The sequence below is a fragment of the Carcharodon carcharias genome, chromosome 17 (assembly GCF_017639515.1).
Source record: "Carcharodon carcharias isolate sCarCar2 chromosome 17, sCarCar2.pri, whole genome shotgun sequence".
Taxonomy (NCBI): Eukaryota; Metazoa; Chordata; class Chondrichthyes; order Lamniformes; family Lamnidae; genus Carcharodon; species Carcharodon carcharias.
The window spans coordinates 121,509,322-121,653,500 of record NC_054483.1 but is presented as its reverse complement, the minus strand read 5'-3'; the positions used below and the strand labels follow the sequence as shown (position 1 = coordinate 121,653,500).

At 42.1% G+C, this 144,179-nt stretch overlaps 1 protein-coding gene across 1 annotated transcript; it reads right to left on the bottom strand.

Moving 5' to 3' along the window:
- Positions 1-35,913: 35,913 nt before the first annotated feature.
- On the bottom strand, positions 35,914-139,764 carry cacul1 (CDK2 associated cullin domain 1). Its single transcript, XM_041209922.1, has 9 exons — positions 139,228-139,764; positions 115,719-115,845; positions 105,557-105,659; positions 82,514-82,609; positions 75,774-75,876; positions 71,049-71,138; positions 56,674-56,812; positions 44,810-44,853; positions 35,914-43,180 (listed from the first exon to the last, which is right to left on the bottom strand). The coding sequence occupies exons 1-9, from the start codon at positions 139,568-139,570 to the stop codon at positions 43,134-43,136; spliced, it is 1,092 nt and encodes a 363-aa protein (XP_041065856.1). The 5' UTR covers positions 139,571-139,764; the 3' UTR covers positions 35,914-43,133.
- Positions 139,765-144,179: the final 4,415 nt, after the last annotated feature.

Here is a 144,179-nt window from a genome sequence, read left to right as displayed (position 1 = left end):
GAGGGGGGTCAGGGGGCTGGTTAGTGACCATAGGAAAGTAAAAGGTAAAAAAGACTTGCACTGTATCGCACATTTCCTGACCACCGGGCATGTCAAAGTGCTTTACAGCCAATAAGTGCTTTTCAAGTATACTCAATGTACTGTAGGAAATGTGGCAGCCAATTTGTGCACAGCAAGCTCCCATAAACAGCAATGTGATGGTGACCAGATAATCTGTTTTTGTGATGTTAATTGAGGAATGAATATTGGCCAGGACACCAGGGATAATTCCCCTGATATTTTTTGAAATAGTGCCATGGGATATTTTATGTCCACCCGAGAGTGCTGGCAGGGCCTCTGTTTAACATCTCATCCTGATTTCTGTGCTTAAGTTCTGGAGTGGGACTTGAACCCACAATCTTCTGACTGAGAGGCAAGAGTGATAGCAACTGGGTGAAGTCTGAAACCTAATGAACCAATGATTGTTTTACAATATATGTAATTTGATTAAGGTATTTTTAAAAATTGCTAGATTTTGTGAGAGAATTTGAAGTTAAGGAAGCTTAACAGTGCATGCAGCAGTTAGGGTATTAATAGTATAGTTGGTGTTGTAAAAAAACTGTTTCTTGGTAATATTGTCCCAAACGTATTGGGTGATTGTGGTATGTTACTGTTGGCATTGGCCAAAATCTACAGCATTCATTGTCAGACCACTACAAATTGACCAGCACACATGTCGCTTAACAGGGACATGCTGAACATAGAACATAAGGAATAAGAACAGGAGTAGGTCAATGGGCCATTGAAGGCTAGTCTGCCATCCCATATGATCATGGCTGATCATCAGCCTTAACTCTACTTTCTTGCCCACTCTTCATATCGATTGATTCCGAGAGACCAAAAGTCTATCTGTCTCAGCCTTAAATACATTCAAAGATGTAGCATCCAAAAACCTCTGGGGTAGAGAATTCCAAAGAATCACAATGCTTTAAGTGAAGAAATTACTCCTCATCTCAGCCCTAGGTGATCGGCCCCTTATCCTGCGATGGTGCCTCTCTGTGTTCTAGATTCCCCAATCAGGGTAGAAACAACCTCTCAGTGTCTGACCTGTTGAACCCCTTCAGAATCTTGTAAGTTTCAATGAGATCACCTCTCATTCTTCTAAACTCCAGAGAGCATAGAGCCAATTTAACTCAGTCTCTCATCATAACCCTCTCATCCCAGAAACTAATGCAGTGAGACTTCACTGTAAATTTGATATGAAGTTGTTATATGTTCATATAATTATAGTGTTTGGCATAATTTCCAGGATTATACTGGGAGAAACTTCTCATTAGCTCAGCAACAAATCTACTCAAGCTTCTAAACAAATTGGCAAGGGAGAATGATTCCCAGAGTCTTTCCACATTTCATGTGACTGTCCTTGGGGTCTTTATATACAAGTCATTTCCGGGTAATGTCAAGCAAGGAGGTTTGATCCATACTTTTCCTGGAAACTACATGCTAACACCGGAGTTACAATTTTTAGAGTATACTGGCAGAGAAAACACATGCGTGGGTTGAAGTGTCACCATGGACTGTTAGCGATGCAGTTATTAACATGTTCTTACGGAATGTCTCACCCGCTATTCTAATGAAGGTGTAAATTTATTTATATAAAATGGTTCAATATTTGCTTAAAATCTGGACAGAGTAATTACATATGAACACATTAATATATGCATTACTGACATTATACAATGAGATTTCATTCCCTGCTATCAGATTTACCACCCAACACAATAAAGTACCCCCCAACAAAATGACATTTCTCAGTGGGAAATTATATACAGATGACATCAAAGTGGAAAATCCTAATCCAAGTTTTAATTTAACTCTTACATTGCCAATGTTTATTTGTCCAGTTCTGATATAAACAAATTTGATTATATGCACCTTCTATCCATTCTTAATAATTGCAGGTTACTAGGACTTTATTCGGGCATAAATAGAACAAAAATTCAAGTTGTGCTAAAATGCCATCTTGTGGTAACATTGAAGAAATAAGGCAACTGTGCCATGGGATATGAATCCAGATTCTAGGTTCTAGATTCTGGAAAGGTCCCAGCAGGTTGGAAAACAGCAAATGTAACTCTACTGTTCAAGAAAGGAGGGGCATAGAAAGCAGGGAATGATAGGCCAGTTATTCTAACATCTTACATTGGGAAAATGTTAGAATCCATTGTTAAGGAGATGGTAGCAGGACCTTTAGAAAATCATAATATAATCAGGCAGAGTCAACATGGTTTTGCGAAAGGGAAACGGTGTTTGAAAAATTTATTGTAGTTCTTTGAGGATGTAAAAAACAGGGTGGATAAAGGAGAACCAGTAGATGTAGTGTATTTGAATATCCAAAAGGCATTTAATAAGGTGTCACATAAAAGGTTACTGCAGAAGCTAAGAGCTCATGGTGTTGGGGGCGATATATTAGCACAGATAGAAGATTGGCTAACTAATAGGAAACAGCCAGGAAAAATGGGTCATTTTCAGGTTGGCCAACTGTAACTAGTGGAGTGTCACAGGGATCAACTATTTACAATTTATGCGAATGACTTGGATGAAAAGGCCTACAGTATAGTAGCCACATTTTCAGATGATACAAAGATAGGTAGGAAAGCATGTTGTGAGGGGGTTATAAAGAGTCTGTGAATGGATGCAGATAGGTTAAGTGAGTGGGTGAAAATTTGGTAGATGCAGTATAATGTGGGAAAATGTGAGGTCATCCACTTTGGAAGGAAGAATAGAAAAGCAAAATATTATTTAAATGGAGGGAAACTGCAAAATGCTACTTTAGGGAGGGATCTAGATGACCTTATATGAATCACAAAAAAGTTAGCACACAGATACTGCAAGTAATCAGGAAGACAAATGGAATTTTGACCTTTATTGCAAGGTAATGGAGTATAAAAGTAGGGAAGTCTTGCGTCAACTTTACAGGGCATTGATGATTAGATCACACCTGGAGTACTGCATACAGTTTTGATCTCCTTACTTAAGGAAGGATACACTTGCATTGGAAGCAGTTCAAAGAAGGTTCACCAGGCTGATTCCTAGGATGAAAGGGCTAACTTCTGAGGAAAGGTTGAGCAGATTAGGCCTATCCTCATTGGAGTTTAGAAGAATGAAAGGTGATCTTATTGAAACATAAATTTCTGAGGGGGCTTGGCAAAGTAGAAGTTGAGAGAATTTTTTATCTCGTGGGGAATCTGGAACTAGGGGGACACATTTAAAAGTAAGAGTTCCCCTATTTAAGACTGAGATGAGAAATTTCTTATTTCAGAGGATCATTAGTCTTTGGAATTCTCTTCCATGAAGGCTGGGTCATCGAATATATTCAAGGTTGATTTAGACGGATTTTGATTGACAAGGAACTTAAGGGTTATGGGGCAGGAAAGTGGAGTTAAGGCCAAAATCAGATCAGCCCTGATCTTATTGAATGGCAGGGCAGACTCGATGGGTCGAATGGCCTCCTGCTGCTCCTATTTCTTATGATCATCTTGAATTTTACAATTTTTCTGTCCAGAAACCTGCAATCTTCAGGCTCCTGCATTCCAACCTCCTGAACCTCCCTCCATAAACACTCTAGGTTGTTCCTTCTCTCCCTGTGAAATTTTCTTCAAATCTTGCCTTTTATGATCATGATTTTGGTTGTCTGCCCTAATTATTTCACAACTGTCAATTGTATGTTTCCTCTCTGTGAAGGACCTTGAAATGCTTGCTGCATTGAAAGTGTTTTATAGAGAGTGTGGCTGTGATAAATTCAAACCCTGAGAAAGTTCTATTCAAAAGATTAAAAGTCTAACTTTTTACGATACATTTTGTTCTGCAATTGGTACAGTTAAGAGACATCACTTTGTTACTCAGCACTTACTCTCTATTCTTTTCAGAACATCTTTCTTTCTCTCTGTGTCAACTATGGCTCAGTTGGTAGCTCTCTCCTCTGAGTCCCAAGATTTGAAGTTCACGTCCCTCCAGATTTTGAGCAAAAAAATCAAGGCTGACACTCCAGTGCAATACTGAGGGAGGGTGCCACTGTTGGAAGCGCCATTTTTTGGATGAGAGGTCAAACCATGTCCCCATCTGCTCTAAGGCAGATGTAAAAGATCCAATAACACTGTTTTGAAGAAGAGCAGGGGAGTTCTCTCTGGTGACCTGGCCAATATTTATCCCTCAATCAACATCATGAAAATGGATTATCTGGTCCTTAGCACCTTTCTGTTTGTTTGAGTTTGCTGTGTGCAAATTGGCTGCTGTGTTTCCTACATCACAACAGTGACTATACTTCAAAATACATCAGTTGTTGTAAAGAACGTAAGAAATAGGAGCAGGACTAGACCATTCAGCCCCTCAAGCCTGCCCCGCCATTCAGTAAGATCATGGCTGATCTGCCGTAGGCCTCGACTCCTCTTTTGTGCTTAAAGTGCTTTGAGACGTCCAGTGGTTGTGAAAGGTGCTACATAAATGCAATTGCAAGCCTTTTTCTTTTCCTTGAATAGGTTTTCTGACACTGAAGCCACAGGTATTATCAGAATAGATGCAGCACAGGCAACAATGCATCTAATTGCCAGCACAATTGGAGCATAAGCACCATTTTCTGTTTGGTTGAATTTCAGCATCACTTTCTCCAAAGTCTTTCATTCTTGCAGTTATAAAGCTACCTTGGTGCAAAATCTTGTTCCTCCTTCAAGGTGAAAATGACCATGCTCCTCATCTTGGGTATTTGGTAGGGTTCCGGTGGGTACATAGGTGACTGCTAAGGCCCATCTGCACCTGCAAGGTTCTACCGATGCAAACTAAAGTCTATCTGAAAAATACTCACAATATGATCATGAGCTTTTCCATCCCGCATCCTCTGAGCTGATTAACTTTTCTACCTGATGCTTAATAATTTTGTACTCACAGTCTTTAGGGCTTGTATTCACAATCCAGATTAAACAGCCTATTTACATTCCTGTTATGCATACCTCTCACAGCTTTACAGCCCTGGATCTGCCCACTCTTAATATCTTTCCTCTACTGAAAACTCTGTGAATCTCTTCTCATTTCTCAGAACCTTCAGATCCCTACATCGGAGATTATCATTTCTCTGAATTTTACACTGTTTCTCTTTTTGATGTTTGTTTATCTTCAGTGCAAACTGAAATCAGTGAGATGTAAACCACGCTGCCAATTTGCCATCTGCCATTTTACACTCTTGTAAATAGTCAATATCTAGCCACCATGTTTTTCACACAGTCTTTCTTCTTCATAATCCATCATTCAGACGGCATCTCTCGGCAGGACATCAACCCAGAGGTCCTGGACTGTGCCAATTCCATCAACATACATTCATTGCTAAGCCAAAGTTGTCTGTGCTGGCTCGGCCATGTTCATTGGATGAATCGTGGCCGTATACCATACGGTGAACTGGCCACTGGGTCACGACCTCCTGGGCATCCATACCTTCACTATGAGGACACCTGCAAGCAAGTTATGACGATGGTAGACATTGACACTGACCACTGGGAGACAGTCTGTGACCTCTGGAATCTAACTGTTTGCAAGGTCATTGGAAGAGACACGCAGAAACAGACAGCTCAGCTGAGAAGAGGACTCAGAGAAAACAGAGGCCAGCGAATTGTGCACCTCCTCGGCTGACTGTCTTCCTCTGCAGCAAATACAGCACAGACTGCCATGCCAGAGTGGGGCTCCTGAGCTACACCAGGTGATGCCTAACTCAGAGCAACCCATCATCTTACAAGGTGGAAAGAAGGCTGCCACTAACCAACATCCATGGGAACCGTTGTGAAAATGTAAAGAGGAAGCTTTAATACGATTTGTGGCAGAATGCATTGTTTACCTGTCTACTTACTATCGATAGTTCTACTTACTCATCAGATGGAAAAATTGAATATTTGGAACTGTGCAATTTCTGAGCAATATATTTTCAAGGGACTTATTTTTTTAAACGTTTCTCATTTTTGGGGAATTTGTGGGGGAATTAATGTTTCAACTATTAAAAAACATTAAGGTGGGGCTGCCCTCCTGTATATGATGGAATGGGAGCTCAACTGCCCTGGGGCTTATGTCTAAAAAATCCTGCCAGGGAAAAGCCATTAAAAAAATAGCAAACAGGCCTAGGGGAAGGAGGTGGATTTGCATCGCATCAAAATTTCCTTTTCATTTCAGTTTTTACTTGATCTAGTCAAATGGCAGACACATAGCTCTTCCCTTTGTAGTTCAGTCCTTTGATCTGGTTAAATTTCTTCTGACTGCTGTCCGCATAACTTGGCAGCTTGAAACTGATCAGCCTGAATCTGACAGAGATGTGACGTGAATAGTGGGCTCTCACCGGTGACAGCCTGTTGTGACCATCTATCCTGACTATGAACATCCCTCAGGGGAATCTAAAAGCATCACCATACAAGCACCAACTTCTGTCTGCTGCGGGCTTCAGCTGTCTAGACCCTAAGCCTCACCGTCTTGCCACCTTTTCTTCCTCTTTAAGATGTTCCTTAAAACCCAGCACCTTGAGCAAGCTTTTGGTCACCTGTTCCTCATCTGGGTGTCAATTATTGTCCAATAAATCTCCTCTTACAAACTTTGGGATGTTTTGCCACGTTAAAGGCATTGTGTAAATGCAAGGCAGCACCTCCCAAACCCATGACCACTACCATCCAGAAGGACAAGGGCAGCAGACACATGGGAACACCACTGCCTAGAAGATCCCCTCCAAGCCACTCACCATCCTGACTTGGAAATATATTGGCCATTGCTTCAGTGTCACTGGGTCAAAAACTTGGAATTCCCTCCCTAACAGCTCTGTGGGTGTACCTACACCACATGGACTGCAGCGGCTCAATAGGACAGCTCCCCACCACCTTCTCAAGGACAACTAGGGATGGACAATAAATGCTGGCCCAGCCAGCAACGTCCACATCCCATAAAACAAAATTTAAAAATGTATTGTTGGTTAAGGAAAGAGTGAATAGAACCTCAACCTTTACTCCCTCCAACAACCTGTAGGCTTTTAAAATTCAATCTAAGAGGCACAATTTTTCTGCTTCTTTTCACCCTTCAGTAATGTTTCCCTCCACGGTCCTTGACCTGAATCGCTCAGTACAAAAAAGGCGAACAAAGTTCATGTGGCCTTTTTCCATTGAGCTTGCCAAATTTAGAGCCAATTGCTGGCATTTTGTGCTGTAAACCAGGACATTTACAGATGAACCATGAAAATCTCCAGTCCCAGCACATTCTTGTTAAATGGGAGTGTGCGTTGAAGAATCAAATGCAGAGCTTTGCGTTACTAATAGCAACATGAAATGCTCTCAATTTTGATAAAAATCGGAAGTCTCATGAACTGAGTATATTGGCTTCCGTACCCTATTCTCTAATTCCCATATCAAGTGGTGATGCCTATAAAATGTAACCATTAAGGATAGCAGGGGGGGGAATTTTCATCCTTGAATTGAGACTGATCCAGTTACCAAAGTGAAAGGACAGCACGCTAACTTAATGTATGTTAGTCCCCTTTGTAAAAAACAGGCAGCCTCATAGAAAATATTCAGAGCAATAAGGTGAATCAATCTATCACCCATACAGAATATGAAGCATTATTTACAATTCAATTACTTTTATGATTGTTTTAACATACATTATATAACTGTACAATAAATAGACCATGTCACATCTTGCACAGTGGTTTTTACAATTAGTAAATTACTTACATAATTCATAAAACAATGTTGTTGGATTGTTCTTTGCCTTATCCCATCCAGTATTTTTTTGGGTATTTTTCTAATGCTTTCTAAAATTGCACTGTAGGAAAAGCTAGCTGTAAATAGGCTCTAAAGGGCAGAAGAATGTTCACTAACATTTGTGCAAAGTTTGGTTGATATTATTGGTGCCAAGTGTTGTGTGATATGGATCTGCAGAAATCTGCACATATGTGGGTGAAAGGAGGACTGAATGAAGATGCTGGAAAGCAGCAGGCGAAAGCTTCTGTAATTTGCTTTATTTTTGCAATTGCTTAGTTATTCAGCTCTGAACAGATGCAACAAGTATGAGTTATGGTGAAGCAATAAACTTGGGATATGAAGAGGTGCTCCTGTCCATTTCTTTGTTGTTATAAAGGCAGAGGCCTGTTTGAAACACAAACAACTCCTATAGCGATGCTGCCATTGTAACCTTCTAGGGAACTTGTGGTGCAGTGGGTAGCACGCCTGTCTCTGAGCCAGAAGCTCCAGGTTTGAGTCTTACCCTAGGACTTGATGGTCAAGGAAGGTGCATCAATTATGTGGCTGAACAACCTGTAAGTCCTTCCAACATATGCCAATGGCAGGTGGTAGGAGCAGGAAAGATTCCTGGTCAGCCATGTGATGGAAAAATAATTGGAGCCTCCACCATCACTACCCATAGCTCCAGGCTACAACATGTGTGTAAAGATGCATTTTGTCACAGCAACTCAGACTTCCTGAGTGATCTGTAATACATGCACACACACAGCTTCACCACATATCATGCCTCCTTTAGCAGACCGAGTAGTTTGTTTAAGATCTATAATAAAGCAGGCTGCACATATGGAGTGGATTTGGAATGTTAAAAAACCTTGACTTGTTCCGTAATTTCCAAGGTTCTTTGAAGTTAGAGAGTTAGACTGCAGCTTACATAATTATCTCACAAGAGACAATGATGTGTAACTTTTCACTGTTTTAGTGGATTTGACTGCAGCAGCAAGTGATTGGCCTTCTAACAATAACTTGCATTTCTCTGATCTCTCTAATGTAGTGAAATGTCCCAAGGTGCTTTACAGGTCAACTGTCAGACAGAATTTGACACAGAGTCACATTAAGGAGTATTAGAACAAATGACCTAAAAAGCTTAAGCAAAGAGGTAGGTTTGATGGAGCATCTTAAAATGGAAGAGAGCTACAGAGAATGGAGGTTTAGCTTGGCAGCTGAAGGTGTGGCTACCAATGGTGGAACAAGACACTCGAGAAGGTGTAATAGGCCAGAATTGGAGGAGGACAGAGATCTTGAAGGGTTGTAGGGCTGGATGAGATTACAGAGATAGAGAAGGGTGAGGCCATGGTGGAATGTGAACACAAGGCTGAGAATTTTAAAATTGAGGTATTGCCAGACCAAAAGCCAATGTCTGTCAGTGAGTGCAGGCAAGCGACTTTCCACCAGAGGAAATATTAACAACTAGAGCCAGACTTTCTTGATGATTCCCAATCTCCTCCTGCTGTTACAGAAATTTTTTCCACATAGAAGCCCCGATACAGATAAAGCCATGATGTTTGCAACTAAAAACAGTTGGTCTTTTTCCTTAGTGTAGAAAAGTTCACCTTGCTTGGCAGAGTTCATTTGTTTGCCATTGTCCATCACTGCCATGAGCTTTTCAGTATTTCAGGTTCTAACCTTGTGTTAAGTATCCAGACAATCAGTCTATTTTATAGCAATGCAATTCAAAGTATTTCAAATCAATGAATAATATACTGATCAGTTTCTTCTGATGAAACATTGCCAAATGCAGTGTAAATTTTCAAGAGTTTTTACACAATTTGGGAACAAAAGTATTGAGTATTGCTGAAAGACATGTTACTGAAGCTTTGCGTTAGCACTCATCAGGATAAATGCTACTGCCCCTTTTATTCCATGACCTATAACTTTCCTCACAAGTTGTGTGGCACTGTGTCGAATGCTGTTTGGAAGTCCATATACACCACATCAATGACCCAGCCCTCATCAACCATCTCTGTTACCTCTTCATAAAACTCATCAGGACAAATGCAAGGATACCAAATTTCAAACGATCAAAACAGCTTACAATACAGGAGAAAAAGGTGCTGATTGGTTGGCAAGTTGACTGTTATTGGTTGAAATGTCATCATGGAGAATGCAACAGGGAGCCATAGGCTCCACAGGCTCCAGGCTAATACCTCCCTGTTGCTCTCCCCATCATCTTTTAAAAATATCCCTCCCCATCACTGAGATGACTATTTTCTCCCTTTCCATCTCAGACATGACATCTATATCCATGGGGATTCTTCCATCATTTCTCTCCTACAAACAAGGAATTTTACAGGACAGCAGAAGACCTTTCAACCCATCACACCTGCACTAGATCTTTGAAAGCAATCGGCCAATCACAGTTGGCTTGCCAACCAATCAGCACCTTTTCTCCAGTGGTATAAATTGTTGTGATCGTTTGAAATTTGGCATTTGTCCCAATGTGTATAAGCTCTGTGCTATAAAAAGTATTGAGGTAGATTTTCAGTTTGCTGCCTGTGTGTAATACTGAGTGTGCCTCAGCTGCCTGTTAAAGAAAGTAACTGTTTTTTAATGGAAAGTCAGGTGGTTTCTAAATGGGTGGTGATTTGGCAATGCCACTTTCAAGTTGAAAACTACCATGTTTATTGTATGTCCTGACTGGGCACCTCTACCTCGCAGGTAAAGACAGATGCAAATTATTCATTTAACACCTCAGCCACACCTCTTGCCTCTATGTGTAAATCCCCTTTTTGGTCCCATTCGGCCCTACTCCTTTTACCATCCTTTTACTATTGATGTGCTTATTGAATACTTTGGGATTTCCTTTTTATGTTAGCTGCCAGTCTTTATTCATAATCCCTCTTCGCTTCTTGTATTTGCTTTCTCACATCCTTTCTGAAACTTCTGTTTTCTCAGTTGTATTTGCTCCGACACCTGCTGTAAGCACACTTTTTCTTCTTTAACTTAATTTCTATTTCCTATGTCATCCAGGGAGCTCTGGATTTGTTTGTACTACCTTTCCCTTTTGAGGGAACATACCTTGACTGCCCAAACCATCTCCTCTTTGAAGGTAGCCCTTTGTTCAGCTATTGTTTTTCCTGTGATCCTTTGGTCCCAGTCTATCCGGCCCAGCTCCGTTCTTGCCCCATTGAAGTCCACTCTCCGCCAGTTGATTATTCTTACTCTGGATTGACCAATATCCTTTTCCACTGTAATCCTAAATCTCATGATACAATGATCACTGTCCCCTAAATGTTCCTCCACTGTCACTTATATCTACTTGGCCCACCTCATTCCCAAGAACCAGGTCTAGCAGCGCCTCCTTTCTTGTTGAACTGGACACATTCTGCTGTAGGAAATTCTCCTGAACACAATCTAGGAACACTTGTCCCTCACTGCCCCTAACAGTACCACTATCCCAGTCTATATAAGGATAATTAAAGTCCCCCATTATAACTACTCCATGATGTTTACACCTCTCTGTACTTTCCTTGCAGATTTGTTCCTCTATATCCTTCCCACTAGCTGGTGGTCTATACATTACACCGAGCAATGTAATTGCACCCTTCTTATTCCTTAGCTGTAGCCAAATCTATTCCGTCCTTGATTCCTCTGACACATCCTCTTTCTCCTATACTGCACTGCTCCCCTTAACCAAAATGCCACCCCTCCTCCTTTTTTCCCTTTCCTATCTTTTCTGAACACTTTGTAACCTGGAATATTTAACCCCCCAGGTCTGCCCTTCCTTAAACCAGGTCTCCTTTATCGCCATAACATCATAATCGCACAAGGCAATCTGTGCTTGTAACTTTCCAATTTTATTAACTATTCTCCGTGCATTCACATACACACAGTGTAACCCTGAATTAGACTCATTACTTATTCCCTTACTCCAACTCCGTCTATTAACTCACTATTCTCTATTTTAGTGCTATCTGCCTCTCCCAGCATTCTGTGCACCCTGGTATTACTTTCTAATATTCTTTCCTGGTTCCCAAACCCCTGCTGGGTTAGTTTAAACCCTCCCCAACAGCAATAAAAACAAAAAACTGCGGATGCTGGAAATCCAAAACAAAAACAGAATTACCTGGAAAAACTCAGCAGGTCTGGCAGCATCGGCGGAGAAGAAAAGAGTTGACGTTTCGAGTCCTCATGACCCTTCGACAGAACTTGAGTTCGAGTCCAGGAAAGAGCTGAAATATAAGCTGGTTTAAGGTGTGTGTGTGGGGGGCGGAGAGATAGAGAGACAGAGAGGTGGAGGGGGTTGGTGTGGTTGTAGGGACAAACAGTGTGTGTTTAATTGACTGCCACTGCTCTTCAAGAAATGCCTACCTCCTTGAAGAAGTTCTGTTCCTCTCTGCGACAAGATTTCCGTATTTCCCCCCACACACACACCTTAAACCAGTTTATATTTCAACTCTTTCTTGGACTCGAACGCAAGTTCTGTCGAAGGGTCATGAGGACTCGAAACGTCAACTCTTTTCTTCTCCGCCGATGCTGCCAGACCTGCTGAGTTTTTCCAGGTAATTCTGTTTTTGTTTTGGATTTCCAGCATCCGCAGTTTTTTTGTTTTTATCTCTGTGTTTAATTGACTGCCACTGCTCTTCAAGAAATGCCTACCTCCTTGAAGAAGTTCTGTTCCTCTCTGCGACAAGATTTCCGTATTTCCCCCCACACACACACCTTAAACCAGTTTATATTTCAACTCTTTCTTGGACTCGAACGCAAGTTCTGTCGAAGGGTCATGAGGACTCGAAACGTCAACTCTTTTCTTCTCCGCCGATGCTGCCAGACCTGCTGAGTTTTTCCAGGTAATTCTGTTTTTGTTAAGCAGTGATAGAAGCAGATCATCAAAAGATGTCAACCACAATAGTACAATAGAACACATAGGTGTTAAAGTTAAAGTTGGTGATATTATCTAAACGAATGTGCTAATTAAGAATGGATGGTAGGGCACTCAAGGTATAGCTCTAGTGGGTTTTTTTTAAATTTTTTTTTTTATTTTTTTATTTTTTTTTATATAATGGAAATAGGTGGGAAAAGGAAAATCTTTATAATTTATTGGGAAAAAAAAAAGAAAAGGGAAACAGAAAGGGGGTGGGGATGGGGGAGGGAGCTCACGACCTAAAGTTGTTGAATTCAATATTCAGTCCGGAAGGCTGTAAAGTCCCTAGTCGGAAGATGAGGTGTTGTTCCTCCAGTTTGCGTTGGGCTTCACTGGAACAATGCAGCAAGCCAAGGACAGACATGTGGGCAAGAGAGCAGGGTGGAGTGTTAAAATGGCAAGCGACAGGGAGGTTTGGGTCATTCTTGCGGACAGACCGCAGGTGTTCTGCAAAGCGGTCGCCCAGTTTACGTTTGGTCTCTCCAATGTAGAGGAGACCACATTGGGAGCAACGAATGCAGTAGACTAAGTTGGGGGAAATGCAAGTGAAATGCTGCTTCACTTGAAAGGAGTGTTTGGGTCCTTGGACGATGAGGAGAGAGGAAGTGAAGGGGCAGGTGTTGCATCTTTTGCGTGGGCAAGGGGTTGTGCCATAGGAGGGGGTTGAGGAGTAGGGGGTGATGGAGGAGTGGACCAGGGTGTCCCGGAGGGAGCGATCCCTACGGAATGCCGATAAGGGGGGTGAAGGGAAGATGTGTTTGGTAGTGGCATCATGCTGAAGTTGGCGGAAATGGCGGAGGATGATCCTTTGAATGCGGAGGCTGGTGGGGTGATAAGTGAGGACAAGAGGGACCCTATCATGTTTCTGCGAGGTAGGAGAAGGAGTGAGGGCGGATGCGCGGGAGATGGGCCGGACACGGTTGAGGGCCCTGTCAACGACCGTGGGTGGAAAACCTCGGTTAAGGAAGAAGGAGGACATGTCAGAGGAACTGTTTTTGAATGTAGCATCATCGGAACAGATGCGACGGAGGCGAAGGAACTGAGAGAATGGGATGGAGTCCTTACAGGAAGTGGGGTGTGAGGAGCTGTAGTCGAGATAGCTGTGGGAGTCGGTGGGTTTGTAATGGATATTGGTGGACAGTCTATCACCAGAGATTGAGACAGAGAGGTCAAGGAAGGGAAGGGAAGTGTCAGAGATGGACCACGTGAAAATGATGGAGGGGTGGAGATTGGAAGCAAAATTAATAAATTTTTCCAAGTCCTGACGAGAGCATGAAGCAGCACCAAAGTAATCATCGATGTACCGGAGAAAGAGTTGTGGAAGGGGGCCGGAGTAGGACTGCAACAAGGAATGTTCCACATACCCCATAAAGAGACAGGCATAGCTGGGGCCCATGCGGGTACGCCATAGCCACACCTTTTATTTGGAGGAAGTGAGAGGAGTTGAAGGAGAAATTGTTCAGCGTGAGAACAAGTTCAGCCAGACGGAGGAGAGTAGTGGTGGATGGGGATTGTTCGGGCCTCTGTTCGAGGAAGAAGCTAAGGGCACTCAGACCATCCTGGTGGGGGATGGAAGTGTAGAGGGATTGTCTACACCTCCATCCCCCACCAGGATGGTCTGAGGGCCCTTAGCTTCTTCCTCGAACAGAGGCCCGAACAATCCCCATCCACCACTACTCTCCTCCGTCTGGCTGAACTTGTTCTCACGCTGAACAATTTCTCCTTCAACTCCTCTCACTTCCTCCAAATAAAAGGTGTGGCTATGGGTACCCGCATGGGCCCCAGCTATGCCTGTCTCTTTATGGGGTATGTGGAACATTCCTTGTTGCAGTCCTACTCCAGCCCCCTTCCACAACTCTTTCTCCGGTACATCGATGATTACTTTGGTGCTGCTTCATGCTCTCGTCAGGACTTGGAAAAATTTATTAATTTTGCTTCCAATCTCCACCCCTCCATCATTTTCACGTGGTCCATCTCTGACACTTCCCTTCCCTTCCTTGACCTCTCTGTCTCAATCTCTGGTGATAGACTGTCCACCAATATCCATTACAAACCCACCGACTCCCACAGCTATCTCGACTACAGCTCCTCACACCCCGCTTCCTGTAAGGACTCCATGCCATTCTCTCAGTTCCTTCGCCTCCGTCGCATCTGTTCCGATGATGCTACCTTCAAAAACAGTTCCTCTGACATGTCCTCCTTCTTCCTTAACCGAGGTTTTCCACCCACGGTCGTTGACAGGGCCCTCAACCGTGTCCGGCCCATCTCCCGCGCATCCGCCCTCACTCCTTCTCCTCCCTCCCAGAAACATGATAGGGTCCCCCTTGTCCTCACTTATCACCCCACCAGCCTCCGCATTCAAAGGATCATCCTCCGCCATTTCCGCCAACTTCAGCATGATGCCACTACCAAACACATCTTCCCTTCACCCCCCTTATCGGCATTCCGTAGGGATCGCTCCCTCCGGGACACCCTGGTCCACTCCTCCATCACCCCCTACTCCTCAACCCCCTCCTATGGCACAACCCCTTGCCCACGCAAAAGATGCAACACCTGCCCCTTCACTTCCTCTCTCCTCATCGTCCAAGGACCCAAACACTCCTTTCAAGTGAAGCAGCATTTCACTTGCATTTCCCCCAACTTAGTCTACTGCATTCGTTGCTCCCAATGTGGTCTCCTCTACATTGGAGAGACCAAACGTAAACTGGGCGACCGCTTTGCAGAACACCTGCGGTCTGTCCGCAAGAATGACCCAAACCTCCCTGTCGCTTGCCATTTTAACACTCCACCCTGCTCTCTTGCCCACATGTCTGTCCTTGGCTTGCTGCATTGTTCCAGTGAAGCCCAACGCAAACTGGAGGAACAACACCTCATCTTCCGACTAGGGACTTTACAGCCTTCCGGACTGAATATTGAATTCAACAACTTTAGGTCGTGAGCTCCCTCCCCCATCCCCACCCCCTTTCTGTTTCCCCCTTCTTTTTTTTTCCCAATAAATTATAAAGATTTTCCTTTTCCCACCTATTTCCATTATATAAAAAAAAACCCACTAGAGCTATACCTTGAGTGCCCTACCATCCATTCTTAATTAGCACATTCGTTTAGATAATATCACCAACTTTAACTTTAACACCTATGTGTTCTATTGTACTATTGTGGTTGACATCTTTTGATGATCTGCTTCTATCACTGCTTGTTTGTCCCTACAACCACACCAACTCCCTCCACCTCTCTGTCTCTCTATCTCTCCGCCCCCCACACACACACCTTAAACCAGCTTATATTTCAGCTCTTTCCTGGACTCGAACTCAAGTTCTGTCGAAGGGTCATGAGGACTCGAAACGTCAACTCTTTTCTTCTCCGCCGATGCTGCCAGACCTGCTGAGTTTTTCCAGGTAATTCTGTTTTTGTTTTCCTCCCCAACAGCACTAGCTTGGAGGGGAGCTTTCAGGTGGTGGTGTTCCCATCTATCTGCTGCCCTTGTCCTTCTAGATGGTAGCGGTCAATGGGTTTGGAAGGTGCTGTCTAAGGAGCCTTCGTGAATTCCTGCAGTGCATTTTGTAGATGGTACACACTGCTGCTACTGTGCGTTGGTGGTGGAGGGAGTGAATGTTTGTGGATGTGGTGCCAATCAAGCGGCTGCTTTGTCCTGGATGATGTCAAGCTTCGTGTGTTGTAGGAGCTGCACTCATCCAGGCAAGTGGGGAGTATTCCATCACACTCCTGACTTGTGCCTTGTAGATGGTGGACAGGCTTTGGGGAGTCAGGAGGTGAGTTACTCTCCGCAGGATTCCTAGCCTCTGACCTGCTCTTGTAGCCACAGTATTTACATGGCTAGTCCGGTTCAGTTTCTGGTCAATGGTAACCCCCAGGAAGTTGATAGTGGGAGATTCAGTGATGGTAATGACATTGAACATCAAGGGGTGATGGTTGGATTCTCTCTTGTTGGAGATGGTCATTGCCTGATACTTGTGTGGCGCGAATGTTAATTGTCAGCCCAAGACTGACAAAGTCACATGAGGGAACATGTTTTCATGATTTTAAGTATTTTTATTTTTATGGTTAAAAAATCTTCAGCTCCCTGAGGCAGCTCTGTGCCTCAGTGAGCTTTTACTGCAGGCACCCACGGGCATGCCCGAACTTCAACACTCGCCCTCCTCCCACCCCCATCCCAGCAGCGCTGCCACGCACATTTCACACTGGCTGGCCAGCCACATGAAACCACGGTCAGGGCCTGAATGCCCACGGCAGTCAGGTCTGCAGCCACTCCCGGGACCACCTGATGAAGGCAAAAGCTCCTTGAGTTATGTAATTAAATCTCTATAGTGGGACTTGAACCTAGAGCAATCTTACCTGTTGCACACTGATATTTAATTCTTAGGTAAGAGCTAAATAACATGAATCATTATCCTCCTTTTATTTGAACACCTGTGAAATAGCTACTTTTATTTTCATCATTTCTGCTCCTTGGAATTTTTTTGCAATCTAGGTTACCAATTAACATTACAATTTTTAACAAAAGCTGTTTGATGGCACACAGAATAAATTTCCTTGTCTTTGATGTAACACTTCCAATTTTTAGTGTCCACAACACACGTAACACAGTCTTTATTCTCTGGATTCTGATTTCCTTTAGGTTCGAAGACGATTTTCTGAATGATGATTACATTTTGATTAAAAAACTGCAGAGCATTTAGAGCAACACTGTGTTCAAATTAGAAGCTGGAGCACAGATTTAAATAGCACTTCTTTTAAGATCATTGTAATTGTGATTTTGCAAAGAACTATTCAATTTAATGTTTCAATGTGTCAGGAAGTGTATGATAATGGAAAATTGTAAGACTGAAACATCAGACTCCTGTTAATGTAAAATTTGAATTCTTTCTAGGCATGTATCAGTGCAATGGACTTGGAGGTATTAACTCCCACTCTGCCATTTAAGATTGATAATTTTACAAAAAATTAATCTGACTGAGCCAATTGAGTTTGACTAATAATTGGCTTCAGCTGTCTTTCACTCTGTTATTTATTCCTTTTTTAGGGGCAACAGATGTGGCGATCATGTGGTAATTTACTCCAGTGCTAACAATGTAATTGCTTGAACTTAAGACTTAGGAGCAGGAGGAGGCCATTTGGCCCCTTAAGCCTTCTCTGCAAATCAATAAAATCATGGCTGATCTGGTTTGGTCTCAACTCCATTATCCTGTCTGCCCCCCCATAACCCTTGGCTCCCTTGTCTATCAAAAATCTGTCTAACTAAATCTGCCTTGAATAAATTCAATGGCCCAGCCTCCACTGCTCTCTGGGGAAGAGAATTCCACAGGTTAACAACCCTCAGACAAAAAAAATCTCCTTATCTCAATTTTAAAAGGGAGACCTTTCATTCTTAAACTAAGCCCCCTAGTCCTAGTCTCCCCCACAAGTGGAAACATTATCCCGGCATCCACTCTGTCAAGTCCCCTCAGAATCTAATGTTTCAATAAGATCACCTCTCGTTCTTCTGAACTCCAATGGGTAGAGGCCCAACCTATTCAACCTTTCTTCAGAAATTAAGCCCTTCATCCCAGGAATAAGTCAAGTGAACATTCTTTGTATTGCTTCTAATGCATTTGTATCTTTTTTCAAATAGGGAGTCATAGAGGTCTACAGCGCAGAAAAAGGCCCTTCGGCCCATCAAGTCTGCGCTGGTCAAACAAGTACCTAACTATTCTAATCCCATTTTCCAGCACTAGACCCATAGTCTTGTATGCCATGGCATTGCAAGTGCATATCCAAATAATTCTTAAATGTTTTGAGGGTTTCTGCCTCTCCCACCCTTTCAGGCAGTGAGTTCCAGATTCCCATCACCCTCTGGGTGAAAAAATTCTTCCTCACATCCCCTCTAAACCTCCTGCCCCTTACCTTAAATCAACGCCCCCTGGTTATTGATCCCTCCACCAAGGGAAAAGTTCCTTCCTGTCTAACCTATCTATGCCCCTCATAATTTTTTAGACCTCAATCATGTCCCCCCTCAATCTCCTCTGCTCCAGGGAAAATATCCCCAGTCTATCCAATCTCTCCTCATAACTAAAACTCTCCAGCCCAGGCAACACCCTGGTAAATCTCCTCTGCACTCTCTCTAGTGCAATCACATCCTTCCTATAATGCGGATTCCAGAACTGCGCGCAATACTCTAGCTGTGGCCTAACCAGCGTTTTATACAGTTCCAGCATAACCTCCCTGCTATTCTATGCCACAGCTAATAAAGGCAAGTATCCCATGTGCCTTCTTAACCACCTTATCTACCTGTCCCGCTACCTTAAGGGACCAGTGGACATGCACACCAAGGTCCCTCTGATCCTCGGTTCATCCCAGGGTCCTACCATTCATCATGTATTCCCGTGCCTTGTTTGTCCTGCCCAAGTGCATCACCTCACACTTATCCAGATTAAATTCCATTTGCCACTGATTAGCCCATCTGACCAGCCCGTCTATATCCTCCTGTCATCTAAGGCAATCCTACTCACTATTTACCACCCCACCAATTTTTGTGTCATCTGCAAACTTACTGATCAACCTCATACATTTAAGTCTAAATCGTTTATATATACCACAGACAGCAAGGGACCCAACACTGATCCCTGTGGAACCCCACTGGACGCAGGCATCCAGTCACAAAAACACCTCTCGACCATTACCCTCTGCTCCCTGCCACTCAGGCAATTCTGGATCCAATTTGCCAAATTGCCTTGGATCCCATGGGCTCTTACCTTCAATATCAGTCTCCCATGCGGGACCTTATCAAAAGCCTTGCTGAAGTCCAAGTAGACTACGTCAATTGCATTGCCCTCATCTAAACACCTGGTCACCTCTTCGAAAAATTCAAACAAATTGGTCAGAAATGACCTCCCCTTAATAAAACCATGCTGATTATCCTTGATTAATCCCTGCCTCTCCAAGTGTAGATTAATTCTGTCCCTCAGAATTGCTTCCAATAGTTTCCCCACCACTGAGGTTAGACTGACTGGCCTGAGTTCCCTGATTTATCCCTTCCTCCCTTTTTGAATAATGGTACCACATTGGCTGTCCTCCAGTCCTCTGGCACCTCTCCTGTGGCCAGAGAGGTATTGAAAATTATTGCCAGCGCCCCTGCTATCTCCTCCCTTGCCTCACTCAACAGCCTGAGATACATTTCATCCAGGTCAATGGAGTATAAGGTGAGAAAATGTAAACTTGTCCACTTTGGAAGGGAGAATGGGAAACCAATACTGTACACAGTTCTCCAGATGTAGTCTCATCAATGCCCAGTACAGTTGCAGTAACCCTTCCCTACTTTTATATTCCATTCCCCTTGCAATAAATGCCAACATTCCATTTGCCTTCTGAATCATTTGTTGTACCTGCTTACTAACTTTTTGTGATTCATGTAGCAGGACACTCAGATCTCAGAGTTCTGCAATCCCTCTCTATTTAAATAATTTGCTACTTTTCGATTGTTCCTCCCAAAGTGGATAAGTTCACATCTTCCCACCTTATACTCCATCTGCCAAATTTTTGCTCACTTAGTTAATCCGTGTGTCCCTTTGAAAACTCTCTACCTCCTCTTGAGAACCGACTGTTCTTTCTATCTTACTGTCATCGGCAAATTTAGCCACCATACATTTGGTCCCTTCATCAAATCATTGATATAGATTATAAATAGTTGATGCCCCAGCACTGATCCCTGTGGCATTTCACTAGTTATTGTTTGCTAACCTGAAATAGATCCATTTATCTCTACTCTCTGCTTCCTGCAATATCCAGAAGACTGGTTGCTTGGATGTAAGAGATTACATGGTATTATTCTGAATAAGAGCATGGGAATTCTCCCCAGTACCCTGGCCAATATGCAATCCTTTATCCATGGTAATGTTACCCACTAAACCATGTGCGCTTATCTTGTGTAGTAACCTTTGATGTGGAACTTTATCAAATGCCTTTTGGAAATCCAAGTAGACCACCTTGTTACTTACTCAAAATACTTTAATAAATTAGTCAAGCATAATTTCCCTTTCACAAAGTCATGTTGACTCTGCTTGACCATGGATATGATTATTCATCTGAATGCATGGTAAGATGGTTAATTGACCTTGCTTCCCTCAAACATTTTTCCCTGTAAGGAATGCCACCCACTAGCTGACCAGAGGCAGGGGCGCTATTGAACAAGTACAATATGCCTCAGAGGCCTGTTTTTGGGAGCAGGTTGGTGATCTTGATCCATTGATCTCTACAAACTGTGCATTAGATAAGAGGAGGTTCAGCCTTGACTGTGATGCCCTCATAGTTGCAAAGCACAGTAACAAGCAATATCTACAAGACTGGTTGCTTAGATGTAAAAGATTACATGGTATTATTCTGAATAAGAGCATGGGAATTCTCCCCAGTACCCTGGCCAATATGCAATCCTCAACAACCAGCGCTAAATAAAATATCTTGCTCATTATCTCATTGCTTTCTGTGGGATCTTGCTGTGCGCAAACTAGGTCATGTTTCCATCCTACAAGAGTGGCTCACTTCAAAAGTATTTAATTGGCTCTAAAATGCTTTGGGATGTCCTAAGATTGTGAAGGATATTTAATGTAAGTCATTCTTATTCAAGAAAGTGTTATAGCTGTGTAACTGTAATTTTGGGCAGGATTTTCCCTTCATCGGGTGGGAGGGCCTGGGAGTGGCTGTGAAACAGACTGCGGCCTGCGATCGGCCCCTGTCCACAATTTCATGCTGGCTGGCCAATTAACAGCCAGTCAGCGTGAAACACACTCTGAGGAACTCAGCGCTGCCGGGGTGGGGGCTAGAGGAGGCCGAGCATTGAGGTCTGTGCCTGCGTGGGGGAGTGCACACTGACAGCTCCCTGAGGGCACAGAACTGCCTCAGGGAGCTGATGATTTGGAGAAAGGAAAATAAAGATTGAATAAATGATATAAACATGTCCCCACATGTGGCTTAGTCATGAAGAGGGACATGTTTATAATGAAGTGGAAACATTTTTTTTGCGTTTTTTTACTTACCATTGGAAATCTCATCCTACCCATGTATGAGGTTTCGTAAAAAAGGCAAAGCCTTAATAGGCCTCTCTTTCTCGCGCACGCGTGCATGCCAATCAGAAGATCAGAGAGTGCACAATGACGTTGGGACGCTCACCTGACATCATCATGCATTACTTTACTCCCATTCGGGGAACAGCGCTTCATTGACTGAACTACTAAAAAAGAACAAGAAATTGGGCACAGGGATGCCAGAGCACATTTGACAGTTTAAAAAACTGTTGACTACTACACCAGTTTTGGCAACACCTAATTATGTCAAGCAGTTTAAGTTGGCAATTGATGCAAATGATTTGGGTGTTGGTGCTGTGTTGTTACAAGAAGATGAAACAGGAATTAAAAAGCTGGTAGGATATTTTTCACAGAAGCTGAACGTACATCAGAAAAGATACTCAACCATCGAAAAGGAGACTCTGGGTCTGGTGTTTGTGTTGCAGCATTTCGAGGTTTATGTTACAAGCAAATCTTCAGAAACAGTTGTTTATACAAACCACAATCCTTTAAAATTTCTGGACAAACTTCAAGACCAAAGTGCAAGACTGTTCAAATGGAGTTTATTACTGCAACCGTTTACAGGTTATACATGTGGCTGGGTGAGAAAATTTAATTTCAGATTCATTGTCAAGAGTTTAAAGTTCAAAGGAAATTAAACATTTGAAACGTCTACACTGGACTGAAGTGACCTCTGTTGATACAAACGATTTATATGTATTATATTAACGCATGTATCTGATAGTTTAATAGTTTTGTGCATATAGATAAATATAGTAAGCAATGTTGAGAAAATGAAATTGTCTTTTAAAATTATGATGGTTCATTTTTCCATAAGGATGTAGAAGTCAAGAAACTATCATATTTTTCCTATTGTTATGGGATATTTTGAAACAGGCATCCATGTATCTGTTTGTATGGTTCTGTGTGTGTGGCTAATTTAATTAAACTAGAGATGGATAGACTGCAAGGTTTAAATTAGCAAAGAAGTGAGGTGTAAAACAAGTGTTTGAAATAGAGATGAGTAAAGCTAGGATGAAGTCTCAGCAGATGTGGTGTGAATGAAACTTTCCTTTTTAAGTAAGTGGAGAAGTGTTTGATTTTCAAAGGGACATGGAAGATTTCTTCAACTTGCAAGATGAATAAGGCAAAGTGATTATGTTGATTTTTCCCAAAGGTGCTGGCCATAATGATAACATGAAAAATTGTTATATTCTGGGAAAAGTAACTTCTAAAGACAAGTGGAAACAATGGGATTTACAAATCAGAAGGGGTAAAATGTATTAAAGAAGGAAGGAAGACTGTGCGAGGTGTGGCCATATGAGATCTTGAAAGGTGACTGTGTGAAAAAGACTTGGGGAAAAAGCATCTAGTCACCCTTCAGAAGTTTGCTGTTCCAATAACCACAGTTGTGTTGAAAGCCTTTGGAAGTCCATTGTCTTGTGGTAAAATTCCTGGATGGCTGTATAAATTGGGAATCTATTTGGACTGTTGCCTTAAAGGGTGTGTGTAGTTGAGATTATGGTTAAGTAGAAATTTTGAGAACTGTTATAACTGAGTAACTGTGATCTTGTGTTTTTAAGTTTGATCTTCTTTTGTTAATAAACATTTTAATTTAATATTTAAAATCTCTAAAAACGGTACTTCTGACTTCAGTGCACAAGCCTTCTCGTAATAAATACAAATTTCAAAATCATTGTGCTAGTGTGGCCAAGTTTCTCTTGTGGATTTGGTCAGCCTGGCAAATACCACCTGCCATATCGTAACAAAAGCAATAAAGAAAAAAAAAGTGAAAATGGGAAATAAATATAAACGTAGTAAGTTTATTTAAAACAAAGCAAAAATTAAAAACCAGTCAGCAACCAATCAATAATTTTGAACATCAAGGATCTAGAATTAATGTACACCAGCAATGAAGTCCTGTGGCTGTTTTATGAAAGGGTTTTAAAAATCTGGCACCAGTTTTGTTGAGGAAGATGAGAAGTCTCAGTGCTGTCACTAGTTTTACAGATAAATAGCAGTCATAAAGCTAGCTCTCCACTTGATACTGCTGCTTTCAATGTGCATAGATTTCTAACACTGCTGGGCTTGCACAATGGCTTCAGGACATGCTGACAAGAATTAATAATGACCTTTATCATCCGCTGTGTCCTGCACCATTAACATGAAAAACCTCAGTGTGATTTACTGTTAGGCTTCACAAAAATTAATTGCGACAGACCCTGCATTGGCAGCAGCTCTTAATGGAGTCCAGGTTTGAGATTGATGCACACACCACACTTTGCAGCAGTGACATACAATTGCACCTTATACCTTGTAATTGTTTTGTCCACAGGCTCGGGGATTTGAACTTATAAATATGTCTGAATCACAGATTTTAACAGAAATTTTCACAAGTAATTATTAGTCCATGAATTATATTAGGTTATTAGAAATTACTTATTTTGCTGCTTCAATTCCATGCATATGAAAAATTACAAATTGTAACTGTATATGTGATGACCATGGCATAATACTCAGTGATACAAGTATTTACAGAAAGCATTTTTATTAAACCATCAATTTGAATACCAATAAATAACAATTTAAAGGCAGAAAGTTTTTCTACATAAAGATTTCAACAAAACATTTTTGATCATAAAAGAACACATCATAAGTAATAGACTATTTATTGACGGTCCAGATCTGGTATCGCACACAGTCCACAAATAATGGGGATGCTATACGTGTTTGAACATTATTCCCATACCAACATTACATTGGGTGTATAGGGTTTTTTTTTCCTCCTTGCTTATATTTGTGAGTTACTCCTATGAATGGAAGGTTACTCTTATGGATACTAAGAGAAAAGACTTCATAGATGCCTAGGATCTAAGGCGGAAATGGTCAAAAAAACAATAGTATGCTACGACATAAAAAGACCATGAAACAGAGATGGGTTCACAGAAAATGAATGCATGTAGTAATTCTACAGAGAAGATGGTTCAAATGAGTTACAGAAAGACAAACTTATATAATGCTTTTACAAACTTAGTGCGTCCCAAAGCGCTTTACAACCAATTATAACCACTGCTGTAATGCAGGGAACACAACAACCAATTTGCCCACAGCAAAGCCTCACAATCAGCAATGTGATAATAACCACTTAATCTGTTTTTAGCGATAAATATTGGCCAGCGCACTGGGGAGAGGTCCCCTGCCGTCTTCGAATCAGTACCATGGGAACATTTCTGTTCATGTGCAAGGGTAGAACAAGCCTTGCTTTAAAGTCTAACCTGAAAAGTGGCACCTCCATCAGTGCAGCACTCCTTCAATATTGTGCTGGTGTGTCAGCTGATGTGCTGAAGTCTCTGGAGTGGGGCATAGCTGTGAAAAAATGATGTTTGGAGTAAAGGTAGAGGCAAAGACATTAGAGTTAACCAAAATACAAATCAGAAGCCACCATTGTAGACTTTAACACATTAGACTTCTGAGCTGTGAGGAAATTGGCAATTTCTTGTCCCTAGGGCAGGATTTTTGGGTCGTTGGGCGGGGACAGTGAGCAGGCCCGCGATTGGCCCCCAACTGTAATCTCACACTGGCTGGCCAATTAACGGGCAACCAGTGTGAAAGGCGCGCTGAGAGCTTCAGCGCTGCTGGAGTGGGGGGTGGGAGGAAGGCAAGTGTAAAGGTCTGCCCATGTGTTGGGGGAGCACATACTAAAACTCCCTGAAGGCAGGGAGCTGCCTCAGGGAGCTCAAGAATTTTAAAATCAAACATAAAGCTTTTGAAAATCAGAAAAAAACGTCCCCACATAGGGCTCACTCACATGGACATAAACATTAATTTAAAAAAATGTTTTGGGATAATAAAAATTATGTCGGAAGCTTCATCCCACCCACAGATGAGGTTTCCTAAAAAATCCAAAGGCTGCCTGGCCGATTAGCCCACCCGCCAACCATAAGGTTGGGCAGGCAGCTCAAAATGTCAGTTAATTGAAACTTTAATGGCCTTAATAGGCCTCTTGTCAGGAGGTGCCCGGCTGACACTAACGCACACCCGCCGATTGAAATATCACACGAGTGCGCAATGACGTCAGGACACTCGCCCATTGTGCGCTATTTTATGCCCGATCATGTTGGGCATATGCCACCCACAGGACATAAAATCCTGCCCCTGGTTACTTCATTATGTCAGCTTGGCACAGTCTTATCATCTTAAAGATCACAGGGGTGAGATTCATCTCCGGCAGGATCAGAAAATGGGTGATAGTGAGTTGACCAGTCATTTTATATTCTGCCCGGATTTCTTTTCCACTTGATGTTAATAGAAAAGATAACAGATGGAGACCAATTCTCTATCGCACATTTTACACTCCCCTGCAACAATAATTTCACACTCCTTGGATGCAAGCCCCACTGCATCATGCAAGGACATAATCCAGAATGAGATTTCTGTGCTGTTCTGTTAGAAGCCACATCTTTAGACATTAAATTGAGGCCCTTTCTGATGAATGCAAAAAAATCCCATGACATATTTAAATGACGGCAGAGGAGATCTGCTCGTGTTTTGGCCAAAAAGTGTCCTTCACTCAATATCATCAAAATAGATTGGTCATTTATCTCATCTCTGTTTATAAGGCTTTGCTATTGGCAAAATAATTGCATTTGCCTAAATAAGAACAATGGAGGTCACATGTTAAAAGGAATTAATTGGCTATGAAACACTCGGCACATTCTGAAAATTATGAATGGTACTATAGGAATGGAAGTTCTACGTGACTAACTTGAGGTGCTAATATAACACTATAAACCATAACTATAATATAACACTATAAACCATGAAAATGTATTAAATCCTATGAAACACTTCTATCTGCAATTGTTTTTTTACTTGTTTCTAAACATTCCTGTTTGAGATTGTTAGAATTGGATTTTCAATTACCATCATTAATCCTTTCTTCCCATCAATATCCATAATTATTCTGGGTGTCAGGATCTACTGAATCACTTTATCATGTAACAGGATGAGAATTGTTTCTAAACATTAATGATATAACTGCAGTTTTTGTTTTAAAAAATGAAAATAAATATAAAACACCTAATCTTCTCATGCAACTTTTTAAAAGAAAAATAGCTTCATTTTTATTAAGTTTCATATACCTGTACACATTACAATTCAGTAACCAAAATAATGTATAAACTTAAAATAACAAAAAATGTTACTTACATATAGTCACAACACGATACCCTAGCTCTGATTGATGGCTTGGGTATACAGTAATATGGTCAAACAACTTGAACTGTAGATAGAGCTAAAAGGAATGTTTACTTATAAATAATATTACCAGCATAACATAAGACCATTCAGTCTAACATGCTTGCTCCTTCCATACTTTCAATATCTGCCTATGACCTCCTGTTCTCCTCCCATATACATTTAGTCTTTTGATGGAAAATGTACTGTAAGTAATCTCTACCTCCAAGGTCATCCAACAAAATTTAAAGTACTGATCTATCCCACATCTTCACTATTCGAACCCCATCTATTGTTCTGAAAAAGGCAATATTCCATCAGTACTCCCAGCCTTTCCTCTCTCACCCAACCTTATCTGTACAGGACCATTCTATTTATTTCCTCCACTTCTTCATACGCTTTTGTCTACCAAACTCATGTCATTTCCAACATTGAACTTAAAACTAGTAGAAACTCAAATTAAAACACTTAATTTTAAAAAAATCCAATTTAAAACCTATCATTTGTTTGCTATTCTATATATGTATCTTTATAAATAAAGTGCAAGTACCTTGCTCTTATAACGTACAGAAACTGTACTCATTGGTGCATGTTATAATGAATTGAAACCTTAAACTCTATCTGGTTTATGAACACAGGAACAGCACTGTGGGTGGGCCTATGCCACAGGGACCGCAGTGGTTCAAGGCGGCAGCTCACCACCGCCTTCTCAAGGGCAATTAGGGACAGGCAACTAACGCTGGCCTAGTCAGTGACACCCAAATCCCATAAACGAAAGAAAAAAATTCAAGACTTTTGGCCTTTGCAAAGAATTCATTATTTTTATTTCCCCAATACATAAATATTTAAGATGAATGTTGGTTGCTTGAATGAAGAATATTAGATGTTTGTTTGCTATTTAAAAGACAACTGCAAGAAGCCATGCAAAATTATCTTCTATTTGATTAATGACATGCATCCAATGCCTCACTTAAAAATGTTAAATTAATGTGCATGGGTTCTGCTCTAGAATATGTTTTAGCAGTGAACATCCTTCCCTATCACTGTTACCATACCCGTTTGATTCTTCATCCCTCTAGCCTCATAGTCCATTGATAAAACTTAAAGGGAAAAGCAAAATACTGCAGATGCTGGAAATCTGAAACAATTTAAAGACTTGACGCTGGTGGCATTGGAGTCAGCTGCCATACCTAATCTATCCCCAGGCAACAAGGAGGCTAGAAGTAATAGTTTCATGTACCGCAATTCCAGTCCTCTCCACATCTGTGAATTATTACTGATAAAATGCATTTTCAACCAGCTTTGAAAGAGAAGGTAGCTGCAGAAGTAAGAATTTTTAACACACAAAAGTTACTTCTTCATACATTCTACCTGATGATCAGTATTTTTCTTTGGTTTGACTCAGTCTTCTTGTTAAAGTATATTTTTAAGTAATACAAGGTGAAATAGTTGTACTTTATTGATTGCATCCAGAGGTGGAGATGTATGCAGCACATCTATTAAGCACCATTAATTTCAATGTTTTTAAATATATATATGTTATAGACTAAGCCAGGTATCACCCACTTGTTTTAGTCACTGCCAAAACAAAGCTCCGAACACTAAGTAACAAAAAAAAATCAATATGCAATTATTTAAGCAAATTGAGTTTTTATTGTGTGTAGAGCCAGTGAGTTCATTCCTTTCTTCTGGATGGCTTTTTTTTTAAAAACTGTGGCAAACTGTATAATGAAGTACTATGTTACTTTTAAATCCCACATACATTGTTCATGAGGCAATGAGTAGTTATTGGATTTGTCACAGTAAAGAAGCCTTTGAATTGAGTCCACTTGTTTGTCAAATTAATTTGACAGTGGAGAAATTAGAATAGAATTAAAAAGGACTCATGGGAACTTGATACCACTGATGGTTGGTTCTGATGACTTGTGTGTAATTGAGTCAAGTGGTATTTAGCATCTGACTCATCAAAATGATAGGAAACAATTGTAGCAATTATAAATTAAAAATTCCTTCAATTAAAACAACTGATCGTGTGGGTTGGTTTGCATTTAAAATCCAGTGGTCATTGTGCCTGCCGCCTACTCGTTCCCCCTCTGAAATTATACACTGGACAGGGGAGCCAGATGGCCCATTCATGCTGGGGCCAATGGAGGCCCTTAAGAAGTCAAGGAGGAGGCGCATGCCATGTGGGAAGCCTGCAGTGCTAGCCGCATGGGCTGGTGTCAGGCATGGGCTGGGATGGGGTGAGGGGAGGGCATCAGGGGCCTCCGCATTGAGGTCATCCCCTCCCTTTACTCTGTGCCCTGGCCTCTCAAATCCGAACCCCCACCCCCACCTGGGGCTGGTCAGCTTGGTCCCACTGAGAGCCTGGACTTACCTTGAGCTTGGGCTCTACTTCTTCAAGCCAAGTTGTAGTCCCAGAAGCGGCCATCACGCTGGGTGGCGCTGCTGGCACTAGGGAGTTGCCAGACATCCGATTGGCCATCAGCTCTCTGAGGTGGGACTTCCTGCCCAATTAGTGACAGAAGTCCCACCTCCAGCCATTTAATGTTGCTTAGTGTTTAACGGCTAGCTGTCAGGAACTGGGGCGCATTTACTCCCAACTATTCAGGCAGGGAGAGTGGGGAAGGAAATCTGATCTTTAGGAAATCTTTAGGACAGAAGATCTGATGGTGGCTAATTAAACAATTAATGGAGGAGGCAGCCCCACAAATATCTCCATTCTCAATGATGGGGGAACCCAGAATGTCAGTGCAAAAGACAAGGCTGAAGCCTTTGGAACCATCTTCAGCCTGAAGTGCTAAGTTATCCATCTTAGTTTCCTCCTGAGGAAATTATGGATGCCAGTCTTCAGATAATTAAATTCACTCCAGATGTTATCAAGAAATGGCTAAACACACATGATATAGCAAATGGGCCCCACAACATCCTGGCTGTAGTGCTGAAGACTTGTGCTCCTGAATTAGTCGTGCCCTTGACTAATCTGTTCCAGTACAGCTAGAACACAGGCATCTACCTGGCAAATTGCCCAGTGAAAATTGGCCAGGTATGTTCTGTCCACAACACAAAAAGGACAAATCCCATTCATCCAATTAGAACCCCATCAGACCACTCTCAATCATCAGCAAAGTAATGGAAAGTATTTGCAAGTATTATCAAGTGGCACTTGATAGCACTTATCACCATTAACCTGCTCACCAATGTTCAGTTTGGATTCTGCCAGGACCACCCTAGATCGCATTCCAGCCTTGGCCCAAACATGGACCAAAGGAGCTGAATTTCAGAGATGCAGTGAGAGTGACTGCCCTTGACATCAAGGCAGCATTTGACCAAGTGTGACATCAAGGAGCCCTGGCAAGATTGAAGTTAATGTGAATTGGGTGAAGTATCTATACTGTTGGAGTCATACCTAGCACAAAGGAGGATTGTTGTGGTTGTTGGAGGCCAATCAACTTAGCCCCAGGATATTGCTGTAGGGGTTCCTCAGGGCAGTGCCCTAGGCCCAACCATCTTCAGCTGCTTCATCAATTGACCTTGTGACGGAAGGAAGGTCAACGTGGGAATATTTGCTGATGATTGCAGTGTTTGGTTCCATTTGTAACTCCTCAGGTAATGAAACAGTCTGTCCCTGCATGCAGCAAGATTCGACAATATTCAGGTTTCAGTTGATAAGTGGCAAGTAACATTCATATCATACAAATGCCAGGCAATGACCAACTCCAACCTGAGAGAGTCTAACAACTTCTTCTTGACATTCAATGGTATTACCATTGCTGAATACCCCACCATCAACACCCTATGGCTTACCATTGAGCAGAAGCTTAACTGGACGAGCCACATAAATGCTGTGACTACAGAAGCATGTCAGAAGTTGTGAATTTTATGGCAAGTATCTCATCTCCTGACTCCCCAAAGCCTGTCCATCATCTGCAAGGCACAAGTCTGGAGAAGGATTGAATAATCCCCACTCCAACAGCACTGGAGAAGCTTGACACAATTCAGGGTAAAACAACCTGCTTGATTGACACCACATTCACCACCTAAACATTCACTTCCTCCACCACAGTTGTACAGTGGCTGAAGGGTGTACAATCTGCAAGACGCAATGCAGAAACTCACCAAGATTCTTTTGACAGTACCTTCCAAACCCACGACATTTACCATCCAGAACTAGCCATGCCCAAACCCAGAAGAATAAGGGCAGCAGGCCGATGGGAACACCATCACCTGCAAGTTTCTGGGTCACACACCATCCTGACTTGGGAATGTATTGCCATGCCTTCAAGGTCATTGGGTCAAAATCCTGGAAATCTCTAATAGCACTGTGGACATACCTACACCATATTTTCATGAAAACCTGCTTTATGCCAAATAATGATTTATTAATCCACCGGCTGGAAATCCAAACTGAACTTTTCAAAACAGACTTATTTTAAAAATGGAGACTAAGTGTGACTTGAGCTCACAACCAAAGATGGCAACTCAATTTGCATTACTGTACCTTCCACTTTTCAATCCACTGACATGGAGACATTAAGGACAATGGCCTCAGCCAAATGAGTGAACTACATAACCTTTCCCTATTAGCAAGGTGCCAAGGCAATAATCTGGGATATTCAACAGGGGGTTCCCAGACATGAACATCAGACTACAATGGGAATACACTTTAAACCCAATCATTTGAACAATGGGACCCTGGCTAACAGGGGGGATTCCCAGACATGAATGGATTAGTTACAAGGGGATATATACCCTAGTAATGGCCATATTTGAAACATTGGGTGATGGTAATGTGATAGGCCTGCCCTTTGTGTGTTTAAGCTTCTGCTTCCTCTGCAGTAAGAGGACACGCAGTTGAGACGCTGACAAGGGAAGGCATGAGTTGGATCCCTCCTTGTTCCACCTTCTCTTCAACCCACCTCGCAAGTTTGTGAACTGTTTGCTGACTGTGACCAGCAAGGGACGCCCCTGCTGCTGACAGAGACTTCTTGATGGAAATCAACCCCACACGACTGTCTCCAAACCAGCCAGCTACATCCTTAAATCACACCCACGAGGGAACCAGCAGGGCCACCTAAATCACCCTGAAGCCAGCCAAGGCAGCAAGCTATGGACCTTTCCCTACCCATTTAATTTCTCTGGACTCCAATCTGATTAATCTATCCTTTCCCACTCTGCAATGTATTTGTGTATGTGTGTGGGTGTGTGAGGAAGGGAAAGTTGGTGCATATTTTATTATTTTTTCTTAGACTGGGTCTATAATAAAGATAACAACTTCTTTCTTTGCTAAAACTCCAGAAAACCTGCCTGATTGGTTATTTTACGATCACCGCATGTAAACAGTTAAACACTCACTGAATTAGCAAGTATATTATTTTCAATAAAACCTGTTGCAATCAAACAGGGAGTGGGAAAAGAGGGAGCGATCCAGCCCCTCCTCACTTGATCATAACAATGGCCTGAATTTTTCAGATGGCGAAGACTCACTTCCTGCTATCTGAAGGGTGCCCTACATCCATTTCATGCTCAAATGAGTGTAATGTAGCTGCAGGCGGGACTTCCATCCCAGTCACAGCGCTGCAGTGGACAGGAGAAGAAATGTAGGAGGACGCCGGAGCCCAGGTCTGGGCACTAGATGCCAAAGCAAGTTCAAGGGGTCCCAGTCCCAGGATGGGGAGGATAGGGAAGGCCTGGGGGCTGCGAAGGGGGCGATAGGGGTATTGGAGGGAGAGGCCGGGGGGAGGTCCAGAGGTCACCGGATCTTAAGGGGGGTGGGGGGTGGTATCTGACTTTGGGGGGGGCGGGGGGGGCTGCTTCTGATGGTGGTGCCACCCCTCGATCCAAGATGTAACTCTTGATTTTCGGCCTTCCCCCATGCCAGCCTAAAAATTGGGGCCGTTTCCCACCCGGCCCCAAAGTGGCCAATAATTGGGCCTCAATTGGGGTAAGGGTGGGTTTCCTGTCCAAGGCCTTGCCCTCCCACCATTGTAAAATCATTACGTGGTCAGGGCAGGTGGGAACACAGAAGGAATCCCATTCCATCAGTTTCACGCTCTCCCCCCCTCCCCCCGACTGTCTAAAAACCCACCGGTAGGGCATCATAAAATTCTGGCCACTGTTGACTACAGCAGTTCAAAGTGGCAGATCACTAAAATTTTCTGAAGGGAAAATAGGGGTGGGCAGTAAATTCTGGCCTTACCAGTGAAGCCCACATCCCACAAGTGAATAAAAAAGTTAAAGAGCAGGCTACGTTAGAGAAATGTAATAACAGTGCATTCTTGGTGGTAACACATTTAGAAAATGTTGTATTAGGGTAGTGGAAATGCCTGCCTTCATTCAAAGCTAGAATTCAATGGGATGTGTAGGTGTTACAGTGAATGTACCTACATTATTCATTGTATTACTGATAACAGGAAAGACATAAGTGCAATGCACTCTTGTAGCCCTTGAAGCTTTCATTTTATAAATGAGCTTTCTGCTTTATTTCTAGTTGATAAGATTGAGGCATATGAAAGAACATCATGGCTGTTAGGATCTCAATTTGACATTAACACTCCATCTCGACAATAAGTTCAATAGAAACTCAGCTTCAAAGTGGTGCATTTAGCACTTAGCTTAAAACATGACCATAATGTTCTCATGACTGTATGAACTACTTTGCTATTAAAAATTGGTCCACAAAGTGCATCTATGCAACATGAAACTTTAAAGACAAAGACTTGTGTGCGGATGGGGTGTGGGGTTGGGGTGCAGAAGGGAGGGTAATGGGTGAGGTAGATGCAAGTCAAAAAAGGTAGGTGCTTGTAGGTGAGGGAAGGAAGAACAGGAAATAGAAGATAGGTAAAGTGAAAGAGTGATGCAGGGAATAGAAAGGCAGATTTGAATGAAATTAGAAATCAAGGAAAATAGAGAGGGGAATAAACCATAAATTGGGAAGAGGCAAAAAGCAGTAGGAAATAGAAGGTGGATAAAGAAAGTGATTAACTGAAAGACAGATAGGAAATAGATGAATGTGGAATGATAATTAAACAATAAAGAGAATGAAAAGTTAAGTTAAATGGTGAATTCACTATATAGAGAATGCAAAGCAAATGCTCCTATAACTCACCATATCATACCCGAATCTGCAGATTGTGCTGGATGAGCAGAAATTATCTCCAATTAAAGATGAGTAAAACTGAAGCTATTGCCTTTGCTCCCCACCAAAAACTGTTTCCCAGCCACTGGCTCCATCCCCCCACCGGCAAAAATCTGAGGCTGAGCCAGACTATTTGCAACTTCGATGTCATATTTGATCCAACCCACGTGGCCATGCCATGGCTAAGATTGCCTATTTTCATCTCCATAGCATCATCCAACTCCATCTCTGCCTCAGTTTATCTGCTGTTGAATTCCTTAGACACTCCTTTGTTATCTCTGGGCTTGACTATTCCAAATCTGGCCTGGCTGAGCTGCCACGTTCTATCCTCCAGAAAACTGAGCTCATCCAAAACTCTGCTGCCCATGTCCTAACTGGCAGCAAGTTCCATTCGCCTGTCAGCCCTGTGCTATTTTCCTTGATTTCTAATTTCATTCCTATCTGCCTTTCTATTCCCTGCATCACTCTTTCACTTTACCTACCTTCTATTTCCTGTTCTTCCTTCCCTCACCTACCTGTTAGCTCTGTGCTCGCTGACCTATATTCATTCCTGTTAAAGCAAAGCCTCAATTTTAAAATTCTCAACTTTGATTTCAAGTCTCTAATGGCCTTGTCCCTCACCACCTCTGTAATAATCTCCAGCCCCATAATCTTCTGAGATATCCGCACTCCTCTAATTCTGTCTCTTGAGTATTTCGGATTTTGGTCAGTCTACCATTGGCGGTTGTGTCTAGAGTTACCTGGGCCCTAAGCACTGGAATTCACTCCCTAAACCTCTCCTTCCCTCTACCTTGCTTTCGCCCTTTAGGAGGCTCCTTAAGACTTACCTCTTTAGCCAGGCTTTTTGCCATCTGCCCGCATAGCTCATGTGGCCAATTTCATACTTTGTTTCATAACACTCCTGTGAAGCACCTTTAGATGTTATACTATATTAAAAATGCTATATAAATGCTATTGTTGTTGTGAACCAGCAACCAGGATTCGACTGGCCACGTTGTAGTTAGGCACTTCAGTCACTTATGAAGTGGGAATATATTGAATTCCTCCTATTACTTATTTATATAATGCTGAATTGTAGCAAGTATTTGTTTTAATTTAAATGTACAATACTCCATGTGAGAAGAATTCAGTCAGGTAAGTAATATTTAGTTAAATGCAATGATAAATATGTCATCATTGAAGTTAAGAGTGTGCAGTTCAGCAGATCAATTAACATGGAATAAATGAAGAATCAAGAAAGTCCAGTTGTTGGCTGTTACACAGAAAACAATAGCCTGATGATGGGGAGGTGGTGATATACTGGTAATGTCACTGGACTAGTAATCCAGAGGCCTGGGCTAATGCTCTGGGGACACAGGTTCAAATTCCATCATGGCAGCTGGTGGAATTTAAATTCAATTAATAAATCTGGAATGTAAAGTTAGTCTCACTAAAGGTGACCATGTAACTATCATCAATTGTCGTAAAAACCCATCTGGTTCACTAATGTCCTTCAGGGAAGGAAATCCTCCATTCTTACCTGGTCAGGCCCACAGCAATGTGGTTGACTCTTAACTGCCCTCTGAACTTAGGGATGAACAACAAATACTGGCCTTACCAGTGATGCCTACATCCCATGAAAGAAAAAAAAACAGCATATGATGGAACCTAAATTAGAATGCAAGAGTGTGAATTATCACAGAATTAGCAGATTGAGTCAGAAGAAGTTTCTACCAAACCAGGGCCCAGTTAGGTGTAGGAGTTTGAATACCAAAAAAGCTACTTAACATAACGGAAGAAATAAAAACCACAATCATACCACAAGCCATAGTTTTAGACAAACAAAAACAAAAATAAAACCTAAACCTTTATTGTCTCACAAAATAATTATCTGAGATATTCTGAAATAGAAATAAATGCCATAATTTATATACATCTTCATGGTTACAAAAACAATTCTGGCAAATTTGCAGCAAACTGGATAATTTTATTGAAAGAGCGGTACACATCCAAGGTACTGCAGATCACAATTCAGACATCCAATACCAAATTAATAACCATTTCTCCTTTAATAAAATAAGTGACTTTACCATATAGTATGACTTTGTTTTAGTGCAAACATGAATTTAATTAATTTAATCTTATGCAACATATCACCTTGCTTTCAATTGATTTTCCGTATTTAAAGTGAACCTTTGTTGGTTTCTATAGGCTGAATTTTGAAACCAATTAAAGCCAAACATTCTTATTTACTTGCATCAATTCTTTTCACCAAGCATATTTTAAAAACACATTAACATTACCACAGCAGCATCTTTATTTGAGGCACACTAAGCAATCCTACTACAGTACTCAAACTAGATTTTCACAAAAACTATTTGATGTTGTTCTATAGGCTTGAGTACTTTGGGGAAAAAATGTGCTGCAGAGGTCTAACTTTTTGTTTTGAACGACAGTCCAGTTACGCCATGACAAATAAATATCACCTCATTGCAATTTGCAGCATAAGAGATAATGATACTTCCTTATTTCCCATGCTGCATTCTCATAGGAGCTATAATGATCTCTTATAGTCTCATAACCTTGGAAATCTGTGGGAGGAGTGTGCTGGGCTCTTTAAACTGAAACACAAAGATGGTACCAATTTAAATGAATTGCCACATTAAAGGACCTATCCAGGTTAGAAACAGTTTGGATTCAATATTGAAATGCTATAATTTAATCATTTCATCTACACAACAGAACATATTTTCAAATGAACATAGGTAAGCAATTTCAGTGTAAAGTATTCTCTCCATAAATATCGATTAGAAAAGTAAATAGTCATTTGGTAGTACAGAACTTGAGCATTGCTGAATAAAGAGACATGTCAAAGCTTTTCATCTTGCAATCATCAGGATACTTTGCAGGAACACCAATATAAAGGGGAAAACAACAATTTATACTGTATGAGAAGAGAGTGCTGATTGTTTGGCACTCTTCTCATACTGTATAGATTGTTGCTATCTCCTTATATTGGTACTCTTGAGGTGTCCTGATGAATGCAAGATGAAAAGCTTCAACATGTCTCTTTTTTCAGCAATACAAAGATGTAAGCAAATGGAAATTCTGGCTGTGAAGAAATTTCAATTGGCCTCATCAAGTTTCCACACTGCAAGAGACTCACTAAAATGGCTTGTCTGATTTGATTCTCTCTACCCAGATGTTTTAGGAGGGTTAGTGTTTCTGTACCACAGTGTCCACCATTCCCCCTCCTACCCTCTTTCTGTCTCCAATCCTGAAGTTCATCCCTGACTCGGGTAAAGAGCTAGTGGCTGTCAGGTACTTATCAAGTAATCATTCTTCATGTGAGAGTATAGAGAGAGAGTGAGTATCAGCTGGATATTTGAATCTAAAGTGTATCAGATCAAGTCCTGCTCTGCCTTCATCCAATGCCACATTAAGACTAGTACACAATAATGAGTGGGAATCCTTACTAATTTTTTTTCCCCAAAGTCCTAGTATTTTAGTTCTCCAACTACTCCCAAATGTAGAACAGTTAATTAATTGAGCACAGACTAAAAATTGAGGCCAGTGCATGCAGATCCATACCAATTAATATATATTTCCATAGTGAGCCATTGGAGAAGCATCTTGTGGAGAACTAGGATTAACATCCTTGCAATGGTTGCAAAGCTCTGTAACAATTAGGAATAGGAAGAAGTCTAATCCTAGCTCTCCACAGCAGCAACTTGCTGGAGGGCATGCCATCCAAGTGGCTTTCTTCCCAATGAGAAACCAGTTGAGGTCTGGAGACTGCTTTCTGACCTGCACTATTTAAGCCACTTTTACAATTACAGGAGTGCAGCCTACTGTATATGTGCAGAACTCCAGAATAAAAAATGATCAGATGCTCCAGGAACCTACTGTGTCATACATCAATCAAATACCATTGGGTTAAAGCTAACCACTTAAGATAAGGTGAACATGGGCAAGCACTCGCACAGCTTGGCATTCTGGATCGCCCAACATAATACTATAGCCCAGCTGTCTACAGTCACGGTCTTCTGATAGGGAGTGTAGAAGCATGGATGTATCACACAGAAGTCTTCCCCAGAAATCTGAACTAAAGTCCAATCATTATAAAATCCAATTCATATAAAGCATTTTGGGGAACAGGTATGTCATGTTTTCTAACAGAGTTTATGGAAGTGTACATTACACTGAAAATACTTCCCTCTTTAGATTGAAGCATCTCTCTAAGTCCAGGAAACACTTATTTAAAAGGAGCTAAATGCCTGAAATGTGACCAAGCTGGGATAGAAGTAGATTAGATTTTAGGAGGTGTTTCTTTTCTAACAGGACCATAGATATTTAGAATACGTTGTTGGCTTGTGCAGTAAGTGCCGAAACACTGTAAACATTCATGCTGTACCTTGTAGACACTGTTATATTATGAAATTTGTTTTAATTGCCTTTGGGGGTTGGAATTCTTTCCCCCCCCCGGATTGGATTAGGGATTAAAAAGAAACATTTTGCCTCTCCTGGGAGAAAACTTGGCTGCTAATGGGTAGTGGGCATTGAGGCTCATGTTGTTTAGTTGTAACACAATTGATAGGCCAAACACGATGCACCAGCTTTTCATTTCCTGCCTGTCTTTATTTGTATTTAAATTGTTTTACAATTTTCATATTGTGAATCTTGAAATTTATATTGTTCAAAATAGAGCCAATAGACAGTTCCAAAAATGTCATGGCTTAAATCTCTGCCGGTTCCTTGCTCTATATGCTGTACCTGAAACAACCTTTGGCAGAACAACTCTCATCAACAATGAACAAACACACTTTTGAGAAAAAAAAGTAAACCTTAGAATATAAATTTGGAATTTTAAATATTAATTTAAAAGTGCACTGTTAATTCAAGCTTCAACTGATATGTAGATTTAAGGATATTTTACCTACCCATGCGTCTCATTTTCTGTCTGTTTGTAACCTCCCTCCTCTCTGCTGCACCCATGCCCCCACTGCCATTTTATCTTCAATGCAAGGGTTGAGCGTTGTATCTTTTTGCAGCTGAGGGACTGGGGTAGGTGACTTGGTCATAAGCAAGTGCCAGTGTCATTCAGTGGCAATCACTGGGAGACATACATGGAAGCCTAGTACCAATTCCCTGCCACCATCACCAAACTTTTGTCTAGAGCTTTCTATTGTGCCTGGCTGGAAGAACTGAATCTTTGTTCTCCTTTCCAGATGCTAGGTCACCATTGCTCCAATAAGCAATAATACCAATCAAATGGCTTTTGAACATGAAATCTCTTCATAGGCAAAGGTCTTCTTACTTTGACATCTTTAAGATGAAAGTTGTTATTATTATACTTTTAAGATAATAGTATTTAGAAATGCAATTGTGTTTTTTTTTAAATGTGACTTTTTTTGGCAAACTTTGCCACTGTGTTCTTTATCTCCTCAGAGGTTATAGCCTTTCCATGCCAGTTACTGGCAGATGTCAAATAAATGAAAAACACCTGCAGAGGTGAAATGATGGCAAAATTGTGCCAGTAATTAAATATAGAGGAGTCTTTAGCATATTCAATGCCTTTTGTTTGCAGCCTGGAGTCTTCCCTGAGGGGGTTATTGTGAAATATTTGCCGAGGCTGCACTGGTTACAACTAAAGAAACTAACACTTTTTATTTCAGACCTTGTGTTAAAGTATATGTATGCGGCCAACCTGAAAGCTATGCCCAGCTGCTGCAAATCACTTTGCTTCTTCGCTGCTGTTATCGTGCTTTAATGCATAGAAACTGTGTATTAAATAGTCAAATTCTCATCTCTTAATTATACATTCTTAAAAAATAACTTTGCTTTGCACAAACTATGACTTTTAACAGCTTTTCTATCATATCTGAAACAATTAGCAGAAAATTTCATAATTGTAATTAATTTAGTCTAATTGATTTCTGCTTAATGTAGCAGACTTATAAATGCATTCTTTACACACCAATTAATAATTTCAGTACAAATAATGTACTGTGCAAATCTTTCCCTTACTCCACCCAAATTTCATAAATATTAAAAACTGGCATTAGCATTACAAAATCAAGATTAATATCTACAATTGAACATCATCTCAGTAAGACAGAAAGCCACTTTGTGTTCTCGTTATTTTCCATTTTTACATGAAGCACTACGATTCACATCTGGAATGTATAGTTGCAGATCAAAATACTTTCCTTTAAAAAGTTTACCCAAAAATAGCATAGAGAAGACACTTTGGGGAAAAGTTTATTTTCAGTTTACATGGCGGTATTAGCATAAATGATCATAACCACTGGGGGCAAATTCAGGTAAATATTTTAAAATTGGTGGTGTGCAAGATGCGAAATGTTGCTAGATTGATATTTAAAATGCTTACACTGTTCAACACTTTGCTAGGGAAAAATATAAAACTATTAAACAAATGCCATTAAGCCTACCAAGTCTTTCGGCCTATGTTTTTCAATGTATAAATTAATTACCAGTTCTGTCACAGGACTGATAGCACAGGACCCTCTCTACAGCAGGTGTGGGAATCCAAAACTTATGGATATAAAAATAAGATAGTCCCTAATAAATCCAATAAAGAATTCAGGAGGTAACCCAGAGGTTAGAGTGTGGAATGTGCTACCACTTGGCGCAGTTGGGGCGAATAGAATAGATGCATTTAAGGGGAAGTTGGTTGGGTGCATGAGATATAAAGGTTTAGAAGGTGACATTAGATGAAGTAAGGCAGCAGGATGTTCATGTGAAGTATTAACACTGGCACTGACCATTTGTGCCAAAAGACTATTCCTTATGTCGTAAATTCTACGGACACACCAAAGTGGCCTTGAAGGACCAGTTCGGAGTCCAGTGCTGCTCTCCCTAAAATCACCACTTTGCTTAAAAAAAAACTTGAAAACTGAGAGTACAATTCAGGACCTCAGTTCAGTTAGCACACTGTGCATTACAGTGAAGGGAACTTCTTTAACCAATTTCCTTCATCGCAGTGTAGCATGGGAGCTGCGTACCAATAGTACAGGTGATGGTTGAGGGAGGGTGGGGGAGCATTCAAATTAAAATATTTCTATAAACAGCTCAGGGAAATAAGTAAAAACAGCAGAAAGCATCGTTGGTTACTTAAGGGGAATCTGGAACTGGAGTAACGTTCTTTCCCCGATGTTAGGGTCACAAGGACATTTCAACAAACTCAAAGAGTTATACCTTCATTTTTGTCACAGACTCCCTATTTTTATGATGTTCAATATGAGGGTTGAGTGCTGGGAAATAGAACACTGCTGATTCGTCGACAATGTTAAAGGTGCCTTCTAGATTATAAAAATGGCCTTGAGCAGAAGCCTGAAAGCATTATTAGACTGGTTGTTGAGCAGGCATATTTCAGCACTTTTCAACACGAGAAATTACAGCCTGCAACACTTGTATGTTAAATTAATTTAGCTAGGGTTCTACATTCTACCAGTACCACCCGTTATCATTGATTTTCATGGTTGCATAAGAAAATGCCTTACCATTAAAATTTCACTCATGGGTAACAGTCTATTTCACTCTTAAGTCTGAGGTTCAGTAGATAATAATCTGCAAACAGTTGCAGTTAAGGGCTGCAAAGGTAAGCTATTAGTACAATTTACACAAGTGAGCAAAAGAGGGTATCGTATCCAAAATCCAATTTTGGGTTTATTGCACATTTGAACTAACTGCTATAGCCGGATGGGTAAGAGTTGTTCAATTTTAACCCAACAATTACAATTATTTGTTCTCTCATACATTGTCCTAAGGTTTTTAGTCATACTGAACTAACTTAGAAAGTTACCCATGAAGTAAGAGTAATATCACGCAATTGTTGGATGTGAAATTATCAGGATAGCTTTCACCTTGTGCTTTTGTCCTCTGCTTCCATATCTTGAAAATTACTGCCCTTCACAGTGAAGCAGCAGGTGACATTGAAAGCAATTGCAGCAAATGCAGTAATGCATTAACTGCACAAGGTTTAATGTAGCAGATCAACTATATGAGGAAAAAATATTTTACATTCTGACTGCCGCTCACTTAACCAGATTCAAGGCGATAGGCAACGGGAATAATGTAATAAATGGCACAGTCTTCAAGCAGTCAAAATACCTACAATAGCAAAATATATCACAACATAAAAACTGATAAAACGCTCTAGAATTGGTATGATCAAGGCTAATTTTTTTAGCACAGTGTTATTTAAACATTGAGTTATACCGTATTCAATAGGAAATACTTTCAATGAAAATAATGCAGTTGGGGGTTTTATGTATATTGACTGGGTGTTAAGTCTAATTATGTTACTTTTTTGCACACCGTTTTGGTTAATCCTTTACCGATAGTGAATTCTCAATATTTTTTAAACAACTATCCCCAGGTCACCATACATCTACATTTGGATGTTCATGGATTTCTCACTATTGTGAAATTTCTTACTTAAATGAGTTGCAAATGGATTAGGTTTAGTTGAGATTCTGACAGAAGTGTGGTCAAACAGTTTAAAAACACATGAGGATGAGGACTAGTGTGGAAGCTACAGTAAATACCAAAGAGTTATAATCTCTGCTTGTCCAGAGCAAAGCCTTAGGAATTAATCAGAGACAAAAAAAGAAACATACCCCGACTAACGCAGTAAAGTAGGGAGCACTTTTATAGTGTGTTTGAATGATAAAAGTCATGAAAATGGCAAGCATGCTAGAAGATTGCTGGAAACTGTGCTTCTTGCAAAATAAAAGTTAAATTCCATTCAGAAACCATCGCCAGGATGCTGAAGCTCTCTCAATATGAACCTTTACACTATACAACCGGTCCAGGCACGATGCCATATTATGAGCCATTGGAAAGAGTACTTCCAAGTCTATTAGCAGCATGATCATCAGAATCAAAACTTAAAAGATGACAAGTCCTTCTTTTTAAGGGGGGAGGGCAAGAGTAAAACAGGCCTGAGCTTCAGCAGATGCCGCTCCATTGCATAACTCCCTATACGGTTTATGCACCTTTCAGTTCAGTCCCTCTTCCAAGGCAACAGAAAACAAGTCTTCACTTTTTCACTATCTGAATCCTCTTGTATTAGCACATGATGATGATGCTGACCCATCTAATGCACAAAAATGAGGGAGAATAAGAATAATTGGATTAAAATTATCATTAAAAAGGTCAAGGAATGGTAACCATTTGCAATATTTAAATAAACTACACAATTTTTTTCTAGAGGAAACTAAAGTAAGCCACCAATAAAGTTATAGTCAGGAGTTTCTGCTTTGGGTGCAATTAGCGATCCAGGTACAAACTGTCCCAAATTATTCTGGTTTCCAGAAGGGTTGTTTTTTTTAAATTCAAGTTTCCACGCATTTCCTTGTCAAATACAAAGGGCCAAATTTTTGCCTGCAAATGGCAGGTAGTCAATTAAAGGACCTATTAAGGCCACTCCGCACACGCCAACTGGAGTTTTCCAGTCATTATTCGGCCCCATCGCTGAGGCCGGGGGTTTAAGGAGGCCTTGCGGTAGCAGACCGGGATGAAGGCATTGCTCCATCCAGCTAGGAAACTCATCCCCAGCACTCCCACTTCAATAGCTCTGGCCCTTCCATGATGACCGCTGGCTACTGTGGCCTCTTTAATATTAAAAATTTGTAAAAGCTAACCAGGGGGCACCTCCATCTTCAGGATCCCCTCTTTTTTCTACCTACATCTACAGTTCCCACGCCTGATGGCAGGGCGACTGATCTATGAGTCCTGGGAGGCCCCTTAGTGGCCCTCAGCCTCGAGAGTCTGTCCGCTTTCCTTAATTGGATGGGGGCCCCTGGAGGTGGCCTTTAATTGGCCACTTTTTCAAAAATCCTCCTCTGGTTCCTGGCTCCATCATGTCGTTCTTTCATGATCCACATTTCCACCCGACAGCAGCATCGGGGCCTGCAAATGAAAATCCAGCCCAAGATCTTCCCTGAACCAGTGCAATCGGGCAGCGTGTTACCATTTATTTTAAGAAAAATTAGGCTTTAAGAAATATTATTTGATGTATTTCAGAGTGGTAGCTTGCTGCAGTTTTACTATTATTGTTGAAAATCGGTTTATCACTAAATATAAAACATTCTTAATCACCTGCGAGTAATCTGATATTAAAAAGTGAAAATAACTAACAAACTATATAGAACCATATATTAGTTTCCTTGCTGTACAGTAGTCAGATTCTTGGTAAATTAACAAATTTTAAAAGCTTTTAAAAACATGTCTATTAAGAGTTCTTGCACATAAGAAAAAGCTTAATTTTAAGAGTCCCTTGAAGGTCAGCAAAGAGGCGCAATTAACGGAAACTCCTGATGCCAATTAGGTCATGACTAATTTTGTGAGTGGAGTTATCTTCTAGCACGATGTCCAAGAGATTGTAGAAACTCCATTTGTGGTGAACATAACTTGCCCTTGAAACTCTTCAAGTTTTTTGCTTTAGTTTGGCTGGATTGCGAGAAACAAACGCAACCTAGTGGAAACTCCAGGACACTATAGCCAGAATTTTCCAGCCCCTCACCACGGCAGGATCTTCCAGTCCCTTCCCACCAATGTGAATGGAGATTTCAATGGCTCGCCAGACCCACTGCGGGGGTTGGGGGAGGGGGGGGAGGGGTTGGAAAATTCTGCTATGTGCGACGTCTTACATTCAATCAGCATACTTTGCAAAGTTACAAGAACAAACTTGGAAAAAATATATTACAAGGTTAAAGTCACTTACTAAACATTATCTCCTCTCCAGCTCTTTTCCGTGACTGATCCCCTCTAATCAAATGAAAAGGTGGAAAATAAAAGTCAAAATCTCTACACATTCGAGACCAGAACAGTTCAAGCTGTTCTGTCAGTAGAAATAAAAAAACGATACTAGAGTAACAAAAAAATTGCACCTTCATATGCTAATACAGTTGCAGCTAGTGGAAAAATAGCTTTTTTTTGTGGAAAAGACAATGACATTAGTTATGAACCAGGTTTTTTTCCCCCCAGGTCACTTGTTCACAAGTTGTCTGGCGTGTGGAGCATGTTTGTGGTATTTAGTTATTAACCTTACCCGTCATTTTAGAAACTGCTCAAGTGAGGAAGTGGTTTGAGACATCTCAAATGTTTTGTTTTAGTGGGTTGGAACCATACGTCACAACTACTAAAGTAGACCGTATACAATGCAATATATTTTGAGCAGGAAGAATTATGATAACAGGTGCTGGTTTATGATAGGTCAAATAATATTTGTGTTACATGGGATTCCAGTAGATTTAACTAGTCTTTGGGAATTTCATTCCACAATTCTATGCCTTTATAATTAAAGCCATTGGTTTATGCTAAATTTGATCAAATAAGTTAAATGCTGCTGTTGTTACGTGTGATTCTGGAATTTTTATATGCATTCCCAGGAACCTATTACACAATATTATTCATTTTTCTGAAAACTACAAATGTTAACATCTTGAGCTTTTTGAAGTTATTGAACTGAGTCATTTCAACCTCATTCAATTTTTTTGTCTGCCCTCCTCATTTCTGCCTCTCTCCGTCTCTCTCATTTAGCTCTCACTTTTATAACAGCATTTCGCTCACTGCCTCTTCATTTTCACTTTGTTTGCCTGTTCCCCTCTGTTATTCTTCCACTTTTTACTTCTCACTCCTATTTATCCCTGTAGACACAGGCACCAAAAGTTAGTAGTACTCAGACTCGAGCAGGCAAGTTAGAGACAGCAACCCTGGACTCCAGGTAGAGATTTGAAGAGGAGGTAGGTGAGTTACAAGCAGAGACTCTGTGGACACAGGAAGCAGTTTTGCCAGACACACTGCCTGTGACAAAAGTATAATAACCTTCATAGTATTTTTCTGGTTTATTGTAAAGTAGGTTTATGGATTTAATTATAGATGGTTCTGTCTGTGTGATTTAATTGCATTTGGAGTCAAGTAGACTGCAAGCTTGAGGTCATCAAAAGAAGCTAGGTGTAGAAGTGTACTTGAAATGCTAATGAATAAACATAGATGTGTATGTAAGATGTGAAGGGAATCTGCATTTTTTTTTTAGATAAATGAAGGGATTGTTTGGATTTCAAAGGCATGTTAGCCTGTTTACAACTAGCCAGATAAGCAAGGCTAAGGTCTGTGTTTATCTTTCCCAAAGGTTATTGACAATATTGGCAAAATGAAAGTTTTTACATTATGAGGAAGATACTGTTTCAAAGACATATGGAACAACAGAATTTACATATTAATGAGAGAGAAACATATATAAAGGAGAATGAAAGGCTATGTGAGGAGAGGGCAATGTAAGATCTAACAAGTGTATGTGAAACAGCCTTCAAGAAGCCTCCAGCCATTTGTAGACAAGTCTGCTATGTAAAGTAAATGGAAGCCATTTGGAATTCCACTGTCAAGTGGGTCCTGTGTTAATTTGGTTTTGTTTTAAATCTAAATCTATTTTGGACTGCTGCTTTAAAGGGGGTGTGTAACTGGAAGTCAGGTTAATTAGGAATTTTAGGAGTTGTTATAGTAGTAAGTTCAGTCTTATGTTTGTGCTTGAAATCTTTTACTTTGTTAATACATATTTTAATTTAATTTTTAAAATCTCTAAAGATCTTGGTGGACTCATTACTTCTGAATTCAGTGCACACAACTCGTAATAAATACAAATTGCAAAACCGTTGTGACAGCGTGACCAAGTTTCCCTTGTGGATTTGGTCAGCCTGGCACACATCATTTGCCACATTATAACACTGCCATATAGTTGGGGAAGACAGAGGCAGTTCTGGATAGGCAGGGTTCAGGTTCAGTTGATTGTGCAATTTCAATGTTCTTTATTTCCTTGACTTGAAAATGACACTTTTTAGAATCTCAAGTCTGTTTTTGTTTTTTTTTAAAAAGTGAACCGCTTGTTTGAATCTTTGATCTTTTATGTAGATGCATGCCTCCGTACTTGAGTTTTGTCTCACCATAAGACACACAATTAGCTGTTTAATGAACTAAAACATCCTAGGGCTGCTATCAAACAAAATCCTCAATTCCTCTTTAGTAGAGGCTAGCCTTTTCCAGAAAGGTGTCAAGGAGTTCTTGAACAAGCTGGTCGTGATTCTGATCACCAAAAGTCCTGCCGTGGGTAGTAACTTCATTACTCTTTTGACAAATGTTGGCCAGGTCAGGGCTGATATACAGTTGTTTGGTATTTGTGTCTCCCTTAATGAGCTGTGCTTCTCAGCGTATATTCATCATTTCACAAGGGTGAGGTACTCAATGAAATAACCTTGACTTAATGCGAATACGTTTACAGGCAGTGGCAGAGGCAGATTCCAAGTCCCGACTGGAGGGGGAGAAGAGCATTGTTGGAACAGGAGGGTCATGCCAGCCATCATTAAAATCTGCCTGATTTGTTGTCACATCAATTGTTTATATTGGCAATTTTCTTCAAACTGAAAGTAAGACAGCAGGTCAATTGGAATGGCCTGTGGTGGGACATCTCTACTCTTAAACAGGTTAATCCAAGTAATTGAAGCCACATGAGAATTTCAGGTTGCAGTATCAGAAGATCCCAGTATTCTTCCCTTTTTAAAAAATATATTAATTTACATCTGCAGCATAGAACAATACTCCAGAGCATTTCAATTGTATGTTGTATACAAGCAGATATTTGATCCCAAGAATTTATTAAACTAGGTTGGACACAACATTCTAATCCATTTACACTCTTTGTGGTGTCAGTCCCAAGGGGTGCAAGACTGCCTCCTTTAGGCCTCTTGCGCTGCTGGCTGAGCTAGCGCTTTTGGGACATAAATGGACCACTTGGTAGGGTTTATTTAAAATCTAATGGAGCTCATTACAGTAACTGATGTTTGCCAAAGCAAAGTTTACAATTTAAAGCTTAGTGCTGCAGCTACTGAAAGATATCCTCATTAAGCAGCAACATACTGTGAGAAAGAGACGTCACATTGTTTATTCATTCATTTATTTAATTGCTACTAAAGGCTCAAGGGAGTAACAATAGGCAACAGCCAAAGCGGAGAAAAAATGTGAGAGGCAAAGGAATGTAAAGCACTAGTGGTAGTGAAATGATCATCTTGAGATGGAGAGGTCTGAGGGATTTAACCCTCATCTGGTACCTGAGACTACACGTCTCCTCTTGTTCTAGTCATAACAGTCGTTGCATCTTCTTGGTCAGGTCAGTACTGCATCCCATGAACAAATTCTTAAATGTGTCAAAAACAGACACCTCTACAATAAATCTTGCATAAAAGCTGAAATATTTTTATTTTAAGATACAAATGTTTTATTTTTAAAATGGTGAAGGTCCATTTTTCAATTAAAGAACATAATCCTCCCTCATGTAAGACCGAAACCAGTAATTTTGAAATATCATATATTTGTTTTAAGCTAAAACACAAGGAAGTAATCTATTGTTAAGTAGGAGTCATAGGGCAGGATCATCCGGTCCTATTGGCGGTGGGCGTCATGGCAGGAGTGAGCAGACAATATGGCGAGAAGGTTAAAAATCAGTTTCATGCCATTGTGAAACTAGTTTGCTCTGCCCGTCAATGGTGGGCTGTGTTTCCCACCGTCCAACGTCACGAGCTTAATTTTAATGCATTTGCATCTCATTATTGTGCCCTCATGCCCAAATCATCGGCCCACGTCAAATTTACTGGCGTGACTTCAGAACGATGTGCCTTTAAAAAGGTGTGCACCTGGCGATCTGCACAACTGCGTGAACTCTCAGAGGTGAGCACACACAACCTTGCGCAGTGCTCACATCACCTGTATGACATCAAGGAATAAGTGCCGTGCATTCGGGAGGTGGGGCACAAGCATGTTATTTATTCCCAGGTGGCTTTCAGTGTGGTGCCAGGGCAAGGGCTCCAGTGCAGGTGAGGCTAGGGAGTGGGGGGGTTGGGTGGGGGGGAGGGGGGGGCACTGCAGAAAGTACACAAGCACGTGCCAGGGGTGGGGGGAGGTGGTGAGGGAAGCGGCCATCCACTTGGAAAAGCTCGTCAAAAGTGAGCATTCTTCTGCAGCTGAGACTATTCAGCAGAAGCTCCATTGACAGGCTTAGAGTTGGGCATCTGAAGCTTTTCTGCCCACTCAAGCAACGCAAAAGCATGTGTGTGCCACCAAATGCTCCAAAACGTTCTACTCCTCGGGTGCAGACTGCAAATTAAAGTGTGTTCTGGGGGCAGCAGAACAATCGGACGACAAAGCAAGTTGTAGAATCCCCTTGCAAATGGTTCAAACTAACAGTGCAGCCTTGCAGTTTGGATAGGAGAATGCCTATGCCTGAGCTGAGAGCACAGCCTAAAGTCCAGTGGGCAAAGCTGCTGCCAATTGGAGTTGGGCAGAGGTGGGTGAGGCTTTGGACAGCCATGAAGTGCACTATACACTGGCCATCCAAGTGGTGGCCAGCGCTCTCCAGCATGTGTGAAGGGGCCTTCAGACTTAACAAGAGAGGTTCTCAGGACACATGGGCTACCTCACATGTCTCTCTCTCTCTCTCTCTCTCTTTGATCCTGCAGGAGAAGATCAGGGTCATGAAGCCTGGTGCTTTAGCAGTATGCCTTATGGCTCACAGGGAACGAGATGGGACATGTTAATAAATTTCACTGAAACTTTAATAAACTTTTTTAAACCCTACATGAAACCTCATCCTGCTAGTGGGTGAGGTTTCATGTTTTTTCTGAAGCCCGCCGGGGCTCCTGGCCTTAAGGTTGGATGGGCAGGTCCTTTAATTGTTTTAATGATCCTGTCAATGGCCTCAATTGGTCATTTACAGGTCGGCGGACAGACAGCTGATCTCGCTGTGCCCCCGCCTTCCTGAAGATTTAAATGGGGTGGGATGATGTCGGGGGAAGGAATCGTGCACAGACCTGTAGGATTAATTTATGTTGGTCGCAGACCAGCTGATCTTTCAGTGAGCGGAAGACCTAGTTGATTGTTTGATGCCATGGAGATCTAAGCGCCACTAAGAAGAGGAGTGCGGTGGAGGTCCTTGCTCGGCAAAGGGAGGAGCGCCTCCCTCAAGATGAAGAGGCGGCAGGGCCTGCTGTGTCTGCAGCTGAAGATCCACAGAGAACCAATGCTTGCAGGCGCCTCACTAGACCTAGGGTCTTTAGACGGTGTCTGTCACTCCTGCAGATGACTGAGGGCCAGTGTAGCCAAAGACTGTGCATATCTAGGGAACTGGTCGGTTACATATCCCACCTGCTGCTAGATTTGGCACCATGGGAACATGGAGGGCATCCAATGCCAGTGGCCATGAAAGTGGCCGAGGTGCTGAATTTTTACGCCAGTAGTTTCTTCCAGAGCTCCACAGGTGACCTGTGTGGGATCTCACAAGCCTTCATGCACAAGTGAATCCAGGAGGTCACAGACGGCATCTTCAAGGAGGCACAGAACTTTGTGCATTTCAGATGGGATCAGGAAAGCCAAGAAGCAAAAGTGCTGGGATTTATGCAGATCTCTGGTTTTCCACAGATGCAGGGTGCCATTGACTGCAATCACGTGGCGCTTAGATCTCCATGGCATCAAACAATCAACTAGGTCAACTACAAAGATCAGCTGGTCTGCGACCAACATAAATGAATCCTACAGGTCTGCGCATGATTTCTTCCCCCACATCTTTAGGTCTCAGGCCCTGACATCTTACAGGGTCCACAAAGGCTGCAGGGTTGGCTCATTGGGGACAAGGGCTACCCACAGAGGAAGTGGCTGATGGGGCCGCCTCGAGGGTCAACTGCAGCAGAGCGACGGTATAACGGGTCTCATGCTGCCACCCGGATTTTGGTGGACCAAACAATAGGCATCTTGAAAATGAGGTTCTGGTGCCTCAACAGCAATACAGTCCCCAGAGGGTGCTGCGCATCACTGTAGCTGGCTGTGCGCTACACAGCCTGCCACTGCAACAGGGAAAGGCCCTGGCTGAGGAGGAGATGGAAGAGCTGCACATCTCCTTCGATGAGAAGGGCATTGATGGGGTGATGATGATGAGATCCTCGAAGGAGAGGATGCCAGCAATTGGGCCATTGCACTGACCAGGTAAGGCAGGCTCGGAAAGTCCTCATAGCCCCAAGATTCATGGAGGATGATGACAAGATGTAGTGAGGACAGTCCTGATATCCTCACACCTTGCATCTGTGAACGTTTGCCTCCTGTGTGGCTGATGGCAGTGCACATACCCTCATTCTAAGGCTCCTGTCATGAAAAGGCAGTGGAGGCCCTAATAGTTGCTAGATTCCAGGAGGATGGCGACGACATACAGTGAGGACACTCCGTGGGCTGACGCGGGATGACGTTGGGCAGAACCCCCATCATCATTCCACCCCATTTAAATCTTCAGGAAGGTGAGGGCACAGCGAGATCAGCTGTCCGCCCGCCGACCTGTCAATGGCCAATTGAGGCCATTGACAGGATAATTAAAACAATTAAAGGACCTGCCCGTCCAACCTTAAGGTTGTCGTGTCGGCCAGGAGCCCCAGTGGGGAATAGAAAAAACACGAATCCTCATCCACCGGCGGGATGAGGTTTCATGTAGGGTTTAAAAAAGTTTATTACAGTTTCAGTGAAGTTTATTAACATTGTCACGTGAGGGGGACATGTTAAGGATTTTTTTATTTTTTAAGTTTATAAAGCTGTCAGCGATCTCCCTGAGGCAGCACTTAGCCTCAGGGAGATGTGCGCTCTTTCGTGTGCATGCGTGAGAGAGCGCACTCTCGCATTTGGGGAATCCACCCCCCCACCACCCCGCACAGGGAGCACACAGCGCTTCCCGCAGGGCGTCACTCTGGGTGGGCCTTAATTGGTCCACCCACTTATAATGGCGGCGGGGCCCGCTTCTCTGGCAGGGATTGGCTCCCTGCCCGCCGGAGATTGGGTCGGGCCCAACAGGCAGAAAATTCTGCCCCATAGATCCTTACATAGCCTCTGTAAATGTCTGACTCCTGTCGGGTTGAGGGCAGCTCGCTTGTGCTGTGGTCAGGCTTATATAATGGGGATGCAGCCTGGTCCTTTGTCAGCCTTTAGCACCTGACCCCTTCAGGAGCACAGTGATGCTGAAGAGATGGAGGTCAAGCTCACCTCAAAAGGTGCTGAGAGTACACAGAGAATGATGGAACTCCATGACAGCTGCCCATCATATTCTAGCAGCAACAACAAGCACCACTGAGGTGCACACATCATTATTGTGCCCAGTGAGTGTGAAGCCGGACCATCACTTTACTCTGAAGATTATCTTGTGCAAGAACCAAGGTTTCACATCTGAGTGACACAAACACTGCTCATCAGAACAAGGAGCCATAAGCAAGGAGACATTCTTGAGACATACACAAAAATAGCTGGAAAAACTCAGCAAGTCTGACAGCATCTGCAGAGAGGAACGCAGTTAACGTTTCGAGTCTGAATGACTCTTCATCAGAACCATTCTTGGGAGTTTATTTACAAAAGTGTATATTATGTACGAGAGATTAAACCCACGGCCACACTGTGCTACTGCATCTTCTTAACATTCTTAGCCTTGCTGCTACGTCTTGGTGCTCCCCTGACATCCACAGCGGAGTTGGAGGCAGCCTGCTGACTGCTACACCCTGTCTGCGATGACTTCAGCATGCATCCTGTGGAGGGCCGAGGCCTGGAGGGGCCTGGCCTGCTTTGGGTGTCCTGCTGTGGGCCAGCTACACCCTCCTCGGCCTTTTTTAAAAAAAAATTCATTCATGGGACGTGGGCTTCAGTGGCTAGGCCAGCATTTATTATCCATCCCTAACTGCCCTCAAGAAGGTGGTGGTGAGCTGCCTTCTTGAACCACTGCAGTCCATGTGGTGTAGGCACAGCCACAGTGCTGTTAGGAAGGGAGTTCCAGGATTTTTACCCAGTGACAGTGAAGGAACAGTGATATATTTCCAAGTCAGGAAGATGAGTGACTTGGAGGGGAACTTCCAGGTGGTGGTGTTCCTATCTATCTACTGCCCTTGTCCTTCTAGATGGTAGTGGTCATGGGTTTGGAAGGTGCTGCCTAAGGAGCTTTGGTGAATTTCTGTGGAGCTGGAGATGGTAGGGTCAAAAGAAGAAGGGGTTTGGATCAGCTGAACATTCCCAGAGTTATCCAAGTGAATGGCCCAGGTATTGAGCTGCTGGTCCTCCTCCCTGTGAGTACCTGACAGCCTCTGGCTGACTCTTTGAGAAGGAGAAGCTGGAATGAGATCAAGCTGCCCCATATCCCTCTTGCATTGACACTGTTGGAGGCCAACTATTGCGTCAATTATGGAGTTCAGCCCATGCAACAGTGCAGAACAATGTCCTGGACCAGCCGCCATTCTGCCAGTGTTGACTCTGGTGCGTCGGCATGCCAGTGTTATCACCTCAGACTGAAGGTGGATGGACTTCCTCCATTGTCCCTTGCAATCGGAGGAGTGCACCAGACATCCCTTCCTGATGTTCCCACGATTGCAGCTCCACCAGATAATTGAGAACCAAGAACAGAGGTTCATCATCAGGCTCAGACTTCGCAGATTCTTTGCCTCCAGCAATTCTAAGTGTCACCGACCAATGAGGTCCCTGCCTCTGCTGGCTGTGTACAGGTTGTGTGCTGTGCTCACCAGATTGTGATCCAGAGGCAGCTCCACATCTAGGTCACACCGAGGTGCGTGCCACTGCGCTGGTGGAGGGTGTGGGTGTGCGCCGTGATGGGTCTTCAATGGTGCTGCTCTCAGGGTCCTCATCCAAGGTGCTTTTAGCATTGGGATCGGGGTCAAGGTTGCCAAGTTAAACAAAGAACAGTCGGTCAGAGTAGCATTGAGAGGTGTGGTGCAGGATCCTCATGTGGGTGCTTGCCGCTGACCTCACTGTTGCCGCAGGAATGGTGCATGTCCTCTCTGGCCATGGCTCGTGAATGAAGTGAGGACCTTGATGTCTGGCAGTCCACCCCTCGCCTGGGACCGCTCCTGTTGATTGTCATTATTCAAGGTAAGAATAGAGAGAGAGAGAGAGAGAGAGAGAGAGAATGAGAGAGAGAGAATGAGCAAGGCACATACCAGGCCAAATGAGAAGGATGCCAGGTGTGCATGAGTGCTGAGTGGAGCCATGGACAGGATGAGGAAGCTACCACTAGAGGAGATAAGGCCAGGTGGAGATGTGAGGGTGTGTGTGTGTGAGAGTGAGTGGTGATGTCCCTCGAGCTGGCAGTGAGTGAGATGCCACTGAGTGTGTGAAGACCTTGAGAGTGTGTAGTTTAGAGTGATGAGATGGTTGACTTACCCTAGTGGCAAAGATGAGATCATTCATCCATTTTCTGCACTGGATAGCCGGCCTCTTGTGTGCAGCGTTGGCAATGACCACTTCTGCCACTGGCTCCCAAGCCAGAGTGACGTGCGACTGATGGGCCTCATGCGGCCAGAGCGGGGGTAGGGAACATCGCGGTGGAGCTCCTTGGTGTCCAGAAGGTGTCCCAGGGATATGTCACTGAATTGGTGGGCTGCGCTCTTGTTGGCTTCAGTGACTATTGTCATTACCAGAGCAATTGGGCTATAAGCATTGAGAGCTGTATGCACGCCTACAGTTTAAATATGGCGTGAGGAAGCAGCAGCGTAATGGGAAAATCGGGGTCTGGCCATCAGCGATCAGGCGTGTTTCCCATGACTGCATAATTTATGAGGTGGGAATTTTTAGACGCCGTGAAAACCTGCCATTGCAGCCGCCGGGTAAAACAACTTTTTTTATGCCCACTACTGCACCTAGTGCAAATCTGGGACAATTCCACCCATAGAGTTTGCATCTCCTTTAAATCAGCAATTTCTAATTGTTCGCTTGTGTATTCAATTTTCCAGCAATTACAAGGAGCTCTGCATTTTAATGTATTAAATGTACAGGTTAGCATACTTTGAATAAATATTACCTGCTGCAGTCCACACCTCAAAACAAAATTGAAAATGAATGCAGAAACACATTAAGGTCCAAGTTAATCACTGAAGGGGCATTTTTAATAGCAGAGTAATTGAAATGAGAAAAAAAAACGGGAAATGCATCTTCATGATGGGTATCTGAATAATAGACTATGAAGTTATTTCGACATAAAAACATTGCTTATTTGTCCTAGTTAGTGCAATCACTACTTCTTGGAAATCAGTCCTTCCCTGTAAATGTATTTCCAAACAGCAGACAGCTCAGTCACTAATAGTCACATTTAAATACCTTAACTTTCCATTTCAAAATAAATACTATTGTATACATTTCAGCTGCAAAGTGAAGCAAAAAGCATGGCAATTATATTCGATTTATCCTATAATTATACTGCTACATGGGAATGACAGTAGTCACCTCACAGATTGTTGCAAATCTCAAGTGGAATTATTGTGTTCTCTATTTTTAAGAATAAAAGATTAACACAGAAAACAAGGTAAAAATCGGCCAGAAACTGCTGCAATGGCAGTTTTGGTGGTGAATGAGATTAGTTGGATACTTTAGCTTCTCATTGTCACCGCACTATATTTGCGCTGCAAATTGATGGAATGTTGATTTGTTATTGACACAGCAGTTTCAATGTTGCGTTTATGATTTTGTGCCCATGGCTTAGCCCTGATCGCCGTACAATGGTACTTGCCTTGGTACTTCAGGTCCATATCTTTGTGTGAAGAAAGCTCCCTACTCAATCATACGGCATTATAAAAATCTAAAATCAGTTGTTACAATTCAGATTGAGAGAGTGGAACCCCTCACTTAAAGTGCTTTCTTCACACAAAGATAGGGACCTACAATACCAAGGCTTCCACGGCATGGTAATCATGGCCCACAGGGAGGGGAAAACCATATTGGTGTGGCTAGGTTTTAGCAAGGCTTCAAAAAAGTACATCACGAAGGAGCACACAGAATTACTCAAGCTGGAGAGTTATGGTAAAGCCTGATGTATAAAAATGAACTGCTGGAAAGAATGCAGCCATACTTATCAGAAGAGTTAGGATAGCGTAGAATACTGAGTTTAGATCATGGGAGAGTGTGGAGTGGAGCAGAGAACACTGTTCTTTCTAATATAATTGGCTAAAGTAGGAAAACAGCTCAATCTAGGGAGCAGCTCAAGACCTACCAAATAAATATGTAAGTAGGGTAAGCATAAAGTAGAACACGTAGTAAGAAAAAAAGACAACATACTGCAAAAATGATGTTGAAATAGCTAAGAGGAGACTCAACAATCAACATGCCCAATCATTGCAGAATGGCAATCAACAAAGCAAACAGGAGACTGAATAGTATAGTGCTCTAAGACCAAACTGCATTCATTTCTGGTAATTAAGACTAAAAGAAAACAAACACTCAAACCGTGGAAGCAGTTTACAGTAATCTCTAGCACTAAACTGCGAGGGTAGAACAAAGACACGGGTTAAACACAAAATTAGGACCGATTCCGGGTAGCTTTATTACATACAAAGTGTTCAAACCTACAATTATAAGTAGCGTGCAGGTGAAAGTCATTTCAATGGAGTTGGGAAATGAGGCTGGAGGAAGGGGCAACTTTAGGGTCTTTCAGAAAAAAAAAAGTTAAACTTAACTGCGCCCCTAGTAAATAAGCAACCATATTTACAATGGTAGGTTTGAAACATGGAGTCTAAATTTTACCTGGCAAAGCCATTCTGCATCAATTCTCGCTGGAGTTTTTGGTCTTGAGCAGCATATTCTGAAAGCTTGGATTCCAAAGCAGGGGGAAGGATATTTGGGATAAATTTAGAAAAGAGGCTTGGTGCCAGCTGTGCCCAATCTGGGAAAATAATAACAAGAAAGTTATTATCATGGTCAGCATCTGTATTTGTATGCAGGTCTAGCAGATGTAATTTCTTGTAACAACTGTATAAAAATGATAATTTTTCTTTTTTTGTTCCATGATTGCATGATTTCCCTATGATAAAGTTGGTGTCTTGTATGAAAAATACACCAGATTTCACCCTTCCTGCTCTTCTTCTTCCAAACTGGAGGCACCAAATGATCAAATTTCCAAGGATAACTTAAACATCTCCATGATTGCAAGCACCTCACAAAACAACGAGTGAAAATATAGAAAATGAGTACTGAAAATCATAAGTTTGATTATTGAAATGCATTTAATTTCACACCAAAGTCTTGCGTAATGTCAGAGAAAGCTTCAATCTAAATTGTAGCAAATGGACCTTTTCTAAATTAAAGTCAATGCAGGGAAAGCACTGGTTAACTATCAAATTCACAATGTTGAGAAATGGAAAAAAAATTGATAACTAATCCAAGTTTCATCATCATGATGAAACTTCTTTTATTTGTTCATGGGATGTGGGTGTCACTGGCCAGCATTTATTGCCCATCCCTAATTGCCCTCATTCAGAGGGCATTTAAGAGTCAACCACATTGGTGTGGGTCTGGACTCACATAGGCCAGGCCAGGAAGGTCTGGCAGGTTTCAGAGAACTGAATGGGTTTTTATGGCAATCTTCATGGTCATAATTAGACTTTTAATTCCAGATTTTTATTGAATTCAAATTTCACCATCTGGTGGGATGTGAACCCAGGTCCCCAGAGCATTACCCTGGGTCACTGGATCACCAGTCCAGTGACAATACCACCACATCCTGCCTCCCCACTTTAAACTTGCTTTAAACTTATTGTTTATCTAAAGTTAATGACTTGTTCCACTATCTTTATTCAGTGAGAGTGAACAGGTATGATTGGCTGAATGGCCTCCATCAGTGCTGTATCATTCTAAGAGAAAAATCCTTCTCTGGGCCTTCATTCTACATGAAATGAATTTGATTACATGAATATCCATCAAGTATTAAACTTTGAATCCCGTGCACGCAAAAACACTTGCACTTCGTTACAAGTTACTCAGCTGTTTTGGCAGCTGGAAAGTGAACATTTTCAACTGTATTTTTATTCCTAAGGATGCTACAATATCTAATAAGAATTCTAATTATTGATTACATATTTGAAATATCCAGAGCAAACAAATATTACATGAACCAGTAATTTCTTTGTAGCTGAATATCTGTGCACGCCACTTAAACAAATAAGGGACTTTGCACAATGTAACTTATGTTGGAATTATGTTTTATTTCTTATTTCGTACCCTTCCTTCTCCCTTTCTGAAGTTTACAATTTAGTTTACAATTTCTGTATATACAGAAATGAATTTCCACATTAACCCACAATGTTCTTAAAAGTAAAATTCACACATAATATGAGGGGGGAAAAGTAGAATAAATGGCAAGCCCTACACAGAAGTTTTTCTCAGAAAATGATGGAAAGTTTGATTTTATTTGAGTGGTTACTGCTGAAGTTCATGCAGTTCTAGCTACAACCAGCTGATCAAGCACAAAGGCAAGATTAAACCTGGGGCTTTCCTGAAGGACTGTGGAGCTCGGTGCATTTATTGACTGGGAGATTTAACACTTTAAATTATTTGCTGAACTGTATGACACAATTGAAATATTTTAAAAGCAGTGCAAACCCCAAGGTAGATTTTGATAATAACCTCTCCTTACAAATTGACATTATCCTGAGAATTTCTTGTTTGAACTTAAATTGGCGCAAGTGGACAGAAAACAAATTAAACATTACTTTGTATCTTGGAACACACAAGTTAGTTTTCATACTAAAATTTGTGGAAAATGAACCAAATTTCTTGTACTGCACTGTCAATACTAAATATTGACCTGAATGTTATCAATATGTTACAGTAGAACTTCCTCTCCACTTAGACAGTAAAAATTAGATTTGCTCCAGTACCAAGGTATTCTTTCTTTTGGTAACTGCTCTATTCTCCTCCTGCTTCCATTTTTAAAAAATGGGCTACAAACTAAATTTTATTTAGTGACAATATTCTGAGAATTTTTATTTGCTCTTCTATTATCTACTACTTCATCATATGAAGTATTTACTAAGTTTTGTACTTTTTCCAAGATCTCTGGTTTGTGATTATAATACAATGAACATGACGTTTGGTCTAATGTCGTTTTAGCAATGTAGCTTCAAAAAAGGATCAGTAAAACATCACATGAAGTAGCTAAGTGGACTGTTACAAGCTTATTGTAGATTTGTTTCAGAATATAAGGGAATGCACAACAATGATTAGCCTTGTTCAACATAATGTTGTTCAATGCTTCATTGAAAATTTTGAGCTCAATACACAAATTATACAATATTAATATCTCATCAATTTATTTGCCAGTTAAATGCCTGACCGCACTTCAAATTATTTACTCAAGTGCCCACAGAAGAGAGTTGTTTGATATTCTACAGAATAACAAATTCATTTTGCTTCCCAATTCCAAATTGCATATTTAGATTATCACTGTCAAAGCACCCCACAAGAATTAATTATAGAGATTGCACATTCAATTTCCTTTATTAACAAGTCCCTAATGGCATTAGGGATATACAAAGATGCATAGGACTTCAGTTACACAAATTTTTAAAATTGGGAAAAAAAGAGACAAGTTGATAAAGCTATGTAGAAGGGTTCATAGATTTCCTAAATAGGATAAACAGTTCAACAAGCAAAAAGGTAAGCTAAAGCCAGACAAATTTTTATTTTGAGCATAGAATATTGTATCTAGTTTTGCATATCTACTTTACTCCAGTGGAGATTTAAAAGAGATTCACTAATGAGCAGCTTTAGTGATAAGAGATTCATAAAACCTGAACTCAGGATATATTAGATCTGATAGAGGTATTCAAATTAGAAAAGATTTTAAAAACAAATAGGAAGAGACCATTTCAACTGGTTGATGAAACACAAATTCAAGATCATCACCAAAAGAATAAAGGGAAAGTTTAGGAGAATTTGTTCTAAACACAGATTTACAGCAGGTTTGCTTAAGTTCTGTTTTTTTTATATCTAAAATGTCAATTCTGTCAACTACTGCCAGTACAGCGCAGTGAACGTTTGCTCTTGCCCATTCACTCCCACTACTTCAGTCTGCTGAAGCGGCTCGCCTAAATCGCCTGCATATTTGCCAAATCCTCTCAAGTTGAAGCAGCATTTCTGGAGCGAGCTTTCTTTAATCCATTCTCTGGATATCTCACTTGTCACTAGCAAGGCCCTCAAGAAAATGGTAGTGGGTCTTCTTGAAATGCTGCAATCCATAAAGTGAAGGTAATTCTAACGGTAATATTAGAAAAGGAGTTCCATAATTTTAACGCAGTAATGATGACAGAACAGCGATACATGTCCAAACTGGGATAGCGTGTGACTTATAGGGTAACTTGGAGGTGACTGTGTTCCCATGCACTCCCCGGCCTTACCTTGGAGGTGCTGGAGGTCCCAGGATTGGCAGTGCTGTCGCAGAAATATTGGTGAGTTACTACAGTGTATCCTATATAGATAGTACACACTACAGCCACAGTGGAGTGAGTTCATGTCAGTGAATTGGGTGGCCAATCTGTGAACTGCTCTGTCCTAGATGGTATCAAACATTTTGACCTTGCTCCTGCTGTGCCCATGTAAGCAAGTGGCCCAATGCGCAATGTAGATTTTTAAAATGTTGCATCTAGAGAATCTACTCATCAATGAGCCTCACTGTACAATGGCTCCCAAAACAAAGTCAACTGGCCCTCTATTCTGGTTGCTCCCAATCCTAGAGCCTTATCCATTTGCTCCTCTGCACTTGTGCTGCATGCTTTGCTAAATGCTCTTATCCCCCCTCCATCAGGGTACCTGGAGCTGAGATGTATCTGAGCTGTTGTCTGCATGGTCAGGGGTGTATGAAATATGCTTATCAGATGGCCCAGCTTCCTGTTGATCTCTGGCAGCAGGTACGTCATCTGGAAGGCCTTTACGTGAAGAGAAAATGAACATGCACCATGGTAACCAAACTAAATGGTTAAGCATAGTAACAGTACCAATACCTTGAATTCCATGCTGTTGGGCAGCCAGAAGGTTTTCCTAAGCCCTCATCCAAAATTACACTAACTTCAATCGGATGAGCCACATCTTCATGGTAATTCAAAGTTTGGCAAGCCTTGTAGTAGGATGGTTTGTGAGCAACATTCTCCTTTAAAACAACTACCATTATTAAGTTCTGACTGGGAAACACTTCTTAACTCATCAGTGAACTACGAGGAAACTTGGCCTGTTCTAACTAGCCAAAATTTCATAGAGTGAGGAGGTTGATGGATCAGGATACTTAAATCTGACATAGTTGGTGACTAAAAATATAACAGCAGCGATTATACAACAATATGGTATTTACAAAATTAGATTTAGCTATATATTTGGACTGTAATGTACAGAAGTAGCAGCCTTGCTACTTCAGGGGTTTCACACAAGCATTAGCGAGGGACACATATCAACACTCATTCTCTCACTGAGACTTCCACATCACCACCATCTCATCTACCATGTTGCTCACACTCCATCCTCTGGCCCTTCTGGAAGGGGCTCACCACACACAGGGGACATGCATCTCACCCAACCTCTGCTCCATCCCTGCCCATCACCTGCCTTTCTTCTTCATACAGGCCAAGCTGGCGCACAACAGGCGGGAGAGAGACCGGGGGGGAGGGTCAGCCTACACGACTGCCCTCACTGAGTTCAAGGAGGCTGCAGCTGAGCTGGCTGCGGAGGACAGGGGTCGCTCCTGTGGGAAGTGGAGATTAGCGCCTCCCAGCAACCCAGTACAAATCACAGCTCCATCACTTCATCAAATCCTGACATTCACAGTGACTCACGTGCAGTCTTATCTATCTCATGCTCATTAAATGAGACTCTATTTTCTAAGCACCAGCATATTGAGGCCCCCAAGCCAGTCCAGCAACAGTGCGAGCCCACAGACTTCACCCGAAGAGGAAGCTCTGGAACAACTATCATGGCTCTCACACGCACCCTCCACCAACTCAGAGACACAGACATCAGTAGGGCACAGTTGTAGATTAGGCTCGGGCTCACTTTCTTGGGAACACCTCACTGACACGTCCCCGCAGCAATCAGAGACAGGGACAGCCTTGGTCTCCAGCACTCAGAGGACAGCTGGACACCATCCACCTGTTCAGTCCAAGTCAGATGATGAGCCTCTGGAAGCAGCCACTAAATCTATGCTGGAGATGCAAAGACGGAAGGCGGAACATCAGGCAGAGATTCAACAGTCACTCAGCAGACTAGAGTGAATGTTGGAGGAGTCCGGCTGCATTTTGTCTGATGTCGTGGCTCCGACATGCAAGCACCTTGAGGTCACCATGGGAAGGCTGGTGACCACCATGAGGACCTTGGTCCAGCAGGTCTTGCTGGATTTGTACTCGGCCCTGCATTCCATGGCCAGACACCCTGTTGGGAACCATCAAGATAAAGGCGACATGGGGATGAGGCACCTTGAACCCCCTCCCCCATCTAGGTGCACCATCCCCTGCAGGAGTCAGGGCTGGGCCCTCAGGCATCCACAGGGAGGACGAGCGTCAGCCGGACACCCTGGGGGCCTCCTCTCAGGACACTCCAAGGGTGTGCAGCTGCTCACAGCCCCCTCTGCCTGTGACCCCATCTAATCCAGCTGCTCAGGCCACCAAGGGTGCTTCTGCCACTGACTAGATGTCCTTATCAGGCCTCTGGCCACCAGAGGACATCTACCAAAGTCATCCCAGACATCAGGATGTAGCAGTCAGCAGGCTGCCTCCACCTCTGCTGTGGATGTCAGGGATGCACCCAGGTGTAGCGCTAGAGTTAGGAAAGTTAAGAAAAATTTGATGTCGCTTTAGATTATGGGTGTGGTTATACATGTAAAGAAGTTGCAATTTTGTGAATACATTTGATGTTATGTGAACGTTTTGGGAAACTGAAGACGCGATTTTATACATTGGAGTCCTCTTATTTCAAGGTTTAGTCTTCCTCTCACTCAGTGATAGTGTCCCACTGTGAGAGTCACATTCCTGTGATGTCAACCTCAGTTGAACTAGTCTCCGCACCTCTTGTGTGATGTCAGGGAGATGTGTTTAAATCTTTATTGGAAATGTGTGATGTAAGCGTTTCTAACCCTTCTTCTTCAAAGAACACCATTGAATGAGGGCAGCTCATCAGCATTGATAATCTAGCAGTATTTGTGTCTCCTCAGTGGTAGTGTCAGAAGAAAAGACATGCACAGGAGGAGGAGATCCCGAGCATGTCCACATCTCAGTCGCAGCAGTGTTTGCATTGTTAGATGGCGGTGAAGGCTTCAGGTTTTCTCTCACATCGCTCGTTCCCAAGTGGACTCTCAGTTCCCAGAGTGAGCTCACTCACAGGGTCCCATGGACCAAAGAAAAGATCATAGCCTGATGATTCATGAGGCAAGTGCAAATGCGGAACTTGTTCAGGCTTCCCCAGAGTGCAGGGTGCAATAGACTGCACCCATGTGGCTGTACGGGTTCCATGCAGCAGGCTCTAATGTTTATAAAACAGAAGAGCTATCATTCCATCAATGTACAATTGGTGTGTGATCACTGGTAGTACATACTGCACGACAACCTGGGAGTTGCCTTGACTCCTACATCCTGAGTCACTCCGAGGTGCCTGAGAGTGGACATCCCCTGAGTTGAAACAAGATGGCATTGAGGACGAGGAGAAGTGTGGCCATATTCCCTCACTTAACTTTACTCTTCCTGGAACCTGTCAGCAATTAACGTATCACGGAAACGTCTCCCACATCTTCCTTCCTCCATGGCGTGATCGCCCTCATATGGACTCTCAGCAGCCTCCTGAGGTTCCTGGGCCTCCGGATCTTCATCCTCCTCCAGTTCATTCTCTGGCAGGGGCCAGACCGTGAAGGGCACAACACACTGCAGTGATGTGGGAAACCCTGTCGGAAGTGTATTGTCGTGAGCCACCTGAGCGGTCCAAGCATCTGAAGCACATCTTTAGAAGCCCTGCGGTCTGCTCTATAAGGGAGCATGTGGACCTGTGAGCAGCATTATGTTTCTCCTTGGAATGACTCTTGATGGCCACACACTGTTGTCATCAGCCAGCGTTGTTTCAGTGGGTACCCCTGATCCCCAAGCAGCCGTCCCTGCTGACGTAATGGCCCCTTGACAATCTCAGGCACCTCGGAGTGACTCAGGATGTAGGAGTCAAGGCAGCTCTCAGGGTGTCATGCAGTATGTGCTTCTGGTGATCACACACCAGTTGTACGTTGATGGAATGATAGCCCTTGTGTTTTATAAACATTAGAGGCTGCTGCATGGAACCCGTACAGCCACATGGGTGCAGTCTATTGTACCCTGCACTCTGGGGAAGACTGAAATGGTGGTGAAGCCAGTGAATTTCGCAGCCCAGCTATCTTCGTCCAGAGAAAACCTGACATAATGATGGGCCTTCCTGTAAAGGGCACCTGTGACCTTCTTTATGCATCGATGTGTTGCAGACTGAGAGATGCTGCACAGGTCCCCTGTTGATCTTTGGAAAGAGCCAGAGACAAAGAAATTGAGCACTGCGGTCACCTTCAAAGCCACTGGCAGGGGATACCCTCCAACTCCACGTGGTGTTAAGTCTTCACAAAGAATGTGGCATATGTGATGTACCAGATCTCGGGACACGTGCAGACGTGCACAGCATTGCCTGTCACTCACTTATAAATAGGTGGCTCTTCCACAATAAACCTTAGGTCTGGAGGGTCAATCCAGTTGTCTGGGTCTCTCCTCCTGACCCGTCTCTTCATACTCTGGCTCCGCTTGACCATGTCCTTCCTGCTGGAGCTGCGTGCGGAGGCATCTCTCCCTCCATCGCCTCTTCCAATATATTAGGACCCTGACAAAGGCAACATTGAGCCCTGGATCCATATCTGCTTTTTCCTTCTCTCTGAAAGGAAACATTGAAGACATCAATGATTCAAGGGGCAAGAAAGTGAAGTTCAGAAGATGACATATTTGGAGACTAAGTGTCCATAGTTTTTTCTGCCCTACTTTCCTGCACTACGGCTGATGCTGCCTTGTCCCTGAGATACTAGCACACACATCGAGGTGACCAAGATGGCATCGCAGATACGTAACCTCTTGAGCTCTGTGTGGGATGCTAAAGTTTCAGTGGGATGATTGACCCAATCTCGTTCTGTGCTCCAATCTCTGATGTGACATATAAATGGCCAATCAATTGCCCAAGGTCAATGAGTGGATGCCCTTTGGCCCATTAGGAGTGTCAATTCTGGTGAACACATGACTGGCCTTCATTGATGGAATGACATATATGATATAGCTGTCCCTCCTTCACTATTGCCTGCATTCCCAAATTCCACTTTCCTATGTGTTACTCTTGAGATGCAGCGACTGTGATATGAAGCCACTGAGTTCTGAGTAGCCCTTTAACAGAGCTAATGAAACCACTGGCTTTCATCGCAAGGTGGTCTTCCTCCTTTCTTTCTAAGCAGACTCCTGTGGCAACAAGAAGTTAGATGGCGACCCCAGAAAGCCCCCTCTCGTGTTTGCCCTTTCCCCAACTGCCATTCCACAGCCTTCCCTGCCCATTGATTCCCTCGTTTTCGCCTTTCTCCCTCACTGCCATTCTACACACAGCCTTCCCTCTCTGTTGCTCCCTTATGTTTGTCCTTCTCCCTCACTGCCATTCCACAGCCTTCCCTGCCCATTGTCCCCATCATGTTCATCAACCCCACCTTCACCTCACAGCCCACCCCCGGGTGAAATGCTAGTTTCTGAAAGTGGAGGCCTGAATGAGTACCACGGCACAGTCATGTTCCTTGGAACAATGTAGGGAAAGAGCAGGAGAGCAACCCTACAACCCCAGCAGTATGCTGTTCATCGCAACAAGACCGGCACAGTGTTATGGCAGGTATGTTCCACTCAACTCAAAGTTACCAGTGAACTGAGGTCCGGCTTGTGCATGCCACCCTTTTTCAAATGGATTTGATGCCGACCTAATTTCCTGCTGGTGTGACGCAAGATTGGAAGGCCTGACAAGATTCCAGCAAGCAGCTGCTTTAATGAGCATTCATGACACGTTAATGAATGCAAATGGCATTCGTGCCACTCGTCGGCAGGGTCACTGACCCACCATAAACACACCATCAGGAGAATTGCAACCTGTTCTTATGACGACGAATTTGCGACTTTTTGCCTGCTGCTGGATTTCCCATTCCCACCCGGCACAAAACCCACCATGGGCGGGATGGAAAAATTCGCCCAATGTTGCATATGACAGTCATGAATAACATGAGATTAATATCCTAAGTATTATTCAATATTTTATTTAGAGGGAGGGTCAAGGGGAACTGTGGAACTAAGTCCATTTTCTAACACTAAAGACACTTAATACAAACTGCCAAAATCAGAAAAAGCCGAAATCACTTTCACCTGATAAAAATAATAATGAAAGGAATCAAACTAAGTATTTTGGCTCTGTCCAAATAAACACCTGTAATGTACCTTCTGCAAAGGCACAAAAATACACAGATTTTGAAAGCTCATTACAGGAAACAACAAGAAGTAAAGCAGTGCTCTCTGACACCAACTAACCTAATATAATCCTGTTAGAATTCATCCTCTAGAAACACTCCAGAACATTAAACATAATTCAAAACTGTCAGCCAGGCAACAGAATGACAACAATCTTTTCTTGCTCTGCATTCATTCCTTAGAAGATTCAGTTGATTTTCTGTGCGCGAAATTAAAATCTGCCCAAAAAAAAAAACTTTGAATTTTCCCTTCTGTAAAGCCTGCACATTTAATTAAATCAATATAGCCCACAACAGGCTTTTATCCCGAAACATGCTTGAAGTCAAGATACATTGACCAAGAAATTTGTTTGGCCCCATTTTCATGCTAATGGACACCAGTGAACCAGTTGGATTTTTAATGACAATCTATGAACTTCATGGTTACCAATACTGATACTAGTTTTTTTTATTTCAGATTTATCTAATTAACTGTTGGGATTTGAACTCATATCTCTGGAGTCCAGGCCCCTGGACTGTTAATCCAGTAACATAACTACTATGCTACTATACCCTATCATGCTGAATAGATATTTTTAGACTGATGCTTCACGGGCAGCTGCTCCTCAAGTAGATCGTGGAAATTTGAACAAGTAGGGGGAGGGGGCTAGCAAATACAGCCAGCAGTGGCAGCAAGATTGCTATGGAACTGGGTTGAGTATTCCTGCTTCTCCAGGCACCATTTCCATTTAAAAACAAAACTTACCTTTTTGGTGGCAGCCCCCAAACCCAGTTCTAGAAAATGACAGAAGGCCCAACACCTGCTCAGCTCAAGGATAACCAATTACCCAGAGACATTCTAAAGCAGGGGTTAGGCCTCTCAATAGCATCTGGAAGGGGCCTAACGCTTGTTTTAGGTAGTTGGCCTCGATCCCTGAAAATGGTATAAACAAATTTTGAGTCAATAGTTTTTCAGGTATCCTAGTGGTGTATAATAATCATCCCCAAGTTAGGCTTTTATTAGGTCTGTTTGCACCTGTAAAATAGGTACAATATATAATTTCTAGCCCTTTATTTTGTCACAATCCTGTTAGGTACGTTAACGTTTAAAGAGAAATCCAAACACCCAGTTATTAACTGACAGAACTATGCCACAAGGCTTCAAATTTTTAGACCAAAGCAAACTTTGCTGTAAATAAAAAGAATTAAACAAGTACTATTAACTTATTATAAGTTATAGCTTCTTATGCTAGAACTCAGTTCTATTTCTTGCTTTCCTCCAAGAATTCCCTTATACATTATATCAAATTTGAAGGTTTATTTACTTCTGTAGGGACCAATCCAAACTATGCCAAAGCCCTCCAGAATTCACTTTAGTTCTCCCCAGTGTTCCAGCTATTCTCCAGGGTAAGACTTTATGACTGTGGGTGCCTCAGCCCCTTCTCACAGATTCTAACCTAACTTTGTTGACTGTTTTCTTCCACAAGGCTCTATGAGGACCAATGTTGATATCTTCCTCTAGCTTCAAATCAGGCAAATCTTAAGACCATAAGACATAGGAGCAGAAATTAGGCCATTCAGTCCATCGAGTCCGCTCTGCCATTCAATCATGGCTGATAAGTTTCTCAACCCCATTGTCCCGCCTTCTCCCCGTAACCTTTGATCCCCTTACCAATCAAGAACCTATCTATCTATCTCGGTCTTAAGTACACTCAATGGCCTGGCCTCCACAGCCTTCTGTGGCAATGAATTCCATAGATTCACCACTCTCTGGCTAAAGAAGTTTCTCCTCATCTCTGTTCTAAAAGGTCTTCCCTTTACTCTGAGGTTGTGCCCTAACGTCCTAGTCTCCTACTAATGGAAACATCTTCCCCATGTCCACTCTATCAAAGCCTTTCAGTATTCTGTAAGTTTCAATTAGATCCCCCCTCATCCTTCTAAACTCCATCGAGTATAGATCCAGAGTCCTCAAACGTTCCTCATATGTTAAGTCTTTAATTCATGGAATTGTTCTCGTGAACCTCCTCTGGACCCTCTCCAGGGCCTGCACATCCTTCCTGAGATATGGGGCCCAAAATTGCTCACAATATTCTAAATGTGGTCTGACCAGAGCCTTATAAAGCCTCAGCAGCATATCCCTGCTTTTATATTCTAGTCCTCTCGAAATAAATACCAGCATTGCATTTGCCTTCCTAACTACCGACTCAACCTGCAAGTTAACCTTAAGAGAATCCTGGACTAGGATTCCCATGTCCCTTTGCATTCCAGATTTCTGAATTCTCTCCCCATTTAGGAAATAGTCTATGCCTCTATTCTTCCTACCAAAGTGCATGACCTCACACTTCCCCATGTTGCATTCCATCTGCCACTTCTTTGCCCATTCTCCTAACCTGTCCAAATCATTCTGCAGCCTCCCCGCCTCCTCAATACTACCTGTCCCTCCACCTATCTTTGTATCATCTGAAAACTTAACCAGGATGCCCTCAGTTCCTTCATCTAGATCATTAATGTATAAAGTGAAAAGTTGTGGTCCCAACACTGACCCCTGCGGAACTCCACTAGTCACCGGCCGCCATCCTGAGAAGGACCCCCTTATCCCCACTCTCTGCCTCCTGCTAGACAGCCAATATTCTATCCATGCTAGTACCTTGCTTCTAACACCATGGGCTCTTATCTTACTGAGCAGCCTCCTGTGCAGCACCTTGTCAAAGGCCTTCTGGAAGTCCAAGTAGATAACATCCATTGGCTCTCCTTTGTCTAACCTACTCGTTACCTCCTCAAAGAAGTCTAACAGATTTGTCAGGCATGACCTCCCCTTGATGAAACCATGCTGACTTTGCTCTATTTTACCATGCACTTCCAAGTATTCTGAAATCTCATCCTTAATAATGGACTCTAAAATATTACCAACGACCAACGTCAGGCTCATCGGCCTGTAATTTCCCGTCTTTTGCCTCATTGCCTTCTTAAACGGGGGGTTACATTAGCAATTTTCCAGTCCTCTGGGACCCTCCCTGACTCAAGTTATTCCTGAAAGATCACCACTAACACCTCCACTATCTCTTCAGCAATCTCCTTCAGAACTCTGGGGTGTAATCCATCTGGTCTAGGTGATTTAGCCACCTTCAGACCTTTCAGTTTTCCTAGCACCTTCTCCTTGGTAATGGCCACCATACTCACCTCTGCCCCCTGACTCTCTTGAACTTTGGGGATGTTACTAGTGTCTTCCACCTGAAGACTGACGCAAAGTACCTATTCAGTTCCTCTGCCATTTCTTTGTTTCCCACTACTACTTCTCCAGCATCATTTTCCAGTGGCCCAATGTCGACTTTTGCCTCTATCTTACCCTTTATATATCTTAAAAAACTCTTGCAATCTTCTTTTAGTTTACCCTCATATTTAATCTTCTCCCTCCTTATTTCTTTTTTAGTTGTCCTCTGTTGGCCTTTGTAGGCTTCCCAATCTCCTGGTTTCCCATTTTCCAGCTACTTTTTCCCTCATGAAATGCCTGCAGAGATTGAGCCCCACCAGCATTCCCTGAGGTGAACGATAAAGTTAGTATGCATGCCTGACTAATATTCATCTCCTCTTGGCGCTCTCCTCTCAGTGAGACATAATATGCATCATAAAACTGCATTTGCCTCATGTGAGCATACACCCAGATAAGTTAAACAAATGAACCTCCCAACTCCCACAGCCCATCTCTATGACAACATGGCAAATTTTGGGATGTCCTCAAACAGAAATGTAAACAAATTATTTTACCTTCAACGCTACTCTTTTATTCTGTAACTCATGAAAAATTTATATTGCTAATAGGCATGACTGCCCTTCTCCAGACTCCCTGGGACCACAAAGAAACCCCCATGCTTACAAAGCTGCTTCTAGCTTCTTTTGATCTAGAACTACATACTTCAATAGAAGATTTAAATTGTGTAAGTGGAGACCTTCTGGTTCTACTCAAGGTTTAAAGGTAGGTCATCCATTGCTTAAGTGTTTACACCTCTACCTCTGACCTTAAAATCTAACCTATGTTTAATATTTTGCAAATGTAATCAACTTTAAGCTTGTTTGAATCTTAAAATAGGACGCTATGGACCCCACTAAATGATCCATTGTTGTACAAATTTTGAAGTATTACCCAATTTTGACTCAAAATGTATTTTGGTTATATCCAGTCCATGAATTAACAGAATTTTTTCTGTAGTTGAAAATCTAGGTTGAAGGACCATGGCCACATGGAGGACACTACCAAAGATAAAAAAGAAAGTAGGTAAAATGTTAAGGTAAAACAACTAGTGGAAGTAAAATAATGGTTTGCTGAGATTTTATGGACTGGTAGGTTATAGGAAGAAAACTGAGAGAGCTCCATAATTTTTAAGTTCTGTGACAGTATGAGTTCAAATAAGCAACAGTGGGACAGATCTTGATTTTAACACTGAGTGTGAAGAGGAGTGAGTAGGATGTTGTATTTGAAGTGCAAGAATAATAAGAGAGAAAATGAAGCTTGATAAATTTACTCCACAAGATGAAAAGACAATTTCAGCTTAACCTTAGGGAATAGATTCTCCATAACGCAAATCATTTTGTTTTCTTAAACAGAAAATGATCAGATTCTGTTACTTACCAGATCTAAGGGTATATAAGCCTTTAACTATATTTGCCATGGTTGAAGGGGTGACCTTAAATGGAGTTGACTGAGCTTCTATTAGTAAAGCTGAAACAGAAACAGAAGAAACAGGTAAAGTGTAAGAATTATAGTACTTAAATTAAATTAGAGCTATTAGCATTTATTCATTAATGTATTAAATGAGGCCATCAGCAGAAAACATTTAAAAGATAACTGCGACCTTAATTTATGCCAAAACGAAGTGGCTTTGAGTACAAAAATAAAAACAAAAAAACTGCGGATGCTGGAAATCCAAAACAAAAACAGAATTACCTGGAAAAACTCAGCAGGTCTGGCAGCATCGGCGGAGAAGAAAAGAGCATGAGGACTCGAAACGTCAACTCTTTTCTTCTCCGCCGATGCTGCCAGACCTGCTGAGTTTTTCCAGGTAATTCTGTTTTTGTTTTGGCTTTGAGTACAATCTGTTCTGAAAGGTAACAGAAAGAACGACCAGATCCTGATCTAATATCCGGGTACTAAAGCCAAATACCAAGAATCCTGCCAGTGGTCTGCTCACATTAGCCAAAGTTTGTACTGGCTCCCATATAATTGCAGCCCAATAAAAAACACATTGTAAAAGTTCACTTTTTAATGTTATGATAAAATGGATGGTCTCAACCACGCACTGCCAACATTTAAAAAGCAGAGGTACACAATGCAAAGCCTAAAGATGTAAAACTTCATTGCTGAGATCAGAAATTAGTGTGTAATATGACAAGTTACTGGCAACCACATTAATGTAGTTGACTAATATGTGTTTTGTATCAATACACACAGAATAAACAAAAGAAAAGTGAAGGTTACCTCTCCCCTCCACCGTTTTGGACTATCCTGAGTTAATATAAATCACTTTATGAAATAAATTTTATTAATCTAGATTTATGGAATGAAAGTCAGCCCAACTCACTTATGCTAAAAATTGAGATTTTATTTCTAAACAACGTATTATTAAAAAGTCCTCAAAACACTTCAAAACCAATTAACTGCTGCTGAAATATAGTCACTGTTGTTAAGCAAATAACGGATCACTAATCCACACATAGTAAAGTCCTAGAATTAGGAGGAGTAAGACAATAGGCCCTTCAAGCCTGCTCCACCATTTGATAAGATCATGGGTGATATGATTGTGGCCTCAACCCTGCTCTCTTGTCTAACCCCTATAACCTTTGAAACCCTTGTCAATCAAGAATCTAACTAAGCCTTACAAATATTCAATGACACCCTGGTCCACTCCTCCATCACCCCCTACTCCTCAACCCCCTCCTATGGCACAACCCCATGCCCACACAAAAGATGCAACACCTGCCCCTTCACTTCCTCTCTCCTCACCGTCCAAGGACCCAAACACTCCTTTCAAGTGAAGCAGCATTTCACTTGCATTTCCCCCAACTTAGTCTACTGCATTTGTTACTCCCAATGTGGTCTCCTCTACATTGGAGAGACCAAACGTAAACTGGGCGACCGCTTTGCAGAACACCTGCGGTCTGTCCGCAAGAATGACCCAAACCTCCCTGTCGCTTGCCATTTTAACACTCCACCCTGCTCTCTTGCCCACATGTCTGTCCTTGGCTTGCTGCATTGTTCCAGTGAAGCCCAACGCAAACTGGAGGAACAACACCTCATCTTCCGACTAGGGACTTTACAGCCTTCCGGACTGAATATTGAATTCAACAACTTTAGGTCGTGAGCTCCCTCCCCCATCCCCACCCCCTTTCTGTTTCCCCCTTCTTTTTTTTCCAATAAATTATAAAGATTTTCCTTTTCCCACCTATTTCCATTATTAAAAAAAAACCCACTAGAGCTATACCTTGAGTGCCCTACCATCCATTCTTAATTAGCACATTCGTTTAGATAATATCACCAACTTTAACTTTAACACCTATGTGTTCTATTGTACTATTGTCGTTGACATCTTTTGATGATCTGCTTCTATCACTGCTTGTTTGTCCCTACAACCACACCAACCCCCTCCACCTCTCTGTCTCTCTATCTCTCCGCCCCCCACACACACACCTTAAACCAGCTTATATTTCAGCTCTTTCCTGGACTCGAACTCAAGTTCTGTCGAAGGGTCATGAGGACTCGAAACGTCAACTCTTTTCTTCTCCGCCGATGCTGCCAGACCTGCTGAGTTTTTCCAGGTAATTCTGTTTTTGTTTTGGATTTCCAGCATCCGCAGTTTTTTTGTTTTTATCTCAATGATCCTGCCTCCACTGATCTCTGGGGAAGAGAACTCCTTAGACTAACAACCCTAAAGAGAAAAAAAAAATTCTCCTTCCCTCCAGCTTAAATGGGAGGCCCCTTATTTTTAAACTGTGCATCCTAGTTCTTGTCTCTCCTTTAAGGGGAGCCATCCTCTCAGCATCCACCCTGTCAAGTGCCCTCCAGGTCATTTCTTTCTCAATAACATCACCTCTCATTCATCTCAACTCCAATGGATAACAACCTTTCCACATAAGATAACCCCTTCATCTCAGGAATCAGTCTAGTGAATCTTCTCTGAACTGCTTCTAATGCAATTATATCCTTTAAGTAAGGAGGCCAAAACTGTACACAGTACTCCAGATGCAGTCTAACTGAGGTCTTGTACAGCAACACTTACCTACCTTTATACTCAATTCCTCCTGTAATAAACACCAACATTCCATTTGCCTTCCTAATCATTTGCTGTACCTGCACACTAACTTTTTGTGATCCCTCTGTACTGTAGAGTTCTGCAATCTCTATTTAAATCATATGCTGCTTTTCTATTCTTCCTGTCAAAGTGGACAAGTTCACATTTTCCCACATTATACTCCATCTCTCAAATTTTTGCCCACTCACTTAACCCATCTATCTATAATCCCTCTATAAACTCTTATGTTCTCTCCACATCTTATTCTCTTACCTATTTTTGTGATATCAGCAAATTTAGCAACCATACATTCGGTCCCTTCATCCGAAATCATTGATTTGGTTTGTAAATACTTGAGGCCCCAGCACTGATCCCTGTGGCACTCCACTAGTAACAGCTTGCTAACCTGAAAATTAACCATTTAACCCTTCTCTCTGCTTCCTGTTAGAATGGATAGAGGATTGGTTAGCTAATTTGTTACCCCCTACATCATGAGCTATTATTTTGTGTAGTAATCTTTGATGTGGCACCTTATCAAATGCCTTTAAGAAATGCAACTACACCACATCTACAGGTTCCTCTTTATCCAGGTTACTTGTTACTTCCTCAAAGTAGTAATAAATTAGTCAAACATAATTTCCCTTTCATAAAACCACATTGACTCTGTCTAATTGCATTAAGATTTTCTAAGTGTCCTGCTATAGCGTCCTTAATAATAACAAAATGAGATGCAATGACTAGTTATGTTTGTTTTTGGTGCAGCTGGTTGACAATGGAACGTTGGCCAGGGCACAAGGATAATTCATTGTTTTCTTCTCAAAAATGTCTTGGAATTCTATGCTCTTTTGAACCATCAAATTTGCAGATGGAGATTTGGTTTAGCATCTCATCCAACTGACGACACTTGGGATAATTCATTGCTTCCTCAGTATTGCACTGAAGTTCCAGTCTAAATTGCACTCAACCCTGGTGCTTGGACTCAACTTTCTGACTCTTTGGCACAAGCGCTACCACAAATTCAAGCTTATACAAAAACAAAGAGTCAAGGACAAATGGATCATTCAGCCCATCAGTGCTCATCTCTTTAGCTCTCTAACTCTCAAACTAAAGTTGAATACAATACTGTGGAAAGCCCTCCAAGTCTTCAGATGAGCTACCTTACCTGGTGAATTATTGCAAATGTTTGAAATGTTTAAATTATCGTATGTAATATGCCCTAATCCTATTGGTCTTCAAGTAATATTTAGGGTTCAGTTTTGTTATTGATACAATTTAACATCTGCCATACCTCGACAAGGTCTTCCATTGGCCTCCTTCGCTCTAGACTGTACAGGCCAAGTGTTCCCTAACTTTCTTTTCGGCTAAGCCACTGCATTTTTAGGAACATTCCTATTGCTCTTCTGTACACTTTTTCCAATGCTTGCCCTTCTATTCTGAAAGCCAGTGGCCAAAATTGTATACTCCAGATATGGAATCACCAAATTACTCTAAAACGTCAGCATAACCTCTGTAAACTTGGCTCAACTGTTTTGGCTGTATGCCAGCAATTGATTTATTTCTTCAACAGCTCTTTTCTATTTCCCGAAAATTAAAATAAAGTGATTCGGACTCTCAAGTCTTTTTTTCAAGCCAAATTTTTCAGGAATAGAAAAAAAAATGAAGTAGACAAATCCAGAAGATAAAATATGAGCTGGAATCAGAAACATATCTGTCATGATAAATCTAACCAGCTTATTCAGTACAATTATCCAATAAATCTTAGTTTTGTCAAATATTAAAAAAAGTATATCCCGAAGACACATCCTAGAAATGCTGGGTAAACTTGTTGACAGCGAAGATCAGGATTTAGGAAAGGGAATGATTTCTTCCCCCACCTCCCACTCCCCCAACCTCCCTCCCCAGGGTGGGCACCTCATGAGTGCCTACTCCAAATTACTGTTCATGTTTAGTATGCATAAAGATAATACTTGATAAAAAAAATACAATTCTGAACAAGGGTATATATCACAACTTCAGAATTAACCCAACTTTGGCACATAAACCAAAGTGTAAACAGAATCACTACTCACGCATTAAGGTAGGAACATGCTTTTCTGCAACCTGTTCTGTAAACAACTTTATGAGGTCATCTTTCAAATCTCTGTTAAGTTTGGTTTCAATGTAGAATTTGTTCTGCAAACATGAAAACAAAAGTCATCAGCAGGACTCAATGTTAAGAGGGCAATTTAATAAAAACTCAATTCCTGAATCCACATCAGCAACAGCACCATTAATATGTAGATTTGCTTTTGCAACAACAATAGCTTGTATTTACATTTTATCTTTAATGCAAGAAAACATCCCAAGGTATTTCACAAGAGCATCATAAAGCCAAATATAGTGATATTAGGTCAGATTGCAAAAAGCTTGCTTAAAGAGGTTTTAAGGAGTGTTCAGAGAGAGGTCTGGAGGGTTATGGACTAGGTGCAGGTCAATGGGACTAGCGGAATAATATTTCAGCACAGACTAGAAGGGCCGAATGGCCTGTTTTCTGTGTTGTAGTGTTCTATGAAAAAAAGGGGCTAGACAACTGAAGACACAGACACCAATGATAAAGCAAATAAATCTGGAGATTCTCAAAAGGCCAGAGTTAGAGGAACACTGAACTTTTGGAGGGTTATGGAGTTGTAGGAGATTACAAAGATAGCAAGGGGTGAGGGCATGGAGGAATTTGAGAACATGAATAAGCATTTTAAAAATCAAGGCACTGCTTAACTGGGTGCTACAAGTCGATTGATGGTGAGCAGAGAGGTGATGGGTGAATGGGACTTGGTGCGAGCAAGGATATCGACACACTTTTGATGACCTCAAGTTTACGGAGGGTAGAATATGGGAGGTGGGCCTGGAGTTTAATCGAGTTTAAAGATAACAAAGGCGTGGCTAGGGGTTTCAGCAGCAGATGAACTGGGGAAGGGTGGAGCCAAGCAATGTTAATGAGGTGGAAATAAGCAATCTTAACAGTGGCTGGGGTATGTTGTCAAAAGCTCATCTCAGGGTTAAATATGACAACAAGGTTGTGAATAGTCTCGTTCAGCATCATGCAGTTGCCAGGGAGAGGGATGGAGTGTGTAACGAGGGAACAGAAAAAATGACTTTGGTCTATCCAATATTTATCACTGCTCTGGGGTGCCACTGAAATGGCCAGTGACTAATGCTGAATCTCCTCTCTTTTTTAAATGGCAACCAATTTTTGAAGAGGAGGAAGCGATATGACTAAATTTCCGCATTGCTTTTCAACCAAACTAGCTACAAATTACAGACTTTATTTTTATCAATAAAGGGGCTATCAAGAATTGTAAGATGCTGAGTGTACACCGCAATACATTTAGACGATCTAGCAAAATTCATTCAACAATTTTAACATAGGTTTTGTATTTTTTGTTCTTAATTTCTCGTGAATTGTTGAATCAATTAGTGTAGTTACTCGCACCAATGGAAATCCCCTTGCCTGACAAGTTGAGAAGAGAACCATCGCCAATGAAGAAATGTGAAGCAGGGCAGGTTGCACAAAACAAGTTCTGTGCCAACCTTTGTAGAAATTTTCAATAGATCCTTTAAACTGAAGCGTTTTCATTGTTTTGTGTAGTAGAATTAGGCATCTGTCATTTTACAGTTTTAACAGGCATTATCCTTTGACCAATACAAGAGGATAGACTACAAGGTCCAAGTCTGAATGTCACCTCAAAAAATGGAAAGTCAGCTTCCTGGAAAAATTTAGTATAACTATGTAACTTGAGTGCCAGCATTCCAAACATGTCAGTGGCCTTAGTGGCCAGTGGCAGTCTATACTCCATTCTGGAGGTGCAAGTCTGGTTACTAGAGGTAGCACAGGTTTGTGATCACCTCATTGGTAAATGCAGCCACCAAACATAAGACTTAAGCGCTCCCTGAAGACTCTAGGTTCCTAAGACCTCCTATTTAGAGCTCTTCTCGACCTCCATCTGCAAGCAGCTTCTCTTCTTTCTGCCTCTGCTCCATCCCCTTTTGATGCTGCAGTCCAAGAAGGGCTGCAACTATAGCTGCCATAACAGGCAGCAAGTGGTGTGCTCAGAACCCTTTCAGCAACAACCAATAGCATCGCAATGTTCAGCATCACATCCTGCAGTCTTTACCAATTTTTCTGAATTCCTCCAAACATGCACTACTCCCAAAAACTCAGCAAAACCAATAGAAAGTAATAAGGTTTTGGATAATGTTGTCTTTAAATAGCACTAGTGAGGCATCCCTCGTGGTGCGAAGCACATGTTCAGCTGTGTACATTTAAGAGAGGACATCATGTAGAGCAGTGAGGTTGAAAATGGCAGGTCAGGCATCAAACCAATATTAGAAACAAAAACAGAATTACCTGGAAAAACTCAGCAGGTCTGGCAGCATCGGCAGAGAAGAAAAGAGTTGATGTTTCGAGTCCTCATGACCCTTCAACAGAACTGAGTTCTGAGTTTTGAGTTCTGTTGAAGGGTCATGAGGACTCGAAACGTCAACTCTTTTCTTCTCCGCCAATGCTGCCAGACCTGCTGAGTTTTTCCAGGTAATTCTGTTTTTGTTTTGGATTTCCAACATCCGCAGTTTTTTGTTTTTAAACCAATATTAGACCCTGGGTGATGCTTCAATCGTCCTACTTCTGGCATACATATGTAATACTCATGCTAATAACCTCAACAATATGACCTCGGTGTAGTCTATTGCCGAAGAGGCCGAGCGTGGCGTAGACTCCATTTTACATCTAAATTGGTGCTGCAGAGGCAAAATTTGTGGCTGTAAGCTATTCAATATCAACTACTGACCTTATAACATTCAGTCCTAAACCAGACAAGTTAACAATGATCTGGTCATAGACATGGCCAATCAACTGAAGTTGTTATTTAAATGCTAACCATTGCCGGCAACATCATTGTTATAGAATAGTAGAACAATACAGCACACAAGAGGCCAGTTGGCCCATTGTTCTGAGCCAGAATTGGTGTGTTGCTAGAGAATTATGCTGCTCAAGGACATAAGAAATAGAAGCAGGAGTAGGTCCTTTGAGCCCACTCCATGATTCAATATGACAAATCTGTTATCTCAACTCCACCTTTCCAATCTACCCCCGTAAACCTTAAACCCCTTCTTATCCAAAAATCGATCGATCTCTCTCCTGAATATACTCAATGCCTGAGCATCCACAATCCCCTGGGGCAGAGTTCCAAAGACTCAATCCCAAGTGGAGAATTTTTTTCTCATCTCAGTCTAATATGGCTGACCCTTCATTCTGTGATTGTGCCTCCTATTTCTAGACTCCCCAGTCAGGGGAAACCTCCAATCAGCATCTACCCTATCAGGCCCCTTAAGAATTTTATATGTTTCAATGAGACAACCTCTCATTCTTCTAAATTCCAGGGAACATAGGCTAATCTACTCCATCTCTCCTCATAAAACAATCTCTTCATTCCAGGAATCAGTCTAGTGAACTTATGATGCACTCCCAATGCAAATCTAGATAAGAAGACTGAAACTGTACACAGTACTCCCATGGTAGTCACGGCAATTTCAGTAGGACTTCTTCACTCTTATATTGTTGTAATCTACGACCATATTAAACAACCTGATTCTGTAAAGCAGAAGTCAGTTAACATTAGCAACATCTCATAACTGAGCTTTGCTCCAAGTGCTTCACTCCATCGCTTTCAGACTCTACTTGTAGACAAAATTACACGTGAAAATTATCTCTCAAACCGGATTCCAGTAGAATTTGACAGTATGGAAGGATTATTAAACAAAGACAATATGGCCAATGTTTGCGAAACTTTGATGCACGTAAGTATGAAAATAAGAAGAAAATAAAGGAAAGAAACGGATGATTAAGTCAGATAAATTGAAGAAAAGAAGTATTGAGAAACAAGAGCAACACAAAAGCTATTGCAGGAGCAGTGTAATAGGGCAGACAACTGGAGCACCAAAACACAGATCGAATTTGCCAAGCCACTAAGCTCTCAATCTCAATATCTTGGGAATGACAATGAGTAAATGCATCTTCACATGAGTAAGTCAAAAATTAATCAAATGCATAATCTCTCCCATGCCATTCTTTGTCACTCAAAGCAGTATCATTGAGGATTGAAAGCAAGTCACTCAGATACTTGCTGAAGAAAAGAGCTTCTTTCTTAAGAAAGTCAGAAGCAGCACTGCAAGTTCATTAATGCATTTAATATATTGTTAAAGATGAGGATTTAGAGTTATGAAGAGAGACAGGAGAAGTCAGGGCTTTTTCACTAGAGATTAGAAAGCTAATTAGCAACCTGACAGAAGAAATCAAAATGATGAAGGGTTACAATAAGTTAAATAGTGATAGATGGTTTTCACTGGTTGCTGAGACAATAATGATCATCATCATTTAGGTATCGCCAAAATTGCTGTGACTGTCTTCCATAGTGAGGTAGTATTTGAACCCTGGTGTTGTGTCTCAGAGGGTCCACGATTCTTCTTTCACTGACTGGTTATGTACTGACGTGTTACAAGCTTCGGTGATGTAATTGGCAACTGTAAGGATTAATTCATCTGCCTTTTTGATGCCGTTTCCCCCATCAAGGGTGCTATTACGCTTCTCTGGGTGAAAGCCCATGGAAGAAACTTGGAACCCTGAGTAGAGGTCATCCTCTAATCAAGGGACAGCCAATGATGATCCTCCTCCAGATACTTATCAGCTCTAAGCAGTCAATTCCCAAAGGAGGTGGTCAGGTTACTTAACCACCACCCGATATACAGTGACTAGTTACGTGTATTGGCTACTGTATTTACAGCTGCAGGTTTTAACTCTGATCTGACTACAGAGACAGTAATAAGAGACTATAAATTACGATAACCCCAAGACTCAAGACGAGGTCAGAATTAAAATTCCTTACATGGAGGGTAGTCAGAAATTCAAATTCATTGCCACAGACTGTTGCTAAAACAGAGTCATTTCAATTCTATTGAAAAGGACAATATAGCACCTTGAAAAAGATATATAGACAGAATGGGTCAAATAGTGTAATGGAAATAGACTGGGGGCCCCACCAAAAAGGCAAAAAAAACAACAGTGCAGACATAATGATGCAAATGGCCTGGTTTATTGTTGTGAACTAGGACGTTTCTAAAGCAGGCTGGGAGAAAAGAGAGAGGGACCCATGCTTACAACTTGAAGGCACTTGCTCGAAACGCATTAAAGGCGCATATGTGAATCAGAAAAGCATGTGCAACATAAATCATCCCCATGACAAATTCCCTTTACTCCATTAGTGCTGTCAGTAATTCCCACAACCAGCAAATACTGCTGCTGGATGCAAGCAAGAAAAAATTGATCCTCCTTGGACAGCATTTTGTATTAATTAAATTATTTTCTCACTTGTGGATCCAATTTGTTCTGGTTAAAGTTTTCCAGCAAAGATCCTTTGTGCTCCATTTCAACAAAATTGAGAGTCAGTTTAAAGTAAAACGGATACTTCACTTTACTTCATTAAAACAGGACTTCTAGAGGAATATGCTAAAGAATATTATCAGAGACAAATTCAGAATCCAGGAATTAGACAAGAGGCGCACAGTTCCATTAGAGTAGTGTAATCCAGTCAGGATGGGATAGTGCTATTGTGTTTGCTTGGCATTTTACTTAAATACATAATGAGTTTCAATAGTCTTCAGGGAATATCTGCCACCTTCAGGTCAAAATAAGGCATTTATTAAAAATATCTGAAGAATAATTAATGTTACAATCTCAGAGGGCTTAGGAAATACATTAAGCATATTTCTGGCTGCAAACCTGCAACCAGCTCATGAAAATTGCCAAAGGCTCTGCCCCAAAGTGCCTTGTGTAAAGGAATAAATATCTTCCTCCTGGGTGACAACAAAAGCAATGCAATTTTCTATAATTAAATGAAATGTAAGGGCAGGGTGGATACTCTACAGCAATGCGCTATTTTAGATAGAAACAGTGGACTCGATAGGAGGCCAGAATTAAAATTCTTTAAGTGGACAGTGATTAAAAGTTTGATAAAAGCAAAAAACTGCGGATGCTGGAAATCCAAAACAAAAACAAAAAATACTTGGAAAAACTCAGCAGGTCTGGCAGCATCTGTGGAAAGGAACACAGTTAACGTTTCGAGTCCGAATGACCCTTCAGACCTGCTGATTAAAAGTTTGAATTTGCTTCCACAGGCTGTTGTTGAAGCTGAGTCTACAACACATGTAGTGCCATTTATTGTAATTAAAGCATGATTCAAGGTATACGTTTCAAAGCAATATGTCACTGCAGGGCATAGGGCTCGGCAATGATTTTTACATGGTGAGTTTCTAATCTGAGGCTGTGGATCGATATTGAACGTGGTTAAGCTGCTTTTTCACAAGAAAGAGAAGAAAAAATTAGTAGCTGACGGTATTCTTATGTATCTGCCAACTGGATAAATGGCGTGTGGCATTAAAGTCATAACCTGAGTGTAAGTCTGAATAAATAAAACACAAAGATGAATGCCCTTTAATAATGTTTTAAAATTGAAGCCCACTTTCAGCAGCATTTCCCACTGAGCTGCAAAATAACAAACAAACCCGAAGTTATTTAGGTAGAATTAAATAGAGCTCAACTTTGTGTTCTGGAGTCTGCAACTGATTAACTTTGGAGTGACTGCCTTCCATTTAATCCAGTATTTGAATAGAAGTTAAGGAAAATGAAGTAAAGTGCTGTCATGCATTTACAAGAGAGGAAAACCAACCCACTTTTATAGCAGTTAATCACAAAAGTCTTTCTGCATAAGCACCTACTCACCATGTAAATGAATAGAGGCACAATGCTCTGCAGAGCTCCCATGTACTGGCTGAGTGCTGCATTAAACCTCTCAACGTATGCATCTGGACAGCTGACCTGCAGAGAAAATGCAGAATAGCAACAAAATAAGTAATCTGCACATCTGAGTAACCGGCAGGAATATACCATTGTATTACAATAAATGGACATCATAAAAAGACTGTCATTTATACAGCACCTTTCACAACTGCAGGATGCACTCAGCCAATGAAGTACTTTTGAAATGTAGTCATTGTAATTGTAAGAAACATGGCACTCAATTTGCAACCAGCAAGCTCCCACAAACAGCAATGTGCTAATGACCAGATAATATTTTTCTGATGCTGATTGAGGGATAAATATTGGTCAGGGCATCAGGGATAACTCTCCTGTTCTTCTTCAAAATAATGCCATGAGATCTTTTACATCCCCCTGATAGGGAAAACAGAGTTGGTTTAACATCTCATCTGAAAGAAGCATTTCTAACAGTGCAGCATTCCCTCCTTACTGCACGGGAGCATCAGCATTAATTTTTGTGATCAAGTCCTGGACCTCTGTGTCCTTCTGATTCAGAGGCGAGAGTGCTACCAACTGAGTCACAGCCAGCAGCACTACGAATATTCCATGATCTAGAAAAGGCTGGTCTAATACATGTTCCATCCTAGTAGAGAGATTGAAAACTTTGTGAGAAACAGAGAAAATAATTCCAAAAAAGAAAGGAACCTTTAACCAAATACAAAGTGGATTGTTCTCTTTTAAGATGCCACTTGTCATCCACTTCGACATTTTGTACTTTTATTTCAGATTTTCACTTTTTCATTATTTTTGATACCATACTGCTCAAAAAAGTGCCAAATGTATGATAATTCCAAGATGTACTTACAAAGGCCTATTGAGTGATTGTGTACCCGCATTGAGTGAGATATACGCAATGGAAGTGCAGGTTAAGCAATTACTGAAGTATTCAGCACCATCCCTGATCCACTCTCCCTTCGGCTATTATTTCCCACTTGGAGTGCAGAAGTAATGAATTTACTGTAAAAATTTAAAAAGCTTTGAGCATGAATTATTCAAACTTTTTTGTGGATTCCACATATAGCGATGTGCTCTAAGTTCAAATGTTCAAGACTAATTTGATGTATTTCATGTTGAGTCAATTTCCCCCATTATCCTCCCTTTAGCAGTGCTGCCTGCCAGTGGACTTAAAGCCAACTTGACTGCCATGAAGCTCCTTACGAATAAAAACATGGCAGGAAGAGAGTCAGGAGATATCAACAAATCGGCAGAAATGGTGAATTTGAAACAAACAAGGCAGGGAGGGATGAAACTGCTGGAAATATAAACTTAGTATGGAAAGAAAAATGATATTTGTAAGATAGAAAAGTTCAATGAAAAGATAGCAAGTGAAGCTGAAAAAGAGGAAGAAAACGGTCTCCTCAACTTCAGAGCGACAGACAGTTCATGCTGTGTAAACCCAACAATACCGGTTTAAATTTCTCTCCTCGCTGTAATGTTGGATCTTCAAATGGGATGTAATATGGGCTAATTTCATTGTCTGCCTCAGCTTGGGTTGAGGGGGTGGGCAGGGTGAAGGAGGCTACTGTGGTATCTTGCCGCAATGTAACCGGCGGTGCCAGCTCAAGATCAGTAAAAATGCTTTTTGTCTCGAAATTTGAAGCTGCCACTCTGTCTTAATACAATCGATTAAATGCAGCAGATTACATAGCCGTTTACTGGGATCAAAGTGGCCAAAGACAAAAAAGTCTGAAAATTAGTGGCTGAAGGCAAAAAGGGCTAAAAATCGCTTGCGACTTGGAATCACATACACATTATTGCAAAAAGCAGCAAAGTCAGTGCAGCATGAAAGCCAGAAAATTATAGCACTTTTTACGATCTGTACTGAAAAGCAAATATTTCACCAAGCTCAGTTTTTACTGGTGGGGTAAACAAGTAGTCATCACATTCCTAAGGGAGATACCTTGTCAGGTAGACCAAGTCCTTGACCATGAATTTTTATCTCAATGATGTAAACATTGTCAATTATATATTGTAAACTGTAAATATTAACATGCACATTAATCATTGAAACAACTGAAGGAAAAATCTCAGTCCCCACAAATTCATCCAAGAGTACATCCTGTCTACATTGAGAGTAAAGCTGTTTTGATTATAACAGAGTATTTTCATCTGTATGTTTGCTGGGGGTTAAAGACAATTTCTAGTCAATTTGCTTAAAAAATGTTTTCTCAAACTACAGTTGCTCAGGACAAAATACTTTATCAACAAGATAAATCAAAAGAGAAATCAGCAAGATCATGGGAAAAAATATCCTTATCTGACCACAGTCCCCGCAAGAGTAACTGGGTGGTCTGATCTACATACTTGTTTTGTTCATCCGGTAATCACTATAAACTGGTATCTTTGGACTGACAAATCTTTGACTATCACTGAGAGTAACATTAGCTTCGCTAGCCCAGGGAGGCTTCAGGATTTTGTGGCTTGTTGTTACACTTCAGGTTGGTGGGGTGGGGGGGAAGGGGGATGGGAAGAGGGAGCGGGGGTGGGATGGGAGGTAGGAAGGGGTTTCGTGTGGTCGCAGCGCTATATTGCCATTCCTTCACTGTCGCTAAGTCAAAATCCTGTAACTCTTTTCCTAACAGCACTGCGGGAGGACTCTGCAGCGGTTCAAGAAGGCGACTCACCGCCACCTTCTCAAGGACAATTAGGGTTGGACAATAAAAGCAGGCCTAGCCAGTGACACCCACATCCCGTGGAAGAATACATTTTTTAAAATGCAGTGTAAGCACCATGGCAAGTGCCATGTCCAATCCAATGTGGGAGGACAGCCAGGTTTGGGAGTAAGTACAAAGTGGAGTTAGAAACAAAAACCCCTTTCCCCCCCGCCCCCACTAAATATCTCTGCCCTCCACCCTTCTCTCACTCCTGCTGAATGGCATCTTCCTGATCCTAACTCTTATGTTCAGAGTCTGCATGGCCGACCCTGTACCTGAGCTGAGCTTGCCCCACACAGTGACACAGCATTCACCTCGCTCAACATTCCTGCTCCTGGTTAACAGGTAACTTATTGGTGGCTTAATACAGCATCACTAGAAGTGAAGGAGACCAAACTAGTGCCCTGCAATTCTGCAGGAGTGGCTCGAGCTGCAGACTTGGATGGCAGCTGGATCTGGGCTGGCATGAGGCTGAGTGGCGGCAGCTGGATCCAAGCATGAGGCTGAGTGACGGCTCCTCTGGGCCTCCTTACTGGCAGAGATTTTCCAGGCTTTCTGAGATTCTCTCCTCCCAGCTTTGGCCGTGAAGGTGGCAGTGGCTGAGGTGAGGCAGAGGTCAGAGCAAAAAATAAAAAGGTGGAATACCATCATCCAAAAGTTGGATTCCACCAAATAGCAGAACTTTTTCATCCCTGCATTTAAATGCTTACCCTCCCTTTGGTCCATAAATGTTTCCTTCAGAGTCACCATGTTCTTTCTAGATGCTGCCTTTAATCTTATTTTCTATTTCAGCATGGGACACAAAGGTACAAATACAGCGAAATCACGATGAGTCAACTTGGATGGCACGAAATTCCAGTCATGTTGAAGTCGTCAACCAGTCTCGCCAGCAGAATAGCAAATCTCATAGAGCGGTGCCTGTGATAAGCCGAAATTCTGCACTTGTAACTTAGGATTAGCCAAACCTGCCTAAGCTTGTCAAATAACCATGCCAACCGATCAGAGCAGAGTTAGGCCACACATGAGTGCAAAATCATGGAGTGCTGGGCAAGCCATCTTTGGACATTGAGATCTCCCTGTGAAAGGGTGTGCAAAACCTATGAGTATGGCTAAACCTGAGAGAAAGTTAAAAGTGTTGTTGATCAGAGAGAAGGTGAAGTTGATACAGCAAGTGGAAAACTGTGGCATAAAACAGAAAGCGGACATCATGAAGGAGTGGGTGATTCCACTAGAGTTTGTCCATTATGAAACATCTTTGAACAGTTCGACAAGCAGGCAATCTCTTCAGCAAGGAAGAGGATGAGAGCAGCTGCCTATCCCACGATGTTGAGGAAACACTGCTCAAGTTGTTTAAGGCAGTCAAAGCATAGATTTTCCCATCTCTGGTCCAATCCTGCAGGAAAGGGGAGTCTCCCTAACAAAGGAGCTGGGTCACATGGAGTTCACCTGTAGCAACAAATGGCTCAACCAATTCAAGAAAAGGCACACTAAGCAGAAAGAGATTACCATGTTTTTCCAAAGCCAACTCCGGCATTTTTAAAAGCAAAGCTCTGGCCTTTTACAAGGTTAGGCTATTTGTAAGGCATGAACAAATTGTATAAAGGCTTTTTCACACATTTTGCTTTACTGTGTTTTCAGTTAGCATCTGAATCCATTGTTGTTGGCACAGACCATGTTTGCAGGCATGATGGGTTACACAGGGATGCATTCAAGTGGTAAAGGGAGTCGATAGTTCAGGGGGGGGCAGACAGGGAAGTGGAGTTGAGACTACAACTAGATCCACCATGATCTTATTGAATGGCAGAGCAGACTCGAAGGGCTGAATGGCCTTCTCCTGCTCCTAAGTCCTATGTTTGGGTGCCGAACTTTTTCTGCCTGGTAGTCTTCAAGTGTTGAGGAAATTATAAATCTGTGTGTCTCAGGGATCCACATAATACATGCAACAACAAGTACCACCATTCCTCAACTATCACGAAGCTCAGTTTAACATGAATTTGTGGGCAGATCCCCTGGAATTTGACTCATCAAGATTTTACTGTATGTTCATCGTTCTCATCCTTCTTTGGCTTTTACGAGGTGAAAGGAATCCATTATTATGCTGGTCACAAAGGTTTAGCTTTCCTGGCAGATATCATCCCATCATTTGAGTCGAGTACACCTGCCCATGTTTTCACTTGATGTCACTTCTGGCAGAAAATCCTCAAAATGACAGTAAGTGACAAGGACACAACCAAACAATAACCCGCCCAATTTCTTCCCTACCACAGGAACATAGGAAAGACTATTTAGCCCCTTGAGTGTGCTCCATCATTCAATAATATTGTGGCCGGTTTGTGGCCTAACTCCAGATACCCACTTTGTCCCAGTGTAACAATCAGAGAACGGTTTCAGCACAGGAGGAGGTCATTCAGCATGTTGCGTTCGTGCTGAGACATTAAGAAAAATGGCTTCAGTTTTTCTAGACTTCTGTGATTCTGAATTTCAACATTGTACAAGCTCTTAAGAAAATATATTTATCAGTTCATGCAAACTCTGCTGCCCATATCATATGTTCACTCCCATTCATGCTTGCTGACTTAAATTGGCTGGCTGTTCCCCAACATAAAATTCTTATCTATCTGTTCAAATCCCTTCATGGCCTCACCCCTCTCCAGCTCTGTGATCTCCTCTAGCCCTATAACCCTCAGGTATGTCTGCACTCCTCCAATTCTGACCTCTTGAGCATCCTGAATTTTAACTGCTCCACATTGGTGGCCTTCTTCTCAGCTGCTAAGGGCCCAAACTCTGGAATTACTTCCCTAAAACTCTACATGCTTCTCTTCTTCTCTTTCCTCCTCTAAGAAGCTCCTTAAAATCTAACTCTGACCAAAAATCATTGCTTCAACATTACTGTAGTTTATTGCATAAAAACTCAAGACAGTGGCATTGACCAAACTGTATCTGTATTCTGCCCTTGTTTTTAACTGGGTTATCATCCATGGCTTCAAAGGATTGTCTAGCTACCTGACAGCTCGTCAAATAATGCAAGCATTGTTAACTGCTGCAGAATAAAAATATCATTGCTCATGCCTGGATATTGCCTATTAACATGCAGGATGACAAATCTGTAGTCCAAATCTGCCTGCATAATGATGGAATGGTACTTCTTGTTGTTGCATATATTTTGTGGATCCCTGAGGCACACACATTTATAATTTCCTCAACACTTGAAGACTACCAGGCAGAAAAAGTTCAGCACCCAAACACAGGACTTAGGAGCAGGAGTAGGCCATTCAGCCCTCTGAGCCTGCTCTGTCATTCAAGAATATCATGGTGGATCTGGTTGTAGTCTCAACCCCACCTTCCTGTCTGCTCACCGAACCATCGACTCTCTTGTCAATCAAAAATCTGTATAACTCTGCCTTGAATAAATTTAATGACCACCCATCCTTCACTGCTTTCTTGGGAAGAGAATTTCACATACTAACAACGCTCAGAAAAAAATCTCAAGATCTCCATCTTAAATGTGAGATCTCTTATTCTTAAGATGTGTCCCCTAGTTCTAGTCTCCTCACAAGTGGAAACATCCTCCCATTATATACCCTATCAAGTCCTTTCAAGGTTTTATATGTTTCAATAAGGTTCAACCCTCATTCTTCTAATGGGTACAGGCCCAATCTGTTCAACCTTTCTTCATGATAAGCCCTTCATTTAGTTAGGTACTTGTTTGACCGGTGTGGACTCGATGGGCCGAAGGGCCTTCTTCTGTGCTGTAGACCTCTATGCCTCATCCCAGGAATAACAAGTGAACCTTCTCTGAACTGCCTCTAACACAATTATATCTTTGTTCAAAAAAGGAGACCAAAACTCGAGATGTGGTCTCACAAAGGCACTGTATCGCTGCAGTAAAACTTCCCTACTTTTATATTCCATCCCCCTTGCAATAAACACCAACATTCCATTTGCCTTTCTAATCATTTGCTGTACTTACTTACTAACTCTTGTGATTCATGTACCAGGACACCCAGGTCCCTCCATACCACCGAGTTTTACAATCTCTTTCCATTTAAATAGTATTCTGCATTTATGTTCTTCTTGTCAAATTGGACAAGTTCATATTTTCTCATATTATATTCCATGTGCCAAGTTTTTGCCCACTCACTTAATCTGTCTAAATCCCTTTGCAGACCGTTTACTTCCTCTTGAAATTTACTTTCCTACCTATCTTGGTGTCGTCAGCAAATTAAGCTACCATACTTTCGGTCCCTTCATTCAAGTCATTGATGTAGATTGTAAATAGTTGAGGCCCCAGCACTGAACCTTGTGACACTCCACTAGTTACGGCCAGCAAACCCATTAAATCCTATTCTCTGCTGCCTGTTAGCTAACCAATCCTTTATCCATGCTAATATGTTACCCCGTATATCATGTAACCTTACCTTGTACCTTACCTTGTAATCTTTAATGTGGCACTTTATCAAATGCCTTCTCAGAAACCCAAGTACACCACATCTACAGGTTCCCCTTTATTCACCTTACTTATTACTTCCTCAAAAAAACTCTAAGAAATTAGTGAAAACTGGTTTCCCTTTCACAAAGCCATATTGACTCTGCCTGATCAAATTATGACTAAGTATCCTGGCAGGTACATTTGCCACACTGGGAGCTCCCGCAAATCCTGTGTGTTACAGACGTACATACGAATTAGGAGCAGGAGTAGGCCACTTGGCCCCTTGAGCCGGCTCTGCCATTCAATAAGATCATGGCTGATCTGATCGATTGTCACAAAGGCAAGGCAGCAATGCCTCATGCAGGCAGGAGTTGCCAGAAAAAAAATCCTATCAGTGCTTAGTACTTAGTCCTGCACAGGAAGCAATTGTTTCCATTATCTCTGATCCAGCAGGTTTATTTCAAGTTGATTGTGGATGAAAGCGCTGTAATTTCAAACCCCGAGCGTTGGTCCCATTTAATTCCACAGTAAAATAATTATGATAATACACGTGCTTAACTGTACAATAAACCTATGTATGGAAAAGTAATTGTGATAAAGTGGGCCTGGAATTTTTGCAACACTGTAGGGGTAGGGGTGCTCAAATGCAAAAAGGTTGAGAACCCCTGTACTATTCCAGTTAATAATTCATCCACCAGAACCATTACGCCCAAGTCCTTCCTCAGTATTCAGCACCACTTAAGATCAATATTTTCATGACAGCAGCACAATTTTGTTGTCACTCAACAATAAATGGAGTCCTACTTAACAGGACAGGTGACGGCACCACAGCAATATTAGGCTGCTGTCACACTTAAAATAACCTAAATGATGTCAGTGTTATACAATCACAAAGTTCACCAATCACATTCCGTAACTGTGGGGCTGATGTTTATCCCACCCTCTTGACATGCGGGAATGGTGTACGAAAGGGAGTAAAATTGGGTGAGTGGACTTACAGTCCGTGGTTGCTCTATTCCTGCCCAGTGCTATTCCATCTTTGCTTACTTCCAGGTGGCCAAAGTTCCCTGGAACGAATGGGAACTTGTGATGCACCTATAATTAGAACCACATGTTATTTTAACTAAATAAAAATTAAGTTTCATTCACTGCTCAGCTCATTAGGTAAACCTGGCAGGACTGGTTAAACAGTGAGCAGGCTGAAGACAGTTGTAAATTTTTTTTATTAATTCATGAGCTGAATATCACTGGCAAGTCCAGCATTTGTTGCCCACTCCTAATTGCCCTCGGAAAGGTGGTGATGAGACACCTCAAACTGCTACGGGCCATGTGGTGTAGGTACACCCACATTGCTGTAGGGAAGGAATTCCAGGATTTCGACACATCAATAGTAAAGAAACGGTGATATAGTTCCAAGACAGGATGGTGTGGGGTCTGATGTGTAACTTGCAGGTGATGGTGTTCCCATGCTTCTGCTGCCCTTATCCTTCTGGGTGGTAGAGGTTCAAGATTTGGAAGGTGCTGTCAAAGGAGGCTTGGTGAGTTGCTGCAGTGCATCTTGATTATGATGCACTCTGCTGGCACTATGTACATATGGTGGAGTAAATGTTTATGGTGATGGATTCGGGTGTCAGTCAAGCGGGCTGCTTGGTCTTGGATGGTGTCAAGCTTCTGGAGTGTTGTTGGAGCTGCACTCATCCAGAAAAGTGGAGAATATTCCATCATACTCCTGACTTGTGCCTTGTAGATGGTGGACAGGCTTTTGGGAGTCAGGAGGTGAGTTACTCACTGCCAGATTTCCAGTCTCTGATCTGCTCTTGCAGCCAGTATTTATATGGCTGATACAGTTAAGTTTCCGGTCAATGGTGACTCCCAGAATGTTGATGGTTAGATTCTCTTTTGTTGGCGATGGTCATTGCTTGGCGCTTGTGTGGCACGAATGTTATTTGCCACTTATCAGCCTAAGGCTGTATGTTGTCCAGGTTTTGCCCATGTAACTCATAACTGAGTTTGTTGGAGTCAAGGTGATGGGACACTTTTCAAATTGCTGATTTATGATCTTATGGGGTCAATTTTAAATGGACTTCTGGTTACTGCTCAAGTAGTAGTAAAATTGTTGCCTCTGCCCAATCCCAATATATTTTTGTTAGTTTGATATGACCAACAGTACATCTGCATAGTTACTTCTGTTTCTATCAGCTGTATACCTTTTACAGTCCACGTATATAACACACTGTTTGTCAATTTGAAGCAGATTTGACTTTGCATTTAGGCGACAGATGTGCAACTATCTCTCAGTGGTAGGTTGCTTGGCTTTAGGCTCTGTGATATAGCTGTGGTCTGCTGCAAAATTAAGTTTAAATGTTCAAAAAGATACACAAAGAAAACTTATATAAGCTAAGAACTTTGCACCAGTAGAATAAAGATGTGAGTCGCATCATCTGGCACATGCATCAATCATTAAGATAGGAGCCTCAACTGTTTTTTTTTGAAAGGTACAATGTTATATTGAAAGTTCATGTGCCGTTTCTCCTGTGCAGTCAAACCTCTCTCAATTATGGGAGGACCAAACTATCACCTCAGGCTGGCTCCTCTTTATACAACTAATCCCAGGCCTAACCAGTCAACAGTTGGTACAACAGCACATGCCATGGTACGCTTATTTGACTTTTTTTCTGGAGTGCAGGGAGACATTGAGGTTGGGATCACAAGGTCACCACTGTACAGTATGCCACTGCAATCCAGTACTATTCCATTATAAACCAGTGTTCCATAAAACCAAAGCACTGCCTAACCCCATGTTCAAATGTTGCTCATTTTAAAACTCATCCAAATTCAAGCATTTATGCAGAACATATATGTGATGATTTGTACTCGATCACTCTTTGGAGCACAAGTTTCTGCATACACCTTCCTATGAAACAAGACTCAACCTATCTGGAACAAATTATCATGGTAGCAGTTTAATATAAAGAAACAGCTAACTCCTATTTCATTTTACAACAAAGATAAACTGAAATTAACCAGATACCACAACATGCACTCCAGTTCCACCAGCAAAAAATTCCCTTGGAGTCTATGAAATATTCAACTGGCCATATGGTACCAATTAGAAGTAATGCAAATTTTTCTAAAAGTGTAAAGTTATTTTTGAAAATTCTTTGCTAGAATCTGATCAGTACCAAAATACAATGTTTCAGTACTGAGGCAAACGAATTTAACCATCAAATTAACAGTATGCTCAGCGATGAGAGCTTTTCTCTCCCAGCTTGCTACTGTTTCATGCTGAATTTAAATATATGGACTTCACAAGTCGCAAACATAAACCTAGATGAATACACTCATTTAGTCCACCAAGTTTTAATGCTTCAATGTAAGCTACAGTTCCCTCTTCCCAGTCACGCTAACTAACCAGATGCTGAGTGATTCCCGATTCTTTGCCACCACTAACATACTCGGACGACCATTCTGGGTGGTGAAGAAGTGCTCCCGGTATCCTTTTGGAACTGGTCTTTTCTCAATTTATATTTGTCTTACAAATCAGAGTTTAACCTGAGACAGTGGGTAGGATTTTGAGGTCGTCGGGTGAGCACGGCAGGGAGGCCCAGGAGCGACTGGGAAACGGCCTGCTGCCCACAATCGGCTCTAGACTGCGATTTCATGCTGACGGGCCAATTAAGTCCTACACAGCATGAAATGCGGCTCTGCACTGGCAGGGAATGGCAATCCGGCAGCCGATTTAAAACAGCCCAGGTAGCCCCTGGAAGGCTGCCACGGAAGGATGTGTGCTCAGCGTTCCCAATGGAGTCGAGTGCAGCTGGCAGTAAGGCAAGTCGGGTGGGCACTCGGTCCCCCGCTTTTCCGACGAGTGCCTCGACATCCTCCTGGAGGACGTGGCTGCCAGGAGGGACATCCTTGTTCCCAGAGATGGGAGGAGGAGGAGGCCACCACACCTCACAAAGAGGGCATAGGAAGAGGTGGCAGCAATGGTGAGCAGCCATGACATGGTGTGGCGCTCCTGGTGCAATGCCAGAAACACTTTAATGACCTGCTGAGCTCAGGAAGGGCAAGTACCACGTTGGCATGGGTCAGTGTCAGAAGTATTAAGGTGTAGCCATCACCCTATGGGCCTCACAAGTGCTAGAGTCTGAGTGCCAACTGTCAATCATGCCAGAGCTGGCCAAGGGGTTGAGCCCTGGCTGCTTGGCCTTGTGGCTCAAGGGCCACGACTCTGATGTGCCCTGGGAGGTGTTCCTCAGCTGGGGTTGGTCAGGCTGCAATGGCGCTCCAGGTAGGGAATGAACTAATCAATGCTCCTCTGTTCTTTCAGGAGAAGACAAGCCATAACCAGGCAGAGAGGGCACATACAGGCAGAGGGCAGCCCAACGTCCTGCTGCTCAACAGGTTCGAGCAAGACGCACTGAGCTCGAGAGCCTGCACGTTCCATGTGCAACCAGGCGTGAAGAGGCAGGGGTGCCAGATGAAGGCAAGAGTGCAGTGCACAGAGGTGAAAGTTTCTGATTACACAACCATTCTAATGTAGTGTCTTCATTGATGTGAGCCGCGATTCATAATTGATAATTGAAAGATGATGGCACCATGATGCAGATCTCCATTGTCTCACCAGGGTGCCTGGCATGCACAGTGACAGTGTGATGACTGTAACTAATGACACGTCCTTATTCTCTCTTTTAGATTCACCAGCAGGTATTCGCACTGTGGACGCCGAAGGACCAACAAGCTTCTGTTGCACCTCTGTCACACCCGCACTCTGAAGCAGGCACCAGGACAGAGACCAGCACCTGGGTGGGCATTAGTTCGGCAGCTAGTATCTTTGTGCACGTTGGTGAGGGCAATTCACACTCGCTTGAGATGCAGGCGGAGGCAGAATGCGGCCAGGGCGCTAGCAGTTGAAGGACTACTGGGGACCAGGACGATGCTCAGTTGAAGGCTGATGATGGGCCTCTGGAGTCGTCCATTAGGTGGCAGATGTTGGATGTCCAGCCAGATGTGCAAGAGGATCTGGCGGTGATCCATGAGGGTATGCATGCCATACCATGGTGGAGCAGTCCATGCAGAGTATCAGGACTGCGTTGAACATTGTGGCCCAGTGTACTGCCTCCTCTATTGAGGGAGTGGTGGCTTTCATGGAGAGGTAGCTCCAGGGACAGAATGAGGTGTTCGTGGGGTTGCGCTCGGACCTGCAAGGCCTCACACAGACAATGGCCTCAGGTGGTCAGTGTCCCTGTAGGAGATGGATGAGGCACCCAGTGTCCCAGCTAGGTGACTGTCCATCTATAGTAAGCAGGGAAGTCCAGAGTGACCTCACATTGGCATTGCAGGCTCCTCTCAGGGTGCTCTGGATGATGGCAGCAGCTCCTCCGCCCCTCTGCCTGTGACCGTCGCATCTGATGAGGCTGCGGCGACTGGGGATATGCCAGCTGTAGCACTGGCTGCTCCCCCCAGGCGGGGTCAGTACAGGCTCCATTGGCCAGAGGACGGCTGCCAAGGTCATCAAGGCCAACAGGATAGCAGAGTTAGCAGGCTGCCTCCGATGCCAGTGCCAATGAAAGGCACCAAGGCGCTGCACTCGCAAACATAAGTTAAAGGCACCATGAGCACAAGAGGGACAGGTCACAGGTGATTTTTATGTTCATTTATGTTTACTTTATTTATACTGGTCTGGGAACGAAGACCAGAGAACTTTATGTAAATAGTTTGGAATTGTCAAGATGAGGTAAATTTTGATTTTTTTGTTATGGCCTTGAGTATGCTTCATCTTTTTATTTTATTGGTGCAGTGTATGCCAACATGTGATGCTGGATGTAAGTGGCTCTGAACTTCATTGCATAGGAATTGAGTGTTCTTGTGTTCACTTGAAAGTCATTTCAGACATCCGGGTATGGAGGCGACAGTCCTGGCATGTGGTTGAAGCTGATCTCTGGTAGCCTAGCTGAAGGAGTTTTGGATCAAGATGCTCCTGGAGGTTACCGAGATCTGCCTCCATGCCCTCAGCATTCTCCTCACCGTGCTCCTCTTCTGACTCACTACTGGGCTCATCCTCTGTGGCCTGTGCAGCTGTGTCAAGATCCTCTTCCTCCAGTGGGTCCCCCTTTGCCAGTGCCAGATTGCGGAGAGCACTGCATGTAACCACCATCAGTGACACCCGCTCTGGGGATATTGTAGTGCGCCCCCTGAACGGTCCAGGCAACGGAAGAGCTTCTTGAGAAGACCTATGGTCTCCTCTACCACTGCCCTTCTGAAGGCATGACGTGTATTGTAACGCTTCTCTGCCTTTGTTCTTGGGTGGCGGAGAGGTGTCATGAGCCACGTCTTCAACGGATAGCTCTCGTCACCCAGCAGCCATCCATCCAGTCGGGCTGGAGCACTGAAGAGCCCCGGCACCTGGGAGTGTCTGAGGATGTAGGTGTCATGGGAGCTGCCTGGGTACCTTGCACAGACTTGTAGAATCAGCATCCTGTGGTCACACACTATCTGCACGCTCATGGAGTGGAAGCCCTTCCTGTTGACAAAGGCACTAGGCTCACCCGCTAGCGCCTTGATGGCCACATGTGTACAGTCTATAGCACCCTGGATACGGAGGAACCCAGCAATCGCTGCAAAGCCTCTGGCTCACTCAGACAGGCTGGCCTCGTCCATACGGTACAGAATAAAGGTCAGTACCCGCCTGAACAGAGCTTCTGTCACCAGCTTGACACAACTATGGAAAGCTGATTGGGAGACTCCATACAGGACTCCGACTGACCCCTGGAAAGAGCCGGAGGCATAGAGGTTGAGGGTTGCTGTGGCCTGGGGTTTCCACCCACACAGTTGGAGCCGATCTCAGGCCCAATCATCTGACAAATGGAGGTCACAGTCTCCCTTAAGAGGCGGAGCCTCCTTCGGCATTGCACCTCAGACATATTGAGGTCTGTATCGCCACCAGTAAATGCTGGCGGCAGGATAGCGGTGTCTTCTGCGGCCCCTTCCGCCTTGGACTTCCTGCTGGCCCTGCACCTGCACCTCTCCTCCCACAGGTCCCTCTCCTGGAAGCTGCATTAGGACACCTGGCCACCTCTCTCTTCTGCCCCTCTCTTCCTCCTCAGAGGAGGTGCCACCAGCAGAAATCACAATCCCTATTATCAGGGTAAGTGAAGGCTGTCTGATACCTGGAAGGATCCACACAGTCTGAATCCTCCGGGGGCCTTGCAGATGCCAAGGATTCCTGAAATGAGGCCTGCAAATGCACAGAGGTGAAGCTGCCAAGTACAAATAAAAGTCACCAGACAGCAAACTATCTACCAAACTCCTCACTACTCACACTGGCAATGCTACTGACAGGTTTTTAATCCCACCCTTGGATGAATTTTTGAAAATGTTGGCTGGTCACCTGCCCACTTTGCCTGTGCGACAAGCTCGAAATTACACGGGCAACGAAAAATCACCGTCAATTAGACTGACAGTGGCCTGTTAATTAATGGCGGGCGTGGCTCCGGCACCCGTTCACTCCACCCAAGCGAAATATCACTCGATGACGTCAGGACGCACTATTTTACGACTGATCAGGGCGGGCAGGTGCCTGACCACGGGATGTAAAATTCTGCCCAGTGTTCCGAGTGTCGCCAAGGCTCAGTTGGTAGCACTCTTTCCTGTGAGTCACAAGGTTCTGGGTTAAATTCCCACTCCAGAACTTGAGCACAAAAATCAAAGCTGACACTCCATGCAGTATAAAGGGAGCGCTGCACTGTCCAAAGATGTCATCTTTCGGATGAGACATTAAACCAACTCAGCCCACTCAGGTGGAAATAAAAGATCCCTAAGCATTATTTCAATTAAGAGCAGTGGAGTTACCCTGGTATTCTGGTCAATATTTATTCCTCAATGAACATCACACAAAACAGACTCTCTGGTCATTATCACACTAATGATAGTGGGAGCTTGCTCTATGCAACCTGAATGGCACCATTCCTGCATTATAACAATGACCACTCTTCAAAGTACTTCATTGGCTGTAAAAGGCTTTGAGATGTCTGATGGTTATGCAAAGCGTGATATATATGCAAATTTTTCTTTACTTTAGATATCCCTTTTCTATTCAGTTTACTATATTTTACACCTCTACAAAAGCTTGCACTAATTCATTCCTCTGCTAAAGAGTTTGGGTTTTCTCTAACCTACATTCCCAACTCGCTAATTGTAAGGGCCAACCTACTGGCTCTGTTCTATATCAATGCTTTGGTGTCCTCCTTGAGTTTCAGTGGCCAGAATGAATGCAGTACAAAGTGTGGCCTGACCAAATTATTGTAAAATTTCTTCACTTTTATTTTATTGATTTGACACTGCACCCAGTACAGTCACCTTCACTATCCAAATCACCATGCCAACTTTAGAAGTGGAATGAATTCCAGAAAATGTACATTTGTTCAGTGTCAGAAAGCAAGACCATAATTTTAAATTATCCTTTGGTTTAGATTTCCCAGTACCTCTCCTCAGCAGAACGTCTGACTCCCAGACTGAAACAGCCATGGTTCAATCCCCAATCTCAGCCATCGTTCTAATCAGTTCAATTCCATTCATCACCAGAGAGATAAAAAAAGAAAAATTGTGATGCTGGAAATCAGTCAGTAGCTGACAATAAAAAGGTGGATGAACATTTCAGGTGCAGCTCTTCACCAGGCTCCTTTTGATGAAGGACCCCAGCTGAAACATTAACCTCTCTTTCTCTTTCAAGTGCCATGCCTATTGAACACATTCAGATTTTATTCTGTGGATTACTATCTGGCTGAGAGAAAAAGGTTTGTTCAGTTACAGTACATTCCATCCATTGGCCTATTAGGAAAACTTAAGGCAGTAGATTACTGTAGTTCATTTGAGTACCATGGTTAAATAGGAACACACTAAAATAGGCATCATTTTTATTTTCTCCATAAGAATTTTAAGATAAAAATTTGCTTCAAAGGTTTTGCAAGATATCTAGTTCCATTTCCCTAAATCTATGCATTATTTTTCTCTGCTACACCATCATTAACGCAATCTGTTATGATTTCCAGCCAATGTCATTTTGATCCAGAATGGTAGCCTTGGCTTCTCGGTACTGCAAAGAAACTTAACAGGAAGAGCAAAAAAGAGAAAGTCCACGTACCCAGTAGCAATTAACATCATGCAATATACTCTCCATTCCATCCAAAAGATCGCACACTGAGCTGAATTTAAAATCATCTTGGGCCCAGGTAATGTTCTGGGAACATGTGTTCAAATCTCACCACACAGTTGTTGGAATTTAATTCAATTGATAAAACTTGGTGCGAAAGCTTGGTAATGAAACTATCATTGATTGTCATAAAAACCCACCTGGTTCACTAATGCCCTATAGGGAAGGAAATCTGCCATCCTTACCTGGTCTGGCCTACAGGTGACTCCAGAAAGCAATTTAGTTGACTCTTAACTGCCCTCTGAAATGGCCTAGCAAGCCACATAATTCAAGGGCAATTAAGATGGGCAACAAATGAAAGAATAAAGGAAAAAATGCAAAAAAATGTCTAACTTTATTGAGAATAAGTTGCTGTATTCAAAAGAGGAAGGGATGGGGCGATGGGCAGAAAAATAAAGTTTATAGTCACACAAAAGAATTTTGTCTTTACTTCCTCCAAACCTATATTTTTACACTCAAGTGTAGATTCAGTTTATTTTTTAAACTGGTTTTTATTTAAACTGTTTTCCTACAAACTTTAAAACAGAGCTCAACATTTGAGGAATTGAGGCAGCAGACAGGTTCTCAAAAGATGTTTTACCAAAAAAAAATCTACATATTGTGTGTGCAGTATAATTCAGGATCAATGAGATACTAACCCTTAGTAATTGGGTTTTAGTCACACTTCTGTGAATTCCTAATCTTTTAATATATATAAAAATTAAAAATGCTCAAAATTAATATCATTCAGATGGAGGGTTCATATCCAATGTGTTAGATTTTATTACCCTTGGAACTATTTTGACCTGAAGGTTTTTCTCATTTTTTTTTTATATATACTTGTTACTGCACTGGTCCCATGTTTCGAAAGCTCTTAATATAGTGATCAATCTGCTAATGAACTACAGCAGATAAAGCACCCAAGTAGGAGACAAGGTGAAATTCATCACATACTGTGGCACTAAACTATCTGGGATAGCACTACATAGTGGCCTTGATAACCCCAAGATGGAGCTGAAACAGGATCTTCTCCACTGATCACTATCTGCTAACCACTACTGAAGGTGCCACATGAATGACCACTTGGAAATGAAATGAAGAGCCACTTGTGGCACTTAGTCCATCAGAAATGACCATTTTCAGGAGACAAGGCATGGGAAGAAAACTCCAGGGGGAAATTGAAAAATAAAAGAGTGTGTAAGAACACCCTGGAATTGTTAGTGTCCCGACACTACTTCATTTTACTTCAGGCTACACTGACGCCTACTGACTAAAATGCCTTATTGTTGAGGCTCTTAGCAGCAAAGCCTGTGCATAAAAAAATTGCATTTTCAGTGCCACCTACAGTACATTAGCTAGCATCAAATATAATTTATCTGCTATTTACTATAAGCTATTGCATGCTGTTTAAATATGTTGCTAAGATGTCCATAATTACCAAGAAAATATTTGCCAGTATAGCACAAAATAAATGTATGGAATATCAAAATAATTGCAGACAATGCAAAGCTAACCAATTTAAAGGAACAAATGATTGTTCCAAACAAATGGTATTTGATTCCGTTTGCTTGCTTCATAGGAATGCTCTTCTGCTTGGTCCTCCCTTGACCATTCAATGGTTATACTCCTCTCATGTTAGGTTACAGGATAGACTAATCAGTTTGACACTCAACTTCACTGTCATGGCAAAAATCCCTACATGCAAATACTGATCTTGGATACTGTATCTGTAGAGATCTACAAGTGCTTTTCCCCTACTTCCTAAACCTCTGAATGCAGATGCAAGTGAACTTATTGTTGTTTAAACACCTCACGTGATATTTGCACCAACAGATGCAGCATAATCTGAAAGGAGAGTTGTGTGGACAACATCATAATCTTTCTAAAAATTCACTTCCTAGGAATTCTAATATGCAGCTATCGACTTTATGGTTATCTAATGTACAGGAAGACATTGACTCTTTAATGCTATCAAGTACACTAGGAATCTCCAAGAACTACAAGTGTTTTTAAAAATTGGATGGACATGGAATCAGGACACTCTCTTAGAAACTGACCTGGATTTTTTTTTTAAAAAGGTTATAACTTCATTGTGGATTGAGCAGGCTGCTTTTTCCAAGAAATCACATGCCTTCAGCAAGACCTGGGTACATAAGAACTGTTTGCATTTGAGCTTTAATAGCCGGTGGGGGAAAAAAGCTGCTGTTTCCAGGCTGTGGGCCCCTGCTGATTGGCTGAAAAACACCCGAGCTGGAAGGAGTCCTGTCTGAAAATGTTTTTTTGAACTCAGAGTACATCTTGGGAAAAAACTGAGAAGAAAGATTGCTCCTCCCTCCCTTGCTCTCTTTCTTGCCCTGCCTGGCCTGGAGGGCAGTGTGGGTGTCCAACTTCAGCCAGAGAAACTTTGTCTCAGTATAACTCATCTATATTTGAAAGCCTGCGAAGCTGCAACAAGTGAGAGTTAACAAAGACAAGTTTCACTGAAGATCCTTTAGAAAGGACTTCCAGACAACTACTGTGACCAGCGATCCATCTTCGCATGCAGGAACACCAGATCAACGTTGTTAAGACCTTTCGAACTTTATCCTTTTTCATAAAGTGCTCCCTTTTCGCCAACTTCTGCAGACACCCTATTTGTCTTGTCCTTTGTTGTTTGTGTTGAGGTGTTAAAAGGGATAAATTGGTACACTTCCAGATTACAAATTGTATGTTACCCAGTTTTGCAACTTGTCTTTTAAAAAAAAGTTTTGTTTCATAATAAATCAATTATTCTGAGTTTATTGAAAGAAGCCTGGTTCTAGCAGTAGCGAAAGTAAACAACTGGCCATTTTTGGTAAGTGAATTAAAATTTACACTCATGATGCAACCAGTGGAGTAGTGGGGCTACGGAAATTGCACATTCCTCCCATTCTGGTCTTAACAAATATAATACCGTAAAATGTATGAAGGCTGCTGGAACATGATAGATGTTGAATCAAAGAATCAGTCCACATTTGTATTTTCTGAAACCCTACAAAATGGACACTTAGTGAACAGTTCCTCAGCAGCAAATCCACATCTTTATAGTTATGAATGATCCTGCTAAATATTCCATTGGGAGAACATAACATGTGGTGTACAGTTCCTGAAAACACACCATAAATAAAAAGCGTTACTATATTTATAGGATGTTATTAAAGCAGCCAAGTGGATAATCATTAATGCAATGCAACCAGCTCTGAGGATATCTCTAAAGAACTCAATGACTACTGCTTAACAATATACACTCCCAGCAGTTTAACAACATGACACATGATGAAATTGCACATTGCGCCTTAATAGCATGAATGCTTAATGAGTTTCAATTAAATTTCTTAGACCCTATTTTAGTAGGCATTAACAGAAGTACTAAATGATAACATGCTAAGTGCAAAAAGGAGCCTGTATCCTGCTCTTGTCACTTTTCAGAAGAAAATCAAAGAGTTTTGCATTTGTATAATACCTTATCATCTCTTCCAGTATATTCCAAAATGCATCTCATACAATTAGTTACTCCAAAATGCAATTACTATTACCATTTGGTAAAAGGTGCAGCAATTACCCATGCAAGTAATTAAATGAATGACCATTTGGTTTTAATGTTTGAATAAGGAGCAGGACACCAAAGATCCTGTGAAGAGTGCCACAGGATTTTGAAAGGCCACCTAAGCAGGCATTTGATACCTTGGTTTCGCAGCACACCCAAATGCTGACATGTCCAACAGCCTAGCACTCTCTTAGCATGGCAGTGAAATGTCAACCCAGATACTATGTTCAACTCCTGAGGTAGGATTTCTAAACCCACAACTTTCTGGCTCAAAAGTCAAGCTGACTTCCACCCTCTGAGTTTGGCTGTCTGATCCCTTGAATTGCCAGATCCAGTCCAGTCTTTGCCCAACATGCTTTCCCAATAAGTCACTTGATAGCAATCAGCAACATAAATGTTAGCTAATCTTCTCCTCCATAGCTCAAGATGCTAATACCAATTATAAGCATTTATATAGTACCTTTCACAACCTCAGATGTTCCAGAGCACTTTTCAGTCAATGTAGTGCGATTGAAGAGTATTCAGTTATAATGCACGTGTCCTCATTGCTGTTCCAACTTAGAACAGTGCACTAAACATTGATCAGAGATAAAACCTGATCTGCAACTGTCATTTCCATATTCCAAATATGGAATGAATTAAGTTCCTTACCTACAGTTTAATATCAGACAGAGAAAATACTTGCAGATTGAAGGCCAGAATTTGGGGTCTAAATTCAATCTGACCAGCAGGCATTCTGCTCCTCTCTCATTTTTCTCCCCTCACCCAAGGACTTGCACATGCATTGTCACCAGCAAGGCAAGAGACCCATACTAGATTGTGCACCAGGGTTGAGGTGCCTCTGGAGGTACCGCTGATGCCAGCAACATGCCCCAACTATCACAATGGGGCTCCAGCAATTTCTAATGGTCATCAGGCTTCTGGTTTGCACTAAAGCTTGGTTAGCTAGATCAGGTAGTCATCTTGCAAGGAGTCCAGAAAGGAAAATTTTTTTAAAAATCATTTAGAAAAGAGAACTATTTACCTTGAAAGCTTCCCATATGATCAAATTTAAACAGTCCATATAGCAGATTGTATTGTTGCACTAAGTTGATGCCACTACACTGCATTGCCCCATCTTCCTGTGGTACGACAGAAGGCCTTTAAAGTGACAAGTCAAACAGGGAAAATGAGGATGGTGAAGTCCATCAGAAACTCCGCACTGCCTGATGGGATGAAAGCCCAATTTTACATTGATGATGTGCACTGATGCGGCATAGTAAACAAGTGCCTCTTGCCATAATAACCCATCAATTTGATTCACAATTATTTGCAGCATGATTCAAAAGTAAAACAGGAAGGCAATGCTCAGAAATTTCAAGGCTTCACTTGAGCATTGCTTTTGAGCTGCACAGCAGAAAGGCAGTTTCAAAATGTAGTCATAGTTAACACCTTGAGCATTCATATAAATAGAATCAACAACTTATATTTATATAGCACCTTTAAAGTAATAAAAATGTGTCAAGGTGCCTCAAAAGGAACACTACAAAAGAATATGACACCGAGCCATCAAAGGTTGATCAAAGAGGGAGGTTTTAAGGAGGGTCTTAATGGGCAAAAGCAAAGTAGAGGGGTGGAAAGGTGTAGGGAGGGCGTTCCAGAGCTTAGGGCTTAGGCAACTTGTGTGGCCACCAGTGGCAATTAAAATTCAGGATGGTCAAGAGGCCGTAGAAGATATCTCAGAGGGCTGTGGGGCTGCAATAGGTTAGAGATAGGGAAGGGAAAGGCCATGAAGGAATTTGAAAACAAGGATGAGAATTTTAAAATCAAGACTTAACCGGGAGCCAATGCTGGTCAGTGAGCACAGAGTTAGATGAACACGAATCTTAGAATGATGACAGCACAGAATGAGGCCATTCAGCCTGTTGTATCTGTGCTGGTTCTCTTTATAAACTACTCATCGATTCCCACTTCCCTGCCTTTTCGCTGTAGCCCTGCAAATTTTCTTTCCAATAATTACACAATCCCTTTTGAAAGCCACAATTGAATCATCCTCCACCACACTCTCAAGCAGTGCATTCCAGGTCACCTTAAATTGATATCTATTCTATCCTGATTCCTCATGATGTTGAGCAGCTCTATAATATCTCCTTTCAATCTTCTCTTCTCCAAAGAGAACATTCTCAACTTCACCCATCTATTCACATAACATGAGATTGGTGTCAGCAGTGGCTCAGTTGATAGCATTCTCACCTCAGTGGGTTAAGTCCAAAACCAGGACTTGAACATAAAAATGACACCCTACTGCAGTATTGAGGACGTGCTGCACTGTTGGAGATGCCATCTCTCAGATAAGACATTAAATTGAGGTCCTGTCTACCCTCTCAGATGGATGTACAAAATGCCACTGCACAATTTTAAAAAATGGGGACATTATCCCCAATGTCCTAGCAAATTTCATCCCTCAAATCCACATCATATATAAAAAAAGATAGATTATCTGGTCATTATCACATTGCTGATTGGGGGAGCTTGCTGTGGACAAATTGGCTGCCATGTTTCCTACAATATAGTAGTGGCTACACTTCAAAAAGCACTTTAGGATGTCCTGAGATAACAAAAGGTTTTATACAAAAGCAAATATTTCTTTAAGTCAGTTCTATAATCTATTTTTTTTTTCCCGGCAAATGCACAAAAGGCCTGGTGTTCGAGTACATCAACAATTCCTAATTATTTTGGTTGAAGACAAGAAAAGGCATGGTACAGCCATAGATTGGCAAAGTTTATACTTCAAAAGTTTCCAAACTGATGGTGAACTCACAATAATGAATGCTGACTAGTAAAAATCGGAAATTGTTGAATATTGGGTCTAATCTCCAATTGGCAATATTACAGAGATGAGAATGGCTTGTGTTGGCACAATCTTCAGCATACCAAACTGGATCCAGATGCAAAGGGTCAATATTATCATCATCATATGAAATGTCCCTAGTCTCACATTTTAAACAGAAAAGTGACTGTGCTGATTTATCATAACAACCACCATTATCACTGAGTTAAATAATCTTGAATAAAATGTATATACCAGGTGTGCAAAGAAAACAACAAAGATATCCAGAATAATATGTACCTGCAGCTCCTCTGAGACACGTCTTAAGTGACTGGTTATCTTTGTGATGAGGTCACAGTACATCTGCTCTGAATGTTGCTGGCACACACACTTGTAAACACAGCTAAAAATAAAGAAAAAGAAACATAATCTGGCTTTTAGCCTTCGCATTGCTCATTGGACATTACACGATTCCTCCATATGCACATCAGGTGAGCAGAGGGCAAGCGAATTTCTGAAAATTGGGCACAGCTGTTGTATTAACCAGAGAAAAGACCACTTAGAGCAATGTCTTTTCTCTTCAGATACTTCGGCTCGAATCTAGTTTAGAATTGGCTTTTTTTCCTTCACACATGGAATGTGAGTGACACCTGCAAGGCCAGCATTTATTGCCCATTTCAAATTGCCCTCAAAATGGTGGTGATCTGCCTTCTTGAACCATTGCAGTCCGTGTCCTGTATGACATTCACTGTGCTCTGAGGTGGGGGAATGATGTGAGTTTCAATACGCAATCTGGATGCCAGTCAGCATGAATGCACATCAAAATTGGCCATTTGAAAATAATCTGGAAATCTAGCCCTGAGAAAAGGTGATAGTATATTGGATGTAGGAATAATTAACAGAAGCGGTTTTCCAAGGCTGAGATTAAAGAACATCGTTAAGGCAGTGCAGCGAGTTTTACTCTGCATCAATCTGTGCTAATCTTTCCCTTCATTCTTGGGATGTGAGAGCCACTGATAAGGCCAACATTTATTGTGCATCCCTAATTACCCTCAAGAAAGTGGCCTTCTTGAACCACCTCAGTCTGTGTGGTGAAGTTTCTCGCACAATGCTGTTGGATAGGGAGTTCCAAGGTTTTGACCCAGCATTTATGGACGAAAGGCAATACATTTTCAAGTCAGGGTGGTGTGCGATTTGAAAAGGCATTTGCAGATGGTAGTGTTCCTACACAGCTCCTACTTTTGTCCTTCTAGGGTCTAGCAGTCACAGGTTTGGGACATGCCGTTGAAGGCTTGGTGAGTGCTGCACTGCATTTTGTAGATGGTACACATTACAGGAAATACAAACCTAGTTTGTATAATCTCTCATATTTTAACCTTTGGTGTCCGGGTATCATTCTTGTAAATCTACGCTAACACACTCCAAGGCCATAATCTTCCTCAGGTCTGGTGCCCAAAACTGCCCACAGTACACTCGGTGTACTCTAGCATAATTTCTACCCCCTTGAATTCTAATCCTCTAAATATAAAGGCCAGCATGCATTAGCCTTTTTGATTATTTCCTGTACCTCTACATGGAACCCCTCCCACAGGCTCTTTTAATCTTCATTGTTTCTAGCTTTTCACCATTTAGAACATAAACAAATCTATCTTAGGTAAAAAGTGGATAACCTTGTATTTGACTACCCTGAAATCAAATACCCCATAATGATGCCCATTCCCTTAATCTATTAATATCTCTCGGCAATTTTATGCTATCACCTACACTGTCAACAATGCCAGTATTCTTAGTGTCTTCCGCAAACTTAGAAATGTGGTTCTCTATCCCTATCTCTATCTTTTAAGTCATTAATAAATGCTGCAAGTGAAGATTTAAGTGACATGTGGGGTGCTAACCAAGCTTTGTCCTGGATGACATTGAGCTTCTTGAGTGTTGTTGGAACTGCACTTGTCTAGGCAAGTGAGATTGCTGGATATTAACAAGTGTGACAAATAAGGAAAAAAAAGTCTCGTTTTGTACTTTTAAATGATTTCAACATTTACATTTAAATGTGTCCTGTGATTGCCATTAAGTTCAATCAGTATAACTACTTACCGAATAAACATTTGATATTTTATGAATGAAAACACAGATAAAATGAAAAACTGGAAGAGCAAGACACATATAAATCAAGAATGGTCTCATGATCTCAGCTGTTATATTCTCGCAAAGAATAGCAGTTCTGCACATTCAGCAGAATTTGCCGTGAAGCCAGGATGAAATTGGAAGAATATAAGCAGGCTCCAAGATCCCTGCCAATCCAATCCAAAAGTTCTATTTGGTGGGCTCAGACAGTTAATCCTTTAGATGTTTGATTCATTTCCACTGATCTGTAAAATGTTGTTGCAGTGCAGTTGTCGGCATTCAATATTAATACATCTCATGTGGCTCTACTCATGGCTTGTGTAGGTTCTAGATTGTAGTTTCTGACTGTTACCATGATTCAGTACAATTGCCTAATTTATAGATGCTAATCTGTAACATTACACATGGGGAGTGATGACCAATCCAAGTAGATTATCTCCTACTCCAACAGGCAGGCAGTTCTAACCCATATCTATCTCCCTGTGGAAGATTGCCAATTTAGTCCCACTGTTACAATTTAGGAGCAGTTCAGTGGGTGTGGACCTGCAGCACAAACAGCTGGATTGAAACTCATTCCAGGGACTTTACATCATATCAGCTAGGGCTTGATTTGAACACCGCTCGCAGAGATGAAAGGCCTGTGGTGTCTATTTCACTGCTTTGCCCCACTCCCCATAACACTTTCTATATTCCAAGTTGGCAAAAGTGGAATGAAACTACAGTTACACGGTAACAAATCCAAACCTTCAGTGTTCTGAAATTCCACACAGCGTGGTTATTACAGCCATGTGGAAAAGCTGGAAAACTGGTTAAACAGAGAAAATATTACAAGGCAGAAATCTCTTTTAAGGGTTCAAAACTTAAGCAAGAGTAAAGTTTGGCTGATTTATAGTAGTCTTCTCAACTCCCAAAAGTGATAAAAACTTTAAATTCACTCCCAAATGCACTGCATGAGGATGGCTCCCTCTCACAAAATGATAGATATCATCCATATACACAATGTCAGCATTGGACAATAGCAACTAAACTGAACAACTGCACGACTATGATAGCATCATTGCAATGTTACAGAATATGATAGTCAAAAGTTGACTATAAATAATTAGCAGTCAGCTTTATAACAACTTGCATTTATAATAGCCATGGTGCTCCACAGAGGCATTATAAGGCAAAATGTGACACCAAATAAAAGGAGATATTAGGACGAGTGACTAAAAGCTCAAAGAAGCAGATTTGAAAGAGTATCTAAAGAGGACAGAGACAAGGAGAGGTGAAGAAGTTTACAGGAGAGAATACCAAGTTTAGGGCAGTGCTTCCCAAACTTTCTTCCGCTGTGACCCCATTTTAATACTCCACACTTGGTGCAACCCCAGAGTGAAAATTGCAGGGGCAGAAGAGAGCTGTTGAGCTGGCTGACGGTTAAGACAGCAGGGATACAGACAAAAAAAAACTAAGGCACCTACCATTTTGCAGGCTCTGGTGGTGTCAGTGATCAGGCCACGCCCACAGACAAAGAAAAATCGTGCACATCTAAAGGGGCCTTGCAGCCGACCCCAGGACTATCAAATCTCACTCTCTGCTCCATAGCCACAACTGCTGCCTTGAAACTCATGATCCCAATTTGATTGGGGAACTGGCTTAGGGCTTAGACAGCTGAAGGCATGGCCACTGAGAGGGGGGAAAGGGAATGGGAGGATGCACAATAGGCTCGAGTTGGAGCAACACAATGTTTTTGGAGAGTATAGGGCTGGAAGAGGTTAGGAAGGATAAGGCCTTGGAGGAGTTGAAACATGAGATTGCAGATTTTTAAAATCAAGGAACTGCTGGACAGGAGCCACTGTGGGTCAGCACGCACAGGGCTGATAGGAGATCGAAACTTGGTGAGAATTTGGAAACAGAGAGCAGAGTTTTGGAAGAGCTGAAGATTATGGAGATGGAAGATTGGAAGTCTGCCAGGAAACCATTGAAATAGTCAAATAAGGAGATAACAAAAGCATGGATAAAGGTTTCAGCTACAGGATTGAAACAGGTGCTGTTATCTGAGTGGCAGTTGATGGTTCTTTCTTTGGAGAGGATTTGGGGTTGGAAGTTCAGGTCTAGGTCAAATAGGACAGTGTTGTTCAGCCTGAAGCAGGAGCCATGGAGGAGGATGGAACTGGTGGCCAGGAAATGGAGTTTTTGGTAGCGGCCAAAAACAATGGGTTCTGTCTTCCTGTTGTTAAATTGGTGAAAAGTGCTGCCCATCCAGGATAAGGAGTCTAACAACATAAAGATAATGAAGCATTCCAGAGAGGTGGTGGTGAGGTAGAGCTGGGTGTTATCAAGGGGCATTAAGAAACTGACGTCATGTCTCTGGACAATGCTGCTGAGGGGCACAGTGTAGATGAGAAATAGGAGGGGACCAAGGACCGATCCTGTGGGGCTCCAGAAGTAAAAATATAGGGTGGGAAGAGAAGTCATTGCAGGTGATTCTGTGACTACACCTGAATAAATAAGAGTGGTATTCGGCATGAGCTGTCCCATTCAGCTGCATAAAGCAGGGTGGTGTGGTCAACTCCTTTACAAAGCTGTAAAGAGATCCAGAAGGACGAGGAAGGATAGTGCCTCACAGTCATGGTCACATAGAATGTCATCCAGATTAGGGCTGTTTTGGGGCTTTGGCCTGGTCAAAGAGATTCAAATTGAGATGTGGATATGGATTTGGGAGGTAACAACAATTTCTAGGAGTATGAAAAATAAAGGAAGAGTGGAGACGGGGTGGTAGTTTGCAAGGACAGACTACTAAAATTGTGTTTTTTGAGGAGACAGTTGATGACGGCAGATTTGAAAGGGAGGGGGTGTGTCAGAGGAGGAGAAACTGCTTACAATATCAGCTACTAGGAGGCCAAGAAGGAAAGTTGAGTTGTCAGCAGTTGAGTGGGAATGAGAGAGCAGGATATGGGTCTCATGAGCAAGATAAACTCAGGTAGACCATGAAGATAGATAAGTGAGAAACTAGAGCAATAAGCAAATTCAGGGGGGCAGGCAAGTGGATGGAAGGGATACAGCAGAACCAATGACCAGGTGACCTCAATCTTAGTGACAAAATGGTCCATGAGCTCCTCACATTTGTTTATGGGCATAATTCTTCAAGTAATTCATTTGTATTTTGGAATAAGGTGCTTATTTAATTTCAAGATCTCTCATGTCACTACCAGATCAGCTTCTGTTTTATAATGAGAGTGATACTGTGCAACACATGTTATTTGCTGCTAAGGTACAGCTTTGCTTAACCTGGCCTATCTCTTCAAGGTAAGGAAGTTTAACTGCATATGTTGGGACAATGTGAAGTTAACTATTATTAGTGAGGGAAATTTACAGTCAAACACACATTTATAAATCCCTAGGTCCAGGTCAGAAGAAATAATGGCCTCTCTTTTTGTTTTGACAAAATATTTTTAACACTTCGTAGTGCAACATCTGAAATACAGCAAGCATAATCTTGAAAATAAACAGCATTATTCTTGCCCGCTGTAAGCAGGTAAATAAATAAGTAATTTCTGACATGCCACAATCATACAAATAAATAAACTTGCCCCTGTCTCATAGGCAAGAAACGGCCCTTTACCTAAAAAGGTCAAATCAGCATTCTCCCGTTTTTCAATATTTACCAAATATCTCTGCAGTAATGCTGATTATTAGTAAAAGGCACCGTTTAAGTAAAAAGATTAGTTCAAAAACTTTTTAAATCATAGGTTCCCTCTAACCTTAAATAATGGCACAATCTCCACTGCTTACACCATTTTTTGGGCTATCTACTTTTGAGCTCAAGTATTAACCCAAATGAAAGAAATATAGCTCTTCTAACAATTTAAAACATGTAAAATTTAAGGAGTATCAAAGTGCTGAGTTTCATTTCTCAACAGCTAGCATGCTTTATTTACTAGTTAAAGAATTGTTTGAATAGAGTAACTAACATTGTCTCTCTTTGTTTTGCTTTAAAAGGAAAGTTATGTGGGAAAACATCAAAGGGCTTCTGCTTAACTAGTTTTTGTATTTTTTTCTGTCTAAAATATCAAGAGCAGATAACTTTCATTAGTCTAAAAAATGGTTTTCCCGGGACCCAAAGAGCAGTTTATCAGCAGTTATTCATCAATACAGAGCAGTGGAGGAGGGCACAAGGTTTGGTAGGTCCTTGTGTAGTCTGTGATTAGTCTGTCTTTCTATCAAGCATAAAATATCTTGGAGCAATAAGCACAAGTATGCATGCTGTAAATTGTAACATACTACTTTGTTGATTTTATTTGGAGGACAAGACCTGAAGCCCTAGGTTTCATGGAGAAATACAGGCTTCCAATATAAAAAAAAACACAGCTGAACAAATTTTAACCACACTATATTATTATATTGCTAACGTCCAGGTAAGTTTAATAATATCATTACAAACATTATTCCCAGTTGCAACACCTCAGCTTTAAAAAGAGACCATCCATTCCTCTTTCGGAGACCTTCCTGCCCAAGTCTTCCCCATACATTTGTTTTCTCTTCAGTAGGAGATAGGGCAATATTAATGTGTTCAACTGCTGATCAAGCGTAATTTTTAAAAAAAGCAGGGAAAGGAGTAGCCGGGGGAGACGGGACAGGCTGGGATGCCACCTAACTATGCCTGGGCCAACAAATTGATAGCAACAAAAATAAACTAAATGGTATTTCTGCCAAAAGGCAAAAAAACTGGAAGGAGGAGCAGGAGGCAGCTGTCTTGAAACAGGGAATAAAAGCATCATTGCGATTATAAACATAAATTATACAAACAATTCAAATACTGTATATACATGGTTTGTCATAACATACTCTATGAAAACTGTATTTTTATCTTGTAGGCCCCTATTTTTTTTTGGATAACAAAGTATCTAAGCTGTTTCTCCCCCTTCTAAAAACAAGGAGCACACAATCTGACCAACCAATCTTGCTGGCAATCAAAGTATTGCACAAATTGAACATACTGGTGTATACCAAGAGTTGTATCTTGTTCAGACTTGTTTTAGTCAACAGTTGTGTCTGGGAACCTGTAAGATTTCAATGCTCAGGCTTCCAACAGGCACAAGCCTCTGTTGGTTCTATAGTTGAATCTAATCATTTTCTTGTAAGTTGCATTTTTTGTTGTGTACTGCATGTTACAAACTTTATTTCCAATATTGAACTGAGTAGAAAACCAAAATGATGGGTGAAAGGATAGTCAAAAAAAATCTGGAATTATTTAAGGAAGGGCAAGGCAATAGTACAGGGTACTATACAAGTAATGATAACCAGAATGTGACAGGAAGGGACAGAATGTACAAACATAAGAATGTGGCAGCAACTAAGATTAGAGTAGGGAAAATGGTAAAAAGTCAGAATTAAAGGCTCTTTATCTGAATGCACACAACACTCATAACAAGATGGATGAATTGATAGCACAAATAGAAATAAATGAGTCTGATATGACAGTCATTAGATACATGGTCGCAAAGTGACCACACCTGGAACCTGAACATTCAAAAGGTGTTTGACACTTTGGAAGCACAGGAAGAAAGGAAAAGGAAGTGGGGTAGCTCTGTTATTAACAGATGAGATCAGTGCAATTGTGAGAAATGATCTTGGTTTGAAGGAGCAAAACGCAGGATCAGTTTTGGTGGAGATACGAAATAGAAAAGAGAAGTCACTGGTGGGAGTGGTTTATAGGCCCGTGACAATAAGAGCTCTTTGAATACGTAATATGCAGGGTAGTGTAGTGAGATTTCCAAAAGGCATTCGAGATGCCACATAAAAGGTCACTGCACAAGATAAGAGCTCTTGGTGTTGGGAGGTGATATATTAGCATGGATAGAGGATTGGCTAATAAACAGCAAACAGAGTCAGGATCAATGAATCATTTTCAAGCTGCCGAACTGTAACGAGTGGAGAGCCCCAGGGATCAGTACTGGGCCCCAACTTGGTTGAAGGGACTGACTGTATTGTAGCCAGATTTGGTAATGATACAAAGATAGGTAGGAAAGCAATTTGTGAGGTTGTCCACATTGTCAGGAAGAATAGAAAAGTAGATTATTATTTAATGGAGAGACACTGCAGAATACTGCAGTGCAGAAGTACAGAGGAATCTGGGTGTACATGAATCACAAAAGGTTAGAATGCAGGTACAACATGTCATTAGGAAACCGATTGAAATGTTGGCCTTTATTGCAAAGGGACAGAGTATATAAGAGGGAAGTCTTGCAAAAACCGTACAGGGTATTGGTAAGACCACATCTAGGAGTACTATGTACAGCATTGGTCTCCTTAATTAAGGAGACATATATTACATTGGAAGTAGTTCCTAAATGGTCTGCTAGGCTGATTCCTGGGGTGAAGTTGCTGCCTTATGAGGAAAAGTTGATCAGGTTTAGCCTAAACTCATTGCAGTTTAGAAAAAGGAGGAGTGATCTTAATGAAACATAAGATTGTGAGGCACTTTGACAGGGTAGATGCTGAGACGATGGTTCCCCTCAAGGGGGAATCTAGATCTAGGGCGCACAGTTTAAAAATAAGGGGTCTCCCATTTAAGACAGAGATGAGGAGGAATTTCTGCTCTGAGAGGCTTGTTAGTCTTTGGAATTCTCTTCCGCAGACAGCAGTGGAGGCTGGGTCATTGAATACACATTAGGCTGAATTAGATTTTTGATTTACAAGGGAGTCAAGGGTTATGGGGACAGACAGGGAAAGATGAATTAAGGTTACAATCAGATCAGCTATAGATCTTATTGAATGGCAGAGCAGGCTCGATGGGCCAAATGCATAACTCATTCTCCTATTTCTTAGGATCTTGATGAATACATCTTTGGTTTAAAAATACTGAGGATTTTGCTAATGGACCAATTTGATTATAATAGTTGAGGAAAATAAGCAATAATCGTTTGATTTCATTTCTGTTTTCTACCAGCTGATCAGTAAACTCCCTATTGTTTGGCTGTGATTCATTGTTACTTCATGAATACCAAACTACATGTTCAGGTCAAGCTTTATGAAAGAGCAATTGAATCAATCATTTACAAGTGTGACAAAAATTGCATGTAAAATCGTATGGCATCCTGAGTGTGATGAGCATAGGTACATGCAATAAGCAACTCAGATGTTCCATGCCATTGGCCACAGTGGGTCAGATGATTCAATGTTTTACATAATTTAATATGCAATTAATCAGAACCAATGATTTACGGTGATTCAACAAATCATACTGTACTATTACACAATTCTGGGAGTGAACCTGTATTTTTGAGTTTGAATTATATGCTTCCACAGAAATTGTAAAACTGTGGCTTTGGCTTTTATTATTCTTTATGATTTTAATTTAACTATCTATTCAATTTTATCTGTTCCATTTTTGCAAATCCCAGGATCCATATGAAACTTTGTAGGCAAGGTGTTACACCGCAGGACATTGCTTCACAAAACTAGATTTGAGGCAGGAGTTGAAACAATATTATGAACAAGGTGAATAATGAAAGTATCCTTTGTTTACATAACACTTCAATAAATCACTCAGGATATTCCAAAGCACCGACATCTAATAGATTACTTTTGAAAAGCTTCCACTATTGTTATGCAAATAGGGAAAAGTTCAAATATTCTTTTCATTTTTGTTTTACAATCTTACAATTTGAACGATTTGGCCAGCTCAATTGTCATCCTTTGTTATAATTGGTAGATTTTTGTTATTGTTCAAATTGAAGTTTGATTTGAGACTGTTTTATGATTATGAAATCTGAGCAGCTCAGATGAGTCATGTGAGCAAAGTGAGATGGGCTCTCAGAAAAGGTTGATTGAAAAAAATACTCCACCAATCAAGAATATTGTGTATATGAGTTCCGATTTATACAGGAAATAAGCAGAGCGCCTACAGCATATATCATCAGCTCCACTCCATTTTAATGGAGGGTTCGAATTTCAGACTGGCCTGGGAACCAATCCAGAATAACGAAGAACACAACTGCCAGAGGAATACACCAGAAGGTGGCGGGGGATTGGGGCGGGGGTGGGAAAGGTTGGGGGGGGGGGGGGGGGGGGGGTGGAGATGGGGGGAGTTATTACATAAAATCTCAGGAGCAAATAAAATGCAAAAAAGCTACTTTCTTATGGCCATTTGGGAACAAGCTTTTTGTAATCTTTTCTAGTTCCCGAGGTGGCCTGATACTAGTGAGGTTCTTAAACATCACAAATTATACTTTTGACCTTCATTGTAAAATAAGGCATCACAAGCATGACTTTCACAAAGCAAACTGATTAAATTCTGATCTTTTATTTTAATCATGGTATTGTCGATGACCAAAATTCGCTGCTTTCTCACCTGTAGATTTGCTCGTAAGATATAGGGATGCAATCTCCAGGAGACTGTGTCAAAAGCTGATCAATGGCACTGTCCAGTTTCGGCCAATAAGTACGCTGGTAATCTTCAGTTGTTATAACATTCATCACTAAACAAAACATTAAAAATAAAAGCACAATTTACCAAATTAAACACAGACTTAAAGAAATTCAAGGAGTTGCAAGAAATGCTTTTGTAATCTTTCCTAGTTCTTGGGATGGCCAGTAATTAATGGGTCTCCCAAGCTTAACAAATATGGCTGCAAGCTGGATTGGTGGTAGACAGGAAAATCGCACACAGGTGGTTTGGCTCCAGTGATAGCAAAGATAATAAAGAAATGCTCTCATTACTATATAACATTTCAATTTTAATTCATTGTTTAGCGTTCTGGTCTGAAGCAAAACATCACTTCCTCCTGCAAACATTGCAATTGCTGCGTCATGTTTTTCAGGCATTTTCTGATAAGATAACATTTTTTAATAAAACCTATGTAAAGTACGATTATAAGAAAATATCAGCTACAGAGCTTGTGGTCGAACAAATTGGACAACTAGAACGGATGCAGATTGCTACCAAAGAATTCCTACACTGCTAATTCCAGTCAGAGTATTTCTGCATAAAAGATAAGTGCTCCATTCCTTTCTAATACCCTCTCCCATCTCAGAAAATTACCATTTAAACAGTAGACCACCTACCTGTGTTGATGATCAAGAATGGATCTCTGGTTCAGGATGTACCTGGCAATGGATGAATTTTTTTTTTAAAAAAAAGGGAAGCTGCATGAAAGTAAACCTAAAGCACTGGTTACCTTTGTTGTGTTAATTGTCAAAGGTCTTATTTGTACATCAAGGGCAATCTATACCATCCGTCCATCTATTGCTCAATAGATAAATAAACATTCAAATACAGTTACTATAAATGGTGCCAAATGGGAAACAGCTGTTAAGTGAACATAATTTCGTGACCTCAGATTTATTTTCACCCTGAACAAATGAATCATAGAATAATTGAATGGTTACAGCACAGAAGGGGGCCATTCGGTTTGTTGAGTCTGTGCCAGCTCTCCAAGAGCAATTTAGCTGGTACCACTCCCCTGCCCTTTCCCATGACGCTGCAATTTTTTTTCCTTCAGGCGTTTATCCAATTTGCTTTTAAAATCCATGATTGAATCTGCCCCCATCACACTCTCAGGCAGTGCATTCCAGCATAAAAATAAAGTGCTTCCTCATGTCGTCATCAGTTCTTTTGCCAAACACCTTAAATCTATACCCTCAGGTTCATGACTCTTCTGCCAATAGGAGCAATCTCTCTCTATCTACTCTGTCTGGACCCCTGATGATTTTGAACACCCCAATCAAATCTCCTTTCAACCTTTCCTTTTCTAAGGAGAACAACCCCAACTTCTCTAATCTATTCACCTAACTGAAGTCCCTTAGAGGGCCAGGAGAGAGAACATAGGCCCTGGTGCTTCTCCAGTTTCCAGGTCCCTTATCCACCACAAGGTACCCCCAACCTCGCCAACCATTTAACCCTCCCCCTCACATTCTTCCTACACCCAGAATTGGGAACCATAGTCACAGTGGGGGCGAACAATTTTATACAGGTTCGGCAAAACTTCTTTGCTTTTATTCTCTTTGCCTCTAGTTATAAAGCCCATCAGAAGCTCAGGTTTCAGTATGATACACTTTACAAACATGGCTTTGTCGGACAACATGGTCATTCATATTATGTAACCAGCTCCACTTCTTTGAACCTGGCCCTATGCAATATCCAGACAGCAACATGCAAAATATTTAAACCTCACAAGCACTGCAAACAAGCCCATGTGGAAATGAGAATATCTTGAGCTAATGGTGATACATTTTATTGGTGCATGACGCCCGGTTTCACTTACAAGATTTAAAATGACAAAAACCTTCCAGTAAATTAGCACCAACCTATTCGCCTGTAATCATGTGCTATTTCTGTCCAAACAGGTGGACTTTATCAACAGAAAAATTACACTTTGCATAGTGTGATAAATATTTTCGCATTTCAAATTAAACTAACCACACTTACAATGCCCAGCATAGAGCAAATAATAGGAGAGAAAAGTACTGCAGATCTGGGAATCTGAAATATAAATAGGAAATGCTGGAAATGCTCAGTGGGCCAGACAGCTTCTGCGGCGAGAGAAACAGTCAACGCTTCTGGTCCACAATCTGCACTAGTTCTGACAAAGGATCACTGACCTCTCTCTGCACAGATGTCATCAAACATGCTGAGCATTTCCAATACTTTTCGTTCCTACTGGAGCAAAAATAACCCCTTTCACCAGCCCTCCAAACACAATCAGACTGTGAGCCTCTCAATCCAGCAGCTGCCCAAGATCTGGTTTGGCACAACATTGAACATGAATTTTTAAAAAAAGAATGTATGAAGAAAACATAAAACTTACTGAGCAAAAGAAAGCAATGTCAAAACAATAAATTGACAATTTAAGAAAGGAGCAATTAATAAAATTGAACATTAGGAAGTGCCAAGAAAGACAGCGAACTAATAAAAGGCCCTGGTGGCGCACACTCCAAGAGTACACGAGCGCGAGAGTGAACATAAGCATCTGGTTCACTCTCATACACACGCACACTCACTCTCACATACTCAGCCAGGGGAAGCCAGGGCCAGGGACACACTATCATTGGAGGGGTTAAGGAGAGGTCAGGAAGGGAAGGGCTAGGGTCCACAGATACCATCAACTGAGGGAAGTCTTGGAGGCAAGGTCAGGAGAAGAAGGGCCTTGTGGGGATAAATTGAATATAGAGACACTAGGCTTACCTTGTGCTCCAACAGCCTCTAGTCAGATCTAAACTTGGAAGAGTGAAGAAAGCAGCACCTAAAAAGGCCCAAACACAAGTCTACGAGGTAAGCAAGAAAGGAGGAACTGGGGAATCTGCAGCTCCTACTTAGCCAATGAATGTTGCTGTTCAGGACAAGAGCAATCATTGGCCAAGTAGCCTGCCAATTGGGCTGGTCTACACGCCAGATTGGTTGTTTTGGACACTGACCATCCAGGTCTGCCAATGATCCTGGGCTCTCCTGGAGCGCAGCTTGTGCACTGGCACTCATACCCAGAACCATTCCTGTAAATCTTTTCTGTACTGTCTCCAAAGCCTTTCCATGTTTCCTAAAGTGCTGTGCCCAGAATTGGGCCATGAGGAGACTCCAAATTTTAGTTTGAGACATTTGGTACTGCAATGTCCTGTCACAAAGCAAACACAACATGAAATTAAAATTGGACTATGACATCAAGTTTATGTCAGTCACAGGCACATTGAGGTTGACAGACAATAATCGGGTGATGTCTTGCATAAGGCTTGATCCCGTAAAATTTCCAGTCAGATAATCCAGGAGACAAATGTGAAGAATGAAGTTTAGACTGCAATTCATGAACTCATTGTACTCAAATCCCTGGCTCAACATGCGTCAGCAGCCAGTGAGACACCCAATTGACTATATGGTGCACAAGTTGAAAGTCTAAACAGGCATGAAATTTGATTCTTTTCTCATTCGATGCTCAGATTTACTAACCCTTATAAAAGTGAGTATAAATAACTCTGGCTCAAGGGCACTGAAGCCAACTATAGCAATCATATCATAACATCAAATAAGATCCATTAAAGAAGCACAAATTTAGAACAATTTTTTTTTAAAGTCTATTTCGCTTAGTGTCATACCACATGCTGGATTTACAGCCAACCACTGAAGGAGTTTAGTTAACTGTCCATACAAGAAAGTCACCATATTCACAGAATTACATGCTGAAACTCGAATGTAAAAAATGTATCTAATTCAGACACTTCAACCTAAGTGTGACATCTTTCACACTACTTCGCAGAAAGATGTGAAATTACTCATAGTTCCAGAGTTACAGGCTATGCCAGATCCTACCTTCAGCAGATTGAACTGGTAATAAACCGAAAAGCAGGAAAGAAATTACCTCAATTCTTCTGGTCAGCACCAGGTTTCCAAATGCTGGAGAAATTCCATGGCCAGTGCAGTGCTGTATATTAGCCCAGAGATCGCACTTTTCAGCAGTTATCACAATGTCAAACTCAGCAGCACAGGAGACCATTCGGTCCATCGTGCCAGTGACGGCTCTTTGAAAGAGCAATCTGATTAGTCTCATTTCCCTGTGCATTTTTCTTTTTCAAGCATACATCCAATTCCCTTACTATTAAATCTTCCATCAGCCTTTCAGACAATGCATTCTGAATCGTAACAACTCACTGCTTAAAACATTTTTTTCCTCATCTGTGCATTAGTTCTTTGCCAATTAGCTTAAAGCATCATCTGCTAGTGGAAAAAATATTAACTCCAACAAACTCTTTATAATTTAAAATATTTTCATCAAATCTCCCCTAATCTTCTCTTCTCCAAGGAGAACAACACTGGTTTCTCTGGTCACAATCCCAGACCAAGCCCCAAGTTGTCACGATCCAGTTAGTGACCAGTAACTCTTGTTGTAAAGTAGATGAATTTGAAATCCCAGTTACTTACCAAGAGAATAAAGATTCCACAGTTTTAAACCAACAGAAGAAATTTGACTCTACACAAATGTGATGAAATGCGGATACGCCGGTCAGGAAAGGGCCACACGTGAGCAGTTCTCTTGATTTGAGAGTTCTGTGCATCTGCCTGCCGGGAAATGGGCACACGTGCACAGCTCGCTTATTTTAGTTGTCTTCAGGCCGGGAACCAACCCTGCACACCTGCACAGATGGAAAAGCAGCAAAGGAGTGAAACCGTGAGAAGCTGCAGGTCAGGTGACCTGAACTGGAGCGCCATTCAGAGAGGTATTCCAGGAAGTAGGACAGGGAGAGGTCCCAGAAGGTCCCTGACGGAGATAAAGACAAGGATCAGAAAGAGGTCCCAGAAGACAGTCCCAGGTAAGGGACAAAGATAGAGATCAGAAACTGATCCTGCTGAGTAAAGTTGAGAGAAAGGAAGAGAGCAATAGGCTCCAAGTTAAAGAGAGAGCTACAAGGAGCAGAATTGAAGCAAAGCGGGCTTGAGAGAAGCCCAGAAGATCCGAGAGGGCAGTTAAAGGTTGGCGACTCCATGCTGTGGGCCATAGTGGCAAATATACCCTTTTAGAGCAGTGGTATTGTGCCTGGCATGGCCAAAGATCTGAAATAATGCACAGAAGGTGAAGCTTGAACACTTGTACGCGGAGATTGAGGGGGAAGGAATCTCGAAAGGTGAGATTGAAACCCTCGAGGTGGATCCGTATTGAAACCAGCAGAGCGGGAGCGATATTTGAAGAGAATTCTAAGGCAAGTTCTTCAAATGTGGAGAGTGGAAACCCTCATGAGAAAGACAGAGTTTCAGTGAGACCGGTGTGATAAGCATCTGGGTGGGTTGTTGAGATATCTATAGAATCTGCTTTGGTCACATCTGTTATTTATTTTGGAGAGTGGTGTGTCTGACTGCAGTTCGCCAGTTGGATCACATGTATAAAATACTTACCCTGAATATTAGAATAAGATGGATATATTGAATTGTTTCATCTTTCTGAATTTGTATGTGTTCGTAAAGACATAGCTGTGGTGAAAGAATCATGAATATTTGAATAATTTTCTTACGCTTATATTGAGATATTGCCAACCATTTTGTCTGGTGTAAGAGAGTTCATTTTTCTTGTTTAATAAATATTTTATTTTTGTGTTGAAAGTTCATCAGTAGACTCCTGTGAATTTGTTCAGTAACTTTGCTCCACGGTTCCAAAAAAAATGTTAGGATCTATCAAGCCACGTTTCACTCTGGGATCTGTCTTGTCCAATATTAACATCAGCTGGGATCGTAACACAAGTCAGCAAAGCAAACAGTCAATACTATCCAACTTGTAACTCTTTCGAGTACAAACCCGTTTCCATCTGTTTCAGATGAAGTTACATTGTTTCATAGTTTGCCATTGTGAGATTTGAACTCTTGATCTTGGGGTTACAAACCCAGTACCATAACCACTTGGCTATTTAGGCCAAGCCTATCCAACTTGTATTCTAACAACCAGAATTAACGAGGTAAACATGAATTAACAGGCAAACTGTGGTCGAACACACCACAAACTGCACATTGAATGGCAGACATCCAAGATAGACCCCACAAATTTCTCAGCAATTCACACAGACATCAGCGATCACTGTGAGCTACAAAATCCTTTAAATTCTGCCTTCCTCATGAGGGATTTCAGCTTTTTGAGGATATCATTTCTGATTTCCCTCAACAACTGCTCCATCTCAGGCTGTCCCAACAACTGCTCGCCTCCCATTTGCTCAATCTCTTCTGCTGCGGCTGTGTCCCATTGGATTCCTGAGACTGTGCCCCAGCATCTAATTACTGACATGATTTTGGCTCTCTAGCTACACTGAGCAGAACACCATTACTCCTGGGCTTCCCTTTACTCCAACAGCTAGCTTCACTGAGCTGGCACCACTCTAGTGTTTTTCTGAACTCCAATCTTCTCAGCTACACTGAGTAAATACTACTCCCGATCTGCAAGGAGCCCCAACTCCTAGCAGAACAAAGCTACCAATGGCTCCAGGGGCATCTCTGAGCCCCAGACCTGTCAACAGTTTGGAACACTGCAGCTGCGTGGAGCAGGCCCTCTTTTTCATCTGCTCCTGACTCCCTTTCACGTGGGCTCACTTTTGCACTGTACCCCAGTCCCGTGGTTGTTGTTTTGCGCCATACCATCACACAGACACACTACCCAATCCGCAAAGAAGCAGAGAAACTCTGGGGCAGCCTGTCTTCCTGCTGCGCTCTGTGTTTGCGCTGGAACTCCCAGGCATGCCAGGGATTATAGTCCTCAAACTCAAACTGGAAACCCCAGTGAAAACAACCCAGGAATACAAATTCCCTCACACTCTAGCCTCTCCAAATAAATGAGGTACCTCATCCCAGGTATAATTCTAGTAAATCTCCTCTGCACTCTCTTCAAGGCCTTGATGCCCTTTCGAAAGTGTGGTGCCCAGTATTGAACACAATACACCACTGGGGCCTAACCAGTGGCTCATAAAGGTCTAACATAACTTCCTCATTTTCATACTCTTCTCTGTTTATAAAGTCACAGTTTCACCTATGTTCTTTTTAAAAAAAAAGATGCATTATCAATGTCCTGCCACCTTCAAAGATACGTGTATTCGAATCCCTATGTCTCTGTTTCGCATCCTTTTTAAAACAGGTCACCGTTTTTTTGCAGATAGTACACAATGTCAATATACAAGTGACAACTTAGAGATGCAAAGTGGAGTAGAATAAGATTATCAAATGAACTGCAGGAACTACAATTCTGACCCATTAAAATATGTCACACTGTACTGTGTGGACAATATCCTTCAATCGTGATTAAATCAGGGTACTCTGAAAAACTCAATATGTGGCCAAAACAGTACAGGATCTGCACTTTTCCAAAGAATGATACACACACCCTTTGCTAACAGCCAGGAAAATTGATTTTGAATGTAGCTAAAAATGCTTCCTGGGAAAATGTTTGCCAAATGCTTCTCTATAACATGACAGAGGAGGAAAAAAAAATCATATCTATCTTCAAAATTCAGAACATGTTTGCTTGTGTTTCAACTATGGGTGGATCCACCATGCAGCTAACAGACTAGTTGGCAAGAATAAAAACCGAAAACACTAGAAAGATTCAGCAGGTTGGGCAGCTTCTGGAAAGAGAGAAACAGGAGCGTTAATTAGCTGGAGGCGGGACTTCTGCCCCTCAGCCAGGAGGAAGTCCTGCCTCACAAAGCTGCCACCAGCAGCGCCAGAAGTTGACAAGACTGGGATGGCAAGCAGTTCCCAGAGTCTAAGTCCCAGGAGTCAGAGTTATACAGCACAGAAACAGGCCCTTTGGCCGATTGTGTCCATCAAGCACCTATCTATTCCAATCCCATTTTCCTGCACTTGGCCCACAGTCCTGTATGCTATGGTGTTTCAAGTGTTCATCTAAATACTTCTTAAGTATTTAAATGAGCGCTTGAGGAGTCCAGCACTTGGGAATTGTGGGGGTCTTAGCGCAGGGAGGGGGGGTGAAATCAGAGGGGTTGGGGGGAGTGGAGGTTGCGGGGTTGCACAGAGGGGACTGGGGGTGTTGTGGAAGCCTGCGGGGAGGGAGCACCCGGCAGGCCAGGTCTTGGTGGGGGGAATCAAAGATGAAGGGAGCTGTTAGCAGAGACCCCCACCCCTTCCCATCCAAGGCCAGAGTAGGGTCACTTTCTAGGCTTCCTCCCTGTCCCTGGACTCCCTCCACCAGCCTGAAAATTGAGTCTGGGCAGGAAACGGCCCTTAACTGTTCATTAATAAGCCACTTATGGGCCTCAATTGGGGCTTGGACAGGGAGGCAGGCCGGCCTAGGCCTCATCCATCCCACCGTAACATTTCAGAGGTTGGGGCAGGCGAGAATCCAGTGGGAAGGCCAACTATGGAATTTTAGAGGGCCCGCCTACAAACCTGCCAACAGGGTACTATAAAATTCTGTCCAAGGTTTCAAGATGATGACCTTTCATCTGAGCTGGTCATCAACTTGAAACATTAACTCTGTTTCTCTATCCACAGCTGCTGCCAGATCTGCTCAGAATTTCCAGCATTTTCTGTTTTACTTTCAGAGTTGCAGCATCCACAGTATTTTGCTATAAAGCAGGATTTCCTTTGGAATTTTTCTCATGGTGGAGATGGTGGGAATTAATTCATAGCCATTGTTCATTTTCCTAACCTTACCATCAAGCTCTGAACTTTCAAAATTTAGCTTCGGAGAGTAAAGAAAAAAAAGAATATCTTAAGATTCATTTTCAGCCTTTTAAAAATGAATCAAAGTCTGGTGGAAATCAAGAAACAAAAAAGACATCTCACAGCTGAATCTAGCGCAGGAACAGAAAGTACTGGTTTTTGGGATCCAAGAAGTACGGTTTTACTTAAATCCGGATAAAATAAATTAGGAGAAAAATTACTTTTAAAATTAGCAGATAATGAACCATCAATTTTCTTTGTAAAAGAAAAGGTTTATAGTTTTAAGCAAAACCTCAAATATGCTGGCCCATATCACACACACTGAGTTCCAAATTCCCTCCATTCCTCTCTCATTCACAATTATGCATCTAAATTTATTGTATTCTGCTACTTTTGATGATGTTGGTGATATTGGAAACACATTATTGGATGCATCCTAATCAAAACTCATAATATAAACGCAAAAAAAAAATGATTCTTTCATGTAATTTCCAAAATCCCATCTGTGAATGTTGTGAGAAAGTAAAATTTCCAAGCAAAACAGGTAATCTGCATAAACAGCAAATATCGGACAAGAAAATATAAACTGAGGTGAGGAGGGAAGTGAGGAATTGGGTGCAATTACACAATAAAAGGGCAATCACTAAAATTGATACAGGTCTAATCACCAAAATCAACTTGGACCCATGTTAATTCATCCATTCAGAAAGCAGGCACATGGGATAATCACCACCCGGAAGTTCCCATCCAAGACACTCACTATCCTAACTTGGAAATATATCGTCGTTCCTTCATTGTCACTGGGTCAAAATCCTGGAACTCCCTCCCTAATCTTTGAGGAGAAGGCCTCTTGCACTCAGCAGGAGGAAGGGCATCCAACAGAGGATGGTTAGAAGTGACTGAAGCATTCTGGGAGAAGTCATCGCGACTCAGGAGGGAATCAAGGAGGACCCACTGTCAAAGAACAGAATAGCCCCAAACATTACATTGCTGTAGTGTTTCCATCTCTCCCTCCTCCTCAAACCTAAAAAAAAGAGGAAAAGACAGTGCCTTCAGGAGTGCACCAGACCTGCGAGGGACACTCTTCTGAAAGTGGATTTTAAAGAAAAAGCAGCTGATTGGTGAGTAAATCCTGGGAGCAGACTCGGAGGGAGGAGCACCGGAGCGGTGAGTATAAATCTAGCTTAACTCGAGGATTCGCGGCCTTGTCTCTAGGGAGCAGACTCGGAAGAAGGAGCACCGGAGCAGTGACCTCGGGGCATAGACTAACTGAAGACAAAACTGAAAAAGTGACATCACAGGAAAGCTGTGATCTGATTGGTTGGTAGGAAATCTGCACCAAATTTGAAAAAAAAACACTGCAAAGCTAATTAATGAATGAATTATCTAAGTAGAGATGGCTGGGCAGGTGATGTGCTGTAGCTGTATGATGTGGGAGCTGGCAGATCCCATTGCGAGCCGCAGTGACCACACCTGCAGCAAGTGTTGGTTGCTGGAGGAATTCCGGCTCAGAATTGATGAGCTGGAGTCCAAGCTCTGGACGCTGCAGCACATCCAGGAGGGGAGAGTTAACTGGATGCTTTGTGTGAGGAGGCGGTCACACCCAGTAGATTAAGTACTACAAGTCCGGTCAATGGTCAGAGTCAGCAGGGTGCGACTGCAAGTGAGGCAGTTAGAGGGATCCTGTGTTCAGGAACAGAGGAGCCTCAGGTCTTGACATTGACCAACAGGTACGAGGTACTTGCTCCCTGTGTGGATGAGGAACAGGGCTGTAGGGGGGATGAGCCAGCTGACCATGGCACCGTGGAACAGGAGGCCATTCAAGAGGGGGGAGCAAAAAGACAAGTGGTAGTTGTAGAGGATTCTATAATTAGGGGAATTGATAGCTTTCTTTGTAAGCAGAATCGAAAGTCTCGCATGGTATGTTGCCTGCCCGGTGCCAGGGTGAGGGACATCTCTGATCGGCTTGAAAGGATATTGGAGAGGGAGGGGGAGGATCCAATTGTTGTGGTCCACGTCGGGACAAATAACATTGGTAAGACTAGGAAAGAGGACCTGTTTGGGGATTATCAGGAACTAGGAACTAAATTAAAGAACAAGTCCTCAAGGGTTATAATCTCTGGATTACTACCTGAGCCATGTGCAAATTGGCATAGGGACGTGAGAATAAGGGAAGTAAACACGTGGCTAAAGAAGTGGTGTGGGAAAGAGGGGTTCCATTTCGTGGGGCACTGGCATCAGTATTGGAACAGGAGAGTTCTGTACCGTTGGGACGGTCTCCACCTGAACCGATCTGGGACCAATTTTCTAGCGAGAAAGGTAAATAGGGTGGTCAACAGGACTTTAAACTAGAAAGTCAGGTGGGGGGGGGGGTAAAACTCCAAGAAGTATAACAAATGGGAAACAAAGCAGCAGGTTAGGGTGTGGGGTTTGGATTCAACTTCATGGAAAATTATGAAAAAACTGAAAAGAAAGGAGAAGCTATTAAAGTCTCCAGAACACAAAATAGGACAGAATGTTTGGAAAGGGCTAGAAAATTAACTTCAAGCACATCAGATAAAAGGATGACAATGAGAAAGTGGATGGGAAATACAGGACTGAAGGTGTTGTATCTGAATGCACGCAGTATACGAAATAAGATAAATGAGCTTGTGGCGCAGATTGAAATTGGCAGGTATGATGTGGTGGGCATCACAGAGACATGGCTGCAAGGGGATCAGGACTGGGAGATAAATATCCAAGGATATACATCCTATCGAAAAGATAGGCAGGTTGGCAGAGGGGGTGGGGTTGCTCTGTTAATAAGAAATGAAATTAAATCGTTAGCAAGAAATGATCTCAGGTCAGATGATGTAGAATCTGTGTGGGTAGAGTTGAGGAACCACAAAGGTAAAAAAAACCATAATGGGAGTTATGTACAGGCCTCTGAACAGTAGTCAGGATGTGGGGCACAAGATACACCAGGAGATAGAAAAGGTGTGTAAGAAAGGCAAAGTTACAGTGATCATGGGGGATTTCAATATGCAGGTAGACTGGGAAAATCAGGTTGGTAGTGGATCCCAAGAAAATGAATTTGTGGAATGTCTACAAGACGGCTTTTTGGAGCAGCTTGTGGTGCAGCCCACCAGGGAACAGGCAATTCTAGATTTAGTGATGTGTAATGAGGCAGATTTGATAAGGGAGCTTAAGGTGAAGGAACTCTTAGGAGGAAGGAACATGATAGAATTTACCCTGCAATTTGAGGGGAAAAAGCTGGAATCAGATGTAAAGGTATTATAATTGAATAAAGGCAACTACAGAGGCATGAGGGAGGAGCTGGCCAGAATTGACTGGGAGATGAGCCTAGCAGGAAAGACAGTGGAACAGCAATGGCAGGAGTTTCTGGGAGTGATTTGGGAGACACAGCAAAAATTCATCCCTAGGAAGAAGAAGCATACTAAAGGGAGGACGAGGCAACCATGGCTGACAAGGGAAGTCAGGGACAGCGTAAAAGCTAAAGAGAAAGCATACAATGCGGCGAAGGGCAGTGGGAAATCAGGGGATTGGGAAGCCTACAAAGACCAACAGAGGACAACTAAAAAGGAAATATGGAGGGAGAAGATTAAATATGAGGGTAAACTAACCAGTTAAAAAAAAGATTGCAAGAGTTTATTTTAGATATATAAAGGATAAGAGAGAGGCTAAAGTGGACATTGAGCCGCTGGAAAATAACGCTGGAGAAGTAGTAGCGGGGAACAAAGAAATGGCGGAGGAACTGAATAGGTACTTTGCGTCAGTCTTCACAGTGGAAGACATGAGTGACATCCCCAAAGTCAAAAGAGTCGGGGGGCAGAGGTGAGTATGGTGGCCATTACCAAGAAGGTGCTAGGAAAACTGAAAGGTCTGAAGGTGGATAAATCACCTGGACCAGATGGATTACACCCCAGAGTTCTGAGAGGAAATAGCTGAAGAGATAGTGGAGGCGTTAGTGGTGATCTTTCAGGAATCACTGGAGTCAGGGAGGGTCCCAGAGGACTGGAAAATAACTAATGTAACCCCCCTGTTTAAGAAGGGAGTGAGGCAAAAGACGGGAAATTACAGGCAGATTAGCCTGACCTCGGTCGTTGGTAAGATTTTAGAGTCCATTATTAAGGATCAGATTTCAGAATACTTGGAAGTGCATGGTAAAATAGAGCAAAGTCAGCATGGTTTCATCAAGGGGAGGTCATGCCTGACAAATCTGTTAGACTTCTTTGAGGAGGTAACGAGTAGGTTAGACAAAGGAGAGCCAATGGATGTTATCTACTTGGACTTCCAGAAGGCCTTTGACAAGGTGCTGCACAGGAGGCTGCTCAGTAAGATAAGAGCCCATGGTGTTAGAAGCAAGGTACTAGCATGGATAGAATATTGGCTGTCTAGCAGGAGGCAGAGAGTGGGGATAAGGGGGTCCTTCTCAGGATGGCGGCCGGTGACTAGTGGAGTTCCGCAGGGGTCAGTGTTGGGACCATAACAAAATGGTACCAGGCATGAAAGACTGCAGTTATGTACAGGGATTAGAAAAACTGTGGCTGCTCTCCTTACAGCAGAGAAGGTGAAGAGGACAGTTAATAGAGGCATTCAAAATCACAAGTGTTTTCACAGAGAAAATATTTTTTTTTCCACTAGAAGATGATCAGTAACCAAAGTAACTGACAAAAGAACACAAGGCAACAGGAGGGGAAAAATTGCACAAATCATGGTGACCTGGAACTCACTGCCTGAAAGCGTGCTGGAAGCAGATTTAATCAGAACTTTCAAAAGGTAATTGGGTAAATACTTGAAAAGGGAAAAAATGACAGGGCTATGAGGAAAGATCAGGGGAGGGGAACTAATTGGGTATCTTTCAAAGAGGCAGCATAGGCATGGCTGGTCAGACACTCCTTCAGTGGTCCTGATGTTTCAATTTAAAGTTGCAACTGGTTAACTGAGTTGTTCCTCTGGAGACACTGGTGTTGTGCAGAATTTCTGTTTTAAAAGGTCTCAGTTTGAGTACGTATGCCTCTGGTTGGTCTTGATCAGCAAACAGGACTCAAAGCTGGCTAGGAAGGGTGGAGAGAGAGCAAGGCTCAACAGCTTCAGCTGCTTGTCCTCAGTTCATCAGCATCTCAGCATCAATCATCTGCAAAAATGTTTTTTTCCAAACGCACAAAAGGGGGTCACGTGACTTGCTCTCTTCACTGATAAAGGGGGGAAAGAATTCAAATAAGGCTATTGTTCGTGTATTCCAAAAGTAGCTTGATTAGCTCAAAGTTATCTTAGCTAATCTGAGTGATTAGATTTAATGTGCCATCTCCAAGAGTTGAATATTAGGAACTTCTCTTCTTGTCTTCATGTCTTGTTAGTGGCAGCGGAGATAAGGTCTGTTGCATTCCTCAAGGGTTTATTGTCTCTAGGAGGGGTCTTTCACCACCGGCATCTCCGTCCCAATTAGTGGAATGTGGACTGCATAGTAATGCAATTGGGGCAGACATTTTTTGGCTGCGATTTCCAGTCTTCGTTTTCAGCCTGTTGCTTTTAAAAGTCTCTTTGTAAAAGTTCAGGTCCAAGTTTCCAGCCAGCAGATTAAAAGTCACTATTTGAAATAAATCTATTATCATGAAGATGAGCTTAAGTTTACGCAGGTGCTTGTTCTGTAAAAAGTAATCTTCATATGTCGTAACTTCCACATTCAAATTTCTTTCTGCCACTGAGTGACAAGATAAAGTTTTAAAAAGTTACCCTCTCAGACAGCTCCAAACACACTTATAATACCCACATGTAAATCAAAGTGGCCACAAACGTCCTTTTTTTTTGAAGCATAGTTTCCATGTTATTATGGAATCTTTTTGCTTGAATCAGCAAAGGGATTAATGTTGCACATTAATATAAACTAATATGAAAGCAGTTCAGTCGTATTTCTTCTCATCTTTTTTACAGAGCGATGATTAAATTAACTGGATACCTAATGAGCACCAGCAATGCGAGCCATGACCACAATCTATGGGATAAAAATCAAACTGCCTGAAAGTGCATCCTATTTTCATTTTCGAAATTTCAAATGAAGTGTGTTATTTTGTGCACAGTAAATGCCTGTCTAATACACAGAATACATGGGAAAGAGCAAGAGTAACACGAGAAAGTCGGTTTCATTTATCAAAACCCCAGGTTCCAAAAACACAAACTCTTCCCTAAAGCTCTCTCACTTCTTTTAAGTCTCAGCTTAAAAACTACCTCCTTGACCAAGCTTTTTGTCACCCCTCCTCTTTCATTGGCTCGATGTTAATATTTTCTGATTATGTTTCTATAATCACCGCATGCCATTTTTCTATGTTAAAAACACGACAAAAATGCAAGTCACTTTAATTCTGAAGGCCAATACCAACTACATAGTCTTCTTTATCTTCTGAACTCTAGATGTACTCATTATTCTAACCAAATGCACATTGAACTTTTTAAAACAAAAACAATTTCACATTCATCTGGTGTTGTCCAACAATAAATCACTGCACAATTAACAAATATTTACGGAGCAACCACAATACCAAATTAAGCAATAAGACAGACAACCAATGAAAGTATGAAAACTGCACACGTTCTAACATCACCTGTTACAAGTTGTTTTACATACCAACTCACATAGATAGTCTCTGTCCAGGTACTCCATTTGAAGTGAAAATATATCTACATGTACAAACACACACTATTAAAAAATATTGTACCAGTAAGCATGTAAAGATGTACGAATGTAGCCTTGATGAAATATTGCTCATTGGTTCATGCTTAACAGATTACATTTATCCAGTCATGAGGTTATTACAGGAACAAAAACAGTAACTTGTATTTATAGAGCACCTTTAATGTAGTAAAACTTCCCAAGGTGCTTCACAGGAGCATTATCAAACAAGACTTTGCACCAAACCACATATGGAACTACTAGCCCAGGTGCACAGGATGAGAGGTTTCAGCAAATGAGTCAAGGCAGCTGCAAAGTTGGGCTCTACTGCAGAGATGGAAATAGGCAGTCTTAGTGATGGTGTGGATATATTGTCAGAAGCTCATCTCGGGGCCATATCTGACACCAAGTTTGCAAAATTTCTGGGTCAGTTGCAAGAAGAAGGATGAAGTCGGCACCTAGGGAATGAAGTTTGTGGTAGGGCCCACAGGCAATGGTTTTGATCTTATCAATATGTAGTTAGAGGAAATTTCTATTCATCAGACAATAGGAGAAGGCTCGAGTGGAGCACAAACACCAGCTTGGGCTGAAGGGCTGTTCTGTGCCGCATATCCTATGTAATTCTGTGTAATCCCAGGCAGCTGATCAGATGGTCTCAAACTTACTGGCAAGGAAATCCATGAGCTGCTCTTGTTGGAGGTGGGAGTGGAGGAGGCAGGGAAGAGGATTTAAGAAGACGGTTTGCAATAATGAAAAGAAACCTTGGATAATTCTGAAAGAGTGAGCAGGACCCAAAAATAGACTCAGACATTTTCAGCACAGAAGGAGGCCATTCAGCCCATGGCATCCATGCCAGTCAACAAAGATCTGACTGCACTAATCCCATTTTCCAGCGCTTGGCCCATAGCCCTGGAGGATATGGCAACGTAAGTGAAAATCTAAATGCTTCTTAAATGTTACAAGAATTTCTGACTCGACCATGTTTTCAGGCAATGAGTTCCAGACTCCAGCCACCCTTTCGGTGAAAAAAATTCTCATCAACTCCCATCTTAGTCTTCTAGCTCTTACCTTAAATCCATGACCCCTAGTTATTCACTCCTCTACTAATGGAAAAAGTGCCTTCCTATGTCTATGTCCCTCATAATTTTATACACCTCTATCAGGTCGCCTCACAACCTTCACTGCTTCAAGGAAAACAACCCCAGCCTATCCAATCATTCCTCATAGCTCAGACCCTCCAGCCCAGGCAGCATCCTGGTAAGTCTCCTCTGCACCCTCTCCAGTGCAATCACATCCTTCCTATAATGTGGTGATTGCACACAGTACTCCAGTTGTGGCCTAACCAGCGTTTTATACAGTTCCAGCATAATCTCCCTGCTCTGTATTCCATGCCTCAGCTAATAAAGGCAAGTATCCCATATGCCTTCTTAACCACCTTATCTCCCTACCCTGCTACCTTCAGGGATCTATGGGTATGCACACCAAGGCTCCTCTGGTCTTCGGTACTTTCCAGGGTCCTGCAATTCATAGTGTAATCCCTTGCCTTGTTTGCCCTCCCCAAGTGCATTATCTCACACTTTTCTGGTTGAATTCCATCTGCCACTGCTCTGCCCACCTGACGAGTCCCATTGACCCTCACTATTTAGCATCCTCCTCACTATTTACCATCCTACCGATTTTCATGTAATATGGAAACTTGTTGATCATACCCCCCTACATTTAAGCACAAATCATTTATGTACACCACAAACAGCAAGGGCCCAAGCAACGAGCCCTGCGGAACCCTTGTGGAAACAGACTTCATCCCTCTACCATCACCCTCTGCTTCCTGCCTCTCAGCCAATTTTGGATCCAACATGCCACTTTGCCTTGGATCCCAAGGGCTCTTACTTTCTTGACCAGTCTGCCATGAGGGATCTTATCAAAAGCCTTGCTAAAGTTCACGTAGACCACATCAAATGTATTACCCTCATCAACACTCCTGGTTACTTCCTCAAAAGATTCAATCAAACTTGTCAAATATGATCTTCCCTTAACAAATCCATGCTGATTATCCCTGATTAATCCATGTCTCTCCAAATGTAGATGTATTCTGTCCCTCAAAATTCTTTATAGTAGCTTCCCCACTACTGAGGTTAGACTGACTGGCCTGTACTTTCCTGGTTTATCCCTTTCTTCCTGTTATAATAATGGGGCAGTGTTAACAGCCCTCCAGTCCTCTGGCACCTCACCTGCGGCCTGAGAGGATTTGAAAATTACTGCCAGAGCCCCTGATATCTCTTCCCTTGTCTCCCTCAATAGCCTGGATACATCTCATCTGGGCCTGCGGATTTATCCACTTTCAAGGCCGCTAGTCCCTCTTCTCTCTGTTAGTTTCCTCTAATATTTCACAGTCCTCCATCTTGATGTCTATACCTGATTCGTCTTTTTCCATTGTGAAGACCAATGCAAAATATTCTTGAGGACTGTACCCACGTCTTCTAGGTCCACACACAGATTCCTCTATGGTCCCTAATTGGCCCTACTCTTTCTCTTGTTTATCTCTTGCTCTTTATGTATTTAAAAAATCCCTTTGGGTTTTCCTTTATTCTACCTACCAATGCTTTCTCATGCACTCTCTTAGCTTTCCGAGTTTCCTTTTTCAGTTAACCTCTGCACTTTTTATACTCTTTTAGGGGCTCTGCCATAGAACCCTCAGTATCTGCCATATTGAGGCCTCGGTATCTGCCATAAGCCTCTTTTTTTTTCTTAATCCTAACCTTTATGTCCCTTGTCATCAGGGTTCCCCAGAATTGGTCCCTCCCTTTGTCTTTACGGGAACATATTTGCCCTGAACTCAAGCTATTTCCTCCTTGAATGCCTCCCATTGCTCTGACATAGTTTTATCTGCAAGTAGCTGCTCCCAGTCCACTTGGGCCAAATCGTATCTCATCTTATCCCAGCCCAACCTTATCCTTTTCCATAATTATCCTAAATCTAACTGAGTTAATGGTCACTATCTCCAAAATGCTCCCCTACTGATACACCTTCCACCTGCCTGGGCTCATTTCCGAACATTAGGTTCAGAACTGCCCCCTCCCTCGTTGGGCTTTCTACGTACTGACTAAAAATGTTCTCCTGGATGCAACTTAAGAATTTTGCACCCTCCCTACCTTGTGCACTAAAACTATCCCAGTTAATATTTGGATAGTTAAAATCCCCTATTACTGCCTTATTATTCTTAACACTTCTCTGAAATTTGATTACATATTTGATCCACTATCTCTCCCTGACTGTTTGGGGGCCTATAGTACACACCCAACAGTGTGTTTGCCCCTTTGGTGTTTTTTACTTCTACCCAACATGGCCTCATTTGATGATCCTTCAAAGATATCATCCCTCCTCACTGATATAATTGATTACTTTATCAATATTGCGACACCCCCTCCTCTTCTATCCCCCTCTCTATCTCATCTGAATACCCTATAATCAGGAATGTTGGGCTGCCGATCCTGTCCTTCTTTTAGCCAAGTCTCAGTCATAGCTATATCATCATACTCCCATGTGCCTATCTGTACCCTCAGCTCATTTGTCTTATTCCTCAAGTTTCTTGCATTAAAATATATTCCATTTAGCCTTGCTAAACTCTCTTCTTTTTTATCTAACCTATGCTTCCTCTGCCTTCCAGGCTCACTTACTAGCATTTTAACTTCTAATTCCATCTTAGCTTCTCTCCCCTCTGAACTACTTTTCAGGATCCCATCCCCCTACCAATTTAGTTTAAATCCACCCCAACAGCATTAGCAAACCTCCCCGCGAGGATGTTGGTCCCATTCCTGTTCAGATGTAACCCGTCCAATTTGTACAGCTGCCACCTTCCCCCAGAAACGATCCCAAATGCCCCAGGAATCTAAGGCCCTCCCTCCTGCACCATCTCTCCAGCCACGCATTCATCTGCTCCTATACTCACTACTGCATGGCACCTGGAGTAATCTGGAGATTACTACATTTCAGTCCTGCCTTTCAATTTTCTACCTAACTTCCTAAAGTCTGCCTGCAGGACCGCATTTCTTTTTCTTTCTATGTCAGTGGTCCCAACATGGACCACGACCTCTGGCTGTTCACCCTCCCCCTTCAGAATGCCCTGCAGCTGTTCTGTGATATTCTTGACCCTGGCACCCGGGAGGCAACATATCATCCTGGAGTCAAGTCTATGGCTGCAGAAGTGTCTGTCTACTACCCTCACTAATGAACCCCTTATCATTGTTGCCCTTCCACACTTCTTCTTCCCCCTCCCTGAACAGTTGGACCACCCACAGTGCCATGGCCTTGGCTCTGGTTGGCTTCCACAGAGGAACTGTCACTCTCACCTTTTTCCAAAATATGGTGTGTGAGCAAGGTGCACTCAGGGGATTCCCTCACTGGTTCCCTTCTGGTTCCCTGACTGGTTCCCTTCTTCTGTTTGGTGGTCACCCATTCCCTGTTTGCACTTCCTTAAAGTGCGGGGTGACCACATCCTGAAACATGCTGTCCATGAACTTCTTAGCCTCGTGAAAGCACAGTAGTATCCCCAGCTGCCATTCAAGCCCCAAAACCCAGAGCCCCACACGTGGTCATCCAGACCGCCAGGAGCGTCTAGGATTTCCAACCTAGTGCAAGGTGTGCAAATCACAGGACTGAGCTCCCCAGAAATATCTTAACTAAGTAGAACATGGACACTTGCTTTTATTTTACCCTTACTCCTACCTGAGTATAGATTGGATGCTAGATCCTCTACCTAGACTAGATCCTCTAGGTGCTGCTGACTGCCTGTCCCTGGGTCCTCCTCTCACACTCTCCCTGCTTTTTGTGGTCCAGCCAGACCACACACCAATCAAACCCAGATATTCAATTGCACAATAACAGAAAAGGTTTAGATCTTAAGAATTTTAGCCTAATTTCTATCATCTTTCCCATTGACTTTTGTTCACTTCATTTTTCATTTCCCCCTCTGCCCCTACAAGTGCCTAATTTACTTTCGTGCCACCTCCACAATCCACCACCACTGCCCCACTCTTCCACCTATTCATTTTTTTTCTGGGGTGACCAACTAGCCCCATCTATTCGGCCCCAGTACTATTTTTTCCCTGCCTCCTGTTCCTACTTCACTTCCCCCCCGCCCCTCCATTTCCTTGCCATAAGATCCACATTCCCTCCTTTGTAATTCTTTTCCTCATCAGTTGTCTTCCTCCCCAAGTTCCAACACCAGAATGAAAACAAAAAGAAACCAGTAAAATAATGGAAGACACCCAAGAGTAATGATTACGCAGCTACCAATTACCAGAGACATGTAGAAGGAAAGGTACACAAAGACAGGGGTCGACAGAAATGAGCACAGGTCATTCGCAGAATCACAAGCAACCAATCACATTTAGAAAAAAATTTCCTTTTATATTTACTTCCTCTTTCTCTACAATCACATGATTTCAAACCACATATTTCTTTTTGAAGAGAGGCAAACAGGCAGTCAGTTGTCCTGTCCCAACTTCAAGTGGTCTACAACAGAAGACCATCAAAAAGTTCAATGTTCTTATATCCCACTGTGGACAGGGATTTTCTGCTCTTCACTATCCATAAAAATACTTTGAGCAGCAGGTTCAGCAACTTTTGATGAAATATACTTCAAGCATACTGAAAAAACATAAATCATTTTAATCCTTCAAGGACAAAAAAAAATCCCCTTTCTTGTAGCAAATGCAAAGCAAACTTTTGGAACTGAACATCCAAAATGTAAAAAAAAAATCAAGAAATGCCAAAAAGGAACACAAGCTTTTTAACTCATGGTGAGTGGGCAACTTTTTAAATATTCAATCTGGGTACACCCAGCAAAGAACATGCTTCGTTAGTACAAAATATTTTGTGTCCAGTCACTGCTAAAAATTTCAGAACATTTCATGGACTGAAACAAATGTTCCCTTGAACGAGTACTCACGCCTCTGAGCCAGAAATTTGTGGGTTCAAGTTGCATTCTAGAGCGTTGATTACATAATCTAGGTAGACACTTCTATGCAGTACTGAGGGGATGCTGCACAGTCAGGGGTGCTATCTTTTAGCTAGGACAGAGCTAAACTGAGGCCTGGTCTGCATTCTCAGATGGGCGTAAAAGATTTTATGCATTATTTCAAAAGGACAGCAGGAGAGTTTATCCTCGCATGCTTGCCAATCTTTATCTCCCCAGGCAACATTACCTTGTCTCCTCATTACAACAGTGACCATACATCAAAGTGGCTCATTGACTATAAAGCACTTTGGAACCTCCTGAGGTATTGAATTACACTATATAAATAGATCAAGTTTCATCAAAATAAAATACAATTTCTCTCTTTCTTAAACCTATACTGCTGTAAAACTGTATCTCACGTTTGGACACAATAACCACATCAGTTGTCTAATTTGTAATTTAGTTGTTCCAGAGACTAAACTATAACATAACTAAGTTGTGTTGGTCAAATAACAGAGTCACAGATCTGTTCAAAAGACTTGAAGGCATGTGGGTTATTTCAACTAGATCTACAAAATGTATCCTAACGCCTGGGCACTAAGAATTTAATGGCACTGAATGACTCCAAAAGGATACCAGTCATTTTTTTTCCCATATCAAAGTAACTTCCAATCACGTGGAGCTCTCTTTTTCCAATTTGCTCCACTTTTCTCACTAAGCCTCTGATCAGTGCTGTAGTATGGTCCAGCACGCCAACCAAATGGGGGGTCATTCTTCTCAAAGGACTCTAGACAGTGAGCACCACATCACTTCAAATCAAAGTCCTGATGATGATCTACCCATGTGCCACTGCCAGCTGAGGATCACTGGGTAGCAATCACAAGCAGAGACTCCAGCCAGCTTTTCTCTTCTCAGTACTGCTTGTCCTCTAGGAACACGACACCTAAACCAATTATAGCACCACTGCTCTGGGAGATCTGAGCTAACTCAGCACAGCATGGGGATCAAGCCCAAAATCCTCCAGCTCTGCATGTTTCAGTATCACAATGGATTTTGCAGATGCAGACTTAAAGAGTTGCAGTGACACACCGCTATCTGTGTTGTGGCACAATTTAACTTCTGATCTTCAATTTTCAGTTATTTAGAGAATGGAATGCTCAGAAATTTCTTTTACATTACTTTTTAAAAGACTGCAATAATTAATGTTTAAATAGGCTGAGCTAAGAGTATATAGTAACGATTGTATGTTCACAGTTAATTAGTAGCACACAAACAGCAGAACAACATTTAACATGATTAAGTCATTCCATTAATTACAGGTTCTATTTCATGGTATTTCTATTGTTCACAGCACAATTCACTCAAAATATTAAGAAAACAAAAATAAGCAATCATCCTACCAATTATAATAAATGTCTGGCACTGGCCGTAGGTCCTCATGTTCCTGAAAGAATGGTACACCATTCTCACTACATTAACACAATCAATTTATTGAATCACTCCCAGTTATCAATTACCCTAGGTTGGTTGTCAATGAGACAACATATCCAGGATATCAAAATTAATGCTACAAAGGACACAATCGTGCCACTGTAGGAGAAACCCGAACATTTCTTAGGAAGGCAAAATCCTTCAGGTGAAATTAGTCTGGATGCTTCCTTATTCCATCCCAAGACTTCTGAATTACTCTTCTCAACACAAAAAATCAATTTATAAAATCAATTAACAGTCTTCTAGCTTTTGAGTTTACAGGTAGGTTTTGTATTCAGGTTTGCACCTGATCCAAGACTGGCATTTGGGAGACTGAACCTTTCAGTTGAACTGTATTTCTATTCCAGTTTTGCATTTACCAGCAGTTACAATAATTACATACACACTGTTAATAGACAAATGGGGTTAAATGCCCCTTGTAGAGCAGATAGAAGAATGCAGATGGCACTGGTCATCATAAAGCACGCAAAATCCAGGTCACCAACAGATTAATCGGAGCTCTCAAATATACACATCCATCTAAAAACTATTAAATCCTTATTGGCTTAACCATCGATTGTTGACCCGTTTATCTGTCTCAGATTTCTCCCTGCGTGACTTACAGAACTTGGAGGCCGAGCTATTGATGTTCAGGGTTACTTTACTGGCCATGGGCTCGGTGTCAGTCTCCCTGTGCGATGCCGGCTCTCGCTCTTCCCCGTTCAGAGACATGGGGTGCGGGAGGAGTTCTTTGGGCTCCTGCTGTGCTTGCAGCGTCCCCCCCGGCTCGGGCAGAGCTGGCTGGCTGGGGTGATGGTTATGGTGGTGGTTGTGGTGATGGTGATGTTGGTGTTGATGATGATGGTGATGATGATAAGCGCCCGCGTTGGCCTCCCAGTTGTTGTGGTTGTGATCGTCCATCATCAGCTGCTGGTAGCTGGTGTCCTCCTCCATGTTCTCGTCCATTGTTACTGGGGGAGTGAGGAGCAATTTTTAAGCCAGATCTACAGCTGAACTTATATTTAAATTTGATTTAATTCCTCCTACATGAATGTCGCTGTTTTTTTCTCTCTCTCTCTCTCTCTGTCGCTCCTGGATCACCAGCTTTTATTCCTCCTCCGGCCCAATTCCTCCTCCCCACCAGCAACAGAAACTTCCCTTTACGGCTTTTTGCCGCCGATCAGATGTTGCGGTTTGCGACACTTTCACGACGCCTTGCCTCTTCCCCGGTGCATGCCGGGAGCATTCGGTAGCCCTTAGCGACGGTAACCAAGGGAAACCCCCCCCCCCCCCGCCCCCGCCATTGTGCGCCGAGCCTGGGCTGCGGGTAAGTGGCTCATGGTTTGGAGATTAGCTGGTTTGCGAAGTTCTTCGGTATTGTTTAACTTTTATTTGATAGAACACCGTTTGCCCTTAATTTTATCCGAATTTGCGGCCAAATCGATAGCGGAGGGTGCGCGGCAGGAAAGGGGTGGCGAAATTTCGGGCGTAAATGAGTTCCATCCGTCACTGCATTACGCCCAAATCTCCTGCAGTCCATCCCGCCGCCTGTCAGGCTGGCCCCGCACCCAGTCTACAGGCTGTTTGTTTTGCAGTTCTTGCTTTCCCAAAGGAACTCTTCAAATTACCACCAGATTTTGCTGCTAATTTTGCTCTTTCATTGACTGCACAGCGCAGAAACAGGCCATTCGGCCCATCCACTCCATGATGAATATTGCTCCACTCACGTTTCCTTCCGTTCTCCCCCATCTAACTCTATCATTGTAACTCTCAATTTCCTTCACCCGCACATGCTTTAGTTTCCCCTTAAATGCACTTTTACTATTCGTCTCAATCACATCCCTTGGTAAAGTTGCACGTTCTTGCCACTCTCGAAATTTCTTCTGAATCCCCTCTTTAATGTCTTGGTGACTATCTCATATCACCAGGCAGCCCAAGGAAATTAGGCAGGAAGTGCAGGAGTTTCCCGGGGCCCTGCTCACCAATCGGTTTTCCGTTTTGAACACCGGTGAGGGTGTTGGTTCCTCGGAGGAGTGCAGTCAGAGCCAAGTTTGTGTCACCACAGGCAGCTCTGCTGTACAGAAAGGGGAGAAAGAAGAGGGGAAGAGCAATGGTGATAGGGGATTTAGAACAAAAACAAAAATACCTGGAAAAACTCAGCAAGTCTGACAGCATCTGTGGATGAAGGGTCATACAGACTCAAAACGTCAATTGTATCCCTCTCTGCAAATGCTGTCAGACCTGCTGAGTTTTTCCAGATATTTTGTTTTTCTAGATTTCCAGCATCCGCAGTATTTTGCTTTTATCTTGGTGATAGGAGATTCATTGATTAGGGGAACAGACAGGCTTTTCTGCGGCTACAAATGTGACTCCAGGATGGCATTTTGCCTCCCTGGCGCCAGGGCCATGGATGTCACAGTATGGCTGCAGGACATTGTTCTGGAGGAAGGTGATCAGCCAGAGGTTGTGGTACATTTTGGTACCAATAACTTAGGTTGGAAAGGGAATGAGTCCTGAAAGCAGACCTTAGGGAACTAGGAAGGAGATTGAAAAGCAGGAGCTCTAAAACAATAATATTAGGATTACTCACAGTCCCACGTGCAATCGAGTATAGAAGTAGGAGAAATGAATGAATAAACATGTGGCTGGAAAGCTGGTGTTGGAATGAGAGCATCAGATTTGAGACATTAAGATCAGTTCTGGGGAAGGTGGGACCTGTACAAGCTGGATGGTTTACACCTGAACAGGACAGGGACAAATATCCTTGCAGGAAGATTTGCCAGTGCTGTTGGGGGCGGGTCGTTTAAACTAGATTGGCAGGCAGGGTGGGAACCTGAGGGCAACTTCAAAGCAGAGAACGGGAGAAGGAGAATTAATGAATGACTCTGAAAGACAGAAGCAGCACAGGTTAAAAAGAGTACAGCACAGGAATTTGGCAGTGTTGAAAAGTATATATGTAAACGCAAGGAGCATAATAAATAAAGATGATGAGCTTAGGGCTCAGATAGATGTGTGGCAGCATGATATCATTGCTATAATGTAAACTTGGCTTAAGGAGGGGCAAAAATGGCAGCTCAACATCCTGCATATAGAGTTTGCAGGCAGAATAGGGAGGGGGATAAAAAGGTGGATGTGTAGCATTATTGGTTAAAGAATCAATTGTAGCTGTGAGGAGGGAAGATATATTAAATGAAGCATCAAATAAGGCCATATGGGTTGAGCTCAGAAATAAAAAAGCCACAGCCACACTACCAGGAGTGCACAATAGACCCCAAACAGTGGAAGAGAGTTAGAAGTGCAAATATATGGACAGATTTCTGAGTAATAGTTGGGACTTCAACTACTCTCATATCAATTGGGATACGAACAGTGTGAAGGGCACAGAGGGTGCAAAATTCTTGAGCTGCATTCACAGAATCACACAGTGCAGAAGAGGCCCTTCGGCCCATCGAGCCTGCACCGACATGTGTGAAATACTTACCTAATCCCATTACCAGCACTTGGCCATAGCCTTGAATGTTATGACATGCCAAGTGCTCACCCAGGTACTTTTTAAAGTTTGTGAGGCAACCCGCCTCCACCACCCTCCCAGGCAGCACATTCCAGACCGTCACCACCCTCTGGGTAAAAAAGTTTTTCCTCACATCCCCCACTAAACCTCCTGCCCCTTACCTTGAACTTGTGTCCCCTCGTGACTGAAGAGAACTTCTTTAGCCAGCACAGGACAAGCCCAACAAGACGGGCCGCAATTCTAGATTTAGTCTTAGGAAATGAAGCTGGGCAAGTGGATGAAGTAGCAGTTGACCATTTTGGAGATAGTGACCATAATATAGTTAGATTTAGCATCATTATGGAAAAGGACAAAGATAGAACAGGAGTAAAAGTTATAAACTGGGGGAAGACAAATTGTACAAAGCTGAGAAGTGAGTGGACTGCATATAAGTATTAGAAGGAAAACTGTCAAATCAGTGGGACGCATTCAAAGATGAGATTCCATGGGCACAGTGTAGACACGTCCCCGCAAAGAAAAAGGGAGGTACTGCCAAATCTAGAGCCCCCTGGTTATCCAGAAGCATACAGGTTAAGATAAAGCAGAAAAAGAAAGCTTATGACGATCACAAATAACTAAATACTATAGGAAGCCTCGAGGAGTATAAATGAGAAGTTATTGGGGTTGAGGAAGTGAGAGACCTTGGAGTGCATGCCCACAGGTCCTTGAAGGTGGCAGGACAGGTGGACAAGGTGGTCAGAAAAGCATATAGAATTCTTTCCTTTATTGGACGAGGTATTGAATACAAAAGCAAGGATGTAATGATGGAACTGTATAAAATGCTGGTTAGGCCACAACTGGAATTTTGTGTACAGTTCTGGTCACCATATTACAGGAAGGACATTATTGATCTGGAGAGAGTACAGAGGAGGATTACAAGAATGTTGCCAGGGCTTGAAAATTGCAGCTATGAGGAAAGATTGGATAGGCTAGTTTTCCTTAGAACAGAGGAGGCTAGGGGGTGACCTAATTGAGGTATTCAAAATTATGAGGGGCCAAGACAGGAAAGGCTTATTTCCCCTAGCTGAGGGGTCAATTACCAGGGGGCATAGATTTAAGGTGATTGGTAGAAGGATAAGAGGGGACATGAGAAAAAATGTTTTCACCCAGAGGGTAGTGGGTGTCTGGTATTCACTAAGTTGGTGGTTGAGGCTGAAACGCTCAACTCATTTAAAAGGTACCTGGATCTGCATCCGAAGTGCTGTAACCTGCAAGGCTACGAACCAGGTGCTGGAAAGTGAAATTAAAATTAGTGGCTAGTTTCTTTTTTCTCTTTTTTGCTAGCACAGACACGATGGGCCGAATGCCTCTTTCTACACTGTAACTTTTCTATGGTTCGATTGATGGCTTCTAGTTTTGCTCTTCCCTACAAATGGAAATATTCTGTCTGTGTCTACTCCATCAAAACCTTTCATAATGTTAAATACCTCTATTAGGTCACCTCTCAGCTTTCTCTTCAAGAGAGAAGAGATTCAGCCTGCTTATCCTTTGATGGGTACAGCCTTGCATTTCTGGTATCTTACTTGTAAATCCTTTTTGCTCCCTTTCTCGTGCCTTCACATCCTTTTTATAATATGTACACAGTATCGATATGTGGTCACTGTGTTTGTTTCCGAATAACGTTTGTGAGCACTTTTTTTAGACAGTGTGACTATTGACAGCATGCTATTATAGCTGCTATTGACAACACCACATCAGATGAGGCTTCCAATTTTTTAAGTAATAGAACTATGGTGCAGTTATTAGTCTCTCAAAATTCCAGCATTACCAAAATTCTCAATCTTCTAAAACAGGAACTCATTTAACATCTTGTTTTTTCTTTTTAATTAATTATATTTGTAGCTTCAAATCAGATCACTATTTATTTCTTCTTAACATTTAAGATAAGACTGAGCTGCATCTAATTTTGGCTTCAGCTACAGGAGGAGGAGGATATACGCAATGTATGTCTACATACAAAGAAGGTGAATCAGCCAATGCCAATGCTGAATCATTTTATTAAGCAATACCATGCACAACAGTTGG

Bases quoted from the DNA above. Each gene is read 5' to 3' on its own strand.
- cacul1 (XM_041209922.1), bottom strand. From the start codon at position 139,570: ATGGACGAGAACATGGAGGAGGACACCAGCTACCAGCAGCTGATGATG. The intron at 115,846-139,227 runs GTAAGTCACGCA...TGTTTTGTTTAG, and splicing joins TAGCTCGGCCTCCAAGTTCT to TGATGAATGTTATAACAACT. The intron at 71,139-75,773 runs GTGAGTAGTGAT...TTTCTGTTTCAG, and splicing joins GCATGTTCCTACCTTAATGC to CTTTACTAATAGAAGCTCAG.